Source organism: Amphiprion ocellaris, chromosome 24, assembly GCF_022539595.1.
Source record: "Amphiprion ocellaris isolate individual 3 ecotype Okinawa chromosome 24, ASM2253959v1, whole genome shotgun sequence".
Classification (NCBI taxonomy): domain Eukaryota; kingdom Metazoa; phylum Chordata; class Actinopteri; family Pomacentridae; genus Amphiprion; species Amphiprion ocellaris.
The window spans coordinates 18,954,660-19,098,838 of record NC_072789.1 but is presented as its reverse complement, the minus strand read 5'-3'; the positions used below and the strand labels follow the sequence as shown (position 1 = coordinate 19,098,838).

Below are 144,179 nucleotides of genomic sequence, written 5' to 3'. Positions count from 1 at the left end.
TGCCCTCTCGGATCCAGCGGGTGAACTTGGACACCTGGGTGTAGATGCCGTACTTCCCCCTGCGGGCACAGCCTTCGCCCCAGCTCACGATGCCCGTCACGAAGTAGGTGTCCCGGTAGCGTGTGACGTGCGGTCCACCGCCGTCACCCTGACAGGCATCCTTGGCGATGGAGTCATACCCGGCGCAGAACATGCGGGTGGAGATCCTCAGAGCCGTGGACTCTAAGCAGATCCGTCGATCGACGTATGGAACCGTGAGGCGCTGCAGGATGGTGGACGTCTGCCGACCTTCACGCAGACGCCCAAAACCGCTGACTATCCCATCGGGCTGATTCATCAGGACCTGAGAGGACCAAGGAGTAGCCCCACATTACTGTCAGAACCCAGCTGAACCTCACCTCAACTACCTCTGAAGATCATCTCCAGAAGTTTCAAGAACTCTCAGAGTTTTTAACGATGTGCAGGATCCAAGAAGAACTGCTGCTCTATCGCAGAACCACCATGGTTCTTCTCAGATGATAAACTCTGGAACTAAAATCTCCTCATACTCTAGATGTTTCTCCAGACGTTTCCTCTCTGCTCACCAACTTCTCTTTTGGTGTCTCATTTTGGAGCTTTTAAGTCCTGTTTGTGTTGTTTTGGAGCTTCTACATCTCATTTGTGTTGTTTTGGACCTTCTAAGTCCTGTTTGTGTGGTTTTGGACCTTCTGATTCCTTTGTGCTTCATTAAACATGTAAATATGAATGACTTCACATTTACTGACATAAAACAGCAGAACAAACACTGGTTGTGTCCAGGCTAAGCTAGCATCATGAGAACATCAGCTGGTTTGGAGGTTCACCTTTTCGGCGAAGTCCTGCTCAGGTAAGCAGGCCGGCAGGATGTACCTGCTGAACTTTATGGGCGTGGCCAGTTTGATGAGGGCGATGTCGTTGTGGTAGGTGTTGGGTTGGTACCTGAGGTGGGTCACGATGGTCTCCACCGTGTGGGTGACTTCGTTGCCATCATTCACCAACGTGTCGAACTCACCTGGAACAACCGAGAGGTGAGTCTCTGATCATTAAATAAAAACCACTGATGTTCAGACAATTTCTGAGAAGATTCTGACTCACTTTACCCCACTGAGGATCATTTTAAAACACTGTGGACTCATTTCTACCCACTGTAGATCATTTTAACCCACTGTGGATTCATTCATCCCACTCTGGACTCATTATAACCCACTATAGACTCATTTTAACCCACTGTGAGTTAATTTTAACCCACTCTGCACTCATTTTAACCCACTGTGGACTCATTTTAACCCATTGTGGACTCATTTTAACCCACTCTGCACTCATTTTAACCCACTGTGGACTCATTTTAACCCACTGTGGACTCATTTTAACCCACTCTGCACTCATTTTAACCCACTGTGGACTCATTTTAACCCACTGTGGACTCATTTTAACCCACTGTGGATTCATTTTAACCCACTGTGGATTCATTTTAACCCACTGTGGACTCATTTTAACCCACTGTGGACTCATTTTAACTCATTGTGGATTCATTTTAACCCACTGTGGACTCATTTTAACCCACTGTGGACTCATTTTAACCCACTGTGGATTAATTTTAACCCACTGTGGACTCATTTTAACCCACTGTGGACTCATTTTAACTCATTGTGGATTCATTTTAACCCACTGTGGACTCATTTTAACCCACTGTGGACTCATTTTAACCCACTGTGGATTCATTTTAACCCATTGTGGATTCATTTTAACCCACTGTGGATTCATTTTAACCCACTGTGGATTCATTTTAACCCACTGTGGACTCATTTTTGCTCACTGATCTCAAACGTTTTGTGATGAATTAATAATTATTGCTTTTCTGACTTGCTGAGCCACAGACGGTGCTTCCAGTGTGCCGGCCTGTGATTGGCTGTTGAACCTACCAAGCTTGACATAGATGTACCGTGATTTGTTCACGCAGTGGGCGGCGGTCAGGATGATGTATTCGTTGAGGATCGTTCCACCACAGAACCCCTGGTCGTCCTCGTTGAGGAGCAGAGCCTGGGAAGATAAAAACACCATTTTTGATGTAGAATGAAGCTGATTGGTGGAAACATCCGCTACAGCTGGAAACACTTGGTCCTGATTGGCTGGCAGGTGTTCTGTCCGGTATCTGCTCAGCCAGGTGAGTCTTTACCTGCCATGGACATTCTCCAGGTGGACAGTCCTCTCCGTTGACAATGCGATTCATTCCGGGAATCTGAGAGATGATCGTCTGCTCGGTGACTCTCGGTAAGACCATCTCTGCTGAGGACAGAACGTCCAGAACGTCTCGCTGCTCGGTGCCGTTGACGGTAGCGTTCAGACCCGTCATGTTCTCCACCGTCACGTTCTCCATTGTCATGTTCTCCACCGTCACGTTCTCCTCCATCACATTGGCCGTCATCTTCCCCTTGTACTTGAAGACGCTTCGGACGTTTTCCGTGATGAGGGCACCACATTTGAATTTCTCTGTAGGAGTTGGAGAGAAGTTTAGAGGATTTTTAAGGAGTTTCTTCACTGAAAGAACCTTGAGGTGGGATTGAGAACAAACTGGAGAACATGGCTGCCGTCAGACCTCCTCGGTTCCTGAGTCTCACCATTGGAGTTGCAGGATTTATTGTCCGATGCTAGGAAGTATCCATCAGCGCAGGAACACTGGACGCTGCCTTGGACCACGTTGCAGAAATGTTCACAGCCGCCGTTGTTGTTCTCGCAGAGTACAGGAATAACTGCAAAACAGAAGAAACACAGTTTAAACCACCAGAGGAGCACCAGGATCTTCTGTCTACAGCACCTGGACCTTCTGTCCACAGCACCTGGACCTTCTGGCTAGAGCACCTGGATCTTCTGTCCACAGCACCTGGACCTTCTGGCTACAGCACCTGGACCTTCTGTCCACAGCACCTGGACCTTCTGGCTAGAGCACCTGGATCTTCTGTCCACAGCACCTGGACCTTCTGTCCACATCACCTGGACCTTCTGTCTACAGCACCTGGACCTTCTGTCCACATCACCTGGACCTTCTGTCTACAGCACCTGGACCTTCTGTCCACAGCACCTGGACCTTCTGTCCACATCACCTGGACCTTCTGTCTACAGCACCTGGACCTTCTGTCCACAGCACCTGGACTTTCTGTCCACAGCACCTGGACCTTCGGTCTACAGCACCTGGACCTTCTGTCTATAGCACCTGGACCTTCTGGCTACAGCACCTGGACCTTCTGTCTGGACCCTGTTCCTCATTCTTATTGGTTTTAAATGAATGTTGGTACTTCTCTGAGAACCTGGACTCACTGCCGTCCATCTCCTACTTATCTGGGTTAGTCTCCATGGCAGCAGATTAGACAGATCTTTCCAGATGTTTCTCTCTTCAGTGAAACTCTGTCTTCAGGCCAGATGAGATATGTAACTCCTTACATTACCTGCACTACCTGCAGAGTTGTGGTTCTACCTGAGTTCTCCTCCCAGCTGGAAACCTCCAAAGAAGGAGGATCCTGATGTTGAACCACCTCAGCTGGATCCTTGTAGAAGAAGAAGAAGTGTTTCTACTCTGAACTCTTCAACTTCTTTAGGACTCAGTTCAGAAACCCCTAAAGCTCATTTCAGCTGCTCCTTTGGTTCTCTAACCAGATCTAATGATCACAGGAGAACAGTGGAACACAGACCGACTGTTAAGTTGAAAATTTTACCTTCATCATGAAGGTCTGTTAAACACCTTCATCACTGCTGAGGCTGAACTGATCCATCCAACCATCTCATTACATCTAACCATCACTCTGAAGAAGGTCCTCAGATACTGAAACTCCTTCACTTCCAACCGGAGGAACAATCTACTGGGTTCTGTCAGAGAACCTGATAGAAGCAACAGAACCCACACACTCTGAAGTTCTGATCTCCTTCAGATCCATGAATCTACGGATCCACGAACATTACAAACAGATCGGAGACGGTTGTACACTCCAGGAGAACCTTTTATGGGGTTCCCTAGAGAACACAGTTGTAGGTCTAACTCCCATAATCCCCTCAGCAGCTCTGCGGGATAAACTGTTCCACACCCATGAAGAAATGACACGGTTCCTCCTGAATCTGAGGTTTGACAAGAGATCACATATCTCATCTGGCCTGAGAACACCTCAGGTTCCCCCAGGAACCAAATACTTCTGGTAAAGAAACATCTGGAATGATCTACTGCCACCAAGAGAGTCTGGATCAGACGATGGATGGAAGTTCTCCAAGACTGTGATGAAACCTTTATTAATACCCAACCTGACCTCCAACAGAACCTTTGATTAAAGGTATGTTCTGCTGCAGAACCTTTGATTAAATGAATGTGCGTTCAGAGTTGTTCTCACCGACTTGGCAGTTGAAGCCCTTGTAGCCCTGCTGGCAGGAGCAGTTGTAGGTTCCAATCCCGTCTTTGCAGAGTCCCCCATTAGCACACGGCTGCGACTCGCAGGCGTCGCCATCTGCAGCACCAACACAGCAGGTTCAGTTTGTTCTGCTGAAGAAGAACACTGGTACTGCACCATGTTCTCACCAGAGACCAGAACACACAAACTTTAGAACTTAAACATCTTTACGTTTCAGGGTTTCTAAAAGAACTTCCTTACCCACATATTTGGCCCAGAAGTCATTCTGAAATAGAAAAACATAAAATAAGATGGTTTTGAACAACTTCAGACCTGATCAGAACATTTTAGTTTATCAGAAACTAAGCAGACTAGGGTTCTGGTTAGAACTCTAGTCTGTTCTATAGGATTCTGGTTAGAACTCTAATCTGTCTGTTCTACATGTTGGATTTAGTTCCAAGTCAGTCAGTAGAATCCACCAAGAAATGCTTCAAAACCCCAACATTCAATTTTGTGTTTCTAACCTAATAGGCAACAGAAAAAGAAAGGTGGCTATGTCAAGACACAAAAAGAAAAAGCCTTCAAATATAGTACATATTGTTTGTGAGCCACAAACAACTCCTGCTCACAAGGCAGGCAAAACTCCCCAAACATTAAAGATGGCTCTATTAAATATTAGATCTTTAGCAGGGAAGACATTTTTAATCAATGATTTTATTATTGAGCACAATCTTGATTTTATGTTTTTAACTGAAACTTGGTTAGACCAAAATAACAGTGCAGCAGTTCTCATCGAGTCGACCCCTCCCAACTTCACTTTTATCAGTGAGGCCAGGGTGCAAAAGAGAGGGGGCGGTGTTGCAATTTTATTCAATGAATCGTTTCAATATCAGCAATTATCCTCTGAACATTTCTCCTCGTTTGAGTACGTAGCTCTTCAGCTGAAGTCCTCATCTCGAGTTGTGCTACTTAATATTTACAGGCCTCCTAAATACTGTGCAAACTTTTTTGATGATTTTAGTGAACTGCTGTCTATGATCTGCATTGATTTTGACTGTGTAATTATTGCTGGTGACTTCAACATTCATGTTGACAGTCCTCAGGACAAAGGGACTAAAGACCTGCGTAACACTCTTGACAACTTTGGGCTGGTCCAGCATGTAACAGAGGCCACACATGACAAAGGGCATACGTTAGACCTACTTATCTCCAAGGGTCTGAGTACTTCCAATGTCACAGTGTCTGATGTTGGCCTTTCTGATCATTCCTGTGTTTTCTTTGAGAGCACCGTCTCAGTGCAATCGACAGTTTTTACAGAGGTAACCAAAAAACGGTGTATTACTGAAAGCACCTCTGAGATATTTAACCAGGCTTTCTCTTCAACACCAGCTCTGTCTTGGGGTTTAGTCGATGAGCTGATAGGTAGCTTTAATGCTAAAATTGTAAACATTATGGATGCCATTGCTCCAACTAAGGTGAAAGTGATCTCTGGTAAGAAAAAATCTCCATGGAGAAATGCCACACTGGTCAGAAATAACAAAAGAGAGTGTCGGAAAGCTGAACGCAGATGGCGAAAATCAAAACTTCAGGTTCATTATAGCATTTATAAAGAGAAACTGTACACTTACAATTTACAACTGAGGAATGCAAGACAATCTTATTTCGCAGATATAATCACCAAAAACAGTCACAATACACGAGCCTTATTTGCTACTGTGGACAGGCTAACAAACCCTCGTATGTCAGTAGCCCCTGAGTTACATTCTACCAGGGCCTGCAACGACTTTGCATCATTCTTTATAGAGAAAATCCTAAACATTAGACAAGCAGTTAGTGCCTCCACAGCAGGTTCAGGACATGTCCTGTGTCAGCGTAAAACCAATTTAAACACCATGACACAATTTAATCCTATCAATCGCAAAAACCTGGAGGACATTATACATCAACTAAACTCCTCCTCCTGCTGCCTGGATATTCTGCCTACAAGGTTTCTCAAAAAAGTTTCCCAGGTACTGCTGACAGATCTTTTGTGGATTGTGAACTTGTCTCTTACGTCAGGCGTCTTTCCTCAGGCTTTAAAAACTGCTGTAATTAAGCCACTTCTAAAAAAGAGCAACCTCGACAAGTCACAAATGAACAGCTACAGACCAATCTCTAATCTCCCATTTTTAAGTAAGATCATTGAAAAAGCAGTTTTTCAACAGCTAAACAATTACCTAACAAAAAGTAACAGTTTCAATGTTTTTCAGTCAGGTTTTTGGCAGCATCACAGCACTGAGACAGCCCTTATTAAGGTGATTAATGACATCCGCTTAAGTACAGACAGCGGCAGGATGACAGTCTTAGTGCTGCTGGATCTAAGTGCTGCGTTTGACACAGTCGACCACAATATACTACTCAACCGACTGGAGAACTGGGTGGGACAGTCCGGCACAGTACTAAACTGGTTCAAATCTTACCTAAAAGACAGGAATTACTTTGTGTCTATAGGTAACTTTAGGTCTGAACAGACAGCAATTACATGTAGAGTTCTGCAAGGTTCCATCCTGGGGCCTCTTCTGTTTAACATCTACATGCTCCCACTGGCCCAAACTATTGAAAACAATAACATAAGTTACCATAGCTATGCAGATGACACGCAGATTTACATTACAATGTTCCCAGGAGACCATGGCCCTGTACAGGTGCTGGGAAAGTGTATTGAACAGATAAATGAGTGCTTGTGTCAGAACTTTCTTCAGCTAAATAAAGACAAAACTGAGTTAATGGTTTTTGGAGCCAAGGAGGGGCGATTAAAAGTGAGCTTAGAGCTTCAGTCTCTACAGCTAAAAACCACAGACCAGGCCAGAAATCTGGGTGTGGTGATGGACTCAGAACTCAGCTTTGAAAAACACATCAAAGCAATTACAAAGTCGACTTATTATCACTTAAAAAATATCTCAAGAATTAAAGGACTGATGTCTCAGCAGGACCTGGAAAAGCTCGTCCATGCGTTCATCTTCAGTCGGCTTGATTACTGTAACAGTATCTTACCTAAAAAAACACTCAGACAATTGCAGCTGATCCAAAACTCTGCTGCTCGAGTCCTCACTAAGACCAAGAAAGTAGATCACATCACTCCAGTTCTGAAGTCTTTACACTGGCTTCCTGTCACTCAGAGGGTAGATTTTAAAGTCCTGCTGCTGGTCTACAAAGCTTTAAATGGTTTAGGACCAAATTACATCAGAGACCTCCTGACTCAGTATATACCAACCAGACCACTCAGGTCATCTGGATCAGGTCTTTTATTAGTTCCCAGAGTGAAAACCAAACATGGAGAAGCTGCATTCAGCTTCTATGCTCCGTATATTTGGAACAAACTCCCAGAAAACTGTAGATCAGCTGAAACTCTCAGCACATTTAAGTCCATTCTGAAGACCTACCTGTTCTCAGCTGCTTTTGACTAAGTTCTTCTAACAGTTATTTTAAATCTTATTTTATGACAAACTCTACAGTGTAACTTTTAAAATGTCCTTGCTTCCCAACTTCTGTTTGTGATTCTTTTACTCTTCTGCATCCTTAAATTTTAATGATCTTTTAAATGATTTTATAAATGTGTTTTCTTTCTTTTTATAATTGTGTTTTATCTGCTGTTTTAACATCCTTGTGAAGCACTTTGAATCACCTTGTTGTTGAAATGTGCTTTATAAATAAACTAACTTTAACTTTAACCTACAGAAGATCTGAGAGCTGGACTTAGTTAAACCTGGTTCTACTTGGATGTTTTTTAAAAAGCTATTGGTGTGGTTCTACGTGTCCTGGGAGATTCCTATAGTGTTCTGTTAGCGTGGTTCTATATGTCCTGGGAGGTTCCTATAGTTTCCTGTTAGTGTGGTTCTACGTGTTCTGGGAGATTCCTATAGTGTTCTGTTAGTGTGGTTCTACGTGTCCTGGGAGATTCCTATAGTGTTCTGTTAGCGTGGTTCTATATGTCCTGGGAGGTTCCTATAGTTTCCTGTTAGTGTGGTTCTACGTGTTCTGGGAGATTCCTATAGTGTTCTGTTAGTGTGGTTCTACGTGTCCTGGGAGATTCCTATAGTGTTCTGTTAGCGTGGTTCTATATGTCCTGGGAGGTTCCTATAGTGTTCTGTTAGTGTGGTTCTACGTGTCATGGGAGGTTCCTATAGTGTTCTGTTAGTGTGGTTCTACGTGTCCTTAGAGGTTCCTATAGTGTTCTGGTGGTGTGGTTTTATGTGTTCTGTTGGTGTGGTTCTATGTGTCCTGTTGGTGTGGTTCTACGTGTCCTGTTGGTGTGGTTCTACGTGTCCTGTTGGTGTGGTTCTACGTGTCCTGTTGGTGTGGTTCTACGTGTCCTGTTGGTGTGGTTCTGTGTCCTGTTGGTGTGGTTCTACGTGTCCTGTTGGTGTGGTTCTACGTGTCCTGTTGGTGTGGTTCTACGTGTCCTGTTGGTGTGGTTCTACGTGTCCTGTTGGTGTGGTTCTGTGTCCTGTTGGTGTGGTTCTACGTGTCCTGTTGGTGTGGTTCTATGTGTCCTGTTGGTGTGGTTCTACGTGTCCTGTTGGTGTGGTTCTATGTGTCCTGTTGGTGTGGTTCTATGTGTCCTGGGAGGTTAATACCGTCTTCTCTGTGTCTTCAAAGATCTCCCGGGCTTCCTCCCAGTCGCAGATCTCCTCCATGCATTCTCTCTCCATGTTTCCTTGTTTCATCTCCTCCAGGAAGCTGTTGGCTCTCCTGGATCGGATCAGAACCTGGCTCGCTGCCGGGCCGTCCAGGAACACTGGGGAGAGAACCGAGACATGGAACAATGGGAAGCCACTACTGCAAAAGGTGTTCAGTGTCACCTGGATCTCAAACTATCAGTTATTAACAGTCCTGACAGTGGAGCACGGAGGTGGCGGTATGATGATGCTGATGGCATTTCTGGATGAAGGTCTGAGGATGAACCAGAATACTGGCTGACCAGATGAAGAAGAGGAACATTCCAGCAGGAGAACATCCAGAGAGCATCACACCAGAGCTTCTCCACTAGACCCAAGCGGAACCAGAACGTCAAAAACAAGACGATTATTTTCCAAGTGTCACGGTACATGTGGAGTTTAGAACCCAAAGTGAGAACAGCACAGAGTGGACGGCAGGCAGACTGGATGATTGTACAGCGTTTTATTCACAAAAAATACAACAAAAACTATCAACGCCAACTAAGGCCAAAACTCACTACGGGCAGGTTCTCTCTGAGGGATGGGGCCGGGTCAATCGAAGTGTCACACACCATTGTCTATCTGTGACAAGCAGTAGAAACCCACACTGAACGGTGTGGGGAGACTGTCTGTATGCTGGAGGTGATGAAGATGAGCTGCAGCTGCACAAACCAGCAGATGCTCTCCATCAGTGCTGATCACCTCCAGCAGCTGTGACACCAACACGAGTCAGATTCATTAAAATTAACAAACTTCTACAAAATGACTCAAACATGGTCTGAAATTAGCAGGAAGTCACTCAGAGTGACTTCAGATCAGTTTAAAATGACTTCAGATCATTTTAAAATGACTTCAGATCATTTTAAAATGACTTCAGGTCAGATTAAAATGACTTCAGATCAGATTAAAATGACTTCAGATCAGATTAAAGAGGCTTCAGATCAGTTTAAAATGAATTCAGATCAGATTAAAATGACTTCAGGTCAGTTTAAAATGACTTCAGATAAGTTTTAAATGAATTCAGATCAGATTAAATGACTTCAGATCAGTTTAAAATGACTTAAGATCAGTTTAAAATGAGTTCAGATCAGGTTAAAATGAATTCAGATCAGATTAAATGACTTCAGATCAGTTTTAAATGACTCGTGAGGAGAATGAGTATAAATTGTCTAAATGACATCAGATCAGATTCCTCCAGCTTTGTCCAACAGTTTCCTCACTTTAATTCCTCTGAGTTCCTGCTGTGGATCCTGAATCTAAATACAGTAATCTGAACTGTTAGAAGTAATCTGATTACTGTGAGGGGCTTCAGTTCTTCTTTATCTCAGCAGTGAGATCAACAACATCAGACACAGAACGGATCCACAACCAGCTGCCTTAAAGAACCCGAACCTCCACAACCCTTCAGAACCCTCCAGAACCTGGATCAGAACCCGGATCAGAATCTGGATCAGAACCTGGATCAGAACCTACCGTGAGCGGCGGCCTGCTGGAGCAGCAGGTGGCCCAGAACCAGACGGAAACACCAGAACATGACAGACAGAACTCGGCCTGAAGAACCTCAGAGGGCTGATAGAGTCTGACTGGGAGCAACAGGAGGACGATGACCTGGAGGGGCGGGAGTCAGTTGACCTACTGGGAGGGGGTTATCTGGAGCCACCAGGAAGAGAACTACAGCTCCCAGAATGCCCTGCTGCTAATGTCTAAACATCAGAGAACTACAGCTCCCAGAATGCCCTGCTGCTAATGAAAAACATTACAGAACTACAGCTCCTAGAATGCCCTGCTGCTAATGAAAAAGATTACAGAACTACAGCTCCCAGAATGCCCTGCTGCTAATGCATAATTACAGAACTACAGCTCCCAGAATGCCCTGCTGCTAATGCATAAACATTACAGAACTACAGCTCCCAGAATGCCCTGCTGCTAATGCATAAACATAACAGAACTACAGCTCCCAGAATGCCCTGCTGCTAATGCATAAACATTACAGAACTACAGCTCCCAGAATGCCCTGCTGCTAATGTCTAAACATCAGAGAACTACATCTCCCAGAATGCCCTGCTGCTAATGTATAAACATCAGAGAACTACAGCTCCCAGAATGCCTTGCTGCTAATGTATAAACATTACAGAACTACAGCTCCCAGAATGCCCCGCTGCTAATGTATAAACATGACAGAACTACAGCTCCCAGAATGCCCTGCTGCTAATGTATAAACATTACAGAACTACAGCTCCCAAAATGCCCTGCTGCTAATGTATAAACATTACAGAACTAAGGCTCCCAGAATGCCCTGCTGCTAATGTATAAACATCAGAGAACTACAGCTCCCAGAATGCCCTGCTGCTAATGTATAAACATTACAGAACTACAGCTCCCAGAATGCCCCACTGCTAATGTATAAACATGACAGAACTACAGCTCCCAGAATGCCCTGCTGCTAATGTATAAACATTAGAGAACTACAGCTCCCAGAATGCCCTGCTGCTAATGTATAAACATGACAGAACTACAGCTCCCAGAATGCCCCACTGCTAATGTATAAACATTACAGAACTACAGCTCCCAAAATGCCCTGCTGCTAATGTATAAACATTACAGAACTAAGGCTCCCAGAATGCCCTGCTGCTAATGCATAAACATTACAGAACTACAGCTCCCAGAATGCCCTGCTGCTAATGCATAAACATAACAGAACTACAGCTCCCAGAATGCCCTGCTGCTAATGCATAAACATTACAGAACTACAGCTCCCAGAATGCCCTGCTGCTAATGTCTAAACATCAGAGAACTACAGCTCCCAAAATGCCCTGCTGCTAATGTATAAACGTCAGAGAACTACATCTCCCAGAATGCCCCGCTGCTAATGTATAAACATCAGAGAACTACAGCTCCCAGAATGCCTTGCTGCTAATGTATAAACATTACAGAACTACAGCTCCCAGAATGCCCCGCTGCTAATGTATAAACATGACAGAACTACAGCTCCCAGAATGCCCTGCTGCTAATGTATAAACATTACAGGACTACAGCTCCCAGAATGCCCTGCTGCTAATGTATAAACATTACAGAACTAAGGCTCCCAGAATGCCCTGCTGCTAATGTATAAACATCAGAGAACTACAGCTCCCAGAATGCCCTGCTGCTAATGTATAAACATTACAGAACTACAGCTCCCAGAATGTCCTGCTGCTAATGTATAAACATTACAGAACTACAGCTCCCAGAATGCCCTGCTGCTAATGTATAAACATTACAGAACTAAGGCTCCCAGAATGCCCCACTGCTAATGTATAAACATTACAGAACTACAGCTCCCAAAATGCCCTGCTGCTAATGTATAAACGTCAGAGAACTACAGCTCCCAAAATGCCCTGCTGCTAATGTATAAACGTCAGAGAACTACAGCTCCCAAAATGCCCTGCTGCTAATGTATAAACATCAGAGAACTACCGCTCCCAGAATGCCCTGCTGCTAATGTATAAACATTAGAGAACTACAGCTCCCAGAATGCCCCACTGCTAATGTATAAACATGAAAGAACTACAGCTCCCAGAATGCCCTGCTGTTGATGGATTGGGAGCCACGGTAACAGCCTGGTCCTGACAGTGAAGAACGGAGACCTGAAGCTGCAGCAGATGATTGAACTGAACACGCTGGTTTATCTGCTGGTCTGTAGGTTAAAGTTAAACTGCTGCAGCTTCATCAAACAGAAGAAGAACAAGGTGGGAGGAGCCTCAGCGCTGCAGCAGCCAATCAGCTCGCTGAACAGCAGGAAGTTTATCTGAAACACCTAAAGGTGGAAAATGAATAGAAATAAAAACGTTCTATACAAAAAGAGAAACAGACAAACATGGAAAAGGTCAAAATAAAATTCAGACAAATGAATTTAAAGCAAACTCTGTGATTTAATTAATGTTTTAAAAGTAGAAAACTGGACATTTTATAAAAACAAATCTAAGTAAGTAAAAAGACAAATAAAAGGCAAACATTTGGGTCATTAAAAGCTGCCTTATTGGTTTTATTGACGATTTTTACATCAAACTGATTTTATTTCCATAAAATAAAATTAGAAAATAAACAAACATCAAACATTCTGGTTTGGAAACAGAAAAATCATCTTAGCTCAAATCTGACCTTTCAAAATAAGAGTCAATTAATCATTAACGAGAACCAATGACGGTTTTATTAGGGTCCAAGCACCGAATGGTGCGAAGACTTTTCATCAGTCTATTTATGAACCGACAATGGCATCCCTGGAGTGACCGGAAGTGTTAGCCGAGCTAGCGGAAGTGCTAACGAGGGTCTGCTCTGGCACAAATTATTACCGCAATACATGTAGCTTTTAAAATAGTTCCTCTCCCAGACCCAGAGCTGTAGCTCCTTGTAGCTGTAGCTTCTTCTTGACTAGTCAAGATGTCTGCTCCAACCTGAGCTGCACACAGAAATGATCGATCAATCAATAAACTAACTGACTGACTGACAGAAAATGAATAACCCATTATTTAGATTTTACTTGCCAATTCCAGCTTTTTTTTTCTTTTTTAAAGAATTTGCTTCTTTTCTTCACTTGACATAATAACAATGTGAACATCTTTGAACTTTAGGGGCTTCAGTCTGTGTTTAAAACTACATACTTAGTATCTTTGTTGTTTTAAATGCGGGATAACTACTTGATTATTTGCAAAATAATCTGCACATTAGTCTAGATTGGAAATAAGCGCCAGCTGCCAGGCTGATTCCAAAAAATTCCTGGAAAAGACTACATTTTTCCACTACACCATAGAATTAGTAAAGTGAAATACAAAATCCGACCAATACAAAATACTTACATTCCACATTTAATATTTATTTTTGTGCTCCGTTCACTCTCACACCCTTTGGCACACATTCCTTCGTACATTAAACAGTTTAATCTGTTGTCTCTGTATTTACACACATATCGCTGTTCAACACCAGACACACAACCCGGAGTCCACTTCCTTGTTTGCATAAATGTACTGAGCAAATAAAAATTCCCTTCAAAGTAAATGCAGCAGGAGGAAGCTCTGCATTACCATCCACACCATATTTCACTCTATAAACAGACATTTTTCACTGCAGACATCTTGATTGTCACTGTGTCTAGAAAACAGCAACAATGTCAGAATGTCTTCAATGAAAGAAGGTCAGTTAGAAACATTAGAAAACATTGATTATTCTAATAATTAAATCAGAAAAACATCATCATTAATCATCCCTGCCATTTCTCTTTGGCGTTTGAACTCTTTAAAGGGGACCTATTATGCTCATTTTTAATGTTTTTTTCATTGTAAACTGGCTTTTAATACAACTCCTCAAGGCCCCCCTCCCTAAAAGCCCACTTTCTTCTGATTGGCCAACTTCTGGAAGCCTACTGAGGGTAAGCACCCAGCATTTGTAAGCTGGACTGCCAACACCTTGATGAACATACAGTATTTGGAAACCTTTTATTCAGAGTGGTTTGAAGCCTGACTTTTCACCGTGTTCAATATGAACATCTACCACAGTAATATAATATATAGAAACTAAATAAAAGCATCATAAGTCCTCTTTAATGACAAACGCATTCAGTTTTATCCCTGAGGATGAACAAGCCCAGACCAACAGCAGTCATAACCACACCACCGACTGATGCGGTGCAGCTTCAGAGCCAAACCAGCAGTTAGACTGGTCCGATCGGAGACTCCCAGGAGTGCTGAAGTCTCATCACAGCTCTCTTAATCTGCTCGTAGCTCACAAACATCACGATATTCCAGGAGCCCAGACGAAGAAACGAGGGCATGAAGCTATAAAGGGAATCAGATGAATGAAGAACCCGTGCAGTAGAGATGTAGTCATGTCAGCTGTTCATATCGCCTCTACTTACCCCTTATAGAAAGCTGTGGGTCCCTCTTTAATCAGCATGGTTAGTGCACAGTTAATGGCACCGCTGTACTGGCCGGGAAGCGAGTTCATGAAGCGAGTTTTTACCACATCCACCGGAGACGCTACGATGGTGGTGCAGAAACCTGCTGTGAAGGCTGCAGTGAAGTGACACGGCATGTTGTCTGAGGAGAACAGTGTTTGCTTTGGTTATTAAAAGTCACACAGAAGCCTGTAAACAGGAGGAACAATGACATGATTTACCTGTCATCAGTTTGTACTTCAGGATGAGCTCTTTGATGATGTCATAGGTCACCAGCTCGGAGCAGTTTACGATGGCGTTACGAGTTATGTTTGGTAGACACCCTGAGAAGACAGTTCAAGAGCTTTTTATGTTCATAGAACCAACATTTATCTGAAGAACTTTAAAATAGTCCTCAAGCCTCAATGCCTGAGAGGTGTGCACGAGGTAGGTGAGGGGCGTGCACGAGGCAGGTGAGGGGCGTGCACGAGGCAGGTGAGGGGCGTGCACGAGGTAGGAGAGAGGCGTGCACGAGGCAGGTGAGGGGCGTGCACGAGGTAGGTGAGGGGCGTGCACGAGGCAGGTGAGGGGCGTGCATGAGGCAGGTGAGGGGCGTGCACGAGGCAGGTGAGGGGCGTGCACGAGGCAGGTGAGGGGCGTGCACGAGGTAGGAGGGAGGCGTGCAACACCTCAGATTAGAGCTCAGTGTTTCTCAAGGAGCAGAAACATCTCAGTCGTGCAGTTAGATAGATGTACTGTATCAGCATTTAGAGAATAGAACCAAACGTGTGAACCAGGCCTCAGTAGCTGAACCAAGAAGAGAACTGGACGTTAGGCCAGTAGAAATCTGTACAAATTAGACCAAATGTGTGATTTTTGGCTCTTGATGACTTTGAAGAATCTAAAATTAAAACACCCAAGTTTTTTGTTCAACATGAATCGATATAAACACTGATGCAGCAGGACCAGTTTGGTTTATTCCACACATTGTTCTTCATCCATATTAAAACCTGGCCCTGCCCTACACACAGTGTGAACTTAATTGCTGACAGTTCGGTTAGAGATTCCTGTGAGTTATGCTGGAGGTGGTTAATACTGGATGATTGTCATGATGCTAATTAATGCTTCCTCACTTCCTGTCTTCTTGTTCCCTCCACCATGATGGAGGATCTTCCAGTTAATGCCCCTGGATTAGACGAGGAGGAGACGGAAAGCTGAGAATGAGGAAGCACAGATGAACCTACGAGGAAGAGCTTTTTCAAGTGATGTGACGCATAAATCCTGCACCTTCATGGCTGTTGATTTCATGTGACAAGTGATACAGAAACGCAGTTTGTCATAACAGGCTGTGATCCAACATCCACACTTTCAGACCATGTAATCATCAGAAACAGCTTTAGTCTGTTGCCGTACACAGCAGGGCAAGAACACCAATATATCTCACTACTTCTGGTTGGATTTTGCAGCTTTTCTGGCCCACAATCCTCTGCACAGTAATGTCAGACATGTCAGTGTCTCCTGTGAGTATTAACAATCTTCAACTGAACAGGCTGCAACGATCAAAGTTTAATGTGTAATATTATGACAAAGTAGTGTTTCCCAATAGTTAGCATACTGCAGAAAAACAGCAGGTACTTTGTAAGGGCAGCTGCAGTGTAAGTACAAAGAAAACGTCGGCAATTTGTAGCACAGCATAGTGTCACTGAAGACCAACAATATGGAATGTAAAGTTTCTCATTTAGCAGCTGTAGCTCCTCCTGATGTCTCTTTCTCACATTCTGGTCGGTAGAAGTGAAAACATGAATGAGAGGATCAAGGAGAAATGTTAGAATAACTAAAAATATCCGTGGTTTTTAAGTTGCCAGAAGCTGGAGGCTTTTTAACTGAACTTTAGCCTCAACACACCTTGAATCTGTGGGCATCACTTGACAGTTTGTCAGCCTTCATGCCGCTCCTTCTGGAAAAACATCACTTCCTTTTTTCAAATATTCAGTAATAGCAGTCAAACACCTGCAAAAAGACCATGTACTCTACCATTCAGAAGTTTGGGGTCATCTAGATAATTCCATGTTTTCCATGAAAACTCACACTTTTATCCATGTGCTAACATAACTGCACAAGGGTTTTCTAATCATCAATGAGCCTTTCAACACCATTAGCTAACACAATGTAGCATTAGAACACAGGAGTGATGGTTGCTGGAAATGTTCCTCTGTACCTCTATGGAGATATTCCATTAAAAATCAGCTGTTTCCAGCTACAATAGTCATTTACCACATTAACAATGTCTACACTGGATTTATCATTCATTTAATGGTATCTTCTGCTTTTCTTTCAACAATAAGGACATTTCTCAGTGACCCCAGACTTTTGAAGGGTTGTGTATGAGGTCAAGGAAGTCCTGGCTGCTGCTCCCTGTTTGGACATGACAGACTGTGCAACATTAACACTTACAGCACCGTGGAATTACAGATGCCCACAGTTGATCGCACCTTTCCAGAGTCCTTTAACTCCCTCCTCCCTGGCGATGGTCCTGTAGGCATCGATGGTGCTGCTGTATCTCTTCAGCGAGCCGCTTTCAGGCAGCCGGACCTGGGCCTGGAAGCGGACTTTCACCACATCGGTGGGCTGAGCGAAGGCCACGGCCATCGCCCCGGTGGTGCAGCCTGCCAGCAGCCGAGTCCCGATTCCTGCATCTGGCAAACCATCAGCACAATCACCATACAGTACAGGCAGCTTCACACAGAGCAATTAGAGACCAAACCCACTTTGAAACTTGGCTGTGGAGTTCATCCTACAAAATGTTTGTTCATGTTGCTGTCAGTAATGTGTTGCTGCTTCAGACCTGGTTCAACGAGTTCTCTGTAGGAGTGAACCGGATCTGGGTGGAGACTAGAGAGAACTTCTGGCTAAAATGTTAATAATGTTAGTGACAGTGAACCAGATGAGGCCTCCGGCTTAAACACAGATCTGGTTCCAGAGGAATCTCCCCTCTGCTCTACTGTTGGACGGCTTTTCTGCACAACACGGTGTCTTAACCCTCCTGCTGTCCTCATTTACAGGCACCAAAAAACATTGTTTCCTTGTCTGAAAAAAAAATCAGCAAAAAAATTCCCCAAATTTCTGAAAATTTGCAAAACCTTCAGGAAGAAAATTCCAATAATTCCTTAAAAGTTTCCCTTAAAAGCTTTTTTTTTGTTAAATCCCCCAAATTTGGCAAGAAAATTCTTGTAAATATTTTCAAAAAATTAGTAAAAATCTTCAAAAAAAAATCCTAAAAATATCTAAAATGATTCCATATATATCAGTAAAACTTCTAATGTTTTCTTAAGAACATTCACATAAAAATCAACCAAAATCCAGCGAAATTCGCTGGATTTTGGTTGATTTTTATGTGAATGTTCTTAAGAAACAGTTTTAACATTTTTTTTCCACCAAAAAAATGTTCAAAAATTTACCAAAAATGTTGAAAATGTGGACATGAGAAGTTTCACTGTGAAAATATATTTGTTTCTACATTTTCAAACTTTAAACCGGGTCTATTTTGACCCTCAGGACAACATGAGGGTAAAACAGCAATGATGGGATGTCGTTGTACTGAAACAGTCTGCTGGAAACATGATAGAGTTGTGCTTCTATAGTGCAAGTCATACTTCCTGACACCTGGGGGCAGTGTTGGACTCTCATTGCTCTCCATCTATAAGCTCAGTAGAATCTCACTTAACTGGTTGTTACTGGAGCAGGTGAGACCTTTATTTATCTTTATACAAACTGCTTTTACTGTATTTACAATAAATATGAGCCACACATGAATTCATGGCTACAGGTTTCATTAAATCATGTTTTAAGGCAAAATTAGGAAATATTTGGTAAGTTCAGCTTCACAAATGTTGATTAGTTTTTCCCCTTTACTGACATTAAAATATATTGACTTTTTCACATTTTTAAATGCTTTACAGTCGTATTAATCAAGAAAATAAACAGCCAGTGGGTTGATAATGTAAATAACTATTTGCAGCCTTTATACTGACAGAAGATATAAAGTTTTCTGCTGATTTCATGAGTGCATCTGCTGTAAGCTGCTGGAACATGCAGTTGTGGTGCAGGGACTCGTACTTTCTGATCCACGGTTGTAGAGCTGCTTCACGGTGTCGTACAGACCGATTCGGACCGAGGCGAAGCTCATCTGTCGCTGCAGTCCCGCCATCAGTCCGCTGTAGAGACTCCTGGGCCCCTCAGTCTCCACCATGGTCCACATGGTGCCAAACACACCTCTGAATTTAGCCCTGTGGCCCCCACACAAGCTGCTGGCTTCACCCTGGATCTACAGGAACATCAGGAACATCCCTCATATTTAGTGAATTTGATGGTTTCAACTACATGAGGAGCATTTATCTTCTATAATTACACATAATTAGAGAGTTTATTCTGGTCTGGAGAGCCAGTATTCTTACATTTAGCTTTTCTCAGGTCTAGTAATGAATAAAATTTAGGATTTCTGCACCAATAAATAACCTGCTTGACACTCAGTGTGACTGAATCTACAGTAAACATAATTAATAGCAGAGTCAGTGGAACATCTAAACCACGCCTGGTGTATCTGCAGCCCTCGCTGGTGGCTGGTGGTTCTGACCTGCAGGCGGACTTTGGCGGTGTCCAGAGGGAAGGTGACCAGATCAGCCACACATCCAGCTGTTCCAGCGGACAAGATTTTTACAGCAGCTGTTGGCGTCAGATCAGCTGTTCCTCCTCCTGAAACCATGTTAAAACCGGAGCTCAGAGGATCCCCAAAGCCTCGCCGACAAAAAATACAATCAATAAAGAGAAGAAAACTCCGAGCGCCTTCAGCCCATGAATCACAAACAGACAAATCAGCTTCTGTCCGCGTTAAGCGATGATCGTCCACAGTTTGAATGTATAAGCAGGTTAATTATATGGTTAATTATCTGTCCTCTCATGACTTCATGCCCGGGAACAAACTCCGCTGCTGCCCAAGTCAAGTTTCAGGTAAAGAAAAGTTTGTAGAGAAGTTCTCCTGATGCGCCATTACGCAGAGAACAGGCGCTAAAAGCCCGGAGGAGAAACTAAACGCGACTCTAGAAAGCGGGATTTGTTAGAAAACCAGCAGCTGCACTGCCTCCAGCTGACGCATTCATTAGAGTCTGTACAGGTGTTGACTCTGAACGGAGCAGCTGCACCGCCCTGCCTCCAAACCGGAAACACAACATGAACAGCAGAAGACGCTCCGATCAGCAGCAGCAGGTTCTCAGATGGATTATTAGTTATGAACTGCTTCATGATTCAGCTGTTTTCAAACCACACAGCGAGTCTGTGGTGTGTACAAATACACACAGAACACACAATACAATACACAAACCAGCATCATTAGCTTCAATTTGTTATATTCATCCTTTATATTTTTCTACATTTATGTTTCAACGATTATTTACGTGTGAATTTCTACATGTATTTATTTTTTGCATTTTTTATATTTATTTGTGTTAATTTCAACATTTATTTTTAAATTTATTTACACGTATTATTTATTTATTTTCTATTTCTGCATATATAAAATATATTTTCATCTCTTAATTTTGTACTTGTACATGTATTTATTTCTATATTTTTTGCATTTATTTATTTCTGTATTAATGCATGTATTTCTCCATTTTCATTGTTTTTTATTCCACTTTCACATGACTGTATTTTCTGTTTGTGTTCATCATTACTATTTATTATTATTTGCTTTATAGTAATTTTATTAAAGACACACTTTTACATTCTTTTAAATTTTATCCATCCACCTGTTTTTGTGTTTTTTCTTAATGGTGAAATCCATTGAATTTGCCCGTTAACATTGTTTTACTTTGTCAGAACTGAGAAACAACCTGATGCCGTCTTTGATGGATTTCTGCTGTGAACTTTGTAAATCAGTTTTTAAAAGGACAGCTTTGATGTAAACTCCAGCACAGTTTGACCAGAAATAAATCTGCATTTGATATACAGAAATAAAAGCTGGTAATAAGCTGCATTGTGGGAATTGCAGAATCCAGTTTTTAAAGAACCAGTCATGTGTTCTTGGCTGATGCTGGTTCTGAATCCAATTCTTCTTAAAGTGTCATACTGGATGGTTTGTCTCCAGCATTTTGCATCTTAAACCCATATTTACTGGCTTCATTAGTGTCTGAACATGTGGAATGAATAAGGCGACGTTTTATTCAGCAGTGAACCAGAAACACGCTGCATTTTAAATTTACTGAAACATCCCCAAACTGTTAGAAGAAAATTAAACATCAGCAACAGTCTCCAAACACAATCTGTCAACTCATCATGTTTAAACATGTAGATGTTAGAAATGTACCACTTGGCTTCTAAACACGACAACCACAAGCTCAAGTTCAAACACATTCTGTACTAACAAAACACACAAAAAACAAGACTTCCAGTGGTGAAAACTGTCAATATTTATTCATAAAAATACAAAGTGCTACATTTAATTTACATGATGGTTTTGTGCTCAGATGTGGAATCTCAGTGTGTGTGATCAAAGCGAGCTGTGAATATTTTCGCTATCCTCTCCGCCTCCTTCTTCATGGATGAAGGCGACATGTTGGGAGGCTGTGGAGGATTTCTGGGTCTGGGAGGAGGAACGCTGTGACCTGCAGCCTTCTGCTCCTGCAAAGTTTAAAACACTTCATTATTGTTGTTCACACACAGCAATAAAAGCAGCAGTTCAGAACAAGCTGATAAATAAGGGATAATAAAAGCTATTGACAGGGTGGGATGGAAACAAAGACGTGTATTTATTCATACGTCACCATTCAAACACAACAAGCCGTTCTCTGCACAAACGCTTCAACAGGTTCCTCACGTTTCTGTCTGCAGTTCAGGAATCTTCATATCAGCAACAAGTAACAAGCCTGAACAGGTTCAGTAAGAAATGTGGGAGAAGGTGTGTCTGACGGTTTCCCAGCATGCACTCTGGCACAGCGTTTATCGCTGTTGTTGTGTTCTTACTGCTGTTATTATGACCTCAGGTGTTTCCACTTGTGTTCATGGTTACACACTGATGTACAGTTAAACAGCACCAATGATGAATGCATGATTGTTGAGAACAAAACCAGTTGTTCATGTGTGTGTCACCATTTTATCATTTTATTCACGTATTTTGTCCTGTTGCTGCTGTTTGTTATGTATAAAGTATTTTGGAAGACTGATCTGAAAGGTGTTACTCATGAAATGATCCTTGAGACGCTGTCACAGTGATTCCTATAGTCAGGTTTATGACCTGTAATGTTACATTATTGATTCATTTCATCCCTGCTGTCATCCAACTGGTCCAGGCAGGTGTCTGCCTTCATCATCCTCATCATTCATAGGGAATCTAAAAGGCAGCAGTAGGTTGTTGGGTTTTCTGTTCTCTGTACCTGACTACGCTCAGCACCGTCACATGCATACGTTGTGAATTTGCGCTATATAAATAACATTGTATTTAACTGACTGCCAAAAATGAATCACAACAATTATAAATAAGACCATTGTAAGTATTTCTACCATGTGACATCATCAGTTTTCTCTGTGAAATGTGTTACACCATTTGATGGTAAAACTGCTTGATCTGACAGTACATTTATCACTGAGTGGGTTCCTTTTCCTGAAGCCTGAGGGGAGCATATCTCTTAAAAAACATATTTGGTAAATCAGGTTCTTGCTTTTCCTTTAGTGTGTTAGAACTTCTATGTGCATAAAAAAGTTCTGCAAAGTTACAAAGCCAAAAGTAAACACTAATGTGAGTTATTCCTTCCCAAAGAGAACTCTGGCCTTTTCCTGCCTGAAACACTCAAACACAAACTCAGTATCTGCTCTTCTGACTTCTCCATTTCCAGAAACTGACAATATGCCTTTTCTTTAAAGCTTATATTCGTCAGGTAATCAGTTTCTGGCATTAAAAATGAATTGAGGAACAAGCAACACCATCATTTTAATGACACAACTAGATATTAAGTTTTGCCTTTAAAAGGTTGAATCAAATGATCTGAGCTGCATAAATCTAAATCTCAGTTGATCCATTTCTGTAGCAGGTGTCTGTTAAACTTCAGAAACAGCAATGTGATCATGTGACTCTGACATCAGGTCTAAACTCAACCTTAAACTGGAGCTGAGCTGATGACAGCAGCAGCCCATAATAACCCACCTGTTTATATCTGCTCAGCTCAGACGCATGAGCTGCTGCTGTTAAACATGTTAAGATGTGGTTCATTCATGCAATACCAACAAAAACACACTGCAGACATTCAGTTGCATCACGAACCCTGAACAGAGAGCTCAAGATAACATCTTCCCTTTGTTGTTTCCACTAAACTGCAGATACGAGGTGCTAAGAAGCAGGACAAGTGGTGTTGCATTAACTCTGCAACACACAAAGCATGAACTTCATGGAACAACAGACACCAAATGATGCTGGAACTTCATTCAGAGCATCACAAACTCATCAGATATATGTTGCCGTGGGTTTGGAACACTGGGATGCACTTTTTCAGCTCTTAAGGGCATCAGATTATAAAACAGCAGGTGGACCTCAACCTCTTATTGCTGCTGCACTAATAAGAGTTAAATTCCAGCCAACCTCACACAGCGTCACTATTCCTACATGCACTGTGTGAAAGTTATCCACTGATAACTGCTTTCACATGCCAGCTGCCTCATTGGATTCATGCCTCATTTGTCACAAATTCTTTGCCAAGTGAGCTCAAGTAATAAATTCTTCAAACATGAATGCATATATTAAACAGTGCTGAAGCTTCAAGGGTGTGATTTATCACCAAGATGTTCATTAAGAGGGGAGTGAAAAGTAGAAGGAGGTGAAAAGCAGTGATTGATTGTGAATATCAGAAGTAGAAGTGGTGTGAAACACTCACCAGGTCGCTGGGCGTCTGGCAGAAAGAAGGAGCTAAACGTATGGTTCGCATCGACGCCTCCAGTTGGTGAGAGGACAGGAAGAAATTAGGGACTTCAACAGGGACAGAGCTGAATGCAGAACGCTAAAGGAAACACATGGCATTCTGTAGGTCACTTACAGTCACACACTGATAAAATCAACATGAAAAACGCCCCTAAAAACACTAAAGTGAGCAACAAAGAGCTTTTATCATTCAGGGTATCTGCAGGTTTGACGCAGATACATTTAAAACTTCACTCTGATCAAACTTAAGACAAAAAACATGACATAAAAACATGCATTCTATTATTTGTCCTCAGTGATCTCATATTGATTACATTTATCTGTAAATCTTTCATTTTATTGCATCTGACTAATTTTTTGGATAAATCTACTGCTGGAGAAACATTTATCTGATTTTATAATGCAAGTAAAAGAAATAAACTCCTCTGCTGTCTTGGGACTTTTAAAATACGTATTTAAGGACCTCATAATCACTTTAAGGCCTCAGTTTTACATGTACTACAGATCTGTAGACACACTGTGGTATTTACAGATCTTTGATCAGCAGCAGATGTGGATGTGAGCAGCAGATGTGGATGTGAGCAGCAGATGTGGATGTGAGCAGCAGATGTGGATGTGAGCAGCAGATGTGGATGTGAGCAGCAGATGTGGATGTGAGCAGCAGATGTGGATGTGAGCAGCAGGCCATGCATGCAGCTTGCAATTATTTTCCACCAACATCTGATGTAAAAACTGAGTTGACAGCTTCAATCAGCTTCAGGCTGTGAGCAGCGTTCTAGGAGGATGTTTCTATGTTGAGCTCAGCAGAACTCTGCTTTGTTCTTTCCTTTCAGTCGCTCTCCTTCTTCCTCTTGTCTCTGTACTTTTAGAAAATCAACTAATAAACCCACAAAAACATTTTTATTTCAGGGCACAGATTTTTATGCCTTTCCGCTGACTTTACGTACAACTGTTTAAAACATTCAACTGCTGGAACTAACTAAATAAAGCAAAGCCTCAGTGAGAGACTGCAGCTGCCTGCATCTGTTCATGCCTTTATAAAAGCACCAGGACGGCTTTAGACTTGCAGAAGAGCAGCAACATGCATCATGTTGTTTTCCCTTAGAGCGACAGCCAGGACTCTATAGATCTTATAAACATAGTTTTACTCTTTGAATATGAAGGGTGGACAGTTTACAAGCTCAACTAGTTTCTCACCAATCTCTGATCTGACCTCTGAAGAAATGAAAAAATAACGATACAGCCAGAAATGAAGAAGCTGCTACAGATGAAGGATACGGCTGGAGGTGTGTGTGTTGATAGTCCAGGGAGGAGGATGCATTGTGGGGACCTGTGAGGACCTGAACAGAGTCTCCTGACTCCTTGTTGGAGCTGCTGGGTTCTTGCGCTTGTTGCTCTTCTAAAACTTTCAGCGTCTCTTCATCATCTGTTTCTGTGTCTGAAGCGTCTTCACTTGATCCGTTAAAACTCTGGCGGTCGCTTTGTTTCTCACTGCAGTCTTGGTGTTTTGGATTCTCCATCTGCCTCTCCTCGTCTTCACTCATGTCTGGTTCCTCTGGTGTCTCCAGGCTGCCCAGAGAAACCAGGTCAGGGTCCGACATGATGCTGGTCCAAGGACTGGTTTTGTCTGTTAGTGAAGTGACCTCGTTTAGAGTCCTCGGCTTCACCACAACCTCCTCGTAATCCTCATCATCATCATCGTCATCATCACTGTCCCGTCTGCAACCCGCCTGTTCTTCATCTTCATCCTCAGATATGTTTACCTCGAAGCTTCGTTTGTCCTTTTCTTCGTCAGGCTCGGAGGCTGTTTGGTCCTCAGACATCTCTGGCAGCGGCGACGCCAGAGGAGACGGGATTTCTAGGGAACAATCACAAACTCTGTGTGGACTGGAGACGCTCTCAGGGAAGGTTTGAAGGTTGTTGTCACCAACAGGGGAAGTTGTTGAGCTGCTCTGAGGATTGGAGGGAATCGTTTCCAAGTGGTGTCCTCGTAATCCTGAGAGAAGAGTTGGAGTGTGAAGAGTTTCATAGAAAAATTAACACAACCTTCTCAAAGGAATCATTTGAAATATTGAAAATTTGCTTATTAGCCTTCTTGCTTTGTTCAAAGGTTTAAAATTCACTAATTAAAGTGTGTTTGTTGAATCGGTGTAAAAGCCAAAGTGTTTAATGGCAGTTCAATGAAGCTCACTGTCTGGTCTCTGTGCAGAGCTGAGCTAAAGACCTGCTGTCTGTAACTTTATATTTACATCTATCTTCTCACTCAGTTCTCTGCAAGAAAACAAACATTTCACAAAACGTCAAACTATCCTCTTCCATTACAACTTTTGTTTTCAGGAATAAAATCAGTGTGTTGTGTTTGTGAAGTTAAGCCTCACAGTGTTGCGTCTAAAAGCAGAACTTTACATTGCTGGGTTTGACCTGATCACACCTAAAAGGTTCTCAACACCAACGTGGTCTGAGTCCAAAATGACTGCAACAAGAACTGGACAATGCCTTGATATAACAGCAGAGCAGCAAGACTTTACTCTGTTAGCGGACATTTCAGCACCACTGGTTGTTCCTCAGAGCATCAGAAGGTGCAGATGCCTCCTTTTATGGGTAAAATGTCAAAGATACACAGTAGACTGAGTCCACAATGAACTGCAGGTCAGCAGCCAACGTTGAGTAAACTAGAACCCAACTTCAGCCAAGAACAATCTAAAATGATAAAATGATTAATGGCCATGTTTTCTGTGTCTTGCATCATTCCTTCCACATGTTTTACATACGGTTTATTGTCACATGTTATGTGAGAAGACTCAGGTCAGAGTTAACTTGATAAACTCCCTGGTGTTTGGTAATTTCAGACCCTGCAACCAGTAACACCTCTACAGCCCAGAGAAACTGCTCACCACTAATGATGTTGTTGACTTGTCCGACTAACTGGTTGGACTTGAGAAGCAGCTGACTTGAGTCGGTCTCTGAGTCCCTCTGTTTGTTACAGTCCTGCTCAGGCAGAGGTGGGAACGTTGGCGTTGAAAGTTTTCCACTGAAGTATCTCTGAATATTATCGAGCTCACTGAGTTTTCTCCTGTAAAAACAAAGAGTCACTTTCAAAGCTCAGTTGTAAAAACAGCAAACGAAGCAGTGAAGGGAGAACCTGCATCTAAAACTGTTACCTGAGTGCTGAAAATAAGAATGAGCTGGAAGGATTGATGTCAGCACAGCTGCTGCTGCTGCCAACAGACTGAGATGCTGTCTGTTCCTGTAGATTCTGATGGTAAACACGCACTTTGTCCATGTGCTCAAAGTGCCGATCGCTCTCACTGGATCTGTAACAGTGGGACAATAACAGATAAACGCACCCATTGACTTTACATTTCAGCATGTGGGGCTTAAATGTGTGAATTCCAACCTTCCAGAGAACAGCCTATCTGAGAGGTCCGGTGATGAGATCTTCTGCTCGGTGTATCTGCTGATGTGAGAGGGGAAGCTGCTGTAGGTGGCTGAGGTTTGGTAGCTGACAGGAACAGACTGGAACAAAGCCTGGAAACCAAACACAGTTTGGTTGGTTTACAATCTAAAAAGGCACCAAAATGTAAGCAGTGAACAACTGCACTGCTCCTACCGGTGAGCTTTTGGCAGCTTCTTCGTTGGCAGTTTTTCTCTGCTCACGAAGATCTTGAAGCCCTCTTAACGGAGTGATGGACACTTTGAGCTGGCCGTGACACTGACCACTGAAGTCTGTGATGTTGTACCAACCACACACTGATGGGAATCCACACAGCAAAGGGGACAAGTCTACAGAGGCAAAACCAATCACCCTCTCTACCTCTGTGGAAGCACAACAAGCCCAGAGTGATTACTAAACCAGCCAAAGCAACACAAATGGTGAAAGTTAAACTGCCTCCTGTACCTCCTTTGTGCCAGACTTTAAACACCAGAGACTGTTGTGGATCAATCAGCTGCTGCTTCAAAAGCCTGGGAATTTGAAGGTATAACATGTTATTGTGGCATTCAGTCGCTACGGTAACACACTGAGGCGGAGATCTGTGATGAAAGTGGACCTGCACTCGTGCTGATGGTCCCAGACAGGACAGTCATTGTTGGATATGACAGCAGTGGAAACTGGTTGAGCAGAGTCAGCAGTGATGTATGAAACCCAGCAGCATGGTGGTGTTTCACTGCACTCTGCTGAAGGACAACCTGCCAGCAAGCGACACAAACACTCATCAATGCATCACATTCTTCTATACTGTAGTTCTGAAATATATACTGCAGTATGAAAAACTATAGGAATTTTCACCACATGATTTTAATACTATTTGCAAAGAATGAATCATCCAGAAAGATCAGGATGATTTTGTATTTGAGTGCACTTAGAAAATAAATAACATTTTTATAAAATGTCTTTACCACTGAGACTTTGTTGCATCCAAAACAGTGTTTTTGCTTTGGTGATTTAAACAGTCAAACTAATGAGTTGTGTAGCGTCTGGTGGAGACACAAAGCGCCTCTTTTTGGTTGCACATGGCAATGTTGATGCTAAAATGATGTACTAAAAGACAACTAAGAAGCATTGAGGTGATGCGCTCACCCTTCAGACTGAGGTGCATGGCTCGGTCCACTGCCACCGTCACAGGGAAGAAGGATTCATCTACACTTGTTCCTGTGTGCTGCACACATGTCATGTCTGCAGCGGCTCTGGAGGATTTCTTCTTGTGTTTGCTCTGAGTGCAGGATGTTGTGAGTGTCGTGGCTGAAGGGACTCTGTCTGCTGCTTCAGCCTCTTCTAGTAGGAGCTCCTCCAGACTGTCAGAGTCCAGCTGAGTGTGGACTCCAGCAGAAACCTCTCCAGGATCAGAAGCTGCCGTCAGGGTGATGTGGACTCTGACAGCTGCTCCTTGCAGATCTGCTGCTGAGCGTCTGAACAGCGGGTACACTCCTGTAAAGCCACAAACTTATTACAACCTCAAACAAAGACATGGTAACACTAAAGCAGTTCATTAAATTAAGACGTAATAAATCATTGCAAACCACTTAGAGTCAGCTTCTGCTTGGATGTCTTTGCCAGAGACGACAGATCAACAAACGCTGATCCCACCAGTCGGTCTGTGTCGCTGGGCCTTCTGGCTTTGTGTTTGTTAAAGGCGACCCACACCTGCACCTCCAGCCGCTCCTCCCGTAGATACCACATTAAAGGCTGAGTGCTCTTCAGCTCCACACTTCTACTTCCTTCAAAGCTCACCGTGGCATGGCCTTCCTGCCCAGCTTCCTGCCCAGCTTCCTGCCCAGCTTCCTGCCCAGCTTCCTGCCCAGCTTCCTGCTCCACACAGGGCTGTTTCATCTGAGAGCAGAAGGCCTCCTGCTCGTAGAACTTGTACCTGAAGTAGCAGTAGGTGGAAGGCTGGAGCTCACTGTGGCCTGGCAGAAGCAAACAGTGGACAGGAATCCACACTCTGGGCATAGAAAAGGTCACAGAGAGCTTCCTCAGGCTTTCCTCATCGTCCAGCAGTGTGCTGTCAGTCTGAGGCATTTCCCAGCCCAAACCCTGAGCAGCTTTAATGGCTCTTTCTCTGTCTGAGTGATGAGCGAAGCTGATGGAAACTTCTAGACCTCCAACCAAGACGTGCTGCCGCTGAGAACAGCTGGTTTCCTGAGTTTTATACACTCCAAACCAGCCGGAAATACCTTTATTATTGGAGAAGGAAACATAATGACTGTGTGTTCATAAAAAAAACACAACTCCATGACTTAGAAGTGAGCAGAAATACAACGTACCTGTTCTTTTATGGATGAGATCAGCCAGTGGTATTTCCACTGTGCCCAGCATCACATCTTTAGGTCTGGAAATATCCAAAGCTACAACAAACAGCACACAGAAAATATTACAGAGCGATGGCACAAAGGGAAACTTATGGGAACATAGTTAAACATTTAAATGTATTTATATATTTTGGAAATTAAAAATACATTGGGGGAAAAAAATTATGATGCCAAAAAGCAGAGGCAACTCTTCATTTACAAACTATGAGTTACTTATATCAGGTGTGTTGGAGACTATGTCAACTCATTAACATTATTTTTAACATATTTGGGTCATTAATTATGTCTGTAGCAGGGAGACATGCAAAGAAAGTCATTTTGCGATTATTTTAATAGAAATAAGTGGAATTTCTGACCTGACAAATAAATACATTCTTTATAAACTGGTATAGAAACACTGCAAATACAAACATCACTATCAAAAGCTACACCTTGAGTGTCACGAGCACAAAAAGGACAAGTGATGCAGGTTAGACGTTACTGTAGGGTTAAATAAAGACAGTAAGCTCTTTAAACCTTTGCGGTTGTCTCTGTTCCAGACAGTACAGACAGCAGAAGCCTTCTCCAGCTGCTCTGCCAGACTGCTGCTTTCTCCACTGCTCCTCTGAAGCAGCACATCACAGGAAACCTCCATGTGGTGCTTGAACTCAGGGCAGAAGCTTCTGGATGCTGTGCGGGTGCATCTCCTCTCACTGTCAGGTAAGAAGGAAAGCTGGACCGTGACGAAAGAGTTCAGCCCCACGCCAGCAAAATAGCTGAACCTTTCATCTTGCTCTGATAAAACCCTTCAACAGAAAGAGAAGAAGAGTGAAATGAACATGATGGTGTATCATCTACTGTCTACTGACAGATTGAAGAGGGGAAGTTTTAACGTCTTCACTGTTCAGACACTATTAATGGAGCTACATCTACTTTTGTTTCCTTGGTTTCTTAAATTAATGGCATACAAAGCGTGCAGAGTGATGTCTCCTTCCAGCAGCTGTGTTTTAGGCTGCTGGCAGACCTGCAACAGTAAAGATGCTAAAACATTCAGCAGTTCATGTTTTAGCTAAACATGTTTAACTAAACAAAACCTTTCAGGAAAACAAGCAGAAAAGAAAGTAGAAAATCACATATTTCAGTCAGGACAAGCCCATTTAAATTATGTAAAAATATGTTTCCCCCTTGTTGCTCCACAGATGGAACCCACACATATCCATCCACTGGAAATGTTACACTTCATAGCAAACCTCTCAGTTGCACATATCAAAGTGTTGAATCCCTGTTTGTATAAATCCTGTTTGATATCACATACATGCAATAAAACCCAGACACACATGTATGCAGAGGTCAGTGCAGTAACAAACCTCGCTGCTGCCTTCAGACCTGATGCTCGATGCACTTCAACCACCAGCATCACGACATTAGAGGCAGCTGCTCTACCAGGCTGCCCTTCAGCCCTCATCAGTCTGTGTTTGTGTTGAATACAAACATCCAGCAAACCTGAGCATCAGAAGGAATCAGTTACCACAGGAAGACATTAAATGTGGGTCCAAGTCTAATATTAGATGCCATTACTGTCTTTATATGTGCACCTGAAGGCTGAGGCTGCAGTCCTGGTGGACTCTCTGTCCTGGGAATCAAAGGCAGGGAAAACATTTGAGCCTCGTTGGGATGTTGCCTCTGCATGGTCACCATGGCACACAGTTTGGACAGTGGAAGCGTCCCTCTGGCCACAAGCTGATCTCTGACATTTGGATAGTAATATCTGCAGAGGCATAGTATACCAACGATTCACATGGATCAAATGTGTTGAGCCACATAACCTTTAAACCTGTAAGCCATTAAACTGAAATCAAATGAACATCCATGGAAGCAGAAGATCTACAGATGTACAGATCTTGTACATTTACAACCAAAGTGCCAACGTCTCAACAAAAAGGTCTTGTCCCAGAAGTAAAAAGAAGACAAAGAAGACACAAGAAACAAACACTTCTCTCTGGTCTCCTTGTGCCTCAAAGCTCAAAGGTAAAATTACATTTGTTGCACATGATGCACATCAGTTACAGTCAGAATCCCTACAGAGCAGGAAAATACAGACACAGAGGATTGACTCTCACACAGTGGATCTTATGAAGTCACATACTGCTGGTTAATCTGAGGGCTACAATCAGAGTTTCAACTCTAAAATATACGATGTCAAGTTCAGCTTTTGTCAGAATAGACTTTAAACATAGTGACCGCACACAGACCTGCACCAGACTTCAAAGTGGACGCCTCCTGGACCTGACAGGGAGCTGAGCAGCAGCCTCTGCACAGGAACTCCTTCAGGAACCACCAGGACATGAGTCTCAGTGTGAGCAAACACTGGATCAGGGATGCAGAGAGTGGTAGTGGTCCGGAACGGCTTCAAAGTCACGCCTAATGCAGAGCAGATTAATGTGAGAGCCATTTAAAGGGAGGTGGTTTAATCTTTACATGCTTCAGAGGCCTTACTGCTCTCTATGAGGTCTCCATCCAGGTCTGTGGAAACATCAGCCTCCTGACAGGGGAAACTGTACTGGATGTAGCAGTCAGCTTCACCCCACACTGTGGACTGTAGAGGCATCAACCCGCTGACCTTCTCCACTCTTATCACAAACACATGTTCTCTCATAGGTTCCTTTTGTGTTGCATTCACCTGAGGCAGAAACACGGCAGTGAAACCTTTCAACTTATCGCTGCAGTTAGTGTCTGGTGTTCTGGTTCATGGCCACTCATTCAACCAAAGCACAGCATTCTTTGGTTTACATTTTTCCACACACATCTAGAAATGCGTGTAGTTATGTAAGATACAGAATAGAACAGAAGTTTTTCTTATTAGTTTCTCTATACATCCAGGACATACAGAGGAACCAAAAAGATGTTTGTCTCTCACCACTGCATTAGTGCCATACATTAAAAAAGGATCAAAACACAGTATAAATAAAGCAAAATAAATAAAACAACCTAAGCACACTGGCAGCAGTGCAATGTAGAGACAGTTTATTGAGGTGACAGCAGTGCAGTGCTTTTCAGATGGAAATGACGTGAAATATGGAATGTTGGATCTTAGTGGCTAATATGTCATTGAACCTTCTTCTTCAGGTCAATCATCTTATTCTTTAAACAGGGTTTTATGTATTTTTAAGCCCTCATTTGTTACTTAAAATGCATAAGACTGTGCCATTTTTCTTTCTACTTGCACTTGAAAGGCTTCTGGATGTAAATATGACATTGGGGGTCTCAGAGGGCCAATAAAAAACATTTTCCCTTTGTTGTCTTTTAACTGTGCGACAATTTCAGCTGCTTTTAAACAAGTGCACAACCTCCTCAAGAAGCTTTCATTTATGCAAAAATGCAATTTTCTTGTCATTTTATAGCCTCGTTACCTTGACTTTTCAATAAAACACAAGATTTTATGGTCACAATCTTGTGCCAATTTTCTCCAGGTTTCCAAAATCGTTAGTGAATATTAATATTTTCAAGGTATTGCAGCGACGACGTGAGAAATTCCAGCATTGTGACTAAAACATTTACATAAGCATCACACACACTAAAACCTAAAGACAATGTAATTAAAGAAAAAAGCAGTGATAGTGGAAGTTTGCTGACGAACCCATCAGTAGTATCCTTTAATTCTACAGATTTTAGCGCTTCAGTGTGCAGAATTCTCCTTGAACTTCTCCACAAACAGCCTGCAGGCAATGATGTGTTTAACAGGTGTACAAAAAGATGTTGGAAGCGTTTAACACTGACCTTCGTTTGAGAATGTGGCTGGTGATCCAGCAGATGAACTGGTCTGACAAGATGTGACAAAGACTCATGTTGTTGATCTCTTGTGTGCTGGAGGGAAAGTATCTGCTCCGATCGACCCATGGCCAGAACAACCCTGAGGTTTCCTGTACAGCTACCAGAGAAGACATCGATGACAGGCATGGAGCAGTCCACCCCCAGCACAGGAAGCTGAGCCTGCAGGAGGAGGTGGGTGATGGTAGGATCCCTGGAGGGAACATCTGCATGTTACAGGTGTGTCCGCTGGGTCATTTCTGATGAATCTTAGGAATTCAAGAAGGTAATGGCATCTGGGATGAAAGAGCTTAGCCACATATTCTGTGTAACTGCACTACAGCGCCTCCCAGAGGACACAGTAGTGAAGAGAATATGTAAATCTGTGATGCTGCATTTTGGGGAAAACATCAGAGAAAATGTTTTGTGCTTATCCAGTGCTGAAGCTATATTGTTTTTTCAGAGAACGATTACAAAATCCAAAGATATTCAATTTACTTTCAAAGAGACATGAGAAAGCTGACATATATTTACTCATGTGAAAGATTGGCATCACTAAATTTCTGCCACTTTTACACAAAATGAGAGATTGTTTGAATCATATAACCTGCAGATACAGAATCTATCAAACAAATAATTGATGATAATCATTTGTGTTCAGTCATGCTCTTGGTGAAATTTCTTCTCCTCCAGACAAAAAGTATGTTTTTTTCACCGAGTTCCCGACAAGAAAATTAGAAAAATGTGTTCCATGAATTACCTAAATGACATGTAGAACTGATGAAGAGGTAATTTGACCAGACCGAGGAGTCGATCCTGTCCTGAGCTTCCGATTCTCTGCCACACTTCAATCACCATCATATTATTCTTCATCCGCTCCAGGAGTTTAGTTGTTAAGGCCACAGGCGTCACCTAAGAGCACAGAAAATAGGGAAAAAGCACATCTGTAGCCTAAAATAAATCATCTTTCAGTTTCAAGTCATTACATTTTTTTTTAAACCAAGTCCCAGTAAGGTTAGCTGAGCCTATTTTTCAAAGGAGACCTGGCCAAGATCGTAACTTTACAACTTTCAGAAAAGACGACACAACATGAGAACACAAGTAAAACTAAACTAAAAACCAGGTCTTATTATAGGAATGAAAAGTGATTTATTTTTTAAATCAAATCTCAAAAATAAGAAAACTAAAATGAACTAAAAGAGCTTTACTACAAACAACAACAACGTTATTTAAACTATTCCAGGCGGCTGCAGCAGAACACATGAAAGCAGACAAGTCCAGCATTAAGATTTAGCAGATGAGCTCCATAAAACACATTTAAAAAGACACCATGGTAGTCTGTCCAAAGAGCGAGGACTGCAGTGGTAGAAACGTATGATTAGAAGACTGGATGTCCTCAACTGACCTGGACAAAGTTGAACGAGGGGTTTGAATGACCCCAGCTGACGACGGATCTCGCCGTCTCGTCACACCAGAACAGTCTACAGTTCAAGTAGACGTTTGGAGCTTGTGCTGGTCCACGGCTGAAGTTCTTCCCGTCTGGCACCATGAGTAAAGCATGCAGCAGCAGCACCTCGGGGTCCTCCTGCTCCACCTGCTGCCAGGGTTTAGGAGGAGCTGTGAGGAGGCTGGGATGAGGACAGGATCCATTCAGCCTGGAGCCCTCTAGAGATCCAGCTGCTAACTCCTCCCTGCCAGCAGGGTGGGATGTGGACATGGCTTCCCTCTCTGGACTGTGTGCAGTGTGTGAAGGAGACACGTCTCTCCAAGTCAGCTTGCTTTTAAAACGTTCAGACGACAAGCTTCTGCTGTCGGCTCCAAGTTCCAGGGACACCTGAAAAAAATATTAATATTCTTTCTGCTAGTCATTTGCAAATATGACTTCCTGTATAAAAAAGCAGCGTATTACCTTGAGAGGTCCAACCTGGTGCATTTCATTGTTCTTGTCCAAGCTCTGAACAGGTAAGACAACAGTGTGACTCAGCTGCTTGCTGTCCAGCAGACACCGCAGTGGATGAACTGCCTTTCCAATGGCAACAGGCTGCATGGAGAGCAGACAAGTTCAGTACCAACACTTCAGTCTTTCAACGTTAACAGTTCTACTATATGCACATCTGAGCATTTAATAAAATATGAAACTGCCTATATATTTCTATTTATTTATGGAAGCCTTATTACAGCAGTTCTATTTGTAGCAGCACTAAATGACAGCGCAACTGCTGTATTTTGTTAAAGATGACTAATATTTCCAAAGTGAGAAGTGCATAAAGACCACAGAGGACCAATTCAACTCCTTATTACTCAAAATCATAGTACATTACAGCCGCTTAATATACTAAGACTCCAATGTAAAGCACACTATAATCTAAGGATATCAGTTGCTCTGTCTTTCCTAAACCAGTATGATCAATATTTTAACCAACTAAGTGAGTGATGTGTAAGAAAGATCTACATACTTTCTTCTGGTCACTCTTTCGTGAGTAGATCTTGAATAGCAGATCAGAATCCCACCACTGTTGAACTGTTGCTGGACTGAAGTGGACCGGAAACACAGAGAGCTGCTGGAACCTCGCCGCTAAAAAACACAGAAGATCAAATGTAAGTCAGAAAAACCTGTTGCTAACTGGTGGGATTCACAAAACCAGAATCTAACAGGCTTTACCTCCTCCTGTGACTTTAGTAGAAACAGCTCTGGTCACCTCCCCACCTCCAGTTTTGCTGCGATCATGTCGAGTGGAAGCAGCGTTCATCGGGAACACGTACTCAACAAAATACGTACTAACAAAGGACAGAAGACATCACATGTATTAGTAACTCATAATGGCACTTCTATTTTTAGTTTCTTAGATATTGTTCTTATCAGTTTTATTGTTGTTACTGTGTCTTCTTAGCCATTGTTTTTACCCGTTATTATTTTATTCTATTTTATCTGTTGCTTGCTCTGTAAAGCACTTTGACTTTAAAGTTCCATATAAATAAAGTTCTTCTTCTTCTTCTTATTATTATTATTATTATTATTATTATTATTATTAATAAAAAAGACCAATAAAAATGTAAATGCTACACCTACCACTTCTTGCTGATTATTGGTCGAGGAGGTTTAGCTTTACTGGAGGTCTTTCTGGGTGTTGTGGTGGAGCTGAAGGCAGGTACAGTCAGGGAGTCGACGGTCACTTTGGCCACCCGGATCAAACTCAGAAAACTCAGCTGCTCCACACTCAGGTGAGGACATTCACCAACAGCATCTGCAGACTGCTGATGCTCAGAATCTGAACTAGATACAGTCAAAATATGGTTAAAAACTGTCTTAAAAGCACTAAAAACAATACAGGACTATATGGAAGCTACAACTGCTGTATTAACTTTTCTCTTGCATTCTTTGTAAATTGTTTCTTAATATATTTGGAAGGATTAAAAACTGGACTTGTCAACATCTACCTGTGCTTATAAATGGAGCTTTTTGTTCTTTACTGTTCAAGATTTGTGGCTGAAGGTGCACCTAAAGCCCTTACTCTTTATTAATCCTGGGTCCTGACTGTGTCGGATGTTTTGGCAGAGTTTTTCTTGAGGATGGTGTTTTTTTAGGTTCCTCCTCGGTGTCATCTGATCTGGTGACAGAGATCTGAAAAGACAACTTCAATAAATCCTCTGCTTGAAAATCAAACGAGTGAACTCACAAAGACAGACAAAGAAACACAAGAAAGTCAACTACTTACAGGAGCTTTGTAGAACAAATTCTCCAATAAGCTCTGATCATACTGTGGATCGCTGAGCTCACTGTCTCCGTGGTCGGACAGAGATCCAGAGGAGGAGCCTTGTCCATCCCAGAGAGGCAGAGATGTGATTGAGCTAAAGGATAAAAAGTAATACTGTTGGAAAAGTCAACCTTTTATTTTGTGACAGATTTGGATGTAAATGCAGACATAGCTGCTACCTGCCAAGAAGCAGATCCACAGCTCTGTTGTCCACGTCAGCAGAAATGTCCAAGGAGAGGACAGCAGCATCATCAGAGGGCTTCAGAGGTGAATCTGCATTCAGGATATTTTCAAGAAACATCCCAGAGGGAGATGGAGTAAACCTGCAGACACCAGACACAAGAAGGGAAGGAAGTCTTACAGACTGTGCATTAAACGGTGAGAGAAAACATTTTCTTTTTTTAATCAAATTTCTGAAACACTGACTTTGAAGGTGGCTGGATGTTGTCCTTTGGGAGAGGCAGAGGGGTATCTTTCAGAGCCGGTGCAGAATCCATGTCACATTTCAGAGCTGAAACCACCATTGCATTTCGTAGCTTGTTTCCACGCTCTAGAATAACTGAGAAGAGAGAAAATGTTGGTTATCTTACCAAAAACATTTACATTTGTAGTTATGCCAAAGTGATGAGGAGTGATGCTGCAACCGACCTGAAAGGAGATCGCTGGTTGCTTGTCCACGATGAAACTCCTGACTTGAAGGATTCACAGCTGTTTGATTATTCTGGGATTTGTTTGTTATTGGCCTCTGATTCTCCAGAGTCTCCTCTTTGTCTTTCGGAGCATTTTGGAAATATAAATGGTCCTTCCCTCTGAAAATATTACACCAATATATACAATAAGATCACTCTATGGAAAATTAAACATAGGATTTTATATTTTAAGAGGTATCACTGTGTGGCTATATTATGAAAACTACTCCAAACCTTGGTGTGTTTCCAGCTGATTCTTTGCCGCTGCCAGTTGAGAGCAATCTGTGCTGCTGCTGCGATGGTAAAGTCAGTTTGGTGACTTGCAGTCCTTCGATGCTGATGTCTGTGGCAGGACCTGAGCTGCTGCTGTCATAAGCTTCAGTCAGAGGCTCAAGACTAAGTGAAACCTCAAGAGGTAAAAAAGAAAAGGAGCTAAGATGTAGACTGTCCTCAGATTTTTCTTGACTAAAAGCACAGCTAGTGATGAAGAAATTGTTCATGCTATATAGAGAAAAAAGCAAAAAGCACCTTCAAAGAATAGCTCAAAAACATTCATCATGTCTTCTTGTTAATACATTAGTTTTGAGTTCTTTTGTTCAGACATCAGGTGAATAGATGGGTGTTGATGACCTTGTAAACAGTCGTTAGTTACAGCCCTATTTACAGGTACTACTCCACAAATGCAGTTGGCATTTGAATGTAAATTCAAATTTCCACTAACCTGTAACTCTCCCAGCTTTTCAGATGTTGGCGATACAAGGGTGTAGAATCCACTAATCGGGTGTGACAGAGTCAAACGGGAGATACCCACAACCTGAGCCCGGGCGATTGGCAAATGATCTGGTTTTGTCAGAACTTCCAGCACCAAAGAGCCCATATCTGGTAATAAAGGATGAGCTGCAGATTTAAAGATGGATGCAGTATAGCAAACATATCAGCAGGTATTTCAGTGTTTCCTAAGCTACCTGTAAGATATGAGGTGAACTGCTTTGGGCCGCAGCGGATGGGGAAGCGTGCCGTTGTCTTGATGGTTTTCTGTGACAGCTGCGATCCATCTCTTGGGAAGAAGTGCGTCCCGTTGGTCGACTCTCCCCACCAGCGCAGCCTGATGAACGTTGCAGAAGGGGGTTTGTGAACGGTCCATAACACCCGACTTATTGTCACCTGCAGGAAGCATCTCAGCTGGCCCTCAACTAGCGGAGGGAGGCTGGTGGAGGGGGACACATCGCTGGGGGCTGCAAGAGTCAAGTTTGATTACAGCAAAGTCAAAATGCAAACTATGCAAAGAGAGGAAATTCTAACATCAAAGGTCAACATACAGTGGAACAGGTGAGTGGTAACTGGTGCAGGTTTCAGTTCTATGTTGGCTGATGGAAAAATCACATACTGCCCTCTCGGACTGTGCAGCAATTCAATATCCACCAAGCAGAATAATATTATGATGAGACAATGTTAGCATGATTTCAGCAGACAATATTATTTTTTAAGTGCGTATTAAGGTTTACATTTTAACATAAATAGCAGTAAAACACAGCCCACTGTTTGACCTTCAACAGCATTATATTTTCAATTATTTTACATTCAGTTTTGGAGATGTGTCATACTGGGACTTGTTGATAACAGAAAATCTGCTGATGAATATTATGATAATTCCAAGACCTACTATTTACAGCTGCAGATCTGTAGGAAGCTTACAAATTCATCACAATGCATTCATCAAATACCCCTTTGAGCTACTGTACCTATGATTATAGCAAGATCCCATTTGAACGCCAACATGTTAAACAGTTATGATATTACGGACAATATTTTTGATATAGCACTGATTGGAACAAGTAAACCTACACTTAAAGCCCAGTGTAATTCAGTTAGTGTTGAATTACACTCCAAAAATCACAATAAGCACAAGTGTCTTGTATTTAAACTGACCAGTATTAGACTACTGCAACTTTTTAATTTAATCTTTAAATAACCACAAAAGCTCCCCGTCTTGCTAATATTTGCAGCAGTGATCATAAACAAGAAATACAAAGCAGTTTTAGATTAGACAACACCACATAAACATACAGGAACACAGCATTTTCACTGGATAATTGAGTAAAAAGTAACGGATATACAGCCCATTCCATTTTTAGCTTTAGCATCTTTTGGCAGAACAACAGTTGCTTAGAGTTTGTACAATAGAGTTACAAACTGGAAAACAAATGTTTATTGAGGCAGACAGTAAACGACGAAACAGTAACACAATCCGACAGAAAGTGACAGCACAATAACTGAATACAAAGTTAGCTAGTAAGCTAGCAGAGGAGGCTAACGTTAACCTGACAGCTACTTACATTAGCATTAGCCTGCTAGCAGCTAAGCTACACTAACTTTACCTTTTTTCCTCCCGCTCCTCTGCTTTCTGCTCTTCATCCCTCAGCTCAAGACATTTGTGAAAGACAGCGGGGCCGAAGCAGAGACTGATCCGTCAGCAGGCATGTTTTATTATTACTCTGCAGCTCAATAATAATCCGTTTAACTGAGCTGTGTGAGCCGCTAACACACACACAAACACACAAACAGCAGCGCGAAAAACTGTTTCCGAGCAACGAGAGTTTCTGTCCCGCTTCCGCTGCCGCTAAGGTTCATTGGCATTCTGGGAAATGGAGTTTGTTGTTGCTGAGGCTGGCACAAGTAAGGATTTTATAGAAGTTTTACCGTTGTTTTCCTTGTTTTTGAAAAACAATATTTAGAAATTACACATATTTCAAAATATAATATAGGGGTTGATTTTCAAAGTACTGCACCTATTAAATCTAAAACAAAAAATGTAAATGTACTTCAGTTAGTAAAGGTAAAAAATCACACGAAACAGTCCTATTTAAACAAAATATAATGAGTTATAACAAGCTGTCAAATTATTACGTGCATCAAGCAAAAACAAATGTGAATCCGTGTATGGTTCACTCAAAATAAATATTTTTCAAAATAAAATCTAAAAAAAACCCCATCAAACCACGATGTTTTTTTGTTTTTCCGTTTTTAAAACCTAAATGTAGAAATGTATTATTTAACTAATGAAAAAAACATAGTGTTGTTTTTTTGCTCTAGCTTTTTAAAACCGAAATACAAAATAGGGCTCTTGTTTTATTTTGTAGCAACACCGGAAGTCACCGAGGAAGAACAGATTAGAGCTGGTCTGGACCGTGAACACATCAAGAATGGCTGTCCTCGAGCCCTTTTCCTATTTAATTCTCTTTAAGAGTGGAAAACCCACGCAGAAATCATGGAGCTCCACATTGCTCTATATTATAGAGTTTATATTATATTATATTATATTATATTATATTATATTATATTATATTATATTATATTATATTATATTATATTATATTATATTATATTATATTATATTATATTATATTATTATAGAGTCTAAATGAGAGTCAGGAGGTTCTGCTGGAGAACAGTTTAAGAAGATCAATCATGTATCTGATGCTGATTTGGAGAGAGCTGTAGTTTGTTCTGTTAACCACAGATGTTATTTTCAGTGCCATACTTTATGAACTGTAGAATGTTACGTTTCACTTCTGTGTGTTTTACAGTCAGATCCGACATGTGGACGACAGTTTATGATGGGATACTGGTCATCTATTGGTGCCGCTGTTCCAGTTTAACTGGTGATCAGGTTAACTGGTGATAGTTTCCGCCTCCAGATGTTTCGTCCTCAGATTCATCCGACCAGACTTGGCTGTGTGTGAAATAAACACACTAGATAGAGAAGACCTCGCCGAGAAACGTCAGTATCACTACTTAATAAAGTCTATATCCATGTAAATATCATCTACAGACAGTAAAAAGAATTGTGCTGGCGAAATAAAAAACGTATTTTTATGATAAGACAGTAAGACAAAAACATGTCTTCGCTGTTTTCACATTAGGCGGTGCGGAGTTTGGGACAGAGAAGTGAAGTCATTCGCCACGAGTTATGACTTTGATTTCCGGTTCTGCCGGAAGCTTCCAAATAGGAAAAGGCTTTTTCTTTTTGTGACCAGCTGATTAGCCATCTGCCATACAGCTGTAGGGGAACTAATGATTGGTTTGGCCGTTGCTGCTGGGGGTTCAAATTGATTGACGGACGTAGATCCCGTATCCTCCTGAACTCTCCTGGACAGGTACGCGCTGTTCAGCACGCAATACACTGGTAAGCTTTAGATTTTGTATTAATATTGTTTCTTCTTTTAAGACCAGTTTTCTATGGCTGCAGTGCAGAGTCCGCTGACAGTGTCCCGGTTTATCGGCGGCATCATGCGCGTGTAGCGTCGGACAGCCGAGGTAACCAAAATGTTTGTTTATGTTTATTGTTCCGTTGTTTTGTTGTGGTTAAAAATTTCTTTGTCTCATTACAGTTTTGCCTCTGTTGCCTTGTCTTTTTGCTTGTTTATTTTGTTGTTTCTTTCTTTTAGTTTGTAGTCGTTTTGCCTATTCTGTATTAGTTTGCTTGGTTCGAGTTTAGTTTCATTTTCTCCCCGTGTGTGTTTATCCTCAGGTTGTTGTTGCTGTGTTCTCTGGCTCAGTAGTCAGGTTTCTCTCCTCCATAGCTGCGTAGGGCCTGTGTGACTGTCAGTTTTAATAACTGCATTTATATTAATATTAGTGTGTCTTGTGTGCTGAACATATTTTTGTACCAGAATAGAAATTGTATTTCTATTTTTCTATACACGCCTCTGTAATCATTTGTGCACGTACCTGTGTTTAGCAGGGGAAACCCTCTGTTGAGAGGCAGGATTGTTAACATTCTTAGGGTGAAAGTCCCTAGGTGGCGTTGTCGGTTCTGTGTTAAAAGAAACCAGAAGACCCTCACTAGTCCTAACTTGGTTACATTTTGTTTGAACCTTAAAATTTGTAAAAACGCAGGTTTTTTTTTTCTTTCTCTACTTTTTGTTTTTCAAATTTAATTTTTAAAAGAAAAAAACAAAGCGATTATTCGTTTTTTCTCATTTTATTTTGAAACGGAAAAACGAATGAGCGAACCATACGTGGATTTTATCTGGCAATTGGATTTTCCGTTCTGAAACGAGTATTGAAAAACACAAAACGGTTATTTGATTTTCGTTTTAAAATACAAAAATTAAAATTGAAATACAAGAAGTTTTTCCTTTTCATGATCAAAAAGGGATATACGAAATTTTTTTAAATGGTTTGATTTTTCACTGTATATTTAGAACAACAAGAAAATAAAATCAGTAAGAGACAAACGAAAAAATGTCAGTTTTTTTCATTTTCTGAGACCGGAAGTGGTCATCAGGAAGTGTGGAGCCAAACAGAGTACGGTGCATAGACTGTATATAACTTTTTTTTTTCCGTTAGTTTTCATGGTCAGAATGACGGATCAGGTGGCCGATCTTAAAATAAATCAATATTGATTTTTTTTTGTTTTTTTTGTTTTTTTTTGTTTTTTTTTTTTTTTGTTTTAAAGAGCGTTAAAGTTTTGCGAAGCCAGGGGGCGGGGCTACTTTATTGACAGTCCGGTCTGGAATGATTGACAGGTCTTATGGAGGAGGCAGCAGAGACTCTGCTCTCCTCGTTTGGATTAATTCTGATATAATAACTGTTGGTTTATTTATCAGTGCAGCAGCAGAACATTTTCCACAGACAGTTTTCCTTCCTGTTGGCTTGTTTTAACCAGTTTTCTTCCTTCGGCAGATTCTACCAGCAGACACTGAAAAGACTCTGATAGTTCAGTAAGTTAATGTTTATTTTCGTATCGGTGCCGCTTTTAATGCACTTTATATGCAGCTTTAGTGTCAGATATAATGTGTATCATGCACTCCAGATGTTGGTGGAGTTTATTTCTGTGTGTGTTGACCAGAGAAGAGAGTTAGCATCCGGTAAATATTAGATTTAATATTAGCGATGCTAACCGAGCTAGCTGCTCAGTCCTAGCCTGATTAAAGCTAACGTAACATCATGCTAACGTAGCATTAAGCTAACTTAGCATTAAGCTAATGATGTTTGTGTTGAGTTTCATGTAAACAGCTGAAGTGTGTTGTGTTACTGTAATGTTGTACATTTAGTTAATAAAAATGTTCAGTGTCAATAACAGTAAGAGTGTTATTTCTCTCATAGAGTAAAACCTGATGAACACTACTCAGTGTAGGGGAGTGTTCATCTAGTTTTACACTAAATACAATATTAGTCCTTAGAGTTAAATTAACTGAAAATTCAACACTATCTTCAGTGTAACTTTAACACTGTGTGGGCTGGAACCAGATGTTCACTGACTTAGTGTTGAAATGAACTCTTTCAGTGTTATCTGTATTCTGGCAGTTTCACTGTACAGGTTCTCAGTTGTAAGGACATTAAATGATCCTTAAAAACAGAATTTAGAAAGTGATGTTGTGGGTCTAGAGGCTCAAAGTGTGACATTTACCAAACTGTCTGTAATTATGAGAGTCAAATCTATGAATGAAGCAATGAAATGGGAAAGAATGTGTGAAATTCTTCAAAGTTTCATTGGATTCATCTCATCTAAAGGACATTTTCATGAATGTGGAAAAACAACAGGAAGTGGTTTAAAGCAAAGACCCAGAAAAAAATCATAAAGTGTGATAAAATCCAAGAAGAGACTAAAGGAGAGCAGAACACTAAACTATTGAGCTTCCACATTGAAATGAGGAGTGGATTAAAGTCCACAGCAGCAGACAAAGAAGAAGATGAAGCCAGAGAAGGTTTGGATTCCTCAGGTGACATGTAGAGTGTAGATTCCCTCTCTGACTGTAGTTCCTGGAAAACAGCTTCTCAGGACATTTAGTGTTGAAATGGACTCATCAGTTCTGGGATTGATTCTTCTTTATTCTTCCTTCTGGATTTTGTCCTAAAAGCTTCATATTTATAGAATTAGAAAGAAATGGAAAATGTTCCCAAACACACATTTTCACAAAGTTACATTTTAACTCACCGCAAACTGATCCATCAGGTTTCCTGCTTCGTTGCCCTGACAACAGTGATGTCACGGCCACTTTCTGTTCCTCAAGTTAGTTCCGTCTTTTACCGTCTTCGTGTTGCAGCTTCTTTTCTCCGTCTGAATGTGAGTAAAAGACACTTTAAACTGGTTTTTATCTTTTATATATCTATAGAACATAAAACTGATTGAATCATTCGTCATATTTTAACTCAAAAACAACGTTATTGTGACACAATTAATACATTAAATCAATCTTTTTTTCCCTAAAACCAAATCTTCAGACATGTTGGGGTGTTTCCAACCAGCAGGAGTTATCAAACTGATGCTGAAATCAATGTGTTTTATCAGTAAATATCATTTGTATTTGTTCTCAGTTCTAAACATGAGTTGTTCTTCATCAGCAGAACTTCAGTGCAACAGTTGTAGGATGGAAATGCTTTGAACGTTTGATTTTTTTTCAACAACACACGTAGAACTAGAACATATTGTGGACCAAACAGAGGTGGAGAAAAGTTTTGGGACTCCCCATGTATTTGTGAAATACTGCATTAAGAATCCCTCTGAGGTCTTCAAGTGGAATTTCTTTTAGTTCAGTCACAGCCAGAATACTAAACACATCCTAAAAAAAGACATTAAAACCTGAAAACTGATTGGTTCCATAAAAATACAGAAGAAATGTTGAGTTTTGGCTCATTTTGGTTCCAGTGATCCACTAATGAAGGTCCTGCTTTATTATTTAAAGACACAGTTTTAGTTTCCGTGCTTCATGTCTTTATAAAGCAGCTCATTAGAAAGTTCTTCAGAGATAAAAACGACTAAAACAAAGAACCGAACACAGGAAACTCAGTCAGAAAGTGTGCGGCTGTAACCACATGAACAGGAAGTGCAGATGCAGTCCTTCAGCAGTTGGATTCACTCTGCAGAAATACAGACCAACCAACAGCTGGAAGACAAACCAACATCTGGACATCCAAGAGTTTCTTCAGCAGGAAATGACCTCATCCTGATCCACATGGAAAACCAGCCAATGACATGACAGGAACTTCAGCAGCAGTGGTCAAACCAAACTGGTGTCCAGTGTTATACCAGACTTTTAGATCATGGCTGAAGGTCCTGCAAGGCTGTCAAGAAGCCCCTGACCAATGAGAGAAAGAGGTTAGCCCGGCGTCGTTGGACCAAGAACACAAGAACTGGACAACCAGGAAGTGGAAGAAGATTCTGTGGTCAGATGAGTCCAAAGTTGGTCCAGAATAACTCAAAACTACTCCAAAGTGAGCTAAAAAGTTCCAAAATGACTCAAAATTTGTCCAAAATGACTTTAAACTGTCTGAATGTGATCTGGAATTAATTGGAAATTCATTTAAAATCACTCAAAGTTATGCAAGATTTGTTTAAAAAAGCTCAAAATTTGTTAAAACCAGTTAAAATACATCAAACAGTTCTTAAAGTTTGTCTGAAATTACTTAAAACTTGTACAAAAATGACTCAAACTGTTCAAATTTACTTAAAATTCATCCAAAAAGAGATAAGCTGGTGAATAAAATGATTCGAAATTCATCTAAAATAGCTCAAAATTTGTCTAAAATGACTTAAATTTGTCCATGTTTGTGGATATTTGTCAAAAAATACTTTGAATTGTCTGAACGTGATCTTGAATGAGTCAGAAATTGCTTAAAATTACTCAAATTATTCACGATTTATTTAAAATAGCTCAAAATTAGTTAAAACTAGTTAAAAATTGTCAAACAGTTCTCAAAGTTTGTCCAAAAATATTTAAAAGTGGTGCAAAAATGACTCAAACTGTTCAAATTTAGTTAAAATTCATCCAACAAGACATAAAATGGTCAAAAAATGACGACAAATCTGAATAAAATGACTAGAAATTCATCTAAAATATCTCAAAATTTGTCCAAAATTCATTAAATTTGTCCATGTTTGTGGATATTTGTCAAAAAATACTTTGAATTGTCTGAACGTGATCTGGAATGAGTCAGAAATTGTCCCAAATTACTCAAAATTTGTCCAAAATGACTTTAAACTGACTGAATGTGATCTGGAATTAGATTGAAATTTGACCAAAACTACTCATTTAATTAAGATTTTAGTTAAAACTAGTTAAAATGCCAACAAATTCTTAAAATTTATCCAAAATTACTTAAAAATTGTGCAACAATTGTTCAGATTTACTTAAAATTACTCCAAAAAGAGTTAAATTAGTCAACAAAAGATGACAAATCTGAATAAAACGACTAGAAATTCATCTGAAACATGTCAAAAAGTAGATGGACCCCTGTTTCCAGCTGCTGTTAGTTTAGTTCCAGCAGCAGAAATGAGGCTCCACAGCTCCATGTTCGCTCCTTCATGGGACTAAAAAGTTGTCCGTTTAGTCCCTGGTTTGTGTTTCCAGTAGTTCAGGTGTTTGTCTTGTTGTTGTGTCCGTTGTCTGGGGTTTGCTGACGTCTCTTTGGATTCTACCTGTCTCCTGTTAGGCTTGGCAGCTAGTTTCCTCTGGTTCTGAGTGCATATGTACCCCACCACTAACTGCATGAAGCCTCGGGGTGAAACAGCTAGTTAGCTTTAGCTGGAGTTAGCATAGCTGCAGGGGTGGGTCTCCTGTTCACAGTTAGCCCCGAGTTCTGCACTATGAAGCCAGATTAGTGGCTCAGCAGGTATGTTGAGTCCAAACTCGGAGTTTTCAGGATCATGAAGGCGTGTCTCTTTGTACCTGACTAGATCTCCATGGTAACTGATGCTGTGGAGCTATATCTCCATGGTAACTGATGCTGTGGAGCTAGATCTCCATGGTAACTGATGCTGTGGAGCTAGATCTCCATGGTAACTGATGCTGTGGAGCTAGATCTCCATGGTAACTGATGCTGTGGAGCTAGATCTCCATGGTAACTGATGCTGTGGAGCTATATCTCCATGGTAACATGCTGTGGAGCTATATCTCCATGGTAACTGATGCTGTGGAGCTAGATCTCCATGGTAACTGATGCTGTGGAGCTATATCTCCATGGTAACTGATGCTGTGGAGCTATATCTCCATGGTAACTGATGCTGTGGAGCTATATCTCCATGGTAACTGATGCTGTGGAGCTATATCTCCATGGTAACTGATGCTGTGGAGCTATATCTCCATGGTAACTGATGCTGTGGAGCTAACCTGGTCCAGGTTGTGTTCAGAGTTTAGATGGAAATGGGCTGGAAGAAGCGTCTCCCTTTAACTAAATCGTTTCCTAGCCAGTATTTCTGAGTCATCCAGATTCTCAGCTGAGGAAAAAGTTATTTCTGTAAACATGTTGAGCTTTATGTGACTAAAACCACTGGATGAAGTCGTCTAGTTCCAGGATCACACACTGTATGCATGGCGTTGCCATGGGAACCTACATGGATGTGGTGGGTGATGCAGAAAATGCATCAATGTGTTTTAATGTCTGGTCTGTTTCCTCTGCTGGTACTGCAGCTGATAGAACATTGATTATTTATTGGTATTTATTACACACAATATTCAATCAGTCACAATCATTTCATATTGATTTGGCCACAAAGGGATTTCCTGCATTATGGGATGGTGTCAGACCTAAATGTGTCTTAATTTGTCTCATTTGTGTCATTTTGAATCATAATTTGTCTAATTTTAGTTGTTTTTCTGCCTTGACTTCTCGCATTTTGTGTCATAATTGGCCTTTCTTTTGTAGTTTTGTGTAACGTTTATGTTTTGTGTCTTAATTTGTCTATTTTTATGATTTTGTATCTTAATTTGTGTAATTTTTGTCATTTTGTGTCTTAATTTGTCTAATTTTTACCAGTCTATGTTTCTTTTGTGTCATTTTATGTCCTAATTCTTTCAATATCTGTCATTTTCAGTCTTTTTTTCCGTAGTTTTGTCTCAGTTTGTCTCATGTAGAATGTAGTTGTCAAACATGAAAACCTGCTCTGACTGGGGGTTTGAGGCGCAGAGATGAAACTTTAAATGACTCCTTAGTTTTTCTTCATATTCCAACTCCCCCATAATCAGAACTGATTCCATCTGCTGCAGGACTTTTTCTGTAATGATTGGCGACTTCTCCTCCTCTGTTGCCTCTTTGTTTTGTGGAGTTCCCCAGGGCTCCATTTTGGGCCCTTTGCTATTTTCATTGTATATGTTGCCACTGGGGTCAATTATAGCAAGGCATAATTTAGCATTTCACTGCTACGCCGATGATTTCCAGTTCCCAAACAAAAGTGGTGCTCTTCAGTCCCTCACACACTGCATCAATGACATCAAGTCATGGCTGGGGAAAAATTTCCTCCATCTAAATGAGGACAAGACTGAGTTCATTTTATTTGGTGACAATGTTCTTGCGGCTTTGGACTCTGTGTTTTCAAAGCTAAAACCGTCTGTAAAGAACCTTGGGGTTCCTTTTGACAGCAGTTTTACATTCGTCAAACAGATCGACAACGTGGTCAGAGCGAGTTTTTATCAATTACGTCTTTTATCTAAAGTAAAGCCTTTTTTAAATCGCACCGACCTTGAAAGGACTATTCATGCTTTTATCAGCTCACGAATAGACTATTGCAACGCTCTTTATGTTGGTGTTTCCCAGTCAGCCCTGAGCCACCTCCAGTTGGTGCAAAATGCGGCAGCCCGTTTCCTGACGAACACTTCAAGGCGTCAGCACATCACCCCGGTCCTCTTTTCCCTCCACTGGCTTCCAGTTTCTTTTAGGATAGATTTTAAAATTTTGCTTTTCATTTTTAAAGCCCTCCACAGCCTTGCGCCTATTTATTTAAGGGAACTTCTTTCTGTCCGAAACCCTGACAGGGCGTTAAGGTCCTCTAAACAGCTGTTTCTGGAAGTTCCTAGGGCCGGGTACAAACACTGGGGTGATGGAGCCTTTTCAGTCGCTGGACCAAGACTTTGGAACAAACTGCCTCCTGACATGCGCACCATCACTGACTTTGGCCTCAGTAATGTGGGGACATTTTATTTTATTTTATCTTATTTTATCTTGATTTTATTTGTTGACATGTGTTCTAATGTTCCTTTATTTTAATTTGCTTTTATTCTAATTTTATTGTTTGATTTTAACTGGAAAGCACTTTGGTCACGTTTGAGTGTTGTAAAGTGCTCTATAAATAAATCTTGATTGATTGATTGATTGATTGATTGATTGATTGATTGATTGATTGATTGATCTGCTTGTCCAACATTCCAGATCCTGAATCAGTGGTTAGAAATCAGAGTGAAAGTGGTGGACGGTCAGTTTGTGGCTGCTGGAGGAAGCAGTGTGTTGATCAGAACCTGCAGTTTGTGACTCTGCTGCTCCTTCAGTCAGGTTTTAATTAGACTCAGTCCATTTGTTGGTCTTTAACAGGAAAAAGGTTGAATGTTGAAATAATCCGTCACATGAAATGAGTGGGAATCAGCCTGTAAAATGTGCTCTTATTGTGAAAGTCTGCCTGCTGCTTCCTCATAGGTGGAGTCCTGACTGGTTCCAGGAAACAGATCACCTGTCTGAGCGTCCAGCAGTGGACTGGAAACTTTCTTCTTCTTCTTCAGCGCTTTGAATAAAGTCTAAGTTTGCTTTGTTTGCTGCTTTAACTTCAGTAATGTTGCTGTTTGTTTCTGCTCTGTGATGTTTCTACATGTTCACTTCTTATTTCAGCACAAACTTTGGATGACTGCTGTTTAAACATGGATCAATATGATTATTAGGTTATTGATTGACTGCAATCAGTCAATATTTCTATGAGATTATTGATGGACTTGAGTCAGTTTGATGAGCTGCTGATGTTTCTTTGTTTGTTCACAATCCAAACTGCATGGTGTCTTTTTGACTTTGGGTTTGTGGGTGAGTCTCTGCAGCTCCATGACTCCATCTGCTGGACTGATAGTAGAAGTGCAGCAGCTGATCTTTTCCAGGAGGATTTGAGTGGATCAATGATGTTTGTTTCCTGTGCAGGTGAAGGTAGAAAGTGTGTGTGAGCTGCTGTGAGTTGAGCAGCATGGATGAGTGTGAGGACAGAGAGGAGGGAGTCCCTCCCTCTAAAAGCTCTCTGTGTGGGGAACAGGAGAACCAGAGCAAAGCTCAGAGGTGAGACCAGCATCTCTAACTGTCCAGGACTCTGGTGCATGTCAGAGCTCAGCATCACATCACTGCTGCATCATTATTCACAGGAATCCACCTGGACATGGACATGGACCTGCATCCAGCTGTGTGTCCTTCAAGAGTGACCAGTCTATGAAAAATCCTAATACATTTAAAGGAGAACAAGGTCCTGCTACAGAAGGGTAAGATGTTCAGAACATACACTTTTGACCAAAGGTTAAATAATCTCTTCACTGATTTTCCAGAAATACATTGTCCGATATTTTCTTAAACCCAGATTAGTTTTCATCTCGTGTAATCAGAGCTTCATGTCCTCTCATATATGTTGCTGTCATTATTAATATTATTAATATTAATGTCCTTGATGTTGTTCTGCTTTAAATCTCCTGAAAGTTTCCACATGCCTCTGTAGTGGTGGAACTCTTTATTTTTTATGGTTCTTTGGTGTCTGTGTGGCAGCATGGCTCGATAGCGCCTCCTATAGTTCAAGATCAGAGTTTTTACCTCAATATAGAGAACTAATCAGAACAACTTCAGATGTGGTCAATTCAATTCAATCTTTTATTGCCATTGTCAATAAAACAATGAAATTTCATTCAGATCATGTCATACACTGCATAGCCATGATATAAAGTGCAATGATGGTGCAAGTCCCTTCTCCCAGTCCCATAAACACCCACTGTGTAAAATTAACACACAATAACATATAATTTAATTATTTAGTGCAGGCACAAATCCATAAATATGAGCAGTGACAGTGGTACTGCAGCACACAGAGGGAACAGACAGTTATTTGATGTTTGATTGACAAAATGCAGAGTCCAGTTCACAGCTGTTGTAACAGTGGGGTAGGGTGAGTGTCTGTGGATGGGGCAAAGAGAGGAGGTGGGGGGTAACAGTTTAGCAGCCTCACTGCCTAAGGATACAGGCTGTGGGCTAGTCTGGTGGTTTGGGCTCTTATGGACCTGGACCTTCTACCTGAAGGCAGCAGGTGGAAGAGGTGATGCGCTGGGTGGTGATGATCATGCATGATGTGCACTATCCTCAGACAGTGGGTGGTATAGATGGTACTGATCTCTGGGAGAGTAATCCCAGTGATCTTTCCTGCTGTCTTTACCACCCGCTGGAGTGGCTGTTGGTCAGCTTTAGTGCAGCTGGAGAACCACACTAAGAACCTGTATGTTAAAACACTGCTGATGGCACAGTTGTAGACGTTCATCATCAGCTGCTTTGGGATTTGGGCACTATTCAGCTTTCATAGGTAGGTCGGTGTCATCTCAGGAGCTCTTTGATGCAAAGTTAACAGAATTGTGACTTTATTGAAGGACATCTACATCTCAGCACTGAGTTCTAGTCACAGCGCCACCTACTGGACACAGCAAGTCAGCCTTAGGAGACAATGAGAACTATTTAAATGAGATTTACATGCTGTGTTCTACACATGAGGCTCAGCAGCATCATGTTTTCTAGCACCACATGAAGTGATGTAAATCAGACGAAACATCATGTTCTGAACCACAAAGTTCAGACAAACTGATTTGTTCCATCAGTGAGCGATGGAGGTGAAAAAGCAAAGTTCTGGAACTATCATCCCACCTTGATGAACTTGAAGGCCTCATCACTGATACCAGCTTTAGTTTAACATTAATGTTTAACTTCCATCTTCTTCAAAGACATTTAACTACTGACTGTTGTGTCAAATGTTCTGTCAGTTGTTCCAGATATATTCCAACATTAAATCCCTCTGAAACTCTGCTACAACCTCCATGTGTCACAACTTGTCTTGGCAAGGGAGAATACACTAGTGAGGACAAGCAAACCAGAGACTAAGTGAAGCAGGAGTTTATTTACAGGATGTGAAAATAACCAGGAGTACAGCTCTATACAATCAGGTAAAGCAAACAAGCCAGGGGAGTGAGCTACAGAGAACAGGAAACTAATCAAAACCCAGCTAAAGATGAAGTTAACAGAAACTGAACACCAAAACATGAAACTCAAAGGGAGACGAAGGAAACACAAAATACACAATACTACGACTGGAGACACAACCAGCTATACTGCAAAGACTAAAGCTGAACAGAACCAAGTAGAACAAGACTACAGGAGAACACTAACCAGAAACACAAGAACACACTGAATCAGGAATGAATGAGGTCAATGCAGGGAAACCGGTGGAGAGATGAGTCAAGACTGACGGTCTGGCAGAGAGTGAAGTCTGAACTGGAGTTTGATTGAGAAGAGAGTTGATTGGAGGCAGGAGAACCAGCCTCTGCTCAGGTGCTGTTGGTTAGGAAGAAGTTCTCAGAGAAGGTTAGAGGGGGAAAGGAGGTGCACAGATCCTGACACCATGGTTTCTAAGAGAATTTAAGGGGAATTCTCCTTCCTGGTGATCTTCTTCTTTATCTACCAGAATCCATCAGAAACCAGTGTCCTCTGGACCTGAACCTGAACCTGGACCTCCATCCAGCTGTGTGTCCTTCAAGAGTGACCGGTCTAAGGATTTTCCTATTGTTTTTAAAGGAGAACAAGGTCCTCCTGCAGAGGGGTAAGATGTTCAGAACAAGGTTTCAGAGCTGCTAGTTTGATAATAGATTGGCTCCTCATCAAACAGAACAAATATTTTGAAGAAGTGATGCTAATAACGTGAACATCATCCACAGAGACATTAAAAACAGAACCAGGTGGATCACAGCAAGAACTCTGAGTTCACTAAAATATCAATAAATAGTTTTACTGGACAAAAGTCCAGTTCTGTGATCATATAAGCCTTGATAACCTGTATGTTAGCCTACATGTTAGTCTAAATGTTAGCCAACATTTTAGCCTGTATGTTAGCCTGCATGTTAGCCTATAGGGTGAACTCTACATTGTTGATGGAGACGACTGATGCTGGACCAGGATGGAGAGGACAGAAAAATGGTTCTTCTTGTCCTCTCTGAGTTTAATCAGTCAGCATCCAGACCTACAGAGCAGTTTTCCATGTTCTCTCAGAAGTTCCAACCCTGGAGTAGGAACTTTGAACTCCTAGAAACAGTCCTGAAAGAGGTTCTACAGGGACGGTTCCTGTGGTCAGAAGAAAGATTGATGATGAGCCAAAATGAAGAGAAAGTTCCTGCAGTGGAAAACAGACTCATGTTGTAATCTCTAATGAACATCATGGACCTTCAGCTGGTGTTTGTCTCTGTGTGATAAAGTGAGAGTTAACTGTTGATGTTGATCCACAGAGTGGAGCAGCAGAACTCAGAGGTTCCCAGAGCTCAGTCTGTCCAGCAGCATCACCTGGACTCCATATTCATGGTGAGTTCATGGACAACAAGTTGTTCTCCATCTGTTGTGTTCAAGCGTCTCCATGCTGCTCTTTGTAGACCAGTGGACTGTCAGTGTGTCCAACATGGATCTGATGTTTGGCTCCATGATTTGACTCTGATGGACTCATTGACACATTTCTCTGTTCCAGCTGCTGGAGGACAACATGGTGACTTTTGTGAAGAAGGAGCTGAAGAAGATGCAGAAGGTTGTGAGTCCAGATTACCCAGAATGCTCCTCAGAGAGTCAGAGGGAGGATGAGGAGGAGTTGGAGGGTGATGATGAAGAGCAGAGGAGCAGCAGAGAGATGTTTCAGCAGATCACAGTGTTGTTCCTGAGGAGGATGAAGCAGGAGAAGCTGGCTGACTGTCTGCAGAGCAGTAAGAGGATTTGTGGAAAGACTGAAGCTGCTGATCAACAGAACATTTACTAAAGTCTCAGAATATCTTCACACAATCAGTTTTTAGGGGGACAAACTGTCACCTTCACTTTATTGCTGCTTTGGTGCTTTAATATCCAGGTTACTTCTACTTCACTCTTTCTTTCTTGTGTTTTCATTCAGAACTTCCTGCAGTTTGTGGACGTGAACTTAAATGTGGTCTGAAGAAGAAGTTCCAGAGAGTGTTTGAGGGCATCGCTAAAGCAGGACAGCAGACCCTCCTGAATGAGATCTACACAGAGCTGTACATCACAGAGGGAGGGACTGCAGAGGTCAATGATGAACATGAGGTCAGACAGATTGAAGCAGCATCCAGGAAAGCAGACAGAGCAGAAACAAGCATCAGACCAGAAGACATCCTGAAAAGCTCACCTGGAAGAGATGGACCAATCAGAACAGTGATGACAAAGGGAGTGGCTGGCATCGGGAAAACAGTGTTAACACAGAAGTTGACTCTGGACTGGGCTGAAGACAAAAGCAACCAGGACATCCACTTCATGTTTCCATTGACTTTCAGAGAGCTGAATGTGGTGAAGGGGAGAAAGTTCAGCTTGATGGAACTTGTTCATCACTTCTTCATTGAAACCAAAGCAGCAGGAATGTGCAAGTTTGAAGACTTCCAGGTTGTGTTGATCTTTGACGGTCTGGATGAGTGTCGCCTTCCTCTGGACTTCCACAACAATGAGGTCCTGACTGATGTTACAGAGTCCACCTCAGTGGATGTGCTGCTGACAAACCTGATCGGGGAAGCTGCTTCCCTTTGCTCGCCTCTGGATAACCACACGACCTGCAGCAGCCAATCAGATCCCTCCTGACTGTGTGGACATGGTGACGGAGGTCAGAGGGTTCACCGACCCACAGAAGGAGGAGTACTTCTGGAAGAGATTCAGAAATAAGAAGCAGGCCAAGACAATCATCTCCCACATGAAGAAGTCACGAAGCCTCCACATCATGTGCCACATCCCAGTGTTCTGCTGGATCACTGCTACAGTTCTGGAGGAGCTGCTGAGAACCAGAGAGGGAGGAGATCTGCCCAGAACCCTGACTGAGATGTTCATCCACCACCTGGTGGTTCAAGCCAAAGTCAAGAAGGTCAAGTATGATGGAGGAGCTGAGACAGATCCACACTGGAGTGAAGACAGCAGGAGGATGATTGAGTCTCTGGGAAAACTGGCTTTTAATCAGCTGCAGAAAGGAAACCTGATCTTCTATGAGTCCGACCTGACAGAGTGTGGCATCGATGTGGAAGCAGCCTCAGTGTACTCAGGAGTGTTGACACAGATCTTTAAAGAGGAGAGTGGACTGTACCAGGACAAGGTGTTCTGCTTCGTCCATCTGAGTGTTCAGGAGTTTCTGGCTGCTCTTCATGTCCATCAGACCTTCATCACCTCTGGAATCAACCTGCTGGAAAAACAACAACAAACAACCTCCAACAAACCTGATCCAACAGTTTTCTACCAGAGAGCTGTGGACGAGGCCTTACAGAGTCCAAACGGACACCTGGACTTGTTCCTGCGCTTCCTCCTCGGTCTATCACTGCCGACCAATCAGAATCTCCTACGAGGCCTGCTGACACAGACAGGAAGTAGCTCACAGACCAATCAGAAAACAGTGGCGTACATCAAGGAGAAGATCAGTGAGAATGTGTCTATAGAGAGAATCATCAATCTGTTCCACTGTCTGAATGAACTGAAGGATGTTTCTCTAGAGGAGGAGATCCAACAGTCCCTGAGATCAGGACGTCTGTCCACAGATAAACTGTCTCCTGCTCAGTGGTCAGCTCTGGTCTTCATCTTACTGTCATCAGGAGAAGATCTGGACGCGTTTGACCTGAAGAAATACTCTGCTTCAGAGGAGGCTCTTCTGAGGCTGCTGCCAGTGGTCAAAGCCTCCAAGAAAGTTGTGTAAGTAGTTGGAGACTGAAGATCCTTTTTCCTTTTGCTGCAGTTTCATCAGTATAATCTGCTTTTTGTCTCTTCAGACTGAGTGGCTGTAATCTGTCAGAGAGAAGCTGTGGAGCTCTGTCCTCAGTCCTCAGCTCCCAGTCCTCCAGTGTGACAGGGCTGGACCTGACTAACAACAACCTGCAGGATTCAGGAGTGGAGAGTCTTTCTGCTGGACTGGAGAGTCCACACTGTAAACTGGAAGCTCTCAGGTCAGGACTCATCAACCTGTTCAACTGATGACCATTTAAAATGTGTTTTTATTCATGATGAGCAGAACAGCTGAGGTGGGAGGTTTTCTGTATTTGTATGACTCAGATCAGTTCTGTTACTGACCTTTAGCACTAGTTTCTCTTCATGAGGCCTCTTCCACTACAGGAACTGAACAACCTGGAACCTGCATCACAGAACCAGAACCTGGAAGAACCTGTGAAGTCTTGGTTCCAGGTTCTGTTTTAGTTTCCACTGTTTCACAAAATAGAATGTTTTAGATAGACTTTGACGAAAAGGAAACACCAGAACAAACATTTCATGTTCACACTTGAACTTGTTTTGTGGATCTTCTCCAGGTTGTTTTCTCCTGACTAGATCAATGAAACTGTAGAATGTTCAGGTTGTTCAATGACTGAACTCAGTGCAGTTCAGCTGGTGGACAGTTGGACTGTTGTTTACATTCTTATTTGAGGTTCAGGTCCAATTCCTTCTCACCATTGGAGCCGAAACAGCCACTGAAGCAGTGTTGTCTTCTGTCTCCACTGAGATCAAAGGGATCCTCAGTTCAGATCCTCTTGGGTTCACCTCCTCAGATGTATGGATCCTGATCCCATCACTCCCAACTCTGTCTTCACTGGGCGGCAGGACACGTCCCTACCTCAGGTGGTTTATGAGGAATTGAGATTTTGGGTTGAAGAACATGACAACATACTCAGATACTGGCTGAAGATTTTTGGAAAGACTTCCTGGACCAGCAGCTTCCAGGACTCCAGGTCTGTCAGAAATGATGGAGTGAAGCAGCAGCAGCCCTGCAGGTGAGGACAGTCATCATGACTGTTGATAAGCAGTGTCCTCATGTCCTCTGGTCTGTGGGTAAGGTCAGTCCAGTCTTCCTGCTGCTGATGGCTGAGTCCCATCAACTGAAGTGTTGGTGAAGGATAGAACATCCATCCCACCTGTGGTGAGGTTCATGGTCTCTCTGCTCTCCCTGAAGAGGAGCAACACCCTCATAGGGACCCTATGACCCTTTTCAGATGTGAGGCTGTTAAAAGGTTGTTGGTTCCTTTCAGACTGTAGGGACTGAGAGCCAATCACTGGGCAGCAGAGTGTCTCCTGAGACTGAGAGAGAATGAAGAGTCCAGCTCACTGATGCGATGAGGAGTCCAGACTTCATCAAGAGTGGAGATAAACAGTTTAAACACATGAGTTTGGAGATCCTTAGTTTGGTTCCAGTGGGATTCATGTGTCAGTGAAAACCAAAGCATGAGTCTCAACAGCACAAGTAGAAGTGAAGGAACCTGAAGAACAAGGACTGGAGATCAGAAGACGTTTGTTCTGTAACAACATCAGAGATGTAACCGAGTCTGACAGTGATTTAATCGCTGCCATCAGCATCAAATTGACTATTTTTCAGATTGTAAAGAAGGAAAAAGTCCAAACTGTGACTTGTCCAAGTGTGTGTCTTGATTTGAATCCAACAGACCAACTTTGGGGTATTTTAAAGACAAAGGTAGAGCAACACAAACCCTCCAACAAAGAGCAGATGAAGACATAGTCTCTGAAGATGGTGGAACATCTCTGTAGAAATGTGGTTTCTTCATGCTGAGGAGGATTAAATGTGTCATCAAAAATAAAGGTGGACATAGAAAATAGTGAAAAAATCCAACATTCTAATGACAGTAATGAAAGATGTACTGACCTTTATTGGATTCATTTCTTGCTGTTTGGCCTGTATTCTTCATTTAGTAAATCTAAACTGTCAGTTTGTTTTTTAATCAGATCAAATACTTTTCTGCTCAGCTTCAAAGTAATCTGATTACTGTAATGTGCTACACTTTGGATTATTTTCACATTTAAATAATATTTCAGAGGACTGTCCTCAGCACTGCTGTATTCTGGACATAGTGGGATGTATTTGTTGTTAAATTCACTGCTGTCTTTTCAACAAGACAGAAAATACTGAACTTAATGTATTACTTCTTTTCTTTGTCTCTTCAGACTGAGTGGCTGTAATCTGTCAGAGAGAAGCTGTGGAGCTCTGTCCTCAGTCCTCAGCTCCCAGTCCTCCAGTGTGACAGAGCTGGACCTGAGTAACAACAACCTGCAGGATTCAGGAGTGGAGAGTCTTTCTGCTGGACTGGAGAGTCCACACTGTAAACTGGAAGCTCTCAGGTCAGGACTCACACTTTGAAACTGATGTGATTTCTATCAGTGGATAAACAGCTAACCTGAGTAGAATCATTTCTGCTGATGGGATTCATCAAATGAGCTTTTACTCAACTTGTGCAGGACTTTGTCAGGGTTTATTTTTGACATGATTAAATCCCACTAATCATTGTTGAGATTGTTGATTTGCTTGAGACGCATGAAATGTGCAGCAAAATGTATCTGAAAGACAAAGAAGGACAGAAAGAGTGAGAAACATCCATCCAAGTGTTGTCCATCAGGTTTGTGTTGTTTTGTGTGTGCAGGCTGTCAGGCTGTCTGGTCACAGAGGAAGGTTGTGCTTCTCTGGCCTCAGCTCTGAGCTTCAAGACCTCAAATCTGAGAGAGCTGGACCTGAGCTACAACCATCCAGGAGACTCAGGAGAGAAGATGCTGAGAGCTAAAGTGGAGGATCCAGACTGTAGACTGGAAACTCTCAGGTACAGACAGACAGACACTCTCAGGTACAGACAGACAGACAGACACTCTCAGGTACAGACAGACAGACACTCTCAGGAAACTATCAGCTCACAACAAAGAGTGGAAGCAGAAGAACACTGTTAGTTCAGCTACGCACCATGACTGAAGGGAACCTGTTAGCCGAGCTTAGCACAAAAACATCATATTCAATTCATTTCAGTTAAATTTTATTCATATAGCTCCAGTTACAATTCAGATTGTCTCGAGACGCTTTACAGAAACCATATGTACCCCCAGAGCAGCTGTAAGGAGACAGTGTTAAGAATAAACTCTCTTTAACAGGAAAAAACTTTGAGCAGAACCCGACTCATACGGGGGGACCCATCTGCTGCTGGCTGGCTGGTTGAGAGGGACAGAAGAGGTAGAGGGGATGGTAGACAAGGAAACATATAACACACATTGGAATACATGGATGATCAGAGTAACATCGATGAAACATACAAAGTACAAGCCAACATTGAAACTGGTTCATACTACTGCTATGGTGTACGGCTCTGGCATAAAATACACTATATTGCCAAAAATATTTGCTCACCTGCCTTGACTGACATATGAACGTAAGTGACATCCCATTCCTAATCTATAGGGTTCAGTATGACGTCGGTCCACCCTTTGCAGCTAGAACAGCTTCAACTCTTCTGGGAAGGCTGTCCACAAGGTTTAGGAGTGTGTTTATGGGAATTTTTGACCATTCTTCCAGAAGTGCATTTGTGAGGTCACACACTGATGTTGGACCAGAAGGCCTGGCTCTCAGTCTCTGCTCTAATTCATCCCAAAGGTGTTCTATGGGGTTGAGGTCAGGACTCTGTGCAGGCCAGTCAAGTTCATCCACACCAGACTCTGTCATCCATGTCTTTATGGACCTTGCTTTGTGCACTGGTGCACAGTCATGTTGGAAGAGGAAGGGACCAGCTCCAAACTGTTCCCACAAAGTTGGGAGCATGGAATTGTCCAAAATGTCTTGGTATGCTGAAGCATTCAGAGTTCCTTTCAGTGGAACTAAGGGTCCAAGCCCAGCTCCTGAAAAACAAGCCCACACCATAATCCCCCCTCCACCAAACTTTACACTTGGCACAATGCAGTCCCACAAGTATGGTTCTCCTGGCAACCACCAAACCCAGACTGGTCCATCAGATTGCCAGATGGAGAAGCGTGATTGGTCACTCCAGAGAAGGTGTCTCCACTGCTGTAGAGTCCAGTGGTGGCTGCTTTACACCACTGCATCCCACGCTTTGCATTGCACTTGGTGATGTATGGCTTGGATGCAGCTGCTCGGTCATGGAAACCCATTCCATGAAGCTCTCTGCTGAAGCACTGTTCTAGAGCTAATCTCAAGGCCACATGAAGTTTGAAGGTCTGTAGCGTTTGACTCTGCAGAAAGTTGGCCACCTCTTGGCACTATGCTCCTCAGCATCCACTGACCCCGCTCCGTCAGTTTACGTGTCCTGCCACTTGGTGGCAGAGTTGCTGTCGTTCCTACACACTTCCACTTTCTTATAATACAGCTGACAGTTGACTGTGGAATATTTAGGAACCAGGAAATGTCACGACTGGATTTGTTGCACAGGTGGCATCCTATCACAGTTCCACGCTGGAATTCACTGAGCTCCTGAGAGCGAGCCATTCTTTCACAAATGTTTGGAAAAGCAGTCTGCATGCCTAGGTGCTTGATTTTATACACTTGTGGCCATGGAAGTGATTGGAACACCTGATGCTGATTATTTGGATGGGTGAGCCAATACTTTTGGCAGTATAGTGTATGTCAGAAGAAGGATTTTGAATTCTATTCTAGATGTAACAGGAAGCCAATGAAGAGAAACAAGCATAGGAGAAATATGATCTCTCTTGCTAACTCCTGTCAGTACTCTGGCTGCAGCATTTTGGATCAGCTGTAGATGTTTCAGAGAGCTTTTGGGACAACGTGATAATAAGGAATTACAGTAGTCAAGCCTAGAAGTAACAAATGCATGGACTAGTTTTTCTGCATCACTCTGAGACAGGATGTTCCTGATTTTCACAATATTTCTCAGGTGGAAAAAGGAAGTCCTACAGATTTGTTTTATGTGCGAGTTAAAGGACATGTCCTGGTCAAAGATAACACCGAGGTTCCTCACAGTAGTACTGGAGGCCAATGTAATGCCATCCAGAGGAACTATATGCTTTGAAAGCAATTTTCTAAGATGTTTGGGGCCAAATACAGTGACTTCAGTCTTGTCTGAATTTAGTAGTAAGAAATTATAGGTCATCCAGGTCTTTATGTCCTTAAGACAATCTTGCAGTCTAGCTAGCTGATTAGTTTCATCTGGCTTCATAGATAAATACAACTGAGTGTCGTCAGCGTAACAATGGACATTAATACAGTGCTTCCTAATAATGTTGCCTAAGGGAAGCATGTATAATGTGAACAGTATTGGTCCTAAGACAGAACCCTGAGGAACTCCATGATTAACCCTAGTATGCTCAGAAGAGTCATTGTTGACATGCACAAACTGGAACCTGTCTGATAAGTAGGATTTAAACCAGTCCAGTGCTGTCCCTTTAATGCCAATACAATGTTCTAGTCGCTGTAATAAAAGTCTGTGGTCGATTGTATCGAATGCTGCACTAAGGTCGAACAAAATAAGTATCGAGACCAGTCCATTATCTGACGCTATGAGAAGGTCATTAGTAACTTTCACCAGAGCTGTTTCTGTACTATGATGCACTCTGAAGCCTGACTGAAACTCTTCAAACAAGCTATTCCTTTGTAAATGTTCACATAATTGATTTGCAACTGTTCTTTCTAGAATTTTAGAGAGAAATGGGAGGTTAGAAATTGGTCTATAGTTGGCTAAAACATCTGGATCTAGAGTGGGCTTTTTAAGTAAAGGTTTGATTCCAGCAACCTTAAAAGCCTGTGGTACATAACCTGTTACTAGAGAGAGATTAATCAGATCTAACATTGAGGAATTAATTAAAGGTAAAGCCTCCTTGAACAGTCTAGTTGGGATAGGATCTAAAAGACATGTTGATGGTTTGGATGTAGAAACTATTGAAATTAGTTCAGAGAGACGTATGGGAGTGAAAAATTCTAAATATCCATCTGGTCTTACAGCCAATTCTAAAGTATCTGTACTCGATGATACATCTGTGACATTTGCAGGAAGGGCCAGATTAATTTTTTCTCTAATCGTAATAATTTTGTTTGTTAAGAAGCTCATGAAGTTGTTACTGCTCAAAGCTCAAGGAATACAAGGTTCAACAGAGCTCTGACTCTTTGTCAGCCTGGCTACAGTGCTGAAGAGAAACCTGGGGTTGTTCTTGTTTTCCTCTATTAATGATGAAGGATGTGCTCTGTGTTGCACCCTAAAAAGGGGGATAGTGATGGAAAAATATCATAGAACACACAGCATGCTGTTCATCCACTCGCTTGTCTGTATTAAGTTCAATTTCATGCGAATACACAGAAAACCACTTCTGTATTCAACAAATACATACAAACACTACACATGAACTTTCCATAGCAGATATTATTTTAAACGTGACTTATCTGAACATTAGTAACAACTAAGTAGACAGTCATACTTTAAACCGGGACCACAAGGTCGCTAGCAGCTAGCTTACATTTCAACTGATTTGCTGTAAACTCTTTAAGATAATACAAAAGCACAAAACACAAACTCTTATGCCAATTGAGACACAGAACATATGTCACAAACATGCCTTTTTTTAGTAGTACACTGTTACACAGCAGCAATTACCTTAGAAAGGAGGGTAGCGAGGGAAAAAAATTATAGAACACACAGCATGCTGTTCATCCACTCGCTCCTCTGTATTAAATGAGGGAAAAAGTGCACACCCTGCTGGAGCCCCAAGGCATTACTAGTAGATTGATGCACATTTCAACTCTATCAGCACTTACTTGGATCATAAGCGGCCATTATTTCAGGCATTACTAGTGGTTTGTTGCTAAATCTACCCATACATAAATCAATCTGTGTCGCTATTTACAACTACCACATCTGGCATTACCAAGAGCTTTTATATAAATCACTAGACTATTTTTCCACACTACGTAAACTTCCTGTAAACTAACATCCTAAATAACTCCGATCAAACAGGAGAAAACTGTTAGCCTTGATTAACACAAACTCTGGAAACAAAGGGAAACTTTTAGCATAGCTGAGCACAAAGACTGGAATCAGGGGGAACCTGTTAGCATAGCTTTTCCCAAATTGTAGAAATAGAGGGACACAATTAGCCTAGCATAGTACTTAGGCTGGAATCGGGGGAACCTGTTAGCCTAGCTTTTCCCAAATACAAGGGGTCCTTGGTTTATGATGGCCCCGACCTACGGCGTTTTGTCGTTACGTCAGAACTGGTTACGTGGAACTAGTTGGAACTAGTAGAGCAGATGAATACGTCGTCAGGCAGCGCTGTAAGATGGCTTTGTTTCTACTCTCCGGTTGTACACCACCTTGGATTTTGCTGTATTTGCTAACTTTTTTCCCTTCATTATGGGTCCCAAGCATAAGTCAGACTCTTCTGATGCGTAAAAGCTGCAGCTGTCCAACTAGTTAAACTCGTTCTTGTAAAATGAATTGTGAGTCATAGCAAACTTGACTTCTCTACTGTGGCTCTTGATACACATTACAAAGTGAAAACTGCAATTAAACAGAATAAAACAACATAAATACATGTAAATAAATCCTTTGAACTGAACCAGTAAGTCTGAAAATGAAATTAGTTACAACATTGCCTCTGTGGAGTTTACAAAGTAGAGAGCCGCATCCAGAAAAGCACGTATGTGTGTAAAGCTAAACATCAAAACAGCGGACAGGAAGTGACAACTGTCAACAGACAACTTCAAAATAAAGGCTATTTTAAAATAAAAGTACATTGATAATTCTGCCTTTAGGGCAACACACCATGGAAGTGAAATTAGATTTAATAAAACGCTCGTAACAGGGCAAAACACTGATGAACATCAACATTATGAAATAAAGTTGTAAAAACAGTCAAACACATTCTGTTATCTTCTTGTAAAATGATTCATATATGTATGAAATTCGTTTTTATCCATGAGTTTTATGAAGAACCCATCGACATCGTGATGCACAGAATGGCTTTGTTTATATTTTCTCTGGAGTTCCGACTTACAGCAAAAATTTACTTACATCAATCTGTAGGAACGAAACTCGAATATAAGTCGAGGACCTCCTGTAGTGGAAACAGAGGGAAGCTGTTAGCATAGCTTTGCACAAATACTGGTAGCAGAGGGAACCTGTTCGCATAGCTTAGCACAAAGACTGGAAGCAGAGGGAACCTGTTAGCCTAGCTTTTCCCGAATAGTTGAAACAGAGGGAAACTGTTAGCATAGCTTAGCACAAAGACTGGAAGCAGAGGGAATCTGTTTGACTAGCTTTTCCCAAATAGTGGAAACAGAGAGACGCTGTTAGCATAGCTTAGCATAAAGACTGGAAGCAGAGGGAAACATTTAGCCTAGCTTAACACAAAGACAGCAAGCAGAGGCCTGGCATACACTGGAAGCAGGGGGAGGTGTTAGCCTCGCTTTGCATAAAAACTGTAATCAATAGAAAAATGTTAGCATATCTTAGGACAATGACTGCAAGCAGGACCATACTGTTAGCACAGCTTATCATAAAACCCGTAAGTCAGAGCCTAGCTTAGCACAAGACTGGAAGCAGAATCAATCATTAGCACAGCTTAGCACAAATACAGGAAGCAGGGTAAACTGTTAGCCAAGCTTAGCACAAGACAATAAGGAGGGGAAATTGTTAGCCTAGCTTAGCATAAAGACAGGAAGCAAGATAAACTGTTAGTATAGCTTATCACAACTCAAGAAACAGGTTAAACTGTTAGCCTAGCTTGGCTCAAAGACAGGAAGCAGGGTAAACTGTTTGCCTAGCTTAGGACAAATACTGGAAGCAATGTAAGCTGTTAGCCTAGCTTAGCTCAAAGACAGGACGCAGGGTAAGCTGTTAGCCTACTTTAGCACAAAGTCTAGAAATAGGGTAAACTGTTAGCCTAGTTTAGCACAAAGACAGGTAACAGGGTAAGCTGTTAACCTAGCTTAGCTCAAAGACAGGAAGCAGGGTAAACTGTTAGCCTAGCTTAGCTCAAAGAAAGGAAGCAGGGAAGCTGCTAGCCTAGCTTAGCACAAGACAAGAAGGAGAGTAAACTGTTAGCCTAGCTTAGCTCAAAGACAGGAAGCAGGGTAAACTGTTAGCCTAGCTTAGCTCAAAGACAGGAAGCAGGGTAAACTGTTAGCCTAGCTTAGCTCAAAGACAGGACGCAGTGTAAACTGTTAGCCTAGGCTAGCACAAAGACAGGAAGCAAGATAAACTGTTAGTATAGCTTATCACAACTCAAGAAACAGGTTAAACTGTTAGCCTAGCTTGGCTCAAAGACAGGAAGCAGGGTAAACTGTTAGGCTAGCTTAGGACAAATACTGGAAGCAATGTAAGCTGTTAGCCTAGCTTAGCTCAAAGACAGGACACAGTGTAAACTGTTAGCCTAGGCTAGCACAAAGACAGGAAGCAGGGTAAGCTGTTAGCCTACTTTAGCACAAAGTCTAGAAATAGGGTAAACTGTTAGCCTATCTTAGCTCAAAGACAGGAAGCAGGGTAAGCTGTTAGCCTAGCTTAGCACAAAGACAGGAAGCAGGGTAAACTGTTAGCCTAGCTTAGCTCAAAGACAGGAAGCAGAGTAAACTGTTAGCCTAGCTTAGCACAAAGACAGGAAGCAGGGTAAACTGTTAGCCTAGCTTAGCTCAAAGACAGGAAGCAGGGTAAACTGTTAGCCTAGCTTAGCTCAAAGACAGGAAGCAGAGTAAACTGTTAGCCTAGCTCCATGAACAGAGGAAGCATCAATGAGTAAAGCTGAATAATGAGTGTAAACTGAGCTGGAATGTGACGAGCACAGGACAGGACTTTAGAGATGCTGCATTCAGGTGTCTGTGTCTCCATGTTGGACTGGTCCTTTATCAGTGGAACAGTGTGAGAACCATGTAACGTCCATGTGTGCTGCTGAAAGAGTCGCTGCTGCTCTGACCGTCCTCCTCCTTTCAGGGTGACGCCTGCTGGAGTCCGATGGTTGACACCAGGTCTGAGGAAGTGTAAGTGTGTTTTAATGGATTGATGGAAACAAAGCAGCACATTCAAGCATCTTCAAAGTGTCACATCTCTGAGGTCATCATCAAACTTTAATACTGATCACATGATCCATCAATAACTGCAGCTGTGTTGTGTTTGTTCTCTCCATCAGATTCCTGTCAACTCACAGTCGACACAAACACAGTCGGCAGAAACCTCAAACTGTCTGACAACAACAGGAAGGTGACATTTGTGAAGGAGGATCAGTCGTATCCTGATCATCCAGACAGGTTTGACTGGTATCAGCTGCTGTGTGGAACTGGTGTGACTGGTCGCTGTTATTGGGAGGCCGAGTGGAAAGGATGGGTTTATATATCAGTGAGTTACAGAGGAATCAGCAGGAAAGGAGGCGGTAATGACTGTCTGTTTGGACGTAATGATCAGTCCTGGAGTCTGAGCTGCTCTGATCGTGGTTACTCTGTCAGACACAATAACAGACAAACATCCATCAGTTCCTCCTCAGTCTCTGACAGAGTTTCAGTTTATGTGGACGTTCCTGCTGGAACTCTGTCCTTCTACAGAGTCTCCTCTGACTCTCTGATCCTCCTCCACACCTTCAACACCACATTCACTCAACCTCTCTATCCTGGATTTGGGTTCTGGTCGTCTGGTTCCTCAGTGTTTGTGTACTGAGTTGAGTCTCCAGAGTCTCCTCCTGGTAGAGAAACAGTGTTAAACAGATAGTTGAGTCTCTCCATGACTCTGTCCCTCAGAAACATGTTTCCACATTCATGGATTAAATGTGTTTCTTTGTCAAATCCTTCTAAATGATTCCTTGTAAACTTGTTCCTCTTCAAAGATGGAAGTTGTGATTATTCCAGGAGCCAAATGTGGTGTTTGTGTCTTTTTCCAGTCAAATGTTGAGAGTGAATATCAGGATGTAGTGTTCCTCTGATGCTCACTTGAACTAAAAGCATTTGAGCTGCACACAGTGTGAAATGAGAGAGGAAGCAGTGAATCTACAAACTGCTGACAGACTTTCACACATTATTGTCCAGTGAAAATCAGGTTTTTGTGCAGCCAGACTTGATCCTGATTTGAGTGTTTCAGTCCTGTTCTAGTGATGAAATGAGAACTTCCTTCATCTTGTGTGTGATGGAGAAGAATAAAGGGCTGTGGTTAAAAATCCTGACTCTGAGTTCTTCATTACAAACATACATTATATCAGCTGTTTATTATTCATCTGCTTTATTCTACTCAACATGGAACACAAAGATAAGATCAGGTATAAATTTAAATATAGAATATCATATATTTTCAAATTTACTTTATTTTGAAGCATTTCACTCCTAAAAATATATATATTTTTGTTCTAGTCTTTATAGTTCTTTACATTTCCTTTGAGGATTAAATTTGATTAAATAAAATTAAAAATGGCAACATAAAGATCAGAACTTAATAATTTATTGTGTCCCATAATGCAAAGTCACTTCTGCACCTTTTTGGCTCTGAATCAGAGAAAGCAGAAATTTCTCATCAATTCTGTCCCATGCTTTAATAATTAATTTTTCAGATCATCCTTGTTATCGAACTGTTTTCCATCATTATAAACTTTTCTTGCCATAAATCTCCACAACTTTCTGATGGGATTAAGGTCTGGGGACTTGGCAGCCAGTTCATCACATCTATATCACTCTTTCCACAGTATTCTGTGGTCTTCTGTGATTTGTGACATGGAGCGTTGTCTCATTGATTGATCCATTTTTCATTTTTACAATAAATAAGCGGGTCAATGATTTTTTTCATAAGTTTTATATAAGATTCTGAATTTGCCGTTTCATCAACAAATTCTAACAGATTTAATTTTTTCCATAAAAAGCTCCCATAACTCCAGCTATCTCTGGATAAAACATGGTTTCAGCATCGATATGATGCCAGTAGAATTTAAACCCACCTTGCCTTGCAGGACAAATATAATTACATTGCAGGCCAGAGTTTGACACCTATGATTGAGAGCATTTTCTTCATGGTATAAACCTGACATTGTCTTGCAGGAGACGCTGCTATTGGAGAGGCTGTCATTGGCTTTTTTCTCTCTACATGCATGGAAAAGCTGCAGTCAGGGTTTGTGTCTTGTGTCTGTGGCTTCCTCACAAATGTTGACTTTATTTTAGGTGACAGGAAAGATTTTTGAACACCATGTTTCTATGATGTGTTGATGCATCACTGTGCTAACAATGCAGTCTGACAACTATTCCCTCACATTCACACCTAGAGGCAGTGAAGACTCACTAATATTAACCTGCATGTTATTGTGTTGTGGGAGGAAGCCTGTTGTTTATTGTTTGTGTGTGTTTTATGTCTTCAGCAGCACACTCCAGCATTCCAAGGCTTTTTGAAGGAGATCCTGAGCATTTAGTGCCCTCAGCCTCTCACTTTGTTGTGGAAAGTGATGTGTTCCTCATGCAGGGAGAATGTTAGACCACTCCTTTCTTCATGTGTCTTCAGGACTCAGCCCTGCTGTTGTTCATGTTCTGCTCACTGGAAGTCCTGAAACTGCAGCTGCTACACTGGAGGACTGTCCAGACCTGGACATCAGAGGAACAATCACACTCTATGATCATTTAAACAATAACCTGTTTCCTTCCATGTTCTATTTATTCCACCTTTTTATTCTATATCCAGTGTCCTTGAGGGCTCAGTGATGTTGATGACTAATCCAAGCCTGGGAGCTGATGAGGATTTTATGAATTACATTTGTTATGTTAAAAATGAAAATGTGGATTGTAGAGTGACTCAAATGCCAGTCATCTGTGAAGACAGTGGAGCTTATCTGGACCCACCATGTTCCACCGTTTATTATTTAGTGTTCAGGTCTTTTACAGCTGCACATAGAATCTGGCATTTTCTAATCTAATTTGTTTTGAAGCTTGAAGGACATTCCTGTCAGGTTTGCTACAGCAGGCTCTGGATAGGCCTCTCCTTCCCCCTCCTGTCTGTTTTTTCTTCTTTTTTAGGTTGCCTGGTATGAGGGCTGTGGCGGCAGGTGTTCCAGATTCCTCATCAGCAATCAGCAGAAGTCAGACCAATCAGCATACGTCTCTCCTGCAATATAATCAGATGCCTCTCTCCACTCGATGCCGGATGGTTGAGCAAATCAGTCAGTGCTCTGCTTATCCTGTTCAGCCAAACAAATTACGGAACCTTTTGTAACCTCTGCTTTCTGTCTTTCCTCGTCAGACTACCGCCTGTTCGTGCACATCTGTTCTGAGGCACAGGAACCAATCAGTAGCCAGGATTTACCACCTCCAACCCAGGACTGTCACCTGGCTCACTGACCTCTCACAGACATTCCCTGCAGCCTCCAGCTTCCAGCTCCATCCTCAGCCTTCCCTCTCTTACAGACATTCTCCACGGCCTCCAGCTCTCTCCTGGTCTTCAGCTGAGTTCTTATTCCAAGCATGTCCAGACTGGCACCTACTTAGTATAGCTCGCATTTCTCTGTGGAGTAGCGGTAAATAATCAGACGTAGCTTCACTCCTAGCATTCTCTAGAGGTATTCTTAGTTTTGTTCTGGTTGGCTATTTTTTTTGTGTGCAGAGTAACCACTCTTTCATAGATGGTTTTGGAATGTGGCCCAGCTTAATAGATTCTGATTCCTGTAGCTTCTTAACTGATTTCTGTTTGAGTGCATCGACTCTTAGTGCTTCTTTGGACTTGCCAGCTATTGTTCTGTTAGAGCATTAGTTCTAGTGAAATTAGAGTTCTTAGGTTCTTGTATGGAGTCTAGTATTTTTGGTATTGGATTCAGTCAATCTATAGATTCCGGTAAATATATTCCTGCATCCCAACCCAGGTGTTTCCTGTAGCGGGTTCGAGTTCTGGTTTGGACACTTATTCTAGTGTCGTCCTCCCACCTCTAGGGGAGATATTGGGTCAACTGCCTTCTTCGTTTTGTCTTTGCTTCCGATAATAGAGTCCAGTTCTGTTTATTGTTCATCCTTTGTAAATAAACTGTTTTCATCTGCACCAGTCGGTCTCCTTCTCGTTCCTGCGTCTGAGCCTCGTAGAAATCGTAACAATTCCAGACTCTCCGAAAAGGATAGGAAAAGTGTTGAGGACTTGGCCTGTTCCTGGGACCTCCCTCCTCTGACTGAGGACGAGTGGAAAACATTAAAGATGGGGGTTGGTTGCAGGACTACAGATGCAGGGAGTTTTCTCAGTGAGCACATGTACAGAATCATTTTTACTTTAGTTACCAGTGGATAGAAACATCATTTTATCTAAAGAAAATACATTCCTCAAAATATCATTCATTAAAATATCTTCCTCTTTGAGTTTGCTTTAGGACAAAGAATTGGAATGTGATGTTTTCCATTCTTTCTCTGATTACTATGAGCAGTAACTGGACGTCACAAGACAAATGAAGCAGCAGCAGCGAGGCCTGAAAGAAACTCCAATATGGACAGAGCTGACTCAACCACCGACACAGTAGCCTTGATTTTTTCCAAAAGAGGGAGCAGGGATATCAGCCCAGAGGTGAATCTGAATTACTATCAGCTTGTATTTTTCTCAGTCTGCCTTTCTCCGTCACTATTATAGATTTGAATGTTCATTATGTGCTCTCACCTGCTTGGCATCTATTACTGAACATTTTCAATATTTTCCCTCTTATTTCTGTCTTCTTCAAAATATCATAAACCAGAATCATCAGGTTTGAAATTCAATAAGACTGAAAAACTGATCGGCAATAAAAGGCTGATTTGAGTATTTGTCGTGTTTTTTTTTTTTTTTTTTTAATCAAACCAGGTTCTTCTTCAGCACATTACATGATGATGAGGATGATGATGATGATGATGTGAAGGATGATGTGAAGGATGATGAGGATGATGATGATGATGATGATGAGGAGGATCATGTGGAGTATGATGATGATGATGAGGAGGAGGAGGATGATGTGGAGGATGATGATGAGGATGATGAGGATGATGATGATGAGAATGAGGATGAGAATGATGAGGATGGTGATGATGAGGATGATGATGTGGAGGAGGATGAGGATGATGATGAAGATGAGGATGATGATGAGGAGGAGGATGATGTGGAGGATGATGATGATGATGATGAGGAGGAGGAGGAGGAGGAGGAGGAGGAGGAGGAGGAGGATGATGAGGATGAGGTTGAGGATGATGATGATAATGATAATGATGATGATGAGGAGAATGAGGATGATGAGGATGGTGATGATGAGGATGATGATGAGGAGGAGGATGATGAAGATGAGGAGGATCATGTGGAGTATGATGATGATGATGAGGAGGAGGAGGATGATGTGGAGGATGATGATGAGGATGATGATGATGAGAATGAGGATGAGAATGATGAGGATGGTGATGATGAGGATGATGATGTGGAGGAGGATGAGGATGAAGATGAGGATGATGATGAGGAGGAGGATGATGTGGAGGATGATGATGATGATGATGATGAGGAGGAGGAGGAGGAGGAGGAGGAGGATGATGATGATGATGATGAGGATGAGGTTGAGGATGATGATGATAATGATAATGATGATGATGGGGATGAGAATGATGATGATGAGGAGAATGAGGATGATGAGGATGGTGATGATGAGGATGATGATGAGGAGGAGGAGGAGGATGATGAAGATGAGGATGATGATGTGGAGGAGGAGGAGGATGATGTGGAGGATGATGAGGATGATGATGAAGATGAGGATGATGATGAGGAGGAGAATGATGATGATGATGATGATGATGATGTTCTATCTTGGGGAGTTGGTTGCTAATGGTAGCTTTACAGAGTGCTCATGCTCATTTCATATTGTTTGGCTGTTAAACTGTGAAAGGGACTCAGCTGTGCTATAAACAACTTGTCTCCAGGGTTAAACTAGTCTTTACTTAGTGGACACTGGAAGTGCTGTAGGTGCTCATTGATTTGGGTGATTATTAAAGCTGGATTGTTTTGATCATTTCATTTGTTGTATCCATTTATTGAATCCATTTGAATCCACTCCATCTGAACTGACCAATCTGGTGAAACTCTGGACTGGATGGGAGATTGTACCAAGAACTGTCTGTAGAGGTAGTGAAGGGCAGATACCCCACAGCCTCCACCTGCTGCACACGTGGACAAAATTGTTGGTACTCCTCGGTTAATGAAAGAAAAACCCACAATGGTCACAGAAATAATTTGAATCTGACAAAAGTAATAATACATAAAAATTATATGAAAATTAACCAAGAAAATCAGACATTGCTTTTGAGCCGTGGTTTAACAGAACCAAGAAGAATCAGACCAACCTCCAAGGTCTACAGTAGTGGATTTTAGGTGGAATATACCATCAAACTCACCTTTTAGGTCTACATTGGAGGATTTTAGGTGGAATTTTCTTCCAAACTGTCTTTTAGTCTACATTTAAGGATGTTCAGGATGGTAGATTCTTCCAAACCAACTTCTCAGGTCTACATTTCAGGCCAATTATAGGAATTATCACTGATCGCAAGATCATACAAACAAAGATGAGATAATATGCAACAGAGTGTATTTTGGGTTCTGCATTTTGGGTTCGGCGACCAGAGTTTATATCTGAGGTGAAGCCACAAATGCATATAATGTGGACATTATCCCCTTAAATGATCGATTATCACTGCACATTCCCATACATAAGGGTCTGTAGGGACCTCTGCATTAGGTAAATGAAGCAACACTGTGTGTTTTAATCCAAACCAACATCTTTTTCTAAACCTAACCAAGTAGCTTTGGCACCTCAACTTAACTACACATGGAACAAAAAATCAGCAAGTGAAGTGAAATGACATTTAGGTCAAAATATAAAACTAGAATTATGGCAAGAGATGTGACTTAAACTCAAATCTCTTGGATTACAGTTTGCTTATTTTCTTTTCCATCCGTTTTCATTCTTCATATCCACATGAATGTCAGGACTCAAGGTTTCCTAGTAGAACATTGCATTATAACAAGATGATCGATGTTATTCACTTCACCTGTCAGTGGTCATGATGTTGTGGCTGGTTCTGTCTCAGTCTAGTAGAGCATTCTACGGAAATGTATCACCGATGAGTCACTAGTTTAATACAGACCATGTATCAATATTCCTGTCAGAAATAGAGCAATCGAAGGACAAGCATGCACAGGTTTACTTATCAAAACTGTTAACAGAACAATGTAAACCAAACATGCATGCCTCATTTAGAACGCGGTGTAGTGTCATGTCAAATGTGACGACAAAGCAATTCTAAATAAAACAAGCTCTGATTGTGTTTTATGTGAGTTCAGTCACTGCAAAGAAACTTGTGAAAACTGTGTTAATGATGTGGGACAGCGAGTGAAATCATAAAGGAGGATTTCTGATTTGTATGTTGAGTGAATGATGAATATGAAAGCATTCAATTGTGTGAATGTCACCGAAATGAAAATGTGCCAAGCTAGACGGGAAGTCAGAGAGAGATGGTGATTTAGATGTAACTTCAACTAAAAATGCTGCACATGGCAACCAAGACGCTCTGTTTGATGCCACAACACAGATGCTGCGATTTCACAGTGTCTCAACAAGCAGTCCGGTCTATTCCATGTATCCTGAGTATGTGACATGGAAAATAACTGCATGCATTTTTATGAATAATGAATTGATAAGTCATGTGAATTAAATGCTGACTAATTCGAAAAAGGTGTATTCATCTTCTAATTCATGCATTAACTCTTTTAAAAAAGCCAAAAACTGCCTGAAGTGAGCGTCGAAACAGTTTTTGTGAAATTGGTAACGCTTTTTTAGAATTGTATATTAACTTTTTCTGATGTAATACTTCAAAATGCACATAAAAATAGACGCTACTCAGACATGAAGCCGACATTTTCAGAATGCATGATTTTAATGGCCAAATAAGACACGCGCTTCATTACTGAAGCCTTTAAAGCTGTCAACATGGAACCGTGTACGTTCAATGTTTCCTCCAGTTCTACAGTGTATACATGGGAATTATATGGATGCAGCATTTTGACTGTATTCAAAGTTCCATTTTCACTCTATGGGATGGCAAACCTCCCATCTGATGTCTGCTGTAGGAAGGACAACACAAAGACTGTCATCAACACAAAACCGTGTAGCTGCTCCTGGAATCATCTTTGGGTATCTTGGCTCATCTATCCGTTTGTTTTTCCCATCATTTTTGTCTGAATTTGTCATGATGCGTGGTTAATGAGGTCATTTCCTGCAGAGTAATGCCTCTCTGTTGTGCTGTGTAAACCCTCTCTGGGAACCCTGAGGTGGTCCCTAGATGTTTTCTACAGGCCTTAGCAGGCATAAATTCATCTTTTGGCTTTTCAAATCAGCCTGACAAGTTTTCTCCCTCCCTACTTTGTCATCATATGTACTCGCTGACGCTGCTGGATGACTCTCCTCCACTCTGCTGTCACATTTAGAGGGCTAATGGGCTCCACTCAGGATAACGGTTGTTTGAACAAGCCTGTCTCCAGCCTCTGTTTCAACAAGCGCAGCGCCGAAAGCAAACTTGCACAAAGAGGTGATCTACATGGCGTTATCACACACTCTCAGAAACACACACACACATATATTACTGACAACATCCCGGCGCTTTTCTGCAACACATCATTATCGGTGATAAAAGGCTTTCAGTTTCTGGGTCATTGGAGGGTTTCAGCCACAACTGATCTCGTCTTTCACTGCAGCAAAGAGCAAACTGACAGTTTTAGCCACAACAAATGGCCTAATCCATAATCATTTTGCCTCTATACATGTTTTTGTGCAGTTGCTGATCCAATTTTAAGTGCCTTTCCTCACATACAAAAGTATTTGACACTTCTAATTCCTCTCTTTGTCCTGTTTTTGGAGTTGTGCCTTGTGTTTTTCGATGAACTCCGTCCTGTTTCCAGATCTTCATTGAGGAGAGGAGCTGCAGCTGTTTAACATCCTCCTAGATTTAAAATCGTATTAAGGAACAGCGGAGTTATGTGACGATCGGCGTACGCTGGTCTGTGAATCTGTGAATCCGTCTGTCTGTCTGTCAGTGTGAAATATTACTCAGAAATGGACTGACGGATTTGGATGAAATTTTCAGGGGAAGTCAGAAATGACACCAGGACCACCTCATTAAATTTCCACAGTGATGTGACTCATAGTCTGGATCCCCGGCTTTTTAAGGATTTCCCATTACCAGATATAGCTGCCGGCACGGCGTTGCTGTAACCATGACAACAAGTGAACACTGTGTCAGTTACCTGCTGATGATCACATGATTGCAATCCTACTACAAACTGACTGATTTATCAGTTGGAAATCATCCAAGGAACCAATGATTAAACTGTGGGCTGTTTCTGAGTCCCGCTACATATTTAGGTCATGTATGTAGCAAACCCCAGCCAGATGATGGTGAAGCTCCTGATGGTTCACAAAGCCTTTAAGTTCAGCCGTCAGCCTTATTTTGAACACAAATTCACCTTTCTGTCCTTCACTCATTCCTTCACAGTAAGAGCTTGTCCCCATTGCAGCTGCTTCTCACTTTAGACACATCCTTTGCTAGACAGCAACAGCTGGAACCGTTTTTTTTTTCATCTTTACTTGAATTTTTGAACTTATTGGCAGCGTCTTCGTCATGTTAAGAAACCGCTTTTTAGATAAACACTTCCTCTGCCACTGGAATGGTGACAAAATAAAAGCGCGTAACATTAAAAATACACCATCAAAATAAAAGCATGGAGGGAACGTTTATTTTAACATGAGCGAAACAAAGGCTTGGCAAAAGTGATGAACTGATCAACAGACCTTTATAAGAGTCATTTACACGCAATTCTGAATCCATACATAGCATCCACATGCATAACACACGCCTGTGCTCAGCAGAAGGTCATTTTTTATTAAAGATTTCATTTGTCGGAAATAACATGTTAACTGAGCTTGGTGGAGTACTGCGCTCTCTGAGTGCTTTTCTAGTAGATTAGTATGTCGTCCAAAATGTCAGTAAAAACGTCATAGTTTAGTATGTCGTCCAAGAGCTGAAAACAAGCTGTCCAGGTAGCCCAACTGGTTGAGAGGGTGACTTCTCAACAGAACGACATTGGAGACGCAGGTTTGATTCCAGCTTCAGGAACAAAAAGAGCAAAAAGATATTGTTTGTCATTTAAAATGTTATTAAAACCTCATAGTTTAGTATGTTGTCCAAAAAGGTTTTCAGAGAAAACCTTTCTGGAGTGTTTTTCATGGCCTCCTTTACATTATTTCATCATATGGCACGTTTTTACAACATGTTTGAAAAGTCGCATTTTTTTTCGACATAGTATAGTAAGGCGTTTTTTTTTTTGCGCCAAAATTCATGATGATTTTTTTTTCAAAGAAACCTTTCTGGAGTGTTTCTCACCCTCTCCTTTACATTATTTCATCATATGGCACGTTTTTACAACATGTTTGAAAAATCGCTTTTTTTTTTGACATAGTATAGGAAGGCGTTTTTTTTGCGCCAAAATTCATGATGATTTATTTTCAAAGAAAACCTTTATGGAGTGTTTTTCATGCCCTCCTTTACATTATTTCATCATATGGCACGTTTTTACAACATGTTTGAAAAATCGCATTTTTTTCGACATAGTATAGTAAGGCTTTTTTTTTGCGCCAAAATTCATGATGATTTTTTTTTCAAAGAAAACCTTTCTGGAGTGTTTTTCATGCCCTCCTTTACATTATTTCATCATATGGCACGTTTTTACAACATGTTTGAAAAATCGCTTTTTTTTTTGACATAGTATAGTAAGGCATTTTTTTTGCGCAAAAATTCATGGTGATTTTTTTTCAAAGAAAACCTTTCTGGAGTGTTTTTCACGCCCTCCTTTACATTATTTCATCATATGGCACGTTTTTACAACATGTTTGAAAAATCGCATGTTTTTTCGACATAGTATAGTAAGGCGTTTTTTTTGCGCCAAAATTCATGATGATTTTTTTTTCAAAGAAAACCTTTCTGGAGTGTTTTTTACGCCCTACTTTACATTATTTCATCATATGGCATGTTTTTACAACATGTTTGAAAAATCGCATGTTTTTTCGACATAGTATAGTAAGGCGTTTTTTTTGCGCCAAAATTCATGATGATTTTTTTTTTCAAAGAAAACCTTTCTGGAGTGTTTTTCACGCCCTCCTTTACATTATTTCATCATATGGCACGTTTTTACAACATGTTTGAAAAGTCGCATTTTTTTTCGACATAGTATAGTAAGGCGTTTTTTTGCGCCAAAATTCATGATGATTTTTTTTCAAAGAAAACCTTTCTGGAGTGTTTTTTACGCCCTACTTTACATTATTTCATCATATGGCATGTTTTTATGACATGTTTAAAAAACTGCATTTTTTTTCGACATAGTATAGTAAGGCGTTTTTTTTGCGCCAAAATTCATGATGATTTTTTTTTCAAAGAAAACCTTTCTGGAGTGTTTTTTACGCCCTACTTTACATTATTTCATCATATGGCATGTTTTTATGACATGTTTAAAAAATTGCATTTTTTTTCGACATAGTATAGTAAGGCGTTTTTTTTGCGCCAAAATTCATGATGATTTTTTTTTCAAAGAAAACCTTTCCGGTGTGTTTTTCACAGCCGCTTTTACATTATTTCATCATATGGCACGTTTTTATGACATGTTTAAAAAGTTGCATTTTTTTTCGACATAGTATAGTAAGGCATTTTTTTGCCTCAAAATTCATGATTTTTTTTTTCAAAGAAAACCTTTCTGGAGTGTTTTTCACGCCCTCCTTTAACTTATTTCATCATATGGCACGTTTTTTACAACATGTTTGAAAAATGGCATTTTTTTTTGACAGAGTATAGTAAGGCGTTTTTTTTGCGCCAAAATTCATGATGATTTTCTTTCAAAGAAAACCTTTCTGGAGTGTTTTTCATGCCCTCCTTTACATTATTTCATCATATGGCACGTTTTTACAACATGTTTGAAAAGTCGCATGTTTTTTCGACATAGTAAGTAAGGCGTTTTTTTTGCGCCGAAGTTCATGATGATTTTTTTTTTCAAAGAAAACCTTTCTGGAGTGTTTTTCACGCTGTCCTTTACATTATTTCATCATATGGCACGTTTTTACGACATGTTTAAAAAATCCCATTTTTTTCGACATAGTAAGTAAGGCGTTTTTTTTGCGCCAAAATTCATGATGATTTTTTTGTTTTTTTCAAAGAAAACCTTTCTGGAGTTTTTTTCACGGCCTCCTTTACATTATTTCATCATATGGCATGTTTATCCAACATGTTTGAAAAGTCACATTTTTTTTTGACATAATATAGTAAGGCGTTGTTTTTTTTGCGACAAAATTCATGATGATTTTTTTTTTCAAAGAAAACAATCCATGTGACTGTAAAAACTCAACAGCTTTACAAACTCTAAGATTAAACTCTCCACAAGGATCCAAAATAAGATGGATTTCTATGAGAGCTTTAATTATTCTTCATCTATTTCCTGAAAAGTTTGGTCAATAAAAAAAGACAAAAACTAATATTTTCAGCTGAACTAAAGACAGAGTTTGTGATTTTTCTGCTCACATGTTGTGTTGTTGTAAACTTCCTCTTTCAAATAAATATCCTCCTAACCCCCTGGAAACCAGCATTTGTCCTGTTTTTGTGTTGCTCCTCAGCGACCCCATACAGCCGGGTTCTAATGTTTTTTGAACAACACACCAGACTATGATGTTTTTACAATGATGGTTCTACTATGGAACCAGTTTGACATGTTCAGGTGTTCTTTGTGTGAAAACTCAGAGATTTCAGGTATCAGAAGGTGGTTTTCAACTTTCTTTGTTAACTTTCTGCTTCAACTTTAAACTAAATTTACCTGACTAAGCCAGCCCTCTGGACTTCCAGGAAGCTGTGTTCCTATTGGCTGTCCAGGTGGCTGCTTGGTGTTATCAGGAACACCTGAGCAGCTTGGTGTTATCAGGAACACCTGAGCAGCTCAGTGTCTTCCTGCTTCATGTGGCTGCAGACAAACATTTCCTCTGCTTCTGTTCACCAGTGAACCGGGTTTGGCTCCATTGCATTAGTTTGTTCTTTAGGTGTTGGTTTGCAGCTTCCAGCAGTAAAATCATCTTTAATGTGTTTCTTGGTGTGTTTTAGGGCTTTGTACTGGATAGTTGTCTTGGTAAATGTGGTTCTTCAGCCACAGTGAGCACATGGTGCTAATGTGTGCAGTGATTAGTGGATTTGGTGCAGCTGAGTTGTGTCTTTATCTTGGCTGTAGTGAGTCTTTAGAGGTTTTTGGTCAGACACATTCTGTATTCTTGTTTGAGAACCAGCGTTGGTTGTCCAGAAGGTAAGAGTTCCTGTCCTGATTCTCTGTTCTCAGAGGTTCTCTGGTAGGCTGCAGGAGACTTTAGCGTTTGGGTTGTGCTAGTTTGGTTTTTGTATGGTTTCATTTGGACGACTATCTTGACGCTCCTCCATGTGGTTTAGTGAGGTTTTCTGGAACAGTTCTACAAAGCAACCTGCAGCAGAAGAGACTTTGAGAGTTTTTAGGATGTTCTGGAGACCAGACTTTAGAGCAGCAGAAACATTTGTCAGCAGTTTGAGCAGGAGAAGGTGAGCTTCAGAGTAGAAATGAGACAGAAACCTTCTTGACCCGTGTGGTGAGGTCCTGTACCAAGAGTTTGAGCAGGTTGTGAAGAGTCTGTAGTTCTTTGGTCTAAAAGCACAAGAAGAGTCGACTCATTAAAGGAGAAAACAGGAGATATTGTTGGTTCTTTTGTCGCTCTGCAGTTTCCTTAGACTGAATATCAAGTTCATATTTTAAATGATTTACCATGTGAGCCCAAGAAGACTTCAATAAACTCCATCCCCTGGACACAACATATTTTATGACCATGTTAAATCTTTTTTTTTAAGTGTTTTTGAGTTTTAATCATAGTTTAGCATAGTTTTTTCTCTTTGCTTGTTTAGTTTTGTCATCTGTGTAAAAGGTGCTAAACAAATAAAGTTGAATTGATAAACTGAATAATTGACTAACTCATGATTGTGACAATAGAAGTATTTTCATTGTGATTTAAGGGTTTATTTCATTTTTAAGGTTGGGGTTAAAATCTTGACAGAAAAAAAAATTAAAGAAATAAACTACATTAAAAAAGCAATTAAAGGAAAAAGCATTTAATACAATAAAACTTTTATAAAGAAAATTAAACATTAAAAGCAATTAAATTATATTAAACAGACAAAATATTTAATTATATAATTAAAGAGAAGTTACAAAACATGTAATTCTGAAAATAACATTTTTCAAACAAAAATATTAAACATTAAAGATCAAATATTTTAGATAATTAAACATTTAAAAAATACAATTAAACAAGAAGAATATTACACATTTAAAAAATACAAAACATTTAATTAGATTATTAAAGCTTTAAAAAGACAAAACATTTAATTAAGTAATTAAATGTTTAATTAGAAAATTAAATCTTAAAGACAATAAAACTTTAAATCGGCATTAAACAGAAAATACAATGAAGCATTTAAAAAGAAAATTAAACATTAAAAGATGGTAAAACATTTAAAAAAACAAAGATTTAATTGAAAAATTAAACATTGGGAAAGAAAAGGACATTTTTCAAACAAGCTGATAAAACATTTGAAAAAACAATTAAACATTAAAAAGACAAAACATTTTGAAATCAAATCAGACATTAGAAAAGAATAAAAGGTGAGAAAAGAGCAAAAATAAACATTTAAGAAGAATCAAACTAAAGACAAAACATTTCAAAAGACACCAGTTAGACTTTAGAAGATCAAATGAAACAGAAGAGACAATAAAAGGATCAAAAAGCACAAAAACAGATAAAGGACGTAAAGGGTTTTCTAGTCTGAAATGAAAACATCAAGTTGTTTCTTCAAACATTTCCTCTTTCTATGTTCTTGGTTTGATTGTGGACAGATTTACTAAGAACTCATTTCAGAAAACTGTTTTCCAGATAAAGTCTACTAGTAGTTGAAGGCATTGATCAAACTAATGTTACCTTCTGATCTCCACAAACTTTACTGTTCGGTGAAGAGAATCAAAGTTTGTTGAGGATTTCTAAAAAACCCACAGGTGACGGTCTGAGAAGAACTCAGATTGATGGTCTAAATGTGAAATCAAGACTCATGGTCACAAGTTTTAAGGCTTCTATTAACCATAAAGTTCAAACTAACAGAGAAGTACTGAGAAACCTTTAAAACTTCAGTCCTCAGACTGTCTGAAGGTTCAAACTAACAGAGAACTACTGTGGGACTTAGAAAATTTCAGCCCTCAGACTGTGTGAAGGTTCAAACTAACAGAGAACTACTCAGGAACTTAGAAGATATCAGTCCTTGGACTGTCTGAAGGTTCAAACTAACAGAGAACTACTCAGGAACTTAGAAGATATCAGTCCTTGGACTGTCTGAAGGTTCAAACTAACAGAGAACTACTGTGGGACTTAGAAAATTTCAGCCCTCAGACTGTGTGAAAGCTCAGGTCCTGAGGACTCGGGAGGTGTGGAGGCTTTGGAAAGTCTTGGAACTGAGGGTTCCACCCTCCAGCACAAAGGCTGAAGTCCAACCTCCTGAGAAAAACGGTCGAGTCGAGACTTGAGTTAAAAAAAAACTCGAAAAGGCCAAAAAATAGATGATAAATGCGCAAAAACGAGAAGATTTAGTATCTGAGCGAATAGCTCAGGAGGATAAGAGGAGTGACTCCAGAGTGGAAGGTCGCAGGTTCAAGACCCGCCACCGGCAGTTTTCTTTCTTTGTCTTTGTCAGGATTTTGAGAAAATTTAAGAAGTGTCTGGTCTTGAACCAGCGACCTGCAGCTCCATAGGCAAATCCTTAACTCACTGAGCTACAGATCAGATACAAAGAAATAAATTCGTCGTCCCTTTGGCATCGTAGTTTCCAAGTGACCACATGGGTGGAGCCAAGGCGGAGTCTGGGTGGAGTCAGGGCGGAGAGTAGGCGGGGGAGGTGGGTGGCGGCCTCCCCCCTCTACTCCCCCACCTCCCACCACCACCCACCACACCTTCCCCCGCCTCACGAGTTTTTCGAGTCTCCACGAGTTCTTCGAGTCTCCACAGGTTTTCCCCAGTTTCTGGAGTTTCCACCAGGTCAGAGGCAGAACAACTTGTCAGGAAGAGGTGTTGAAGTCGGCCAGGATGGACTGACTTTTTACAGCGACTAGAAGGAAGACCACTAGAAGAGCAGGTCTTTAACCACCATCCATAAAATCCATGGAGTCGCTCCAGAGAAATGAAGGGAGAGAAACTTTTATCAACCTCCATCCACATGTTCAACTTGATATCTTTACTTGGAGATTTTTAGCATCACAAACCTTTAGTATCACACTTTATTATCATTTATTAGGACTTTAATGGAATCCACCAGCAGATTTAGTTTTTGTTGACAAACTTTATTCTTGTCATCGTGGGACAGCAGTATTTAAAACTGTTCCTTCTATTTGACCTCATGTTTATTAGTTTTAGTGGAGAAACTTATTTTAATTGTCCATTAGTCTCTTAAAAAACAAATAATAAATTGGATTAGTCAAGAGGTTTAAATTTCTTACTTTATCATATTTTAAATGACAAAAAAATAGAAAAATAAAGCATCTTGAGACAATTTGACCTGTAACTGGCGTTATATAAATAAAATTGAATTAAAATTGTATGTATCTTGTAATGTTGGAGTAATTCAGCCATATATGTTGGAAAACACATTTTCTTTGTCCATTAATCTGTTGATTGTTTTCTCCACTAATTCATTTCTTGTTTTGGTTTATAAAATGTCAAACCCAAATATATTCAGTTTACTGTCATAAAAACCAAAAAGATTTACATTCATGATGCAGGAATCAGACAGTTTTTCACTTTTTATCTTAGTTTAGTCAGAAAGATAGTTGATAATGTGTGAATTGTTGCAGCTTGTGAGCCATAAAAGGTTTTAATCTTTGGGGCCGAGTGTCAGAAAACATTTAGAAACCAACATCAACAAAACACTCAACAAAGATTTGAACATCATTAAAGGGAAATCCAACTTTTGCATGACAATGTCTCATTAAAGGACATTTATTTCCAACGTAAATGTGTGATATTCATCCTCTGGAGCTTTCTCTTCACATCGTCTTCCACCTGGACTGGTTTGGTCGGGAGCATATGCAACAAATATTTGAAAAACTGCACTTTAACATCAATGAATGACACTGAAGTTTAATCTCTACATAAATGAGACTGAGTCTGGATGTGCTGCTCTGTCATTAACTCCTAAGTTTAGGGAAAGTTCAAACAAAAGAGGACAGTTCAGATCAGACTTTAGAATGAGCTTATTCTGAACAAACATCTCAGACTTTCTGAGCTTCAGCACCTCTAGCAAGATATTTTAACAACAAGCAACTCAAGAGATCCAGAAGTTGGAGAGAGTTAGCTTTAGCTGAACCAAAGAACATGTGGGACGCTAACCTAGCAAACATTTCAGACTTTTCTCTGTGAATTCTGAGAAATAATTTCCTATTTAATGACAGAGCTACACATCTTAACTCAGTCTCATTAAAACAGACTCTAATTCAGTGTCATCCATCCATATTAAAGTGCAGTTACCCAAAATGTTTGTTGCATGAGCTCCAACAAAACCTGTCCAGGTAGAAGGCCTCTTTGACAAACAGGAAGTGGAAGATTCCAAGCAGATTTATAGAAGGGGGAACCGGACTGTACTAAGTGTGGTCGAGTATAGAGGGGTGTTTTGTGGGTTTTTAAGGCTGATAATGATTATTAGTGAGATATTTGGAGTAGATATTCATTTGCAGTAAATGAAAGTATTTAAAATCTTGGAGTTAAACTTAGAAGAACACAAACTCTAACAGAAAACTTTGTTGATACGTTTTTGTTTTGTTTACAGATGTTAAGTTAAACGAGTTTTATTCGTGACGTATAACCAATCAAATCACTCCAGAAGACAGAGCGACCACAGGTAGATAAAGGTTCAGAGCCAAAGTAGCACCATTTTTAAATATATTTATTACTGTAAATCAGTAAAAAATAAAATACTGCTAATCAGTAAATCAGTCAGCCCACAATTACTACAATTCTACAATGTATGTCTCTTTCCTTTGACTTGTTATTTGTACAATATACGATGTATATGATGGTGTTTTTTCATACCAAAGGCTCTACTATGATGTTTTCTAAGAGACATACCATGCTACTCTGGTTGTTCTGGCTCTGGGCTGCTGCACTCCTCCTCTGTTGTTTTCTGGATTGTACTCAGCTGCATGTCTTCGTCCACCCGGCCTCCGTTGACTCGTCCCGCCTGCCGTCTCTGGAGCTGAAGCTGGATTGGAACAGACCAAAGTACAGTCCAATCACGATGCCAGCTGCCTCTCAAAAGGCTCCTTCATCTGGCAGGTGGCAGCACTTCTTCTGAGGGGAAGCTGAGCTGGTCCAGCAGAACTTTGGAGATGTGTTCCAGTGGTTGGTGGATGTGTGGGGAGATAGAGAGGGACCTTTGAAATGTTCACAAAGGAAAACAGGGAATCAATTGGTAGTTTTAGTTTAGGGTGCTACTGTGGTGTGTTTTTGGGTTTAAAGGAAGGTGAACAGGAAGAGTTTTTTTTTTTTCGTATTGATTTTCTTTTACTTTGTTCCTGGTTGGAATGCCCATCAATGTCAACATGAAGTTCACTTTTAGTTCTGTTTATTTATTTTTATTTTACTAACACCCATTTGCTTTTAACCCCTCACATGTTGTGTTGTTGTAAACTTACTCTTTCAAATAATTACTCGTCTAACCCTCTGGAAACCAGCGTTTGGACTGTTTTTGTGTTGCTCCTCACCTACTTCAGACAGCCGGGACGTAAAGTTTTGTGGACGAAAGGCTTTTCTATGACGTTTTTAGAGCGACATACTAAACTATGATGTTTTTTTTTCCATATATTGGACAACATACTAAACTATGAAATTTTTTTCACATTTAGGACGTGTGTTGGACATGTTGTAAAAACATGCCATATGATGAAATAATGTAAAGGAGGCCGTGAAAAACACTATGGTAAGGTTTTCTTTGAAAAAAACATCATGAATTTTGGCGGGAAAAAAAAACGCCATAGTATACTATGTCGAAAAATGTCATTTTTCAACATGTTGTGAAAACATTCCATATGATGAAATAATGTAAAGCAGGCCGTGAAAAACACTCCAGAAAGGTTTTTCTTTGAAAAAAAACCATCATGAATTTTGGCAAAAAAAAACGCCTTACTATACTATGTGAATTTATACATCATATTGATGTTTAAATAATGGGAACTGCAGCCCACGTTCAGTCAAGTCAGCGGAATTACGGATAAACAACGTTTCCAGGTATCTCTTCCAAAATAAAAGCCATGATTGTTTTACGGAAAAATTACATTTCAAAAATGTGATTTTGAAAATGTAAATCAAACTGTAATCAGCATTAGCTTGCTGCTCCACTTGCTCTGAATATATTTGTTCTCGTCTTTGTCAAGCCCAAGGGTAAAATGAATCCATATTCTGGCTACATTACTGACAACAGCGTCCCTGGAGTGACCGGAAAGGTTAGCCGACCTAGCGGAAGTGCTAATGAGGTCTGCTCTGGCACGGATTATTACCGTCACACATGTAGCTTTGAAAATAAATCTTCTACTAGACACAGAGCTGTAGCTCCGTTTCAGTGTAAGCTCTAATGTTTCTCTGTGTGACTGTGTCTGGCTTCCTCTAATAAAATCCTCCTGTTCACTGAGAGCTGCAGCTACCAGTGATATGAATATCTATGTATGGGTCAGACTGACTGAGACCCGGAGAGCAGTGATTGGTCAGACTGAGAGCCGGGGAGCAGCGATTGGTCAGACTGAGAGCTGAGGATTCTCTGTCCTGCCCACATTTACGGCTTCTGCTCTTTACCTGCTTCTGCTAACAACGTTAGCATCCAAAAGTGAAGCTAAACTCTATAGGTAAGTCATTTTTGTAACTAGTTGTACTCTTCTCCACATCTGGACAACATCACATATAAAGCAGTGAAGTTACTATAAGTTAACATCAGACTGTAACCTCTGATATAAACATGTTCTAACATCGTGATTTAAAATTGTTCTGTAAATCTGAGATTACGTTTCCTCATTTAGTGCTAACGCTGATGCTAAATCAGGTTAGTCAGTGTCATAAACTAGTTAACTGTTAGCTGTAGCTAAGTTTCCTGCAGATCACAGCTGATCAATCATAACGGATCAATAACTGCTGTTTTAACTATCAGCAGATATAAATAAATCTACATTAATGTTCCTCCACAGAACTGTTACTGATGAATGTTAATCTCACAGTTTAGTTCTAAGTTAATATCTCTGATCTTTGCTTGTTTTTTCTCTACAACAGTGTATGGTGAGATAACTGTGGAGCTCATGCTAATGCTAATGATACATTATAATAAAATAGAATAAACTTTATTGTCCATCCAAGGCAGTAAAATGGTCTTTAGCCTCAACCAGGAAAAGAAATATTTCTATATGATTAAAAAATAGGACAAAATACAACATTCTATTGTGTTCCATTCATATCCTGATGTGTTCTGATATTTAATGTTCCTGCAGGTGGAATGAAAGAACCTTGTAGATCTTTCCCTCACTGTTAGTGTCTTTTCCTTCCAGCCTTGGTCTGGATCATTGGGAACATCTAGTCTGATGGACTGAGAGCTACAGAGAACATGAACATCCAGCTGTGGTTGTCTGAAGAGTCTTTTCTCCTTCATCACTGTGAGGAAGAGCAGCACTGATGTCCTCCTCATCCTTCCAGTAATAACAATAATGCTGCAGATTCAGCTCCTCTCTTCAGAATACAACTTGTCTAGTGACTGTTCGGTTTTTACATTTTACTGTCAGCAACACATTATTTATTTCATCCATTTATCACGTGTTTACTCATCATCATCGCAGGTCCTTCATCCCATCTGCTATAAGACTTTACAACATCAGCATCACTGGCTGATGTTAACATAAACTGGACTATATCATTACCACCCCAAACCATAAAATTTGCACTGACATTCTTGCACTGCACATCTCTGCACTTTTAAACTTTATTTTTATTTTTTCTGTTAAAAAAATTTTTCACCCTTGTATATATTGTAAATAAAGCTGCTGTAACAATGTAAATTTCCCCTGGAGTGGGGAGAAATAAAGAAATAAAGAACTTTATCTTATCTTAAAAGTTCACAATAGTTAAACAATGTAGTTTTTAAATGTACAATAAAGGAAATAATGATTTCCAGCCCTCGCCTTCTGTTTGAACTTAGTCCAGATTCTAGACTCGGCCAACGTCTTTGACAACGTTCTGCGATTCTTTACCTCGCTGAAGACGTTTTAGAATCCTCTCTGGGGTTGTAGATTCATGTCGGTTTGTTGGGTGAATATTTTCCTGACAATAGAAACAGTGTCGTTCCACAAACTGTCCACCAGATGGAGCCACTCACACATAAATGTACATTATTGTGTTTCAGTTTAACCAGACGTGATTCATGATGTAAAGTTGGACTATTGTGTTTTCCAGGTGAATCCAGACGTCTAGACTCTCTGCAGACTGCTAGGAAAAGATGGTTCTACAATAAAACAACATTTATCAGCCTTCAGTAGCTGGAGACTGATGGAGATAGTTGGAGAAATCAGAGTGTGTTGTTGTGAAGAGTTGAAGATATTATTTGTTGTGTGATGAACAATTAAAGTCCATCACAACCTAAACTGTAAAATATTAAATAAATCTACAAACACTGTCCAGTTTCTAACAACAGAGTCTGATATCTACAACTAGCACAATAAATCCAACCTGAGACCAGATTTAACCTTCAAAGATCCTGAATTCATCCATCACACCTCCACAGTTTATCTCAGCTCATATTGAATTCTTCACTCACCGTGTCGTCTTTAAATTTCTCACCCTGTTAGAAGATTCAAATCGTTCATGGATTCTCAGAGCCTTCAGATCTTCACTGTAGGAGGAGAACTTTAAATTCTGTAGACTCTTAGAGGATTCACTCCTACGACCTTCAGACCTCCAGTCAGTCTTCTCCCAAGCAGACCTTCCTGGAGAGATGAGAGTTCCTGATCATACGACATCTTTGGATCTGAAAACAGAACAGATTATTCACTGTGACGGATTTTAAGCCACACAGAAAGATTAAAGAAGCCTCGCTTCATTTTTCAAGACATTTTTGAAAGACTTTCAGGTATTTTAAACAATCTTAATCATCTTTTTGACAAATTTGGTTCAGTTTTAAAGTGTTTGGGTGTATTTCAAGTCGTTTGGGATAGATTTCAGGTCAAAATATCTAAAAACTAGAACTTTGTCTGGTCAAACTTTCCCCACATCCAATTCTACTGATGTTAGAGCCTCAAAAGTTGGTGAAATGTTGACCAAAGACTGTATTTTAGTAGAAATATGAATCTATTCATAGTAATTTAGTAATTTTTGACAAGTTAGAAGTAATTTTCTACAACTCTGAGGTCACGTGGGCCTAACTTTTAGTCATTCTGTACAAATTTTAATTAATTTTGGACTAACTTTGAGGAATTTTGTACAACTTTCAAGTCAAAATGGCTAAAGTTTTCCTGCCATACTTTCCACATATCATTCTATTGATGTTATTTTAGTAGAAATATGGATCCATCCATTTCTATACACTTACAGGAACTTTATGAAGACACTATTCCATCCTCCATGTAGAATTTGGCACTTTCTTCTATTTTCTAAGGACCAATAATCATTCATTTTTCCTCATTTTGGACAAACTCTCTTATTTTGGACCGATTTCATGACATCTTTGAAAGATTTCAAATTATTTTTTGACATTCTTATTTCCTTTTGGACACATTTAGTTACATTTTTGAAACTTTTTATGACATTTTAGTCAGTTTTGAATCATTCTGGATAAGTTTCAACTAAAAATACCTAAAAACAACAATCCTGACTGGAGTAAAAACCAAAATGTGAGTGTGTTGTTGTTGTCTTGTGTTTTAGGGACGATGATAAACATCTGAAACTATGAGTCAGGTCCAACTAACCTTTTCAATGAAGGGAAAAAGCACAGAAACAGAAATCCAGTTTGTTTTACCTGGATGTAGAATCAGATGTTGTTGCTCGGTGCAGCCAGCGGGTGGCGCTCTGCCTCCACAGATGTTACTATAATTATCAAACTGGGGCTGATCCACATTTTTCACCATTTTCTGGCATTTTAGAGACAAACAGCTGAAGATAATCCATCATGAACCATGTTGTTAGCAGTTAATAGTCGTCCTTCACTGCACCTAACTGTCCTTTGTATTATTTTTCTATTTAACCAATCGGTAAAATGACAAATAAAAAGGTTCAGTTTTGATTGAACGAAAAGTCAAAGCTGCAGAATCACATTTTCTCAACAGAAATCATAAAAGGAGTCCATGTGGTTGAATTCTGCTCATTACTGACGATCATTTAGACCTCAGTTTGATTGATTTGTTCATAAAAACAGTCTAAATCTTGTGATTGATGCTTCTTAAATGTGACTATTTTCTGATTTCTATCCTCCTCTGTGAACGTCTTTTTCTCACTGTCTTGTGTCTTTTTGTTTCTCTCGTTAGTTTTCTGTGTTTTCATGGTCGTTTAAAATCTGCATACATTCTTTTTCCTCAGAATGAATCCTGTCTCTAGATGATCCTGGTTTCTTCTTTCGTCGTCTCCAATAGTTCTGACCAACCGCCTACCAACATGCTGAAATGAGCCTTGAAAGTTTACCCAGAATGCACTTTTCAAAGTTTTCTCCCACCACATATCATCACACTCCCACCTCCATACTTCACTGTCAGGACGATGCATCCACTGGGATAGTTTTGCATCTTTTTGTGGTCACTTTGCTTCTTTTTACATTTGTTTTGTGTGTTTCAGTGATCTTTCTATGTCTCTTTGTTTTAGTTTTACATCTTTTTGTGGTCATTTTGCTGCTTCTTATGCTTGTTTGTGTATTTAATGATTGCCTTGTCTCTAATTGATAGTTTTGTGTTATTTTGCAGTAGTTTTTTCCTGATTGTATGGTCATCTCCCCAACACCTTTTGCTCATGTTCCCACTTCCATGCTTCACTGTCAGGATTATGCATTAAATGTGGTAGTTTGGCATCTTTTTAATGTTATTTAGCATGTTTTACACTTGTTTTGTGTCTTTTAGTGGCAGTTTTACATCTTTTTGTGGTCATTTTGCTTGTTTTTATGCGTGTTTTGTGTCTTTTAGTGGCAGTTTTACATCTTTTTGTGGTCATTTTGCATCTTTTATTACTTGTTTTGTATCTCTTTGTAGTCCGTTTTCTTGTTTTTATGCTCATTTTGAGTATTTTATGATTGTTTTGTCTCTAATTTATAGTTTTGTGTCTTTTTGCGGTAGTTGTTTCCTGATTATATGGTCATTTCCCCAACACCTTTTGCTCATGTTCCCACCTCTGTGCTTCACTGTCAGGACGATGCATCCACTGGGATAGTCGTGGTCAAGAGAGACACAAAACCATCAAAAATAAACACAAAACCAACCTTGAAAAAGTTTTCTCCCACCACATATCATCAATATATCACTTCTGGTGCTTCACTGTCAGGACTGTGCATTCACTGATGTTGTCCTGGTCAGAAGAGACACATAAACACATAAACAAAAACAACCTGCTCAGAAATGAAGGAAGAAGTCCGTTAAGAAGTGATAAATCTGGTCCTGAAACTTGTATTTCCTGCTACACCTGAACGCAACCACCTGCACAGGAAACTACATGGAAAAACTACAAAACGAGCCGCCATTATCGTGGAAACGGGTAAACATGGCCGCCAGTCTGATGTCGGTGAGCGGGAAGATTCAACGAAGCAGCTAATTAACCTGTATGTCATTTCTACACACACACACACACACACACACACACACACACACACATTAACACACACACTGCCAGAAGGTGTGTGTGTGTGTGTGTGTGTGTGTGCGTGCGTGCGTGTGCTGTTGTGTGTCCTCGGGGACGTCCTTTGGGTGGAAGTGGGTCAGTCGCTTGGCAGGACAGCGACTCATTAGCATCGACTGTAAACACACACACACACACACACAGTTGATCTTCTTTGTTTCTTCATCAGGTGATCAAACCCAAAGTGTTTCATGGTCAGTGAACGCATCACGGTTAAAACTCCATCAGGCCTCATTTGTTCTGTTTGGGGTCATTTTGGATCACAGTTTGGATGGATGGATGGATGGATGGATGGATGGATGGATGGATGGATGGATGGATGGATGGATGGATGGATGGATGGATAGATAGATGGATAGATGGATAGATGGATAGATAGATGGATAGATGATAGATAGATAGACTATAGATAGATAGATAGATTGATTGATTAAACCTTTATTGATCCCACAGCGGGGAAATTTACAATGTAACAGCAGCAGATGTTGTTTTACATGTTTTTACTGCCGTTTGACGTCTCATTTTATTGATTTTATGTCTGATTATGGTCATTTTATGTCTTATTTTGTTCATTTTATCTCACATTTTGTTGGTTTTATGTGGCATTTTCGTCATATGTCTTATTTTATTGATTTTACATCATTTTTGTCATTTTATGTCACATTTTGTTGGTTTTATGTGACACTGGTTATTTTGTTATTTTATGGCTCTTTTTTTATGTCCATTTTTAAAATTTTTTGCCATTTTGGTCCTTTTAGGTTCAATTTTCGTCATTTTATTTCTTATACTTTTGGTGGTTTTATGTCTAATCTTTTCTGATTTTATGTCTTATTTGGTTGATTTTTGTCTGGATTTATTGGTTTTATGCCTCATTTAGCTGATTTTATCTCATTTTGGTAATTTAATGCCTCATTTTGATTTTTTGTCCCATTTTCTCCATTTTATGTTTTTGGTCATTTTATGTCTCATTTTGTTGATTTTATGTCTCATTTTCTTGATTTTGTGTCTCATTTTCTTGATTTTGTGTCTCATTTTCTTGATTTTGTCAGGTTTTGCTTATTTCACTCTTTGTTGCTGTTTTGTCTTTCTTTCCAGATATCTTTTGTGTCATTGGTTTGATTTTTTTGTCATATTTTGCTCATTTTGTGTCACTCTTTGCTGCCGTTGTGTCCCTCTGAGGGACAATTTGATGGTTTCTGCATCTTATTTTGGTCTTTTTGGTCTGGTGTTGTTGGTTTTGGGTGTTTTAAGGTCACATTTAGTCACTTTAACCCAGAAACAGTGGAGCAGCTGAACATTCGTCTTGTATTTTGTGTTTTTTTTTGCCGACTGAGCAGCTCAGCGTCTCGGTTTCAGTCCAGGTGGGTTCACTGATTCGAACTAACTCCAGCACCTTTTCTGCTCCTCCACCTTAATCCAATTACTCTCCGTAAGAAAGACGCCGCGAGCAGGAAGACGTAACGAGCTGCACACATGTATGTATCTGTGTCACGTTAAACATTATTTTTTTTTTTATTTTTATTGATCCCTGAAGGGAAAGCGTCGGCGTCCAATCACAGCCCGGCGCACACAGCCGGCTCCAGGGTTTCTGTTCAAACACGTCTCGACACAAAAACCAGCCGCTGGGCTCCAGAGGAATGTCAGCTTTAAAAGAAAATCACCATCACTAACAGAATCTGCAGGTTTTCAGCTTTCAGACGGTCCTTGAACTACTCATCTGTGACAACAACAACCCAACCAAAGCTCCCTTTACTCGACTTGTTCTGTTTTTAAAAAAACGCCACAAACTATTTGCTTTGATGAGATTTTGTGAAAAACAAAAAATTCTAAGTTATTCAACACAAATATGAAGCTACAACAATCTCAGCTGTGACCAACAATCAGCTGGCAAAAATTCAGGAACCTCAGGGAACATTTCCACAGAGGGGAGACGAGACGGGTGTGGAAAATAATTTAAAATCCAAGTAAAATCACAAAACGACTAAATGTCAGCTAAGAAATATCCAAAATGAGACAAAACAGCCATGAAGAGATGCAACATTATAATAAAGAGACAAGAAAAGACCACAAATAGGTTAAAAATGACCTAAACCAACCACAAAATGAGAAAAAACTGCAGCAAAGAGATGGAAGATGATCAAATGGTAACACAAAACAACTAGACGGAGACACAAAATGACCACAAACAGTTAAAAAAATGACCAAAAAGAGGCACAAAATGATCACAGAGAGACAAAACAGTCATAGAGATTAAAAACAACCACAAAAGTGTAAAAACATCAACACAAAACATCCACAAAGCTGTGTAAAATGACCAAAACAAAACAAAAAATGAGACAAAAGTGCAGCAATATGATCAAATAGTGACGCAAAGAGACGAAAATGGCCACAAAAGTGCAAAAACTTCAACACAAAATGACCACAGAGTGGTGTAGAACCAAATCAGAGACAATTCTGCAGCAAAGAGAAGCAAGACGATTAAGCTGTGACAAAAAATTAAAAATTAAATGAGCACAAAGAGACAAAATGACAGCAAAGAGATGCATTTTGTTCATTTTATGTCTCATTTTGGTGATTTTATGTCACATTTTGGTCATTTCATATCTTATTTTGTTGATTTTATGTCCCAAAAAGATGCCAGATACCAAAACGTGATCAAAGACATAGAAAGAATCAACACATAAAGACTGAAATGTGACAAAAAGCAGCCACTAGTTGATGCTAAACATGTAAATGTGTGTATTAGTTTGGTTTCTTGTTCTAAAGTGCAGTCATTCAGTGAAATGTCAGATTTTTCTGGTCAGATCTGGACTCTGTGGTGGTTAAATGTGCAGGAATGTTGAGTGTTTCTGTAGAACCTCAGACCCACTGAGAACCTGCTGCTGGTTATTAAAGCTGCAGCTTCACTGTCAGCTGATTGATCTGTGGACCTTCTGTCCTTCAGTTCAGGGACGTTTCATCCTGATGCATCACAAACAGCCTCAACAACAGGAAGCTGCTGCAGTTTAGTCCTCTGTGTTGTTTTAACTCTCGGTCTGCTCACATTTAAAGAAGCCCAATCATCCTTCAGACTAAAAACTGACAGATTCAGCAGTGTAACGTATAAAATCACCACAATTTCACTAAAATTAACCACAAAGATGACCAAAATAGTGCAAAAATATCTGCAGATGCACATTTAAAGACAAAAAATTATATTAAGATGCAAAAAAGAAAGACCAGAGAGATGAGAACAACATAAATGTGACACAAATAGAAAGAAAATTCCCACTATGAGATGTAAAATGATCAAAGTTGATACTAACGAACCACAAAGATGCTCAAATAGACCAGGACTACCACAGTGGATACATAGTCCTGACAGTGAAGCACAGAGGAGGGAGTGTGATGATGTGTAGCTGCAAAATAAACCTAAAACAAACACAGAGACACAAAACGATGCAAAATATTCATAAAAGAGAAACTGAACTCAGATTCAATCTGACTGAAACTCACCAGCAGCAGCTCCAGGTAAAGTTCAGGTGAAGCTGAAACCAGGTGAAGCTCCGTTAAAAGCAGCTGTTTCCTGGGCTAATTATCGTCCCGGCCGGCGGAGGTCAGGGCATTTTGGGGCATTCTGGGGCATTCTGGGGCAGTTTGGGGCTAATCACAGACCGCTGAGTTTACGGCCTCCAAAAACAGAAGATCATTACTCACATAGCTGCTGTCCAACAGCTCCTCCTCCTCCTGAGATCCTTCTTCTGCAGCATCTCAGGCTGAATGTCATGTATGGTGCCTCATCATACCGCCACCTCCATGCTTCACTGTCAGGACGACAACAAAAAGATGCAAAACGCCCAAAATGAGACATAAAGCTACTGAAAAGAGATGATAAATGACCAAAATGGAGCACCAACTGACCAAAAAATGACATAAAACAACAAAAAGTGACACAAAAATAGCCTAAATGGCAACAAAAAGATGAAAAACAACCAAAATGAGACATAAAACTACTATAAATTGATGAAAAATTATGAAACATGACCAAAATGGAGCACCAACTGACCAAAAAATGACATAAAACAACCTTAAAGTGATAAAAATGAGCAACATGGCTGCAAAGAGATGCAAAACGATCAAAATATGGCATAAAATGATTAAAATAAGACAGAAAACACCTCAGAAACATTTAAAATGACTAAAATATGGGACACAGTCACTTCTGAGAGGCAAAACAGCAATGAAATAATGCAAAACAACCTAAATGAGACAAAAAACTACTGAAAAGAGACGATGAATCAGCAAAATTCAGCATTAATTGACCAAAAAATGGCAAAAAAACAAGAAAGAGACACAAAAATGACCAAAATGGCAACAAAAAGATGCAAAACATCCAAAATGAGACATAAAACTACAGAAAACTGATGAAAAATGACTCAAACGGAGCACCAACTGACCAAAAACTGATATAAAACAACCTTAAAGGGACTTTTAAAAAAAAAACAAAAGAGCGACATGGCAGCAAAGAGATACAAGACGATCAAATTACAACACAAAAATGACTAAAAAAGATACAAAAAGATGACAGACGCCCCAAATATCACACAAAATGACCACAACCAGACACAATATTTTTAATAAAAGCCTAAATAGCAACAAAACATGTCAAACAGCACAAATGTGACACAAAAATAGCACAAAGAGACGAAAACGAGATCCTAGATGATCAAACTTTTCACTGTGATGGTCCTGCTCTATTCTACGCATCTTTGTGGTCAGTTTGTGTCAAATTTTGGCCATTTTATATCCCATAATGTGAATTTCCTGCCAGTTTGTGACAGTTTAGCTTCACATTTAGGTTGTTTTTGTCTCAAAGGTCATTTTTTGTGTCTTTAAATGTGCATCTGCAGGTATTTTTTGTCATTTCAAACCATTTGTGGTCATTTTTGTCACACTTCCTCCTCCGTGCTTCAGGACTCTGCATCCACTGTGGAAGTTTTTCTGGTCATTCTGAGTCTCTTCAGGGTCTTTTTGTTCTTATCTGCTGTTTATTTTAGGTGTTTTTGTTGCTATTTTGTCTCTCCGTGGCCATTCTGGGTCTAATTTTTATCTGTTTAGAGCCTCACTGTGCATAAGATGAAGGTTTATTTTCATTCTGAGCCTGATTTGATCATTTTATATCTCCTTTGTTAATTTTGTGTCTCATTTCTTGTTGTTTTGAGTCTAACTGTGCATCTACAAATGTTTTGCACTATTTTTCGTGTTAATGTTAGCCAAATTTTGGTCCTTTTCTATGTCACATTGTGAATTTTCTGGCATTTTCTGGTACCGTAGTTTAGTTTTACATTTTCACATCACATGCTGTTTTTTATGGTGTTTTTTTGGTCATTTTTCGGATCTTATTTTTGTTTTTTGTGTCACATTGGCATCATTTCAAGCACTTTGTCGTGTTTTCTTTGTTCATTTTGTGACTCTAAACTTTTCTAATCTTTGTGCTGGATTTTGGTACAATTTTGTGCCTCATTGTTGCTTGTTCATCTCTTTGTGTTGGTTCTGCATCACATTTATGTTGTGTTTCATGTTTTGAGATGTTGTGCATCATTTATCATGGTAATGTGAGGAGTTCCTCAGGGCTGCATCCTGGAGCCTCATTCATTTAATATGTACATTCATTATTATTATTATTATGATTAGACAAACGTTTTAAAGATTCCTGCTTCGAGGTCGGAGGGGGAACGACTGAATCTGAATTCCAGCGTCGACCCCTAGAGGAAGCAGCGTTAGCACATTAGCATTAGCGATGCTAACAGTGGCTGACTCTAATCAGGAAACAGCTGATTCACATTAAACTGAAACATAAAAAACAGACCCTTTGTGTTTTTATTCTTCTGATTCTGTTAAGAAAAAAAATTCAACCTTTAAATTCAACACTTGTTTTTATGAATTTGACAGATTAACTTTAAAACATGTTTTATTTTATTTAAAAGTCACTAAAATTATTCCATTTATCAGGTAGAAAACTTCTAAGACTGAAAAATTCTAGCAGATTTTCTATTTCCGAACAGTCCTTAAACGCATCATGTGTGATTTTCAGTTTCCTCGTGAAAATTAAACAAATCTAAGTTCAAAATCAACACTGAAAAATGCTGAACATTGTTTTTATTTGATTTTATTTGTCGTTATTTGCACCATTTTTGTGTATTTTTTCCATCTTTTCATGTCATTTTTGCATCTTTGTGTTATTTTTACACAGTTTATGCATATTTTGCATCTTTTTGTCACTATTGCGTTATTTTTTCATCTTTTTGTGTTTCTGCTTCAATTTTGAGTAAGTTTTTGCACCTTTGTGTCACTTTTGTCGGTTATTTGTCATCTTTGTGTGTATTTGTCATTTTTGAAACCTTTTGTGTCATTTTTATATCTTACTTTTGCATGTCTGTGTCATTTTGTGTAATTTTAATTTTTTTTGTCTTTGTGTCTCATTTTAACACAGTTTATGCATATTCCAAGTGTCTTTGTATCATTTTTGTGTAATTTTCCACCTTTTCATGTCATTTTTGCATGTTTTTGTGTAATTTTTTTTTACAGTTTCTGCATATTTTTTGCTTCTTTTTGTGAATATTTTCTGTTATTTTTCATCTTTTTGTGTCTCTAGGTCACTTTGTTCAATTTTTTCCATCTTTTCATGTCATTTTTGCGTCTTTGTGTCTATTTGTGTCATTTTAGCAGCTTTTTGTGTTATTTGAGTTTGTTCTCTTTGATTCTTTGTGTGTCTTTGTGTAACTTTTGTGTATTTTTTCCATCCTTTCATGTAATTTTTGCACTTCTAGGTTATTTTGCATCATTTTTTGTATCTTTTTATCATGTCTGTGTCCCTTTTGTGCCATTTTTCAACCTTCTGTGTTATTTTTACACATTTTATGCATTTTATGTTCTCTTTTCATCTTTGTGTTTCTGCATCACTTTTGTTTATTTTTTGCATGTTTGTGTCAATTTTGTCGGATCTTTTTGCATATTTTTGCATCTTTGTGTCATTTTTGCAGCATTTCATGTTATTTTTATTTGTCTTATTTTTACATATCTGGGTTATTTCGTGTCATTTTAAAATCATTTTTGCATATTTTTGTGTCATTTTAACTCAGTTTATGTATATTTTTGCATCTTTTTTGTCAATATTGTCGGTTACTTTTGCATTTTTTGTGTGTCTTTGTGTCACTTTTGTGTAATTTTTGCATCTTTTCATGTCATTTTTGCAGGTCTGGGTTATTTTTACATCATCTTTGCATGTCTTATTTTTCCCTCCACATGTTGGAGCTGAACACTTTCAGAAGCTCAGATCATGTGAGAACATCTGTTGTTGTTCCACTGAAGCCTCCATCATCATCTTCATCATCATCACCATCATCATGGTGACCTTGACCCCGCCCCTTCACCCTGCTCTGATCATGCGACCAATCAGCTGCTGACCTTGGCCCCGCCCCCCCGTCACTCCTGGAACCAATCAAACACCAATCAGAACTGTCTCTGGCTTTGACCTCCGACCTTCAGAGGGAATAAAAGCAGCTGCTGGTCCTGAACAAACCACCAGGGACTAGTTTCAGAGGCGGATTAACACGCCGACGCCTCCGACTGGCAGCTTGAATCACATCAGGACGAATGAGGTGGAAAATATGACCAGCGACCACGTCAGGTTTTACAAAACGCCAACAAAGACACACAAATGAGACAGAAAACTACCAAAAAGTCATTAAAAAATGACCAAAAAATGACCTCAGAGACAAAACAGCAACAAAAACACACAAAACAACATAAATGAGACACAAAAGTATCATAAAGAGACAAAAAATCATCAAAATAAGACTGAAAAAAAGCTGCAACGTGATCCAAAATGATCAAAATGTGACACAAAAGGACAAATATGTGAAAATAAATCAGCAAAATGGGACAAAACAACTATAAAGTGATCAAAAATGAGCAACATGGTAGCAAACAGATGGAAGACGACTAAATTATGGCTCAAAATGACCAAAAATAAGACACAAAACCACCTCAAACACTTACAATGACTAAAATAAGGGACAGAATCACTTCTGAGAGGCAAAACTGCAATAAAATAATGCAAAACCAGCTAAATGAAACATAAAACTACTGAAAAGCGATGAAAAATGACCAAAAACGCAACATCAACTGACAAAAAGAGACACAAAAATGACAAAATAGCAACTAAAAGATGTCAAACACCCAAAATGTGACACAAAAATACCATAAAATGATGAAAAATTACCAAAAAAAGACCAAAAAATGACCTCAGAGAGACAACATGGGAGAAACATAATCCAACTTTATCAAAACGTGACACACAAAAAAAGTGAAACTAAATTAGCAATCTATCAGCTGTTTGACCACAAAGAACCTGAAAATGGCGACAAAATATGCAAAACACCCAAAAATGACAAAAAATTGGATCAAGATTGGACAAGAAACAACCAAAATGAGACACAAAACCACCACAAAAACACACAAAATGACAACCAAAACATGCAAAACAATCCTAAACAGATGAAGAAAAACCAAGCAAAACAACAGACCTCAGAGAGAAACAATTTGACTGAAAGACCACAAACAGACACACAACAAACAAAAAGACACAGAATTTACAGCGAGACACAAAAACAACCGACGTGAAACAAAATTAACAAAATGGGACAAAAAAATTTACTCAAACAAGACAAAAAAACAACCAAAACGACAGTAAACGGCAAGAAAACAGCATATATATGACAATAAACAACATAAAAGTGACAGTAAACAACAGTGAACATCAGTAAACAACAGAAATGTGACCGTAAACAATATAAATGTGACTGTAAACATCAATAAGCAACAGAAACATGACAGTAAACAACAACAAACAACACAAACATGACAGTAAACAACAAAAAGGAAGAGAAATGTGACAGTAAACATCAATAAACATCAGTAAACAAAAGGAAATTAGCAATAAAACACAGTAAACAACAGAAACATGACAGTAAACAACATTAAACAACATAGACGTGGCTGTAAACATCAGTAAACAACAGTAAACATCAGTAAACGATGAGACGTTTTCCTGTGAGAACCACAGTTTTAGAAACAAAGAATCTTTTGAGACGATTTAATGGAATCAGAGCCGGAAGGAGGAGAGTCTGAAGGAGGCGGGCTTAGATTGTTTACTTTGTTTACTTTACTGGGCTTCTGTTTGGTTGAGTTTAGTTTGTTTATTTCCCTTGTTTATCTGAGTTTAGCTGCATCTTGTTTGTGTTTAGATTTGTTTGTTTACTTAGGATTTTAAGTTGCTTATTTCGAGTTTTGTTTGTTTTGGTTTTATTGATTGTTTTGTTTATTTGTCTGAGTATTGTTTGTTTGTTTGTTTGTCGGGTTCCTGAACTCGTCACATTTCAGTAAAAAATTTAAATCCTAAAAATTCACCAAAATCATTTTTAAAGACAAAATGACGAGAATGACGAAGAAATGCAAAAAATACCACAAACTGACAAAAAATACACAAAAAATACACAAAATGATGCAAAAATAGTAAAACAATAAATTTACTGACAAACTGCAGTTCAACATGATTATTTTGCAGACATTTTTTACAGTTTGTCATATTTACAGATATTTGCTGATTTTAACATATTTCAGATATTTGTTGATATTTACTGTTTAAACATATTTTACAGACATTTGCGAATATTTTTTTCAGTTTCTTTAAAGTATTTTACAGATATTTCCTGACATTTTTACAGATTTTAACATCTTCTACAGATATTTGCTGATATTTTTCATTTTTTTAACATCTTCTACAGATATTTTCTGATAGTTTTTACATTTTTAACATATTTTACAGATATTTTCTGATAGTTTTTATATTTTTAACATATTTTGCAGATATTTTCTGATATTTTTACATTTTTAACATATTTTACAGATATTTGCTGATATTTTTCATTTTTTTAACATATTTTACAGATATTTTCTGATATTTTTCAGTTTTTTTTAACGTATCATACCGATATGTACTGATATTTTTTTTTACAGATTTTATAATATTTTACAGATATTTGCTGATACTTTTACAGTTTTTAACATATTTTACAGATTTTTGCTGATATTTTTTACAGTTTTTTATGCATTTTATAGATATTTTGTGATATGTTGACAATTTTTAACGTATTTTACAGATATTTGTTCATATTTTTAGATTTTTTAAAATTTATTTTACGGATTATTTAAAGGTAAACCCTTCTGTGTTGAGTCCAGATGAAGTTATTGATCAATAATTGGATTAATATTGGATAAAAATCGGCGTCTTCCAGTTTTCCAGTGAGGAATCCAATCAGAGCTGAGATCATTCAGAGCTTTAATCGCCTCCATCAGACAAATAGAGCAGCTCAGCATCAATCACAGACATGCACGCCCGCCGTGCACGCCCGCCGTGCACACCCGCCGTGCACGCCCGCAGCTAATAAATAGGATCCTCTGCGCTCATAAATTATCCAGTTTAATTAACAACATGGATTATGATTGGACTGTGATTTAATTAAAGTTCTGCAGCAGCAGCAGCGACATTTATTACAGAGAAGAAGAAGAAAAACTGATTTACTGACAAACCCACGAGTTCTGGCCTCAGAAGAACCACAGATTATCTGTTTTCTCTGTTCTAAACTGGAAAATATGCAGGAAAACTGGTCATTTAGGGGATTTTACTGCTCAAATCCAGACTAAAGTTACATACATCTGTGTTCTACCAATAAAAAAAAAAACAAACTGCTAAGATCAGCTACAGTTTGGTAAATATTTGAGTTTGTGTGGGAAAAATGTAAAAAAAAATATTAATTTTTAACATTTTGGGCTAAAATCATAACTATATTTGGGTAAAAATGTGTTTTTGCACATAAAAAGTAAAATTCAGTCAATTTACAACATATTTCTAATAAAGTCACAACAAAACCTGTGAAAAAAATTGAGTTTTTACTGATAAAACAGCAAAAATCAGATTATTAACTCCACTATTAATAAAAATAAAAGTAATAATCTGCCAGAAAAGCTTTAAAAACTGTGAAAATAACAGAAATTATCTGTTCAATAAAGATTTTCCTGTTTTTTCTGATTTAATCATTTGTATAAATACAGATTTTTGATTTGTTTACAGTTTTGAACTGATTTTAAAACTTTAATTTTTAATCACAGTGAAGAAAAATGAGCCTGTAGTGGAAAAAATTGAGTCAACAGTGATTTAAAATGAGCCAACAGGGAGAAAAAATGGTCCACAGTGAAGAAAAAATTGCCAAGAGCGAAGAAAAATGTGGCTATAGTGAAGAAAAATGAGTAAATTGTGCATAAAAAAATAACCAAAAGGAAGTTAAAATGAACTGATAGGGAAGAAAAATTTGCAATCAGCGAGGAAAAAATGAGAAAACAGTGAAGAAAAATGACCGGAGTATAAAAAATAATCAACAGTGAGTTAAAATGAACCCACAGGGAGAAAAAAAAAGGGGCAACAGGGGAGAAATGTTTGCCTATGATGAGTTAAAACGAGCTGACAGTGAAGAAAACTGAAGTTATAGTGGATAAAAAACAGCCAACAGTGAGTTCAAATCAGTCTAGAGAGAAAAAATCTGAGCACAGTGAAGGAAAACGAGCATAAAGTGTCTAAAAATGAATCACAGAGAGATAAAACCTCCAGGATCCTCATCAGTCTTTCTCTACTTTTCGTTTTTAATCACTGTTTGTTTGTTTGTTTCCTGTTTTTTTAATTTATTTTTTCCTCCAGTTTGTTTCTGATTTCCACCCGGAGGCTACGTCATCTCCGCGGGCCAATCAGCGGGCAGAGCGCGGCGCAGGGGGCGGGGCCTCAGCGCAGAAGGGAGCGCAATTTAAATCGTGGAGCTCCGGAGAGACGCTCAGATACCGACAGCCAGCGGGCCGCCGATCCGCCGCTGCGACCTCCAGCCCGGGCAGAGCCGCAGCGCAGCGCCGCTCCTCCTCAGTGGCGCAAACTGGATGTTATTGCGGAAACTCCGGACGCGTCTCTCTGCTCCTCCTGCTCCTCCTCGGCTGCCATGGATTGGTTTCCTCTGAGCGGATTATTTTAACTCCCCGCGGCTCCTCCGGGTTCCGCAGCCGCCCCGCAGCGCCTCCTGTCCGGCCCGGCAGAGCTCCAGAGGCCGGTCCTATGAGCGCAGCCTTCAGCCCGTCCTTCATGGTGATGCAGCGGCCACTCGGAAGCACCACCGCCTTCAGCATCGACTCTCTGATCGGGGGGCCTCCGCAGCCCAGCCCGGGACACTTCGTCTACACCGGATACCCGATGTTCATGCCCTACCGGTCGGTGGTGCTGCAGCCGCCGCCGCCCCCCGCCCTGCAGCCGGCGCTGCCCGCCGGACACCACCCGCCGCTGCCCGGCCTGCAGGGCGGCTTCTGCTCCAGCTTGGCCCAGGGCCTGACGCAGGGCATGGCGCTCACCTCCACCCTCATGGCGTCGCTGCCCGGCGGCTTCTCCCCGAACCAGCAGCACCAGGATGCGGCCCGGAAGTTCGGCTCGCAGCCGCTGCACGTCTTCGACAAGAGCCAGGAGCTGCGGCTGGACGCGGAGGACGGGAAGAGCTTCCTGCAGGGGAAGGAGTCCGCGCTGCCCGCCTTCCACGACCCGGACACGGCGGTGCAGACCTCCACAGGTAGGCGGGCCGCTGCCGCTCGGTTACCCGGGACAGGACGCTCCGTCCCGGGCAGAGAGACGAAGGAGGAGCCGCTGATTCACCCGGAGCAAATTATCATCTAAAATCCTTGATCTGGTTTATTTTAAAACATTTTTCTAGTTTCATCTGTTCTATTTGTTTTACCAGATACTAGGAAGAATAAATCACATTTAAATAAATTTGACAGATCAATTAAAAATATAAATTATAGAATAAACATTCATTTTAATTAACTTCTGGATTTTTGCACGAAAACATTTAAAATATCAACATTTTATTTTAAATCTTTTTATTCTTTTGCTTCTTAGCGCAGATTCAAACTAGAAATGAAATCAGTTTTTTATTAAATGTGTCATTTAGTCAAACATTTGTTTCATTTGGTTTTTATTTTCTGCAGGTTTTAAATAATCAACAGTCATCATTTATTATTATTAGTACTGATGTTATTATTAATATTATTAATATTAAATGTGCCGCCGGAGGCTCTGATTATTTTCTGTGAATCAACATTTAATTTAATCAAACAACTAAATAATCAGATTCACCAGAAATCACTTTAATCTGTTTATTTATTAGAGATAAATCATTTATTTAAATCTTTCGCTCCTTTTTTATTTTCCAGTTTCCCTGAAGCTGAAATAAAAATCTCTTTCTGTCTTTTCTCGGGTGCTGATATCAAACAGACACATTCATCTCCTCTTGAGTTCATTATTCGTGATCACATCTGACATTATTGAGTCTCCAGCAGCTCCTGGATGGAGGCCGTTCAGACGCTCCGTGCGTAATTACGCGTGAAACCAAAACTCCCCGCAGAGAGCAGCGCGCGCTGATCCGCTCTGATCCAAACACTGATCCGATGATGGATATTGACACGAGACGGGACAGACCCCCCTCCTCCCCCTCCTCCCCCCTGCAGCCTCCTCACCCCTCCAGCTCCAACATGTCGCCGCTTTTATGCAAATTTATTGTCAGAATGTTTCCATCAATTAAATATCAGAAATTCAAAGTTTTTAATTTATCTGATAATTAGATGTAATTATAAAAAACAGAAATGATATTTTAGAGATTTGATGGATGAAATAAAACGCTTTAATCCAAATTAGGTGGAAAACTTAAACAGTTTTTGTGGGGTTTTTGTGCGTAAAATCTTTTGATTTTTCCTCCGCAGCCAAAGACTCCAAGGATGAGGACCGGAAGGACGAGAGCTTCTCTCTGGACAGCGACCTGGACTACAGCTCCGACGACAACCTCACGTCTATGTGCCACAAAGAGGACGCGGACGGCGGCGGGGCTCTGGACGACGGGCCGCTGCTCCACGGCTCCTCCGGCGGCGGCTCCGGTTCGGGCGGCGGCACCGGAGGAGGCGGCGGCGGGAAGAACCGGCGGCGGCGGACCGCGTTCACCAGCGAGCAGCTGCTGGAGCTGGAGAAGGAGTTCCACTGCAAGAAGTACCTGTCGCTCACCGAGCGCTCGCAGATCGCGCATGCGCTGAAGCTGAGCGAGGTCCAGGTGAAGATCTGGTTCCAGAACCGGCGCGCGAAGTGGAAACGGGTCAAAGCCGGGAACGTGAACAACAAGTCCGGGGAACCGTCCCGGAACCCCAAGATCGTGGTTCCGATCCCGGTGCACGTGAGCCGCTTCGCCATCAGGAGTCAGCACCAGCAGATGGAGCAGAACCGGCCGTAGAGGAGGAGCCACCGGGGCCGGTACCGGAGCCGGTGAACGGACGAACCTGCAGAAGAAAAACTGACAGAAAGAGTCGCGAAACTCCAGAGAATCTTCCGGATAAACTGATGAAGTCTCAGCTTCTGTTTTAGAGAAAAGAAAAGAAATAAATCCTCCAGAAAGTTTCCAAAAAACCCGAAAATCTTTGCTTCAGTTTTTACGGTTTGATTTGTCAGAATCTGTGGCCTTAACGGACAAAAACACAACTTTCAGTTTATTTTCTCTCCGCGGGTTGAAACGAAAATCATCAAAAAGACCCAAATAGTTTAAAACGATTCCAGACTTTTGTTTCTCTGCAGGAGGTTTGATGGAAACTCTGCGTAAAAACGGAACATTGTGGAGAGAATCTGTGCGTAAAAACGGAACATTGTGGAGAGAATCTGTGCGTAAAAACGGACCGCTGCTGAGGAGGATCCGTCTGTAAATACTGGGACCAAGCGGGACTGAAAGCTGCTAATTTATTTATAGAAAATTGTGCAAAAGTGAAAACATTCCCTGATTCTGGAGTAAAAAAAGAAGAAAATATAAAAGATGTGAATTAAAGCTGCTCCGTCTCCATTTATCCTCCTTTAGTTCTCTCATTTCTACCAATAAAAAAACAGGATTTGGTTTTTAAAAGCCACAAATCTTAATTTATTCTCCTTCTTTTAACGGATTTAAAACAGAAAACAGTTTAATTTGATTTAATGTTTTATTTTTATCTTGAAAACGCAGCAGTCGTTTGAATTTAGAACAAAAATCTGCTCATTTGGAAGCTTTTTTCTATTAAAATGTGGGGTTTTTTTTACTCATAAAAAAGCAAAAATTAACTAATTTAGTCTTTTCATTGTTTAAATTGCAGCTGAATTTGATCAAATCTGTGTTTTAACTCAGAAGAAAGTGAAATTAATTAATTAAAACCTGATTTATTGGAGATGTTTGGAACATTTTTAGTTTGATTTAATCCAAAAGCTTCATTTTGAGGAACAAAAATCTGAATTTTAACAGTTTCAGGTTCAGATTTGTAATTTAAATTAATGATAATTGTAATTATCTAAATAAAAAGGTTTAAATACCTCCATAGTTCATTATTTTAATCAATAATTCCCCATAAACAGCAGAATTCTGCTCATCCTGATCGTTTTGTCATGGATTCTGTTTTTACTGGTAAAAATGGAATTAAACTCTTTATTCAGGAGATTTTTCTGCACAAATCGAAGCTCAACTTGGAGAAATTTGTGTTTTTTGCTCATTAAAAAAGAAAAAAAATAAAATAATTTGGACGTTTTTCCTTCTGTGGTTTGAAAATCTGTGAGTTTTTAAATCAGAAAACAACTAAAATCTGCTAAATGTCCAAGATTTATCCTGAAAAAGTTTCTGGTTTAAACTCGACTAATTTTTCTTCCAGTTAATTAAAAATGTTGTTGATTCTGAAGGAAAATCTCATTTCATATAAAATATATCGAAACAGTTTAAACTTGAACAGATGAAATCAAAAGTTTTTATTTTTATGATTTAGTTTAAAGTCAAACGAGGAAAACGAGGCCTAAAGGCAGAAAAACACATTTATTTCACTTTAATTCACTAAATAAAGAAGAAAAAACGTTTAAATCCGTCGATGTTCTGCAGAAACTAAACCAGAGTTTATTATTAGAATGAAGAAATTAATAAAAACAGCCGAAATCAGATCCTTTGAGACGTTTTCTGCTTTAATTTCAGCTTCATTTGGGGAAATAAATGAACTTTTACTCAGAAATCTGATATTTTTTAAACATTTTTCCTCAAATTGTAGCTTCCTTCTTGAATACATGCATCTTTACTCATAAAACAGACAATAAAATGTTTATTTAGGACATTTTTGTGCCCAAATTATCATTAGATTGTGGGAAATTGGTGTTTTTATTCATTTTATATTAATTTAAATGTTTTTTTTGCTCTAATTGAAGCTTAATTATTAGAAATGTTTGTTTTTAATGATAAAACTGAAGAATATTATTGATTTAGATCATTTTTTTCTCAAGTCACAGCATTATTATTAGAAATACATTAAATTTTAGTCAAACAGCAAAAATCTTCAAATTTATGACATTTTTCTGTTCTAATTAGAGCTTAATTATCAGAAATGTTTGGTTTTCACTCATAAAACTGTTTATTTAGATATTTGTTCAGCTAAAATCACAGCTGAATATTAGAAAATGTTTGTTTTTACTAAAAAAAAAAGCAACAATCTGCTAATTTATGACATTTTCTGCTCTAATTGCAGCTTAATTGTGGAAAATGTTTTATTTCTCATAAAAAGAAGCAAAAATCCTTTCATTTGGAACATTTTCTGCTTTATTTGAAGCTTAATTTGTCAACTTTTACTCCTAAAACTGAAGAAAACTGTTTATTTAGAACATTTTCCAGCTAAAGTTCAGTTTTATTATGAATTTCCACGGCGTGGGGAGAAATAAAGGACCATCTTATCTTAGAAATACGTTAAACTTTTTATTCATAAACAGAAATCTGCTGTTTTTCAACATTTTTTCTGCTGCATAAAGTGATTTTAGTCATAAAAAAGAAGCTAAATCTGCTATTTTTTTGCTCTAATTGCAGCTTAATTATTAGAAATGTTTGTTTTCGCTCAAAAAAAGGAAATAAAAATATTTATTTAGATCATTTTCCTGCTAAAATCACAGCTGATTATTGAAAATGCTTGTTTTAACTCCATGAAAACCAAAAATCAATACATTCAGACTTTTTTTCCTCTAAAGTCTCAGCTGTAGTTCTATAATATGTGAAGTTTTACTGATGAAAAAACAAAAATCTGCTGTTTTTTTGAACAGTTTTCCTCAAATTGCAGCTTCAGTTTGAAAAGAATGTGTGTCTTTGCTCATAAAACAGAATAAAAAAATGTTTATTCAGGACATTTCTGTGCCCAAATTATCATTAGATTCTAAGAAAAGAGTGATTTTAATCATAAAAAAGAATCAAAGTTGCTTTTTGCTCTAACTGCAGCTTAATTGTTAGAAATGTTTGATTTTACTCAAAGAAAAGCAAAAATCGACACATTTAGATGTTTTTTTCCTGCTCGGATCTTTGCTTGATTATAACCAACGTGTTTTAATCATAAAAAGGAGAAGAAACTGTTTATTTAGAGCATTTTCCTGATAAAATCAGAATTAAATTTGATAAATGTTTTATTAATCACAAAAAAGAAAAATCTACTCATATGGAGCATTTTCTGCTCTAAATGCAGATTAATTTTACTCCTGAAACAGAAGAAATCAGTTTATTTAGAACATTTAGTGCTAAAATCTCAGTTAAATTCAATAAATGTGTTTTTACTCACAAAAAGGGAAAGAAAAACATCAGTTTAGACATTTTGTCCTCTAAACTCACAGCCGTAGTTGGAGAAATACATCAACTTTTACTCATTTATGACATTTTTTCTGCTCAGATCATGAGTGAATTTAGGAAAATTGTTTGTTTTCACTCCAAAAAAGCAACAATCTGTTAATTTATGACATTTTTCTGCTCTAATTGCAGCTTAATTGTGGAAAATGTTTTATTTCTCATAAATAGAAGCAAAAATCTTCTCATTTGGAGCCTTTTCTGCTCTAATTGAAGCTTAATTTGTGAACTTTTACTCATAAAACAGAAGAAAACGGTTTATTTTGAACATTTTTCTGCTAAAATCACAGTAATAGTTGATAAATGTGCGCATTTTTCTGCTGCTGTTGTTATTATTTACGTTTGTCGTCATAAAAACAACAAAAATCATCTCATTTGGAGCATTTTCTGCTCTAATTGCAGCTTAATTTGGGAATTTTCACTCATAAAACAAAAAGAAATCTTATATTTGACAAATGTCTGTTTTTACTCATTTCTCTGCTGCTGTTTATTATTTACGTTTCTCGTCACAAAAACAACAATCTTCTCATTATAAACATTTTTTTCTGCTCAGGTCGGAGTTCAGTGACTAGAAATGTTTATTTTTTACTCATTAAACTGTTTGTTTGGAGCACTTTTCGTGATTAAATCTACCTGCAGGAGTCCGACGGACGCTGAGGATCGAACCCAAACCGGGAGTCCGTCGGTGAAAAACGGATTTTCTCCTGGAAACGAAGATTGAACATTTAAAGAGAAAAAAACAAAAACTTGAAGCGACTAAAATCCACATATTTTGCTCGTTTCTCGGCCGCGGAAGTTCGCTCGGCTGCGTCGCTGCTTGGCGCACCTGTCGGACAGTCCGTGCGTAATTACGCACAGGTGCGCCAAGCACAGTCAGAATTTGGATCCAAGAAATAATTAAAATCTTTAATCTGATTAATTTAAAGAGCAGAAAATAACCTCCAGAGGACAAATTGATTATCGATCAATCATTGATTTATTGATCTGATTAAAAATAAGCAGATTTTTGCTTTTTCTTGTTTAAAAAAATAACTAAAATGTAAATCAATTAATTATTACAGTAAAATAAGTTAAACAGAAACGTGAAAGCTGGAGTTCAACATAATAAACGGGGTCCAGGTGCATGATGGGAATTGTAGGAATCAGATGTCAAGGAAGAAAAACAAGAAAAAACTTTGTTTTTATTTCTAAAGGCGTTTTTGATGCAATAAATAAATAAAATCTGACACATTTAGGGCCCAAATTAAAGGTGTTTCCTGATGAAGCCGTTAATGAATGTTGGTAATGGAGCTGCTAAATGACCCTCTGGAGGCTCTCAGCTCATTAATCCTGGTCTTCATCCCTAAACTCCAAACCAGCAGAGAAGCTGATGAAAGCTCTGGAAGGAAGCCAGTAAGCAGCCGTTGAGTCGGGGTTCACTCGTCTGATCAAATATTTCAAATGGTGCTTGTGCAAAAACAGGCATAAAAATAATTATAGTGAGTTTAATGTGATGAAGAAGCTCATGAGTCAGTGGTTGAAAGCCCCAGAAAAAGCTAGTAAGTGGACCTTGAGTGGGGATTTCTTTGGCAAATTCAATGTTTTTTAAGGTGCTAAAAAAGAAGGTTGAAATTTGTGCAAAACAGACATACTTACATCAGGTGTCTAAACTGCTGAGGAAGATCATGCACTAGTGGTTGAAAGTTCCAGAAAAAAACAGTAAGTGGACATTGAGTGGTGATTTTTAACTCTTCTTTTCATTCAAGTTGGTATTTTTATGGGAACATAAAAGATTCACAACATTTCTGCAAAAACAGACCAAAATTACATCACGTCTAATATGCTGGAGAAGTTCAGGAACCAGTGATTGAAAGCCCCAGAAAAAGCCACTAAGCAGACCTTGAGTATTGATTTTTTTTGTATTTAATATTTCAGATATACTCAGGAAATATACTCAACTTTTGTGCAAAAACAGACCAAAATAATTATTTGAAATGTGTCTAATGTGTTGAAGAAGATCATGCACCAGTTGTTGAAAGCCCCAGAAAAAGCCAGTAAGTGGACCTTAAGTGGAGATTTTTTTTTTAGTAAAGTTAATATTTTAAAGGTGCTCAGAATATAGCTCAACCTCTGTACAAAAACAGACAAATATACTTACATAATGTGTCAAATCTGCTGAAGAACTTCATGCACCGGTGGTGGAAAGCCCTAGAAAAAGATAGTAAGCAAACTTTGAGTGTTTAGTTAAATTTAATATTTCAGAGGGTCTCAGTAAAGATGCACCCCATGTTCAAAAGCAGACTCGAAATACTCACATTAGGTGTCCAATCTGCTGAGGAAGATCATGAACCAGTTGTTGAAAGCCCCAGAAAAAGTCAATAAGGGGACCTTGAGTGGTGATTTTATTTTCTGTTTCGGGAAAGGTAGGTAGCTCGAAGGTGCTCAGCAAAGACACTTGTCTTTTGTGCAAAAACAGGCAAAAATAATTACACCATGTCTAATCTGCTGAGGAAGATCATGTAGCATTAAATGAAAGCCCCAGAAAAAGATAGCAAGTGAACCTTGAGTGGTGATTTTAAAATTTTCTTTTTGGTAAAGTTGATATTTTTATGGGAACGTACACAGAAAAGATACTAAACTTTTGTGAAAAAATAGACCAAAATAATTACATCAGGTGTCTAATGTGCTGAAGAAGTTCATGCACCGGTGGTTGAAAGCCCCAGAAAATGATAGTAAGTGGAACTTGAGTGATGATTTTGTTTTTTGTCCCCTTTCTTTTATTGGTGAAGTGAATATTTCAAACCCACATGTGACAGAACAGACTTATGTTGGGCGGCTAACCTTTAGAAGAAGAAGACCATGCAGCGGCGGCTGAAAGCTCCGGAACCTGCTGCTTCCTGTTCGCTCAATAAGACGTGAGGGTTCCGTTAAGAAGCATTAAGTCTCGTCTTTATTGAAAAGAGACACATTACAGTAGAAGACTCTGTATTAGGTAGAATTTCTCAACAACGGTACTGTACAGCAAAGAAAAAGTCAACAACAACAACAACAGCAACAACAACAACGACAATAATAATAATAATTAGAATAACAGTGACGATAATGTCTAGATGATAAATCAGGAATAAAACGTGGATGGACTGAAGAGGTTGGCTAAAAATATACAAAAATGTAGGATTGAGGGGGCGGAGTCTTTGTTTATAAATAAAGTGGGTGGTCCGGGTGGACGGGGTTTAGGGCTAAAGGCTACATGAGGTTCTGATGTCTATGTACAGGTGTTGGCGGCAATATTAGTGCCGTGATTCATCTACAAGCGGGAGGCTTCAGTTGAGCTAAAAAACTATGCTAATTCTAGTTTGGCTAACTGTTTGCTAGCTGCTGCTTCACAGGACGTTTTAGTCTAAACATTTCGCAGCTTTTCACGATCGGTGTCACGGGGAAAACACAGAGGGCAAGGAAGTTCACTAGCAAGATGAAGCTACACGTGCTAACATGCTAGCTACAGCTAGCTGACACACAACAGCGCTTTTTGTGAAAACAAATGTGAAGAAAATACATTTTACCGAGTTTTTGCAGCAATTTAGAGAATAAAAATATCAGACTTTGAAAGTAAATTTAGCTAACGCCCTACTTCTACCTGCTAGCTAATATTAGCTAATGAAATTGTTCACGTTTGAGTTTAGTCTTCAGTCAAAGTCATCTAAATTTGGACCTAACTCAAAGTTAAGATTACTAATTAGAGAATCAGTTTAGGAAAAACCTAGCTAATTCCCTGCTTCTGCCTTAGTTTAGCTAAATAATCAGCTACAAGAAAAAGACAACTTGTCGTTAGCTGCAGTTAGCCGACACACGACTCGGCAGTTTATGTGAAAACAAACAGGTCAAAGGCAACATTAGCAAGATTTCTCTTTGACTTAAAGAGTAAAAATATCACATTCCTCAGTACAAATTGGTTTACAAAAAAAGCTAATGTGAAAACAAATTTAGCTAATGCCCTAAGTCTCTGTTAGCTAAGTTGGGCTAAGCAAATTAGCCACATGGTAACTCAGTCTTGATTCAAACTCATCTAAATTTGGAATCAAACTTGGGATTAAAATGTCAGATTTCCAAGCACAAATCAGTTTAAAGAAAAGCTTATCTGAATAAATATTTAGCTAATGCACTGCTTCTCTCTGCTAGTTAACGTTAGCTAACGAAACTGATCATGTTTGGGTTTAGTTTCAACCAAACTCATCTAAATTTGGACTCAACTCAAAGTTAAGAGTACTAATTGTAGAAACAGTTCAGAAAAATTGTGCCAATTCCCTGCTTCTCCCTAAGTTTAGCTAAGTAATTAGCTTCGATTAGCTGCAGTTAGCTGACAGATGACTCGGCAGCTTATGTGAAAACAAACAGATCAAAGTAGACGTTTGCAAGATTTCCGTTTGATTTAAAGAGTTAAAATATCACATTCCTCAGCACAAATTGGTTTAGAAAAAGGCTAATGGGAAAACAAATTTAGCTAATGTCCTGCATTTCTGTTAGCTAAGTTGAGCTCAGGGAATTAGCCATATGTTAACTCAAGCTTGATTCAAACTCATCTAAATCTAGATTCAAAATTAAGATTAAAAATATCAGATTTCCAGAAAAGCTAATCTGAATACATATTTAGCTAATGTACTGCTTCTACCCGCTAGCTAACAATAGCTAATGAAACTGGTCACGTTTGGATTCATGACTGAACTAAATCTAGATTAAACTCAAAATAAAGGTGAAAAATTTCAGATTTTGGAGCACAGATAAGTTTTCAAAAAACCAAAATCTGTTAAGTGTCAAAATCTGCAAACGATAGCACGTTAAATGTTAGCTTCAACTAGCTTCAGTGACAGATGATAGCAGTTTCTGTGAAAACAAAAAGAGAAAAAGTATTTCCTGCCATCAAGAGAGTAAAAAATATCCCAAAGACAAATTAACTTGGAGAAAAGCTAATGTGACACTAGCGCCCTGCCTCTCTGTGTTAGCTAAGCTAACTTTTGGATTCAGTCTTCACTCTTAACATTTTAAATTTTAAAGAGCACAAACCAGTTGAGGGCAAAGCTAACATGAAAAGAAATGATATGAAAAGTAAAAAAAATTATAAAGAGTCAAGTCGACAAAACTGTACAGCAAAATGAATTTACGACAAGCTGAGGTTAGCTAACTGATCGCTAGCTGTTGCTTCACAACATGTTTCTGTTCTCTAAAGTTGTCCATTTTTCCTGTTTCTTTAACCTTCGGAGGGGAAGAAAGTGCAGTTTAAAGTATTAGTAGGTTGCTTGCAAGCTAAAGCAAAGGTATTAGCACTGTTAGCTTGTTCACTGCTAGCCGCAGTTAGCTTCAGGGACAGATGACTCAGCAGCTAAAAGCAGACATTCCCTTGTTTTCTCAACCGCTGTGAGGTGAAATGAAAAGACTGGATTTCAGCTTCAAGTCTCAAAATTCCCAAAGCATAAATCAGCGACCAGCAGAAGACTTAGCGGGAAATTAAGCTAACGTCCTGCTTTATTCCATTAGCAAAGTTCAGCTAACTGATCGCTAGCAGCTGCAACAGTTAGCATTGACAAACTCTTTCTGTGCTAATTGGATGTTGCTAAACTTTTCAAAATAAGCTCACTGTTGTTTACACTGTTTCTATTGTCCACATATTAGCTAACTTCTCTAAAAGTGCCGCACCGTAGCTAGTTAGCATCACCATTAGCTTCTATTTACACTTAAATTAACTTTGGATTCCTCAAAACGTTAAAATAGTTTAGAGGAAACTCCCAGAAGCCACCACCGTTTAGAGGAACAAACAACTTGGTGCCTGAATATTAAGACGGAAAACAGATTTTAGTGCATTTCTGTCATAAATTAAAGGACGCCTTCAGATATAAAAACATAAAATTAAAATCACTTTGAAGATAAAAATGTTGGTTAAACCTCATTATTAGGAGGTCGAATGGCAACTTGAAGGGAAATAAAGGTGTGGCACGTAAAGGAAACGAGGAAGGCAGGCGTGCAAATGAAAAAAGGCAAAACATTAGTGTTGACGTGGAAGGAGAAACGGTTTTCTTACATTTCTACACAGTGTTTGTGTTTTAATGGGAGTATTGCAGCAGTGTATGACGGTGATGCTTTGATGAATATTGCTCAAATACACAGTCGGATCGAGAGCTGAGGTCGTAGAAGAAGTAAAAGTCAAACGTGGAGGTTTGAGCAGCATCGTTCCTGATCTGTTGACATGTTTCAAACACCAAAGAAATCAGCATCAGCGGCTTCAGAAACACCTGAAATTCAGCCGCGATGCTTCAGATTCATTCCAGTACCTCCACCAGCGGCTCCCAACAGGTTATCGCGACACTGTTTAGTGGTTTCTTCATCCGAGTCCTTAAAATGATCCAAGAACTGGACTGGACTTAAATCTGACCAGATTTGGACTCAGTCATGACTCAGACTTGCCCATGTATAGTGACCTCTGTGGGGCAAAATCTTTGATTGAATTTTATTGGTTGAACTCAAATTGGACCAAATGTTGGGCTGGTCTCAACTCAAAACTGGACAAAAACTTGATTCAAACGTCAAAAGTCTGTGATTCAAAATTTGATCACATTCGGACTAAATCATCACTAAGATTTAGTGAACTAAGTCAACATCCAAATTTGACATCAATTGAATCCTAATTTGACCAAATGTTGCTTTTGTCTGAACTCTAAATGACCAGTACGTAGTCTAGTTTTACCACAAGTAGACTTTTTAGAGCTCAAAACGTGACTCCAATTGGATTCAGTCTTGACTCAAGCTTTGCTGAACTATGTCCAACCCTATATTCAAATTTGATGCCACCTTTACACTTAAACTCTGACCTAACCTTGACCTGGACTCAGTGAGGAATCTAGTTTTACCACAGGCAGACTTTTAAGAGCTCAATACGTGACTCCACTTCGACTCAGTCTTGACTTTGTTGAACTATGGCCAACCCTAGATCCAAATTTGAAAACATCCGTTGAACCCAAATTTGACCAAATGTTGGGTTTGTCTGAACTCTAAATGACTCCATTTGGACAAGACTTGATTCAGCCTATTCCGAATTTAGACCCAAATTTGAACAAATTTGATCTTGACTCAAACTTGCCCAAACTTGATGAACTAGATCTAATCCTAGATCCAAATTTGGTGACATCCGTTGAACCTACATTTGACCTAATATTGGGTTTGACTAAACTCAGAATGTCTCCATTTGGACAAAGGCTTGATTCAGACTTGCCCACATTTGTTGAACTGATTGGAGTGAAATTTGGCGACCTTTAGACTTAAACTCTTGACCTAAACTGTACCTGGAGTCTATTTTTACCACAGGTAGACTTTTTGGAGCTCAAAACGTGACTTCACTTCGACTCAGTCTTGACTCAAACTTTAGTGAACCACGTCCAATCCAAATTCTATGACATCAATTGAACACAAATTTGACCAAACTGAAACTATGACTCCGTTTGGACAAGGCTTGATTCAGACAATTCCGAATTTGGACCCAAATTTGAACAAATTTAGACTTTATCTGGACTCAAACTTGTCCAAACTATGTCCAATCCTTGATCCACATTCGATGACATCCACTGAAGCAAAACTTGACCACATGTTCAGTTTGACTAAACTTAGAATGTCTCCATCTGGACAGAAACCGGATTCAACCTTGTCCACATTTGTTGAATGCTTTGGATTGAAATTTGGCCACAATTTAGACTTAAACTCTTGACCTAAACTTAACCTGGAGTTTTTTTTTTTTGTTTTTACCACAGGTAGACTTTTTGGAGCTCAAAACGTGACTTCACTTGGACTCAGTCTTGACTCAAACTTTGCTGAACTATGTCCAACCCAACATCCAAATTTGACGACAACCGTGGAACCCAAATTTGACCAAATGTTGGGTTTGTCCCAATCTCTAAACGTGGCTCCATTTGGACAAAAACCTCATTCAACCTTGTCCATATTTGTTGAACTGACTGGGATGAAACCTGACCACATGTAGACTTAAACTCTTGACCTAAACTTGACCTGGAATCAGTTCAGAGTCTATTTGGATCACAGGTAGACTTTTTAGAGCTCAAAACATGACTCCATTTGGACTCAGTCTTGACTCAAACTTTGGTGAACTACGTCCAACCCAACATCCAAATTTGATGACTGTTGAACCCAAACTTGACCAAATGCAGAGTTTGTCGAAACTCAAAACATGACTCCATTTGGACTCAGTCTTCACTCAAACTGATCCAGATTTGGTGGACTCCCTGGACTCAGACCTAGACCTGTCTTGGACCTTCTGTTCAGGTTTCCCATCCTGTGAACCATCAAACTGGGGCTGTTGGGAACCGCTGATCTTACCTTCCTGGTTCTTGCTGTCCTGTCTGGATCAGCACCAAACCTCCCGACAACACATTAGAATAACAAACCTCCATCCTTCAACCCGACGTTCACTTCCTGCGTTCTCTAGTTTAGACGATGCCACCATCGGAGGAGTGGTGGAAAAAAGGGAAATTATTTACAGTGAGGAGGTTTCTAGACCAGAAAAGAAGAAGAAGAAGAAAAAGAAGAAGAAGCCCTTCTTAGTGATTCGCTGAGCAGATCAGGGAGACTGTCTGACTGGATGGGACAAGGAGAGAGTTCATCATCGACAGGCTGAAATAAAATGAAGGAAAGTAGCTTCCGTCCACCGTCTTCGAGCTCAACACCAACTCTAAAACACCTGAAGAAGATTCCCTTTTCACTCCGAGTTCCCTCGTCCTCTGTTTTTACATGTAACAATAAAATGAACTTCAGGGACAGAGTTTGAGCTAAAACGCTGGTCGACCAGGATGGAAATCAGGTTCTGTTCAGGTTCCTAGTTGTGGTTTTAACTCCTGAGCAGAGTGAGTTGAACCCCGTCTGAAGGTGTTGGTGGTGGACAGTCTCCGGTCCCTGAGCTTCTGTACACTTTATGATTTTATACACCCAAAACTAAACAAAACAACCAAAAACAGAAGAACCTTCCCCATGTTGACATTTTAACCATTGGTCCAGCAATGCACATCCAGATACAATATACACAAACCAGGAAGAATGCCTTAAATTAAGAAGCAGGAAGTGTCTAGGACATGCGATCTACCACTTTACCTCTAACTGATCTGATATCTTTTTATCTTTGCTCCTAAAACATCGAGATATTTTCACATTAAAAAAAAAATGTGTGAAGGCAGAAGAGCTCACAGAATCCATGAAACAAAAGTGGGAGGAGCTAAAAAGTTGCGTCCTCCAATGATTGATGATGAAGATTTAAATGGCTTCGTCGTAAAGCGCCGTCATGCTACGAAGACTTTCCTCGCTGATATTATTATCGGTATTAGATATGTTTTGGCGTGGATCCTGATTGGCTGCTGAGCAGGAACTGGCCTTGTAGTGTGACTGATGAGGTATGATGTCATCACAAGTCATGTGACCTTTTCCCAATATGATTGTGGACCACATTTCCCAGCATGCTCTGGAATCTTTCTCCCAAAACAGACCTGGGGACGGAGGAAGCGTCGCCGTCGACCGGCTTTAATCAGTCCTAAAGGGGCGGCGGCTGTCAGGGGAGGTGGGCGGGGCTTAGAGTCACAACAGGAAGTGGTTCCAGACTAAACGGTGCTCCCAATTGGTCGCCGGCGAAGCCTCGTCGTCATATGAGCGCTGCACTGCCGGCACTGCTGCAGCTGTTGTTGCGGTTGGTGTTGCGGCGCGACAGGTTGGGTGTGGCCATGAGCGGGTAGCGGTCGTCGGGGCAACCGTACTGAGTCAGCGTGTCCACGCACTCCTGGCAGCTGGCCTGACGGGCGTATGCCATCGCACTGTTGCCGTGGGCGTCCTTCGCCATCAGGTCCACGCCGTACTGCAGAGAGGAGACAGTTGATCACCGTCAGATAATCAATAATAAAAACAGTATTGATCCAGATTTAGTTCTGACTTTACTGGATTTAGACCTTTACTCAAGCTGAACCAGATTTTGACTCACTGGGGAGTTTCTCTAAAATGTGACGACAATGTTTTGACTCAAACTTTATGGTCCTCGTGACACATCTCCAACTTAGACTCAGTCTGGATTCAAACTTTCGCAGATTTGGACTCAATGTTGATTCAAACTTGACCACAACTGGACTTCTCCTAAACTCCTAAAGTATGTGATGACAGCTGGGATGCAAACTTGTCTAAATCTGGACTATGTCCTAATCTAAGCGTCCATATTTTGGACTTAGTCTTCACTTAAATTTGTCTAAATTGGGACTAAGTTTGCTTTCAAATTTGATTGTACTGTATTTTTTCTCAGCTAACTGGAACTGCAGTTGGAATTTAGTTTGACTCAAACTTTAGGGTTGTCGTGGGCCAAGCAGTCAAGCACAAAATAACACAGGTTTAAAGTTAAAAAAAAAAGAAGGATTTATTTTCCAAAAGTAACTTTTACAAAAGAAATGACTAAAGGTAATTAAATCACAGCTGTAGGGCCCTTAAAAGAGGTCAACAAAATCTAACTCTACTGAAAATAAGACTGACAGAACCTAAACACCAACGCAAACAACAGACCTGCCAGAATGAGACACATATAGTGATGGATCAGACCACATTTAACACACAGGGGGAAACTACATACACAATAAATAAAACTAGCTAAACAAAACCCTGATCCCCCCCATGATGTAAAAGCTCTTGGTTTAGTCCATGAGAGGGCCTTCAGCATAAAGCTCTGCTCCGCCCTCAGCCCCATCTTTTGTTCGTCCAAGCCGGAAATGCCATGCAGCAGCCAGGTAACTCAAACAAAGGAGAAATGAATTACTTTTGTGTGTCTGTAGGCACGGCCATCACAAGGGTGTTCAGACTTCATCTCAATTCAAACCTGTCTAAATCTGGATTTAGTCTGGACTCAAACTTGGTCAGATAGACACAGCATTGACTCAAATTTGTCTAAATCTAGAGTTATTCCTAATATAAACATGTCCATATCTTGGACTTAGTTTGGATTCGAACTTGTCCAAATTTTGGACTTAAACTCGACTCTAATTTGTCTGAATTGGGACTCAGTTCTAATGTAAATATCCATATTTTGGACTCGCACTGGGCTCAGATTTGTCAAAATTGGAATTAAGTTTGGTTCCAAATTTGATCATACTGGGCTTTTACAGTTACTTTTACAGTTGGAATTGAAATCTGACTCAAACTTTAGGACATTTAGACTTAGTCTGGACTCAAACTCGTCCAAATTTGAACTCAGTCTTGACTCAAAGTTGTGTAAATTTGGACTCAATGCGGACCTAAACTTGGACTTGGTCTTCATTCTAACTTGTCCAAATTTGGAGTCAGTTCTCATGTAAATGTCCATATTTTGGTCTCAGTCTTGACTCAAACTTGTCTAAATTTGACCTCAGTGTGGATCCATATTTGGACTCACACTTGCTCAGATTTGGACTTATTCTTGACTCAAACCTGTCTAAACCTGACTCGGTCCTGACGTGAACGTCCATATTCTGGACCTGGTCTTACCCAGATGAGGAGCTGGGTGATGACCACGTTGCCCTTGCGGCTGGCCAGGTGCAGAGCGTTGCGTCCGTCTCCTTCGCCGCAGGTTTCGTTGACCTGTTGCCGGTTGCCGTGGGCGAGCAGCAGGACGACGGCCCTCAGGTCCTCGTCGGCCGTCGCCCGGAGCAGCTGCTGGCCCAGAGGGAGGTCCATGCAGGGAAGCGACGCCACGAACAGACGCTGCTCGTACTTAGCTCGGATCCAGCGCTCTCTCTCCTCCCTGGAAGCAAACACAGAGACATGAACCCAACAGAAAACTCTCCAGATGTCTGCAGATTTAGATCTTTAAAAACCTGAAGGCTCATTCAAGAGTTCAGTCCTAATCCCAAACAGAAAAGGTGAAAAATTCAGACTCCTGCCTCACATCTTGATGTTTCTACGAAGGATTCTTTAAAATGAAAGTAAATGGATGAAATGGAAACTTCTCAAACATTTACATATTTATTTATTTAAGTGTGCTGTTGCTCGTTAAGTTTGTATTCGGTTGTTTGTTTACCGCATTTGTTTAAAGTGTGTTTGCTTATTTATTTTAGCACTTGTGTTTGTTTAGTGTGTATTAATTTGAGTTTTTTAGCTAGTTCATGTGTATTTGCTTGTTTGTTCAGCTTGTGTGGATGTTTGGCATGAATGTTGTTTGTTTTGTATGTTTTTGTTTGTTTAATGCGGTTCATTGTTTAGTGTGTTGCTCAGTTAGCTTTTTGTTTGTTTAGTTTGATTAGTGTGTTTGCGCTGGTAGGGCTCATTTTTGTTTATGTAGTTTGTTTATAATTTTTGTTTGTTTAGCGTGTATTTGGCTGTTGTTTGGTTTGTTTAGTTAGTTTTTATGTTTGTTTAGTTTGTTTTGAGTGCTTAGTTTTTGTTGTTGATAATTTTCGTTATTTTAGTGTGTTTAGAGTTGTTTGTTTAGTTTATTTAATTGTTTAGTGTGTTTTTGTTGAGGTTGTTTTTGGTTGTTTATTTAGTTTTGTTTATTTAGTTTCTTTTGGTTGTTTGTTTAGTTAATGTTAATTGTTTGTCTGCATGTAAACAATCTGTCATGTTTACTTTGTTCATTTTAATTCCGATGTTCATATATGAAGTAAACATATAAAATCAAACAGTGAAAAATACTGCGACTGTTCTGTTGTCCTGTTTCATTAAAATCTCTTTTGTGTTTGAATCTTCAGTCTTGTTTCCATATTTTCTTATTTTGATCTTTGCTTGTTCAGAGTCGATAATTTATTGGTTATTATTGATTATTGATTATCTCCAGACGGTGATCTGCAGCAGTGAATCTGGTTTCAGGTCAGAATAAGACAGACGGACGCTTTGTTAAACCGTCGAGTATCATGAAGTCCTGATCTTCTAATCCTCGCCTCTAATCTGCCTCCATGTAAACATCATTCAGGGATTAGACCGAGCCGAGGTCAGACATTAAGCCGTTCCCCCAACGACGCCTCCCCTACAAAATAAAAGCCTTCAAATAACTACAGACTCAATCTGTCAAATCCTCAGAGACCAAATGAAACCAGCTTCCTTATTTCTGGATCACACGACACCAGGCACAAAGTCATAAAAACGAAACTCAAAATCACAAATACTAATAAAAATAAGACAAAATTACAAAAAGAAAAGAAAAACAAGACGCAAAATGATAAAAACTAAGAAAAACGAGACAAAAACACAAAAATAAAACACAAAACAAGAAAATTACAACAGAAATAAATAAAAATGCCAAAAAGATGAGACAACTGAAAAAAATGAGACATTAGATGAAAAATATGAGGCTAAAAGGACAAAAATAAATACAAAATGAGAAAAATTAAGAAAACTAAGTGAAAATGACAAAAAAAGACGAGAAACAAAATGAAAAAAAATCACACTAGAAGAGAAAAATAAGAAAAACAAGATCCAAAATGACAAAAATAAGACAGAAAATGACAAAAATGAAGCACAAAATGAGCAAAGTCGGCTACAGAGGTGCATGATGGGAAACAAACTGTGAGAAAAGAACAAATCAAAAGTTTAAAAAAGAGACGATGTGGGAACCTGGAGACTCAATAACTCTTCCTGGAGACAGAGTGTGTGTCTCTGTGTGTCTCTGTGTGTACTACTGTGTTACTGTGTGTGTTACTGTGTTACTGTGTGTGTGTGTGTGTTACTGTGTGTGTGTGTTACTGTGTGTGTGTGTGTAGCGGTGGCGGCGGCTAGCTTGGAGGAATGTCCCGGGGGCTCGTCCTTCCTGCCGCGGCCCAGCAGAGAGTGAGGAGGCTGGGCACAGCGTACGGCCGACAGCCCCTGGACAAAGCCTGGAGGTGTCGCCGGGTGTGTGTCTGTTTTGTGTGTCCGTTTGCGTGTCTGTTTTGTGTGCACTCGGCAGGGGGGGTTCGGCCTTCTGTCCTCTGGAGGACGGAGAGGAAATGTGAGGCCACTGGACGCATGCCTTCATCCATCAGGGGGGTTGCTAAGAGAGAGACACACCGACACACAACTGATACACAAATACAGTCTACTGGTACACAACTGATAGACAACTATACAACCAAGACACAACTATACACAGCTACAGTCTACTGATAAACAACTGATAGACAACAATACGAGACACAACTATCGAACTGCTAGGCAACTACACAACTGATACACAGTTAATACACAACCGACACACAACCACATTCTACTGATAGACAACTAAAGTCTATTGATACACAACTACACTCTACTGATAGACAACTACACAACTGATACACAGCAATACAACTGTTAGACAAAATGGGAAAAACTGGACAGGAAACAACACAAACTAGACAAAAAATGACAAAAATTAGACAGAAAACAACACAACCGGCATACAAAACAACACAAGTAAGACACAAAACAACACAACAGAGATACAGAACGACAAAAACCAGACAGAAAACAACACAGCTGAAAAACGAACTGACAAAAACTAGACAGAAAACAACAGAACCGACACACAAAACAACGCAAATGAGACACAAAACTACGCAAACGAGACAACAACAAAAACAGGACACCAAACTACATAAATAAGACACAAAATGACAAAGTAGACAGAACACAATACAAACACTTGTTTGTTTTGGTTTGTGTGTAATTATTTAATTGTTTACTTCTTTTTTAATGTTTGTTTAGCATAGTTAGCATTGTTTGTTTGTGTTTTTAGTGCGTTTGTTTAAGTGCGTGTAGCTGTAACTTTGTGATTACTTGTGTGTGTGTGTGTGCGTGTGTGTGTTTGGTGTGTGTGTTTGTGTGTTTGGTGTGTGTTGCGGTAAACAGCATCATCGCGAGCTAACGAGTCCTGAAAACACACAGCTCTGGACGCTGGAGAGGCTAATTGCACTAATTAACCACACAGAGCGAGTGTGTGTCCGTGTGTGTGTGTGACAGTATGTGTTAACATGTGTCTGAACGCACACACACACACAGACACGCACACTGGCGTTGTGTGCGTTAATCTGTGTGTGTGTGTCTTTTCACATCCCATTAGACGTAGCGCTGAGCTCCGGCACCGAGGCATGCTGGGTAGATAATTAAACACGAGTCCCGGTGAGATCGCTTGTGACAGGAAAACACACACCGCACACAGACACACAACGGCGACGCACAACGACAGACACACTAAAATATGTCACGCGGAGCCCCGAGGGGTTGCAGTGTGTGTTTGTGTCGGTTAAATTAGAAGATAAAGCTGCACCAGCCAGAGGAAACAAGCCGTCAGACATCCAGGACTGCTGCTCCGACTGTTTCTACACGACCACTGGGAAACGTGACTCGCACCTTTAGCTCATCTGAACGGGACTCGATACGCTCGACTTTATCCGCCCACGTTTGTTTTCTTTCACCGTCGTATCGGTGTTTTTATTTCTGGTGTGACTCAAACGTTAGACGGCGGTTTGGGTCGTGACTTGGTTCTACATTTATAAGCTTTCCAGGGAATGTTAGCGAGGAGAATCCCCTCATTATGACATGAAGCATGGTGGTGGCAGTATTATAGTATGAAGCATGGTGGTGGTAGTATTATAGTATGAAGCATGGTGGTGGCAGTATTATAGTATGAAGCATGGCGGTGGCAGCATTATAGTATGAAACATAGTGGTGGCAGCATGATAGCATGAAGCATGGCGGTGAAGTATTATAGCATGAAGCATGGCGGTGGCAGAATTATAGTATGAAGCATGGTGGTGGCAGTATTATAGTATGAAGCATGGTGGTGGCAGTATTATAGTATGACGCATGGTGGTGGCAGTATTATAGTATGAAGCATGGTGGTGGCAGTATTATAGTACGAAGCATGGCGGTGGCAGTATTATAGCATGAAGCATGGTGGTGGCAGAATTATAGTATGAAGCATGGCGGTGGCAGCATTATAGTATGAAACATAGTGGTGGCAGCATGATAGCATGAAGCATGGCGGTGGCAGTATTATAGCATGAAGCATGGCGGTGGCAGAATTATAGTATGAAGCATGGTGGTGGCAGTATTATAGTATGAAGCATGGTGGTGGCAGTATTATAGTATGACGCATGGTGGTGGCAGTATTATAGTACGAAGCATGGTAGTGGCAGTATTATAGCATGAAGCATGGTGGTAGCAGCATTATATTTCAATCAATAAATATTTAGCACTTATCATACAATAAAAATGCAACACAAAGTGCATTACAACATGTAAAAACACTGAATTAAATTAATGCAATATCTTGATACTGCAACCACCGTGCTTCACATCATGATGATGCCACCACCGTGCTTCACATCATGATGCTGCCACCACCATGCTTCACATCATGATGCTGCCACCACCATGCTTCACACTATAATGCTGCCACCACCGTGCTTCACACTATAATGCTGCCACCCCCATGCTTCACATCATGATGCTGCCACCACCGTGCTTCACACTATAATGCTGCCACCACCGTGCTTCACACTATAATGCTGCCACCACCATGCTTCACATCATGATGCTGCCACCACCGTGCTTCACACTATAATGCTGCCACCACCGTGCTTCATATCATGATGCTGCCACCACCGTGCTTCACATCATGATGCTGCCACCACCATGCTTCACACTATAATGCTGCCACCACCGTGCTTCATATCATGATGCTGCCACCACCGTGCTTCACATCATGATGCTGCCACCACCGTGCTTCACACTATAATGCTGCCACCACCGTGCTTCACATCATGATGCTGCCACCACCATGCTTCACACTATAATGCTGCCACCACCGTGCTTCATATCATGATGCTGCCACCACCGTGCTTCACATCATGATGCTGCCACCACCGTGCTTCACACTATAATGCTGCCACCACCGTGCTTCACATCATGATGCTGCCACCACCATGCTTCACACTATAATGCTGCCACCACCGTGCTTCATATCATGGTCATTGAGAGTTTAAGAGCAGATCTTCTGAAGGTAGAGTGTGTGAACTACAGCAGGATGTTTCCCTTCACGTTTCCCGCCCTGTTGATTGACAGCTTCATCATGCTGGTCGCCGTAGAAACCCCGGTCTGGTTCGGGGTCCCTCAGGGTGCCACACTGGGCCCTCTCTGATTTCCTGCCTGTTGTTTGAGTTCACACAGCGTCTTTGTGTGTCCAGAGTGTGTGCGTTCTGGCCCAGCGGCTGCTTTGTTGGGTTGTGTTTACGTACAACACCGAGGTTCCTGTCCGGAGGGCGATCGGCCTCGACGACCGACCGCTGCTGGGCCGACCCGCCTCCTCCATGCTGTGTGCTAGTGTGTGTCTGTGTGTGTTATTGTCTATGTGTCTTAGGGGGTCACTGGACCAGGACTCCTGAAACAGATCTGACCAGCAGCTCACACATCATCGCACCGAGCTAATTACCTCCAGACCTGAAGACACAAATCTAGAGTCCATCTGATGGAAGCTTCCTGTTAAAAATCTGCAACTGCTTTACAACTACTAAAGTCAACCCAGAGTGTCGGTTCTCTACTGGGTTCTACCTCTAGAGGCCTCCCAGGGCCTGCTATTAGAATACTGCCACCACCATGCTTCATATTATAATGCTGCCACCACCATGTTTCATACTATAATGCTGCCACCACCATGTTTCATACTATAATACCGCCACCACCATACTTTACTTTATAATGCTGCCACCACCATGCTTCACATTATCATACTGCCACTACCGTACTTCTTTTTATAATGCTGCCACCACTGTGCTTCACATTATAATGCTGCCACCACCATGCTTCATATTATAATGCTGCCACCACCATGTTTCATACTATAATGCTGCCACCACCATGTTTCATACTATAATACCGCCACCACCATACTTTACTTTATAATGCTGCCACCACCATGCTTCACATTATCATACTGCCACTACCGTACTTCTTTTTATAATGCTGCCACCACTGTGCTTCACATTATAATGCTGCCACCACCATGCTTCACTTCATGATAAAATCTCTAATAAGTTATCTTAAAAACATGAACAAATTGTCTGAGAAACCAGAAAATATTCCCATTTCATGGGCTGCATTCCCAGAATTTAGACTGTTTCTATGAAATAATTACGACAATTAGGATTCTAATCTTTGCAGCTCTGACATTCTTCAGTTTAATTCAGAGAAGAAAACAAAGAGGAACCTTGAATCTATTGGAATCTGTTGGAGGGTTTCTATAAACCGCATCGAGCTGCTGGAACAGAGGCAGGTTTTCCACTCGGCCTTCACATGTGGAATCGGTCATTAATTGGAGGAGGTAATGAGCGGTGGTGCAGCGGGTTAAGAGCGACACGGTGTCACTGGCTGCTCTCCTGGCCTAATTAGCCCTCTAATTAATAGATTAATAGATAGATAGCTAGAGCGTGGATAAGAGCAGCAGCTAACTGCCCGGACTAATGTGCCTCTAAGATGGATCACGGTCCGACCCAGGAGCTCCTAACAAGGTGAGGAGAGAAACTAATCCTGCCTGAAATCCATGTGGAAAACACGGAGCGCTGCGTTTTATCTCCGCCAGACAAAAAGGGAAAAATCAATTAGCCCGTGGTCGTTAGCCGCCCTCCGATGGGCTCGGTTAATTAACGGAGGGAGGTCTGGGCGAGGAGGCGTTCGTTCAGAAAGGAGAAGGAAGGAGAGCGCCGCAGGAGAACGTCCAGTAAAATCACAGGAAGAGAGAAAAAAATAAAAAATAAAAGGCTTTTTCATTAACGAGGTGGAAAAAAACAGGATGGAAACGAGACTTTAACTGTTTCTAAATCAGTAGAAAATAATCTCTGTTACTGGAAAGAATACAGTCCTTTATATAATAATCTACTGTTTTCAGATAATAGCCAGTAAATTCACACAAAAAAAACACGTCAACAATTTACTGGTATTTTCTCTGCTTTGCTAAATTATTTAATGTTTTGTAAAATTACAGAAAAATGTACTGACTTACACATTAAAAAGACCTAAAAATATCACGTCCACGTTTAAAATCTGTATTTTTACAAACATTAAATGATTTTTTTGAAACGTTTCATGTATTCTATGATGCTGTCACCAGTGTGCTTCACAGTGGCATCTCATTTTCTACATTTTGTGTCTTGTTTTGGTCCTTTTTTGTCTCATTTTTGTAATTTTATGTCTCGTTTTTATCATTTTCTGTGTAATTTTTGTAATTTCGTGTCTGGTTTTACTCATTTTGTGTCTTAATTTCGGGCCTTTTTCCTGGTTTTGCATCTAATTTTTGTCATTTTGTGTCTCCTTCAGCTCATTTTGTTTCTTGTTTAGATTGAATTTCCCTTTGGGGATTAAAAAAGTTATCGTACTGTTTTCTGTCTCAACTTTGTCATTTTGTGTCGTTTTTGTCAGTTTATGTCCGTAAAAAAAATCTGTATTTTTACAGTAAATCGTTCTTTTAAAACATTTCATGAATTTTATGATGCCACCACCGTGCTTCACGGTAGCAACTAATTTTCTCTTTTGTCATTTGTGTCTTGTTTTTATTGGTTTTTGTATCTTTTTTGTCCTTTTTTTCTAATTTTTGGCATTTTACATCTATAAAAAAGTCAGTATTTTTACAAACAGTAAATTGTTTTTTTAAGACATTTTACGTATTTTCTGATGCTGCTTCACAGTGGCGACTTATTTTCCACATTTTGTTTTTGTCCTTTTGTGTCTCCTGCAGCTCATTTTGTTTCGTGTTTTTATCGCTTTCTGTCTAATTTGTGTCATTTTTTCTGGTTTTGTATGTCATTTTTTGGTCATTTTGCTCATTTTCTGCCTTTTTTCCTGGTGTTGCGTCTCGTTTTCTTAATTTTGTCTAGTTTTTTGTCCTATTGTTTCAGTTTTGTTTGTTTAGTGCCTTTTTTCTGGTTTTGCATTTCATTTTAGTCCTTTTGTGTCTAATTTTTCTCATTTTGTGTCTGGTCTTCCTCATTTTGTGCGTTCTTTTCTGGTTTTGTGTCTCATTTCGGCCATTCAATTTCTGTCTAATTTTTGTCATTTTCAATTCATTTTCTACATTTTATGTCTAGCTTTTGTCATTTTGTCTTTCCTTTAGCTCATTTTTGTAATTTTCTGTCTAATGTTTGACATTTTGCATCTGGTTTTCCTTATTTTGTGCCATTTTTTTCTGGCTTTGTGTCTTGTTTGGGTCATATTGTGTCTAATTTTATCGATTTCTGTCTTGTTTTTGTCATTTTGCATCTTATTTTCTACATTTTGTGTCTCTTGTTGCTCATTTTGTGCCTGGTTTGTGTATTCTTGTGTGTCTTTTTGCCCGTTTTGTGCCTGGTTTGTTTACTTTTGTGTGTCTTTTTGCCCGTTTTCTGCCTGGTTTGTTTACTTTTGTGTGTCTATTTGCCTGTTTTCTGTCTGGTTTGTGCATTCTTGTGTGTCTTTTTGCCGTTTTGTGCCTGGTTTGTGTACTTTTGTGTGTCTTTTTGCTGTTTTGTGCCTGGTTTGTGTATTCTTGTGTGTCTTTTTGCCGTTTTGTGCCTGGGTTGTGTATTCTTGTGTCTCTTTTGGCCGTTTTGTGCCTGGGTTGTGTCCTTCTGTGTGTCTTTTTGCCGTTTTGTGCCTGGGTTGTGTACTTTGTGTGTCTCTTTTTGCTGTTTTGTGCCTGGGTTGTGTACTTTGTGTGTCTCTTTTTGCCGTTTTGTGCCTGGGTTGTGTACTTTGTGTGCCTCTTTTTGCCGTTTTGTGCCTGGGTTGTGTACTTCTGTGTGTCTTTTTGCCGTTTTGTGCCTGGGTTGTGTCCTTCTGTGTCTCTTTTTGCCGTTTTGTGCCTGGGTTGTGTCCTTCTGTGTGTCTTTTTGCCGTTTTGTGCCTGGGTTGTGTACTTTGTGTGTCTCTTTTTGCCGTTTTGTGCCTGGGTTGTGTCCTTCTGTGTGTCTTTTTGTCGTTTTGTGCCTGGGTTGTGTACTTTGTGTGCCTCTTTTTGCCGTTTTGTGCCTGGGTTGTGTACTTTGTGTGTCTCTTTTTGCTGTTTTGTGCCTGGGTTGTGTACTTCTGTGTCTCTTTTTGCCGTTTTGTGCCTGGGTTGTGTACTTCTGTGTGTCTTTTTGCCGTTTTGTGCCTGGGTTGTGTCCTTCTGTGTGTCTTTTTGCCGTTTTGTGCCTGGGTTGTGTACTTTGTGTGTCTCTTTTTGCCGTTTTGTGCCTGGGTTGTGTACTTCTGTGTGTCTTTTTGCCGTTTTGTGCCTGGGTTGTGTACTTTGTGTGTCTCTTTTTGCCGTTTTGTGCCTGGGTTGTGTACTTCTGTGTCTCCTTTTGCCGTTTTGTGCCTGGGTTGTGTCCTTCTGTGTCTCTTTTTGCCCGTTTTGTGCCTGGGTTGTGTACTTCTGTGTCTCTTTTTGCCGTTTTGTGCCTGGGTTGTGTCCTTCTGTGTCTCTTTTTGCCCGTTTTGTGCCTGGGTTGTGTACTTCTGTGTCTCTTTTTGCCGTTTTGTGCCTGGGTTGTGTCCTTCTGTGTCTCTTTTTGCCCGTTTTGTGCCTGGGTTGTGTCCTTCTGTGTCTCTTTTTGCCCGTTTTGTGCCTGGGTTGTGTACTTTGTGTGTCCTGGCGGCAGCTCCGTGGGCTGCAGAGCGATTCGTCGGCTCACTAACTGCTGCTGTTGGACTCTCAGGTTTCACTTTAACGCTGTGAATAAAAGCGTCAGAGAGGAAGAGGGGGACAGCAGAGAAATGATGGGGGCTAACGGATGAAGCGATGCGTTCCTTAAGCGCTCGGTGACGGATGCGGTCGGGGTAATAATTCAGCAGCAGGTCTGGAGGAGCCGCAGGAACCCGTCGGACCTTTATGGGAACAGATCCGTCTTGTTGCCCCGTGGAAAAGGCCAACAGATTTAAAATTAGACTTTTAATCTGGGGTGCAGCTGCGGCGGGACTCGGATCGGACCCCCGGGACCAGATGGGGCCCCGGCTCCGGGATAATTGCCCCCCAGGGTCGGAGGGGCGGCACCGGGGGGGCGGCGGGGCAGATCGGACCGTCGGAGTTTATTCATCACCGACTTTTATTCCTCAAATCTGCAGCAAATAAAACGGAGAATATCACAGCTCTGCTCCGATCTGATCAGACGACGACTGTAGTTTAATAAAATAACATTAAATTATTTAATCCGAATACGTAGAAATGTTCTTTTAGAGATATTTGAACATTTTAATATAATAAAAATAGTCTCATTTTATGGTCAAACACTGAAATTTTACCAAATATTATCAATAATGTAATAAAACTGGAAAATTCTGTGAAATATCAGTTAAATAAATCACCAATTTTCACTCAATAACATGCATAAATGTTCTTTTAAATAATGTCTGTTGAATAAAGACATTTTTCAAATTTAAATACAGTAAAAAATTGTCTAATTTTATGGTCAAATAAATTTGTATCTGTAATCTGTAATTTAATAAAACTGGGAAAATCCGAAAAATCTTATTTTAAATTTTTAATCCCTCTGCAACATCTGCAAAACAATAATATATTTATATTTTTTCTGTTCTTTAAAAAATACTCTTAATATTTACATGTTAGAAATTATGCAAAAATTGATAAAAACTATAAATAATATCCGCTATAAAAAATGATAGTTTTTACACATAACAATTTGTTCTTTTACCATAAATTATACTATTTAATGTATTTCAGTCAGCAAAAACACAATTATTTTACTGTTTTACCATTTTACTTCAATAGTTGAAAAAAAAATTCTCTGTTGGTTTACAAAAATTCTCAAATAGTAATTTCTCATTTTTTTTAGTGTTTGACCACAAAATCACACTATTTTTACATTTAAATCTGAAAAAAAATATTATTCTACAGATATTTGTCATATAAGTAAAAATATTTTTAAAATTATATTAAGAATTGACTTTTTCAAAAATATTTTACAGATTTTTTGTGCTTTGTTAAATTACAGATAATATCCAGTAAAATAAATTTAAAAAACATACATTAAGTGACATGTTGGCTGTAAAAACAAGCCAAAACTGTAAATAATGTCCTTAAAAAAAATCTGCTTTATTATAGATTAATTTCTTATTTCTTTCTTACAATTTTTCACCATGAAGGGATCAACTTTGACTGCTAAAACTAAAAATATATAATTATTTCATAGATATTAGCTGTAATTTGAAGGGAAAAAATGCAATTCTTTTAAAACAGATTTGTTTATGTTTTGATCAATTACAGATAATATTTAGTAAAATCACACAAAATAAAAAAAATATCTCTACTATATTAAATCTTAATATATATTATTATTTTATTACCTGTTATTTAACTTTTATTCCTAATCAAAAATGTTTATTTTTTGCTTTTTTTTGCAGATATTTTCTGTTTATGTAAGATATTTTTTTTAAATATATATTAAGAATTCTTTAGTTTTTTATTTTACAGATTTTTTTAGAGTTTAGAGAAAACATTAAGGAAAATAAAATACAAAATAAAATATTATTTTACATGTTGATTGTAAAGGAAAAAGGACAATTTGTTTTTTCTTACATTTTTTAATCTCTAAAATCTCTGAAATCTAAAAATATGTAATTATTACATAAAAATTAGCTGCTATTCAATTTGTACTTTTAACAATTTTTTAAAATTTCTGTTTGTTCAATTTCAGATAATATTTAGTAAAATTACAGAAAAGAAAATATTATTTTACACGTCAACTGTTAAAAAAAGACCAAAACTGTCAGTTTTATTGTAGATTAATTTCTTATTTTTTCTTCCAACTTTTGACCATAAAGACAATTTTTACTGTATTAAATCTAAAAATATATGATTATTTTATAGACACTGGCTGATATTTCAAGGAAAAAATGCTATTTTTAATTACAGATAAAATTTAGTAAAATTTAATTAAATCTAGGTCAAAACTGTAACTAACAACACAAATCTGTTCATAAATAATATTTTCTTTTCCTTTTTACAGCGTTTGACGATAAAATGAGACTATTTTTTATAATATTTAAATCAGAAAACCTGACTCTACAGATATTTATTGTTATTTTAAAGACATTTATTCACATTCAGGACGGAAAACTTAAATAATTTCGTTTTTAGTTGTTTCATTTGCCCCAGCAGTGTTTTTTATTTATTATTTCACCGTGTATTTGACTGATTAACGGGTTTTTCACAGAGTTTCTTCCTCAGAGTCAGATTCTGGGTTTACTGTGTGACTGAACACGACTGTCCAGCGAGCGTTTAGCAGCTCCGTGAACTCATTCCATCCAAACACATTATCCGGGATGCTTTTCCCGCTTCGTCCAGCTCGGAGCCAATTAGAGGTCGGTCTGGATCCTCTTCTGCTCCGAGTCACGTTATTTATTTCTTCATTATCGGACCTTAATCCGATGACTAAAGGATGTGCTCTTAGTTCGTGCTCTTAGCCCGCATTAGCATGGCGTCGCCGCGGTGACACACGGACGACGTGATTGGCTCGTGTCGGCCGGCTTAATGTCGGCAGTAAATTGGGGGTCTCGTTAGGCGAGCCGGGCTCAGTCATGTACAAAATAACGTCTATTAGGACTAATTTAATCAAGGCCTCCCCTTTACAGATGAATTAGAACGTAGGGGCCAATTATCGGTCTGTCAGGAGGCTGCGACGCTCTGCACATGCTCAGTGGCTCTGCACATGCTCAGTGGCTCTGCACATGCTCAGTGGAGAGCTCCGGCGAATCAAACAAACGCTGATGTTGGTGGGAAAAAAATAAAAATAGTCTCCAAAATTAATCTTTTTCATGTTTTATGTCTCGTTTAGTTCTTTTTTTTTACCCCAGTCTCAGCAGTAGAAACATGTTTCACCATGCCGAATGTATCTCCAACAACTCACATCATTTTTCTTGTTTTGTGTGTTGTTTTTGTCATTTTGTGACTCATTTTTGTCATTTTGTGTCTCATTTTTTTCATTTTAAGTCTAATTGTTGCGGTTTTGTGTCTCATTTTTGTGGTTTTATGTCTCATTTTTTTTTAATCTTGTGTCTCATTTTTGTATTTTTTCACCCCAGTCTCAGCTGTAGAAAGATGCTTCACCATGCTTCATGTATCTTCAACAACTTGTCAACATGTCTCTGGTGGTGGAACCTGTGGAGTCGAGTTGCGTCGCGCGGCCTCCTGCTAACATCAGATGCTAACAGGATATTTGTTCAATTACAGGTAATATTTAGTAAAATCACACAAAAGAAAATATTAATTTACATGTTACATACAAAGCGTCTTGAGACAATTTGAACTGTAATTGTAATTTTATATGAATAAAATTGAAATGAACATGTTAACCATAAAAAACGATAATGAACGACACAAATCTGCATTGATGAATAATGTTTTCATCTTGACTTTAAAACGAGACTATTTTTACATAAACATCCATTTTCTTTTAAATAATGTCTGTTAAATAGAGACTTTTGATATAATACAAAGAGTCTCATTTTCTGGTTTAATACTGTAAAAAATACATTTCACTAGATATTATCTCTAATTTAAAACATTAAATGATCAATTTACAGTTTTGTAATAATGTTAATAAACATAAACCTTCTTAGAAATAAGAGCAAATGTCTGTAAAATAATGATTATTTATCTAGATTTCAATAAAAATACAGATTTTTAAAATTCCTTTTTTTAAAACCAGATTTTACTAGATCTTATCTACCATTTAACAAAACAGGAAAAATCTGTAAAAAAAAAATTTAAACTTTTCAATCCCTAAAATACATTACTTTCAAAATACAGCAAACAATAATATTTTTATGTTGCTGCTGTCGCTCTGCACATGCTCAGTGGTGAGCTCACGACAAAAAAAACACTCTGATGTTAGTGGGAAAAAATAAAAATAATCCACTAGAAATTAATCAAAGCAAGAAGCTGTAAAAACAGAAAAATTCACCAGATTCTCAGGTTTCTGACTGTCCTCAAACGTGTCTCGTGTGACTTTCAGGTTTGTCGGGAAAATTCACCAAAACTGAGCTTAAAATCGTAATATAAAAAAACAACAAAAACAGCGCATTGTTGGAGATCCATCCAGCATGGTGAAACATCTTTCTACTGCTGATGAGCAGAGTAGAGAAGAAACGTGGAGATAGAAAAACATCTACAGGATGAGGAGATGAAAGGAAAAAAACAAGACACAGAACATTGAAAAAACATGAAAAATTACATGAATTGTTGGAGGACACATTCAGCATGGTGAAACATCTTTATTTAGTTGAAACTAGGGTAAAAAAAGAACCAAAACAAGACACAAAACATGAAAAAAACAATAAAAATGAGACACAAAACAACAAAAATGACACCAGTTGTTGGAGATTCATTCATCGCGGTGAAACGTCTGAAACAATCATGCGGACTCTATGTTTTATTCTTTCCAGTGTTGCTGTTTGTTTTCTGTCTGTGGAAAAACTAAACTTCCAGCTCGTTATTATTTTTTGGCTCATTAACGGCGAGTTCACGCGACCAGCCGAGATGCTGACTGGCCGCGACAGACCGCCGAAGGACCGGCGTTTTTCACAGCCGCCGAGGCTCATGTGTCCGACCGGGAGCTGGGATTAGCGTCGCTGTCACCTCTGGGTGCTGGTGTCGCTGCAACACTTAATTAAAACAATGAGGGCCGAGGCGGCGGCGGTGGCGCCCGGCCCGCTGAGCCCCGCGGGCGACGGGCAGCGAGCCCAAACTTAGCAGCCCCCTGGGCGGTGGCGTCAGCTGGGGCGGCGCTGCCAAGCCGAGGTGATGACGGCCGACCGGGGGTTAATGGGAACGTTTAGAGGAAGTCTTTTTGTGGCTCCGAAACACTTCTGGACCCTCGGAGCTGCTGCCAACAAGTCTCCAGCGGTGGAGCCTGTGGAGCCGAGTGGTGTCGCACGGCCTGGTGTTAGCGTAGCGGCATTGATGCTAACACCCGACCGTGCAAACAACTCCACATATTATGGTTACTGAACCCTTACCCTACCTCCATGTTTTCTCTCTACTCTGCTCATCAGCTGTAGAAAGATGCTTCACCATGCTGAATGGATCTCCAACAACTTGTGTCATATTTTTTGTTTTGTGTCTCATTTTTGTAGTTTTTTTCCCTTGTTTTGTCTCGTTTTTGTCATTTTGTGTCTCCTTTTGGTTGACTTTGTGCCCCAGTCTCAGCTGTAGAAAGATATTTCAACAAATTGTGTCGTTTTTGTTGTTTTGTGTCTCGTTTTCTTATTTTGTGTCTCCTTTTGGTTGTTGATTTACTCTAGTCTCAGCTGTAAACAGATGTTTCACCGTGCTGAATGTATCTTCCAACAATTTATTTAATTTTTCTTGTTTTTTTTCTTATTTTGTGTCTCCTCAACAAGTATCCGGCAGTGGAGCCTGTGGAGCTGAGTGGCGTCGCACCCCCTCATGTTAGCATCAGATGCTAACACAAGGCTGCGCAATGACATGTTAGCGCTGCTGATGCTAATGAGACCTGGACCAACCGTTGGAGCTGCTGTTCAACAGGTCTCCAGCGGTGGAGCCGAGAGGTGTTGCGCGGCCTCCTGTTAGCGTCAGATGCTAACACGAGTCTGCGCAACACCACTTGACCTTGTGTTAGCGATGCCGAAGCTAATGATACCTGGAGCGATTGTTGGAGCTGCTGCTGCTTCACCACCTCAATAAGTCCCCGGCGGTGGAGCCTGCGGAGCCGAGCGACGTGGCGCAGCCTCATATTAGCAACGCTGACGCTAATGAGACCTGGACCGACCGTTGTTGCCTCTGCGTCTTCACCACATCAACCACTCTCCGGCGGTGGAGCCGAGTGGCGTTACGTGGCCTTGTGTTAGTGTAGCAGCACTGATGCTAGTGACACCTGGACTGACTGTCGGAGTTGCTGTTCAACAAGTCTCTGGCGGTGGAGCCTGTGGAGCCGAGCGGCGCCGCGCGGCCTTGTGTTAGGTCGGCCTGATGTTAGCGGTGCTGACGCTAATGAGACCTGGACCGACCATCACTGCCGCCGCCTCTTCACCACGTCAACAGCTCTCTGGCGGTGGAGCCTGTGGAGCCGAGCGGCGTCACGTTAGCGGCGCTGACGCTAATGAGAGCTGGACCGGCCGTCGCTGTGGGCGGCAGAGGAGGCGGAGGAGGAGAACCCGGCGATGGGAAGATAAAGAGATGATGACACCAGCTGGACACGGCGGCGGCTCGGCGCTGTCACATAATTCCTCCCTCCGGTGCATCGGTCGAGTCAGAAAAATGGAGGAGTTTAACGGCAGCGTACCTCCTCTCGCTGTTTTCCTCCCCGGCCTCCGTCCTCCCCCTCCTGACGGAGCTCCAAACAGAACCTAATTGGGTTTCAGAGTGGGAGGCCAGACCTTGACAGACAGGAGGTCAGCGTAATTGCTGCTGGCCATATTTAACATTAAGATAATCAGGCCATTAATTACCCTTTGGATCATTAAATCAGCCACTTGCAAAATGAAATTTCGGCCTCTATTACTCACTTGAGAGACCACGAGGGGAGGCGTTGTTCATCCATCAGCCTCCCCCCTCTCCCAGCCCTCCCGCCGCCCGGACAAAAGCCTCCGCTCATTTCCATTCCTGTGTTCGCCTCCCGCTACGATTTATGGAGGAGGCCTCGCTCTGACACGTTTAAGCCTCTTTAACACACAACACAACACGTGATTAACAGGAAGATAAACCACGGCTGATTTAAAGAGCCGCACATCAACAACACCGGCTTATTACAGGAACCACACCGGAGTTTAAATAGTCAGGATCCACTCAGAATATAGAACGGAGATGAGATAAGGAGGATGAAGACGGTAAATAGCTAAATATATGGATAATATCTAACATGTGGAGACAAAACAACACAAAGAATAAGGAAGAGAACTGGACATAAAACAACTAAAAGAGAGAAATTAAACACAAAAAGCAAAAGTGAGACACAAACTGAAAAAACAGAGACAAAAATACAAAAACGAGACACAAAATGAGCAAAACAGGACAAAAAATTAGGAAAACACAAAATGAGCACAAAATACAAAACGTTAAAAGAGTGAGATATAGGGTGAGATAAAGAGCGAGATAAAAGCCAAAAGAGTGAGATAAAGGGTGAGATAAAGAGTGAGATAAAGGACAAAAAATTTGACAAAGTGTGAGATAGAGGGTGAGATAAGAGCAATATAAAGGGTGATACAAATAGCAATATAAAGGGTTAGCTAGTGAGAAAGATAAAGGGTGATATAAAGGGTGAGATGAAGAACAAAGAGTGAGAAAAAGAGTGAGAGGGTGAGATAAAGGATGAAAGGTGAGATAGAGGGTGCGATAAATGATAAAGGGTGATATAAAGAGTGAGATATAGAGGGAGATAAAGCAATAAGGGTGAGATAAAGGTGAGAGAGTGAGAAAAGGTGAGATAGAGGGTGAGCTAGAGGATGAAGGGTGAGACAGAGGGTGAGAAAGGGTGAGAAAAAGGTGAGATAGAGTTAGATAAAGGATGATAGAGGGTGAGATAGAGTGAGATAAAGGGTGAGTCAGTGGAGCATCTCTGGTTAACTGAGATTTTATCGACTCCAACAGGAATAAACAGGAATCTGACATGGAGGTCGATATTCTGCACGCGCTCAGTAGAGCCTGAGTGTGAAAGACGTTTCACCGTGCTGGATGGATCTCCAACTACTACAGCCGTTGTCTCCTTTTATCTCGGTTTTATCTTTTTTCTTTGTCATTTTGCATCTGACTTTTATTGCTGTGTAGCGTTATAGTTGGCTTGGATCATATTTTTGTAATTTTGTTCATCATTTTTGACATTTTGTGATCCATTTAATTGTTTTGTATCTCATTTTTGTCAAAATTTTGTCTCATTTTTGTCAGTTTGTGTCTATATTTTGTCAAATTTTTGTAATGTTTTTTCTTGTTTTTATCATTCTTATTAGTCTTTTTTGTTGTTTTGTATCTCGTTCTTGTGAATTCGTACCTAATTTTTGTAATGTTTTGTCTTGTTTTTGTACTTTTTTTAGTCATTTTTTGTTGTATTACCATTTTTTCATTTTCTGATCTGTTTTTTTGTTTTTCTATCTCACTTTTGTCAATTTGTGTCTCATTGTTATTGTTGTGTGTCTCATTAGTGTCATTTTCTGTGTTGCTTTTGTTGTTTTTGATTACATTTTAAAAATTTTGTTTATTATTTTGCAGCCCATTTTTTTGTATCTTGTTTTGGTCAAATTTCTATCTCATTCTTGTTGGTTTGTGTTCGTCTTTTATCATTTTGCATCTCATTTCTGTCATTTCATATCTAATTTTTGTGATGCTTTGTATCTTGTTTTTGTCAATTTATGTCTCTTTTGTTTTTCAATAATTTTTTGTCATTTTCTGATCTGCTTGTTAGTTTTTCTATCTCACTTTTGTCAATTTGTCTCATTTTTGTCATTTTGCATCTTGCTTTTGTTGATGGGATCACATTTTTGTCATTTTGCGATCAATTTTTATTTCTTTGTATCTCATTTTTGAAATTGTTTTCATTTAGTATCTAATTTTTGTAATGTTTTGTCTTATTTTTGTCATTTTATGTATCTTTTTGTGTTTCTTTTAGAATGAGACTTTTGTCATTTTTTGTCCTCCTCTTGTTTTGTATCTTGCTTTGGTCAATTTGTGTCTCATTTTTGAGATTTTGTTCCTTATTTTCATGGTGTTGCGTCTCATTGTTGTCGTTTCCACACGTTAAGTCATTCTGCCCACTTCTTTAATCATTCTGGACAGATTTTCTGTGTTTTTTTTGCATCTTTTACATCCATCTCAACCTGCGGTTCTGATTTAATTCTCTTTTAATTTTCATTTCTCTGCTCTAATCATTTGTTTTTACATTAAAGTCCGATGCAGGTGTAATAATCACATGTGAGGCACTAAAAGGGACAAAAACCAGCACATAAATAAAGCATAATTGAGCGAATATCGCTGCGAATCGACAGCCCGGTGTGTGTCTGTGTGAGTGTGAGTGTGTTGTGTGTCTGCAGAGTAATTATAAGGTGCTTCTGTTGACTAATGAGTGCAGTGGGAGGACGTGGAAGTCGATCTTTATGCGGATGGCAGTCGGCTCTAATTTGTTATGATGGCTGCTGCTTCCCAGAGCTGCAGCCCATAATTACACAACCACACACACACACATTAACACACACACTGATCAACATCACGCCAAAGTTCATCCATTAGTTTTAATCTCCTGCGGTCGCCAGTGTCGATACCCGGAGCTCCTCACTGCTCCATGCTGCCCCCTGTCTGCAGACGCCGGCCCTTTTTTACTCATCATGGGTTTGTTTTTTTACTGAGACGCCTCAAAGGAAACACAACGACCACGACTAGAAGGACAGAGACGAGTCTGGAACGTCTTCAGTTTCTGTTAAAAAGCCAGAAATGGCCAGAAACCTGCTCTGTTCATCAGCTGTAGGAAGAAGTTTCACCATGAAGGACATGAAGAATGGATCCTCAACAACTGGAATCGTTTTTGTCGTTTCGCGTCTTATTTTTCAAATTTTGCATCTTATTTTTCTCATTTTTCAACTTTTTTTCTCCATATTTTGCATCTCATTTTCCTAATTTTGTGTCTGATTTTCCTTATTTTGTCTAAGTTTTCTCAGTCTCATTTTTTTCTTATTTTGTGTCTTGTTTTCCTCATTTTGTGTCGTTTCTTCACATTTCCTCATTTTTAAATTTTGTGTCATTTTCTTTATTTTGTCTAATTATTCAAATTTTACATCTTATTTTTCTCATTTTGTTTTGCTTTTCTCATTTTTCCTAATTTTGCATTTCATTTTTTCTCATTTTTCCTCATTTGTCTCGTTTTCCTCATTTTTCTCATTTTGTGTCTTATTTTCCTCATTTTGTCATTTTTTTTCACTTTTCTCATTTTGTTTATCATTTTTCCCATTTTGTGTCTCGGTTTTCCATATTTTGCATACAATTTTCATAATTTTTGGTTTTGTTGTCCTCATTTTGTCTCACTTTTGTCATTTTGTTTCTCATTTTCTATATTTCGAGTCTTATTTTTGTCATTTTGTGGCTTGTTTTTCCATATTTTAGGTCTCATTTCCCTCATTTTGAATCTGTTTTTTCTTATCCTGTTGATGTTTTTCTATTTCCATGTTTCTAACCTCTACAGCCTTTTGTTCTCCACACAGTTCATCATCAGTAGAAAGATGTTTCACCATGCTGAATGGATCTCCAACAACTTGCTCCTCTGTTCACTGTTTCTGAACCATGCTGCATTTATTTGATTCATGCAGGAGCTTTGATTTTGACACCTGTCCAGACAAACTTGAAATAGTCCTAAATGTCTCAAAATTTGTCCAAAATAACAAAAACCGACTGAAAAATTGTCAAAAATAAATAAAAACAGGTCAAAACTAAAGAAAACAAAAGTCCAAAATGACAGAGATGTGTCCAAACCTATTAAAAATTTGTTCACAATGACTCAGAATTTGACTCAAGCTTGAGATTCTTTTGTTTTTTTACAGGATCTGATTAAAGGAAACAGGATATTCTTTTCAAATACAGATATTTATGTATAACCAAACCAGAGGATTCACCTGAAACCACCAGAATCATCCATATGAAGCCAGAAGCTGATAAAAAATCTAAGAGTAAAATACTAAAGATTTATATGTGACCAAGTTGCAGAAAAAAAAAAGAAGAGTGAGGCTGCCGGCGGTGTTCGAATAAATTCTTTTGAGTTTGTCCTGCAGGTGCAAATAAAGTAGAACAGGACACCTGTTTAATTTGTTTGAACAACAAACTAAACAACAAACGGCACCCGATACAACTAAAGGCGACAGCGACTGTAAAACCGCCTTTTGAGGGATGTCATGGTGGCACTATAAGTTCCTGATAAGTGGTGTTGTAGCCCTCATTTTTTAAAATTTGTTTGCTGAAGGTGTAAATAAATAATAACAATTTGCTCATTTCTAACTGATTCCAACTCACACAAACAACAAACAGCAACTCACATGACTAAAGGCATAAACCATAGTGAAACTGCCTGGTGAGGGCTAACCAGACTATATTATAAGTACCTGATAAGTGGTGTTGTAGCCTAATTTCTAATTGACCGATGGGGAATCTGAGGTATTTATTCTCAACCTCAACTCACATGATCAACAAACGGCGACTCGCACGACTAAAAGTGTAAACGATAGTCAAACCTCCTGGTGAGGGAGTTCCAGACAGCATCGTAAGTACCTCATAAGTGTTGAAACACCTTCAGGGACCATAAAGAAATCCAGCTGTTCCTACCTGCTGGCGTCCGGTCCGGGTTTGAGGCGTCCCTGAGCGTTGGCCTCCCAGACGCTGTTGGCCAGCTCGTTGCCGATGGCCGACATGACCTTGATGAGCTCCAGGGGCCACTCATCCAGGTCCAGGGACCGGACCCTTGACAGGTGGGTCCCCAGGTTCCTGTGGATGCCCGAGCACTCGATGCAGATCAGGGCCCCGAGGTTCAGACTTGCCCAGTCCGGGTCTGAGGAGACAAGTTTTGGGTGTTAGACGATGAACTTTACGCCCAACAGGAAGACTCCACTGAGATGTCTGGTTTTAGATCTGGAGCTAGGAATTCTGGGTAAATGTAGACATTTTAAAGGAAAACAAAGCAGGATGTCTCCCAACATCTGGTTTGGAGTTTTTACTACCAACTGTATTTAACACTGGAAAAACATTTAGTCTTTAAGGTCTTCATTGTGTTCATTTTGTTACTATTTAAACTGGAAATCAAATGAAGAAGTCTTGCATAGCAGTGTTTTGGGGATTTCTTTTGTCTTTAAGGTCCTGATTCTGTTAATTTACTATAAAAACATACTGGAAATCAAAAGTTATGGTCAGAACTGATCTTAGTTAAAAGATTTACTCTATGAAAAGTGGAAAATAACATTAATACAGAACATTTTATGGCATTTTTTACACTAGTATTTTTGTCTTTAAGGTCCTGATTGTGTTAATTTACTATTTTATTTACTACTAAAGATCTATTCTTTGAAAAATGGAAAATAACATAAATATAGAACATTTTATGGAATTTTTCAGACCAATATTTTTGTCTTGAAGATCCTGATTATTAGTTTTTTACAATGTAAACAAACTGGAAATAAAAAGTTATAGTCAGAATTGATGTTAGTTAAAATATTTACTCAGTGAAAAGTGGAAAATTATTTATACATAACATTTTTGTCTTTAAGGTCCTGACTGTGCATTTTACCATGTAAAAACTGGAAATCAAAGTTTCTGATGAGGACTGATGTTAGTTAAAAGATTTATTCACTGAAAAGTGGAAAACAACTTATAACAATTCCATTTTTTATACTGATATTTTTGTTGTTAAGGACTTGAGTGACTGTTTTTTAAAAATGAAAGTTGCTGTTAATCACTGATGTATCTCAAATTTTTTTCAAACTTTTAGCAATGATTAAATGGAAAATAATCAATGTTTTGTGTTTAATTAAAATAAAACAACAACAGTGACATCATGTAAACCAACTTTCATTTAAAGGGTTAAAATCCTGAAAAAATTCTATTTATTTGCTAGCTATAATCGATGAAAATGTAAAATAATACAAATAAATCATGATTCTATTGTTGTCTTTAAGGTACTGAGCTTTATTTGACTAAACCT

At 39.8% G+C, this 144,179-nt stretch overlaps 6 protein-coding genes across 14 annotated transcripts in view; 2 read left to right on the top strand and 4 right to left on the bottom strand.

The window, feature by feature from the left end:
- LOC111574984 (coagulation factor X-like) overlaps positions 1-10,712 on the bottom strand; it is an 11,682-nt gene extending 970 nt beyond the window's left edge. The window contains exons 1-9 of the mRNA XM_055008580.1: positions 10,559-10,712; positions 9,005-9,165; positions 4,650-4,674; positions 4,392-4,505; positions 2,637-2,768; positions 2,195-2,508; positions 1,941-2,058; positions 843-1,030; positions 1-343 (exon numbers count right to left, since the gene is read on the bottom strand). The exon at positions 1-343 is cut by the window's left edge and continues 970 nt beyond it. Of these exons, the coding sequence (XP_054864555.1) occupies positions 1-343; positions 843-1,030; positions 1,941-2,058; positions 2,195-2,508; positions 2,637-2,768; positions 4,392-4,505; positions 4,650-4,674; positions 9,005-9,165; positions 10,559-10,619 (1,456 nt within the window). The 5' untranslated portion in view covers positions 10,620-10,712. The remainder of the gene's footprint in view (positions 344-842; positions 1,031-1,940; positions 2,059-2,194; positions 2,509-2,636; positions 2,769-4,391; positions 4,506-4,649; positions 4,675-9,004; positions 9,166-10,558) is intronic.
- Positions 10,713-13,085: 2,373 nt separating this feature from the next.
- Positions 13,086-20,140, bottom strand: LOC111562807 (mitochondrial uncoupling protein 2-like). Its single transcript, XM_023261544.3, has 6 exons — positions 19,627-20,140; positions 19,110-19,317; positions 17,486-17,689; positions 15,236-15,337; positions 14,976-15,156; positions 13,086-14,895 (listed from the first exon to the last, which is right to left on the bottom strand). The coding sequence occupies exons 1-6, from the start codon at positions 19,753-19,755 to the stop codon at positions 14,772-14,774; spliced, it is 948 nt and encodes a 315-aa protein (XP_023117312.2). The 5' UTR covers positions 19,756-20,140; the 3' UTR covers positions 13,086-14,771.
- Positions 20,141-21,433: 1,293 nt separating this feature from the next.
- Positions 21,434-40,565, bottom strand: c2cd3 (C2 domain containing 3 centriole elongation regulator). Of its 2 annotated transcripts, none has more exons than XM_035944133.2 (33): positions 40,372-40,565; positions 38,959-39,228; positions 38,715-38,872; positions 38,228-38,400; positions 37,953-38,113; positions 37,731-37,863; positions 37,484-37,627; positions 37,266-37,398; positions 37,062-37,171; positions 36,620-36,823; positions 36,212-36,327; positions 36,006-36,124; positions 35,459-35,590; positions 34,955-35,383; positions 34,310-34,461; positions 33,520-33,763; positions 32,239-32,422; positions 31,995-32,163; positions 31,338-31,510; positions 31,110-31,245; positions 30,280-30,548; positions 29,719-29,799; positions 28,975-29,628; positions 28,535-28,882; positions 28,005-28,143; positions 27,854-27,918; positions 27,566-27,771; positions 27,353-27,483; positions 27,117-27,269; positions 26,850-27,028; positions 25,153-25,951; positions 23,912-24,034; positions 21,434-21,668 (listed from the first exon to the last, which is right to left on the bottom strand). In XM_035944133.2, the coding sequence occupies exons 1-32, from the start codon at positions 40,406-40,408 to the stop codon at positions 23,944-23,946; spliced, it is 6,492 nt and encodes a 2,163-aa protein (XP_035800026.2). In that variant the 5' UTR covers positions 40,409-40,565; the 3' UTR covers positions 21,434-21,668; positions 23,912-23,943. The 2 variants fall into 2 exon arrangements, with proteins under 2 accessions (XP_035800026.2, XP_023117316.2); XM_023261548.3 differs by having other exon boundaries at positions 23,912-24,020; positions 25,234-25,951; positions 40,372-40,564.
- Positions 40,566-50,233: 9,668 nt separating this feature from the next.
- On the top strand, positions 50,234-71,484 carry LOC111586169 (NACHT, LRR and PYD domains-containing protein 3-like). Its single transcript, XM_055008581.1, is given in 12 exon segments — positions 50,234-51,022; positions 51,106-51,219; positions 53,448-53,582; positions 54,262-54,334; positions 54,495-54,723; positions 54,906-55,524; positions 55,526-56,686; positions 56,764-56,937; positions 58,937-59,110; positions 59,410-59,583; positions 66,694-66,740; positions 66,890-71,484. Coding segments are annotated over 12 exon segments (3,510 nt in total). The 5' UTR covers positions 50,234-50,933; the 3' UTR covers positions 67,411-71,484.
- A 32,182-nt stretch (positions 71,485-103,666) lies between these two features.
- On the top strand, positions 103,667-110,155 carry gbx2 (gastrulation brain homeobox 2). The gene is made up of 2 exons (XM_023287994.3): positions 103,667-104,427; positions 105,617-110,155. Exons 1-2 carry the CDS (start codon positions 103,926-103,928, stop codon positions 106,132-106,134), a joined length of 1,020 nt encoding a protein of 339 aa, XP_023143762.1. The 5' UTR covers positions 103,667-103,925; the 3' UTR covers positions 106,135-110,155.
- Positions 110,156-112,456: 2,301 nt separating this feature from the next.
- Positions 112,457-144,179, bottom strand: part of agap1 (ArfGAP with GTPase domain, ankyrin repeat and PH domain 1) — a 159,539-nt gene continuing 127,816 nt past the window's right edge. For all 8 annotated transcript variants that reach the window (XM_055008573.1, XM_055008574.1, XM_055008575.1 and 5 more), the window contains 3 exons: positions 142,811-143,033; positions 121,063-121,318; positions 112,457-119,419 (listed from right to left, as the gene is read on the bottom strand). In XM_055008573.1, the coding sequence (XP_054864548.1) occupies positions 119,210-119,419; positions 121,063-121,318; positions 142,811-143,033 (689 nt within the window). In that variant the 3' untranslated portion in view covers positions 112,457-119,209. The remainder of the gene's footprint in view (positions 119,420-121,062; positions 121,319-142,810; positions 143,034-144,179) is intronic.

Bases quoted from the DNA above. Each gene is read 5' to 3' on its own strand.
- LOC111562807 (XM_023261544.3), bottom strand. From the start codon at position 19,755: ATGGTTTCAGGAGGAGGAACAGCTGATCTGACGCCAACAGCTGCTGTA. The intron at 17,690-19,109 runs GTACGAGTCCCT...ATGGTTTGCCAG, and splicing joins CTACAACCGTGGATCAGAAA to ATGCAGGAATCGGGACTCGG. The intron at 14,896-14,975 runs GTAAGTAGAGGC...TTCCCTTTATAG, and splicing joins CCCACAGCTTTCTATAAGGG to CTTCATGCCCTCGTTTCTTC.
- c2cd3 (XM_023261548.3), bottom strand. From the start codon at position 40,408: ATGAAGAGCAGAAAGCAGAGGAGCGGGAGGAAAAAAG. The intron at 38,873-38,958 runs GTAGCTTAGGAA...CTTTATTACCAG, and splicing joins GTTCACCTCATATCTTACAG to ATATGGGCTCTTTGGTGCTG. The intron at 28,144-28,534 runs GTGAGCGCATCA...GCTTGCTGGCAG, and splicing joins CATGCACCTCAGTCTGAAGG to GTTGTCCTTCAGCAGAGTGC.
- gbx2 (XM_023287994.3), top strand. From the start codon at position 103,926: ATGAGCGCAGCCTTCAGCCCGTCCTTCATGGTGATGCAGCGGCCACTC. The intron at 104,428-105,616 runs GTAGGCGGGCCG...TTTCCTCCGCAG, and splicing joins GGCGGTGCAGACCTCCACAG to CCAAAGACTCCAAGGATGAG.